The sequence below is a fragment of the Abramis brama genome (genome assembly GCF_963993115.1).
Source record: "Abramis brama genome assembly, chromosome: 2".
Lineage (NCBI taxonomy): Eukaryota > Metazoa > Chordata > Actinopteri > Cypriniformes > Leuciscidae > Abramis > Abramis brama.
In genome coordinates, this window is record NC_139964.1 from 61,685,455 (window position 1) to 61,807,350 (window position 121,896).

Below are 121,896 nucleotides of genomic sequence, written 5' to 3' on the forward strand. Positions count from 1 at the left end.
AAAAGGAACATAGTTGTGAAGATACTGCCTCTTCTAGTATCTTTGACAGAAAATGTAGATTTGAGATTGGCCTGTAGTTTTACTAATTCTGTATGATCAAGTTGCGTTTTTTTAACAAGCAGTTTAATCATAGCCAGCTTAAAAGTTTTTGGTACGTATCCTAATGACAAATATGAATTAATGATATTAAGAAGAGGATCTATGACCTCTGGAAGCATCTCTTTCAGTAGCTTGTCGGTATAGGGTCTAACATACATGTTGTCGATTTAGATAATTTAACGAGTTTAACGAATTCTTCCTCTTCTATAGCAATGAATGAATCAAATTTTTCCTTAGGGAGACTACAACACACTGCCTGGTGCGATACTGTTGTAGACGGTTGCATAGTAATAATTTTCTCCCTGATGTTATAAATCTTATAGGTAAAGAAGTTCATTACTGCTATGCTGCTTGGAAACTTCTGGGCTTGAAGCTTTATTTTTCGTTAGTTTAGCCACTGTTTCAAATAAATACCTAGGGTTTTGTTTATTTTCTTCTAATAGGCTTGAAAAATAAGCAGATCTATCAGCTTTTAAGGCCTCTCTGTATGCAATCGAGCTCTCTTTCCATGAAATGTGAAATACCTCTAGTTTTGTTTTCTTCCAGTTGCGCTCCATTTTTCTGGCTGCTCTCTTAAGGGCCCGAGTGTGCTCATTGTACCACGGCGTTGGACTATTTTCTTTAATCTTCTTTAAGCGCAACGGAGCAACTGTGTCTAAAATGCTGGAAAAGAGAGAGTTAAAAGTTTCTGTCACAATATCGAGTTCTTCTAAGCTATCTGGGACGCTGAGATGATGAAACTGATCAGGAGGTTTATTAATAAAGCAATCTTTAGTGGCAGAAGTGATAGGTCTAACATATTTGTAACACGGAGTAGGCTTTGCAGCCTTGGCTAAATTAAGTTTACACAAGACTAGATGATGATCTGAGATGTCATCGCTCTGCTGCAGAATTTCAACGGCATCAACATTGAGTAGGTCCTGACACGTGTTGTCTAACTCCAATAGAGTTAAGAATGTCTTTAAATGCCAATCCCAATGCATCTTTTTCGTTATTTACATGTATATTTAAATCACCAACAATTATGACTTTATCTGCAACCAGTACTAACTCCGATAGAAAGTCAGCAAATTCTTTGATAAAGTCTGTATGGTGCCTTGGTGGCCTGTATACAGTAGCCAGATCAAATCTCAAACGTGATTTATCATTTACACTATATATTGCTATATTAAGCACCAACACTTCAAAATAATTATTTTTTAAACTAGACTTCTTAGTAATTCTAAAAATATTACTATAAATTACAGCAACACCTCCCCCTTTGCCTTTCAGACGAGGTTCATGTTTATAACAGTAATCTTGCGGGGTGGACTCATTTAAAGTAATGTAATCGTTTGGTTTTAGCCAGGTTTCTGTCAAACACAGCACATCTAGATTATAGTCTGTAACTGTAATTAACAGTGTGTTTGTGTTTACATAGATGTGGTTAGAAGGAAGTTCATCCAGTTGGCCCAGTGCAGCTTCATTGGATTCCCTAATCTTCTGAAAACAGCAAAGGTATTTTTTTTTGAATGCCAATGTTTCTGGCAATACACAAATTCAGTGTTCATTTCGAACTACTTTCAGTTGGCTTTCTTGGACTGTTAAGTTGACAGTTTGACAAACTGATTGAGTGTTAATATTAAATTTCACACAAATAAATCACATAACTTTTCAGTGACAAATATTCAGTAATGCCTTTAAATAATAATAAAGGTATTTAAAGATTTTTCTGTTTTGTCACTTATAGAGAGTTACAATTTTTCAGTAATTCTTTTTAATACTTTCTAAGACTAAGATCGAAGCCATCAAGCTGGATAAAGAATCATTGGCAGAATCCATGCTGAGGACCCAATTCAAGATGGAGCTCATTGTTTACAGTCAAGATGGCACATACAGCCGGAGCCTGAGAGATGCAAAGGAAAAGATGGAAGAGGATGAAGACACTAAAGACCGTTTGAATTGCATAGGCATTAGCACAGACAGTCATGCCACTTTGCGAGAGATGAGGTTGCACCTTGAGTCTTACTACACGGTAAGTGTGCCAACTAAAGCTTTCTGTGCCATCAGTGGAAGCTCAAACTGTACTGTATTTCTGAGATGCTGTCTTATATACCTTACCAGATTGCAAGCAAGCGTCTAGCCGACCAGATCCCAATGGTGATCCGCTATATGTTGCTCCAGGAAGCAGCTTTGGAGCTGCAAAGGAGCATGTTGCAGTTGCTGCAAGATAAAGATGGTGTGGACAACCTGCTTAAAGAAGACTTTGACATTGGCCAAAAGCGGGAGAGCTTACTAAGTCGCCAGAAACGTCTGATGAAAGCACGCAGCCTCTTGGTTACCTATTAGAATTCACTTCATATAGTCGATTTCAACGGTTTTAATGCAACAATATGCTCATGAGGTTATAGCTTGAAATATTACATTTACATTACATTTTACATTTAATCATTGAATCATGGCATGCTGTCTTGCCCCACAAGCAATTTTTAACTACTGTAATTCGCTGTATAATGGCATTTCTCAGGCTTCCATCTCTTGTTCCAGCTGGTACAAACACAGCTGCTAGACTAATCAAAGGGAAACACAAACATGACCACATTACACATATTTTAATTTCTTTGCACTGGCTCCGTCAAGTATCAGATTGATTTTAAACTCATTATTTGCCTACAAAGTCCTCAAAAACCTGGCACCTCAATTAACTGATTTATGGGTCCTGTATACCCCTTCTAGAACCTTAAGATTTTGTGACCTTGGCCTACTCACTGTCTCTAGAGTTAAACTTAAAATCGTGTCTATTGCGCTTTCGATATACTGCTGGACCGAAACTCACTTGGAATAGCCTTCCTCTTTACATCAGGCACGGCCCATCTATCACTGCTTTTAAATCCTATCTTAAGACATTTATTCTCCCTGGCTTTTTAACATACCTTTAGTATGTTATTTTGTGTCTCTCTTTTTATAGTGTTGATTGTCTATTGTTTTTTTTATTTTGTTTTTATTTCTATATTTTGTTCTTTTAATTCATTGTGATTATTTTATCCATTGTAAAGCACTTTGGTCTACTTGGGTTGTATTTAAATGTGCAATATAAATAAACATTGATTGATTAATGTGCTGAAAAGTCTTAAGCAATACATTGTAGTATCTGCCAGTCTTTCACAGTCTTGGGGGTTAAAATCAACTTATCATCAGCATAATGATAACCCCAAAACTCACACATACCAGAAAAACTTTTACGTTCCAAAATAATAGAACATTAAACACTAACAGGAACAGGGTACTGTTTTACTTGAGGATACTCTCATAATGCACTTCATGACCAATGTGGACACTTGCACATTGATTATTAACATCTTGACCATTTTAACACGGGCCTCACTTTGTGCTTGGGCTCTTGGTCATGCTGAAAAAAAAAAAAAAAATGTAAATGGCATTCTCCAGGCTGTTGCCTCAAAGATGGATTCTTAGAATTGACAAGAAAACCAGGACCAGGAAATACCAAACCCAATGAACTTTACAGTTGGCACAATGCATTTGTGTGTATATACACATATATATACAAAAACCAGACAACCCCCTGTAACGCAAAGAATCTACACTCCTTTTAAAACGAAGAGCACCTTTTGCCCGCCAACATCAAGTGCTCCAATCGATACTTTTGTGAAACTGGTTGAGAGGGATGTTGATAATCTTCTTTGTCAAAAAAGATAATTTGTGTCTAACTGTACCAAAGGTGAATCACAAGTCCTTTCTTCCCTGCAGAAAATGAGCAAGGTCATCGTCAAGCCTGCAGACAAAGGTGGTGGTATTGTTCTAACGTCCAGGGAATCGTATGATCAAGAAGTACAACGTCAAATTAATAATGAGGATTTCTATGTAAAGTTGAATGGTGATCCTACCCAGTCTTTTAAGAAAGATATTGATGGATTTCTTATATCAGCTTTCAATAACCAAACTATTACTGAAACGGAATTGCCGTTTCTAGCATGCAAATATGCAGTGAGGCCAGTTCTGTATGCCAGTTCTTTACCAGTTCTTTACCTAAAGTACATAAGACACTTTCAAATCCTCTGGGATGTCCAATTGTAAGTTGTATAGGATCTCTCACAGAACCTCTATCAATTTTCATTGACCATCATCTTTTTTGCCAACCAGCCTTCATATTTGAGATACACAAGTGACTTTATTGATCAGCTCAAATCAGTCAAGGTGGACAAAAAGATCAAATTAGTGACTTTAGGAATTAGTCACCAATATGCCACATTCTGAGGGCCTTACAGTGATGAGACATTTTATGGATTCAAAAAGTGACCCTACACCTCCTAGTCAATTTCTTGTTGACATGGCAGAACTTGTATTGACCAAGAACTACATGTATAATAAGGAGTTTTATTTGCAAAAGAATGGTACAGCAAGTTTTGAAAAAACAAAACAAAACAAAAAAAACAGCTTTTTGGATACTTACTGTATGTTTGTGTCAACGATAATACTTTATTTACAACTCTTTATAGAAAACCCATGAACCGTAACAGTATTCTTCACACTAAAAGCTTTCATCATATCCCTCTGAAGAAAGGTCTGCCCTACAGCCAATTTCTTCGAATCAAGAGAATTTGTATGAACATTGACGATTCTGAGGTGGAGTGTGACAAGATGAACAAGCAGTTCCTTCTATTAGGATATCCTAAAAATGGCCCAAACAAGCAATTGTAAAAGTCAAATGTACATCAACTAAGTCACAATCTAAGTCATCTCACAGATCGTCTCACGTGCTTTACCACCTATACTGTCCACAGTCAGACAATTAAGTTCATCATTAATAAACAATGGCATCTTCTGAAAACTGATGACATTGGAAATAAAATCTTCAAGGAGCCTCCCCTTTTTTTACACTATAGGGGATGTAATATAAGAGATTGTCAATTTGGAAACTTTCATCAAGGAGAACAAACATGTGACTTTGGACCACTCTACTGGCTTTTTTCCATGTAAGATATGCTCAGCTTGTGATAATGCCATCAAAACTGATTCATTTATGAGCACCGCAACTTAGAAAACATATAAAATCAGAGAGTCACTTGCTCATCGTCTTTTGTTATTCAAATGTTTGTGCGATATACTGGTAAATATATACTGGTAAGTTCTTACCTACAATATATTGGTAAGAACAACCACCAATTAAAGATCCGCATCAATGAGAACAGGAGTTCTATAAGGACAGATATCCATTCTCTTGTGGCCAGACATTTTGCAGATGCTGGTCACAAGTTTACTGACATGAGATTTTGTGGCATTCAGAGACTGTCTAACTCAAGAAGAGATGGTGACTTTTACAAAAAACTATTGCAATGTGAAGCTAAGTGAATTTATTATATGGATTTGTTGTGTGTATCCAAAGGGATTGAATGAAGAACTTCAGTTGTCATGTTTCTTATGAATTATACCTTCTTGTTAATCCAAAGTACAGCAATCGTTCTCCAATTTGATGTAAACTATTTACCCATATCATGATGTTTACAACATTTTTGTATTGTGATATACATTTTTATGGGTTTATTTATATGGACTGTGTAATTCAGCATGCAAACTTAAATTGTAAGACTTACAATTTTTGAATTATTTTACAAAATTTAACACCCACATATTCTTACAATTATAATAATAATTATTATTTATTTATTTGTTTTATATATATATATATTGTGTGTGCTATTTTACACAAACATTCTGTTCTCTTTGCATCTTTTTAGATAAAAACAACAGTAATCGCTCTGTGTTACCAAATAAAGTAGTCTACTAACACCAAGCCTGAACCGCAGAATTAACATAAGAAAAGAATGAAAGAAAATCTCTGCGTATCTCGATGAATTACCAACTGCAGAGTACACAAAAGAAAAATGTCTCTAATAGTCCACCATCTTCTCTTTAATATTAAAAATATTTTTCTAGCCAGTCATGACGAATCGGGTCCTCCCTCGAAATCGGTTCTCTATCAACTATCAGTTAATGATTATACTAAGTACATACAAACAATATTAGTTTAAAATACGTAGGCCTATAGCTTAGGCTACTACAGTGCATTAAAAAACAAATTTAACAATTCTTTCAATTGATAGTTAATTATTAACTATCGTCCCAGTCGGGTTCGTCACTTATTTGGTTTCCCTGGAAACATTTCCGTTGTGGTCTGTGCTATTTGCAGCGCTTTTCTGTATTTGGTTGTGTTGTGAAACTGATGAAGATGTTTTCTTAATTTGCGGGTGTTTTTTTATTTTTTATTTGCATGTGTGTGTTTTTTCTATTTGCATGTGGGTTTTTTTTTTTCTATTTATTTCAGTTGCTGCCGTTGTTTGCGGCATGTGGCAAAACCGGATTCATTGTATGATCAGCCTTGGAAGTGAAAGTTTGCAAAAGCAGTTGTACTAACAGTGTGTTTGTTTTAACATAGATGTGGTTAGAAAGAATTTCATCCAGCTGGCCCAGAGCAGATTTTTTCAGATCTTTCCTAGTTTTCTGAAAATAGCAACGTACTTTTTTCAAGTGTTTAAGTCATTTTTATGGGCTTTTCTTTTAATTATGCATGTTGATGATGCTAATAAATTCCACAGAATTACAAGTCGCATTACTTTTCAGTGTTCATTTATGCCTTTGAATCACAATACAGATGTGTTTTTGTTACATTTTTCAGTAAATCTTTTATATACTTTTATATATATATATATATATATATATTTTTTTTTTTTTTTCTTTTTTTTTTTTTTTTTTCTGTAGCATGCTGTCCAACACTGTGTTTAGATAATTTATTGGTCTTGGCTTGGTTTATCATGTGATCTATGTAATGTGACTTCATAAATTAAGATAGCTCCTACACTTAGCATTGTAAGCTTGGGATTGATAAAGGTCATATGTGACCGAAAAGCATGTATTTTATCTCGCTTTTTTGATGACTCTTGTCTTTGGTGGAGTTTGCAGACTCTTTTGAAGTGCAAGCCATGAACTTAACATTCTCTCCTTCAGTAAGGCATGCAACCCAAGGTTGCTTCAGGTGGATATATATATATATATATATATATTTGCAACCGTTATGTTAACAGCATTATATTTCTGTAGTAAGAACAGCTATTCAGCTGATGGACACCGTGCTGCGTTGACATGGGAACATCCCAGGTGAAAATACTGAAGAAATTACGTTGTCTTTCGTTGCTCCCTTCAAGTGCGTTCAAAGCGGCTACATAATGGCACACCAGTGCCCTGCTCAGGGACGTCACTAGGTTTGGAAGACTGGGGGGGCTTAGCCCCTAGGGTATTTGTAACTTGCGTTTATAGAAAATCTTACAGTGAATTTGAGTAAAAAACAACTATGTATATGTTTAGCTGTATTTGTCTCTTCAACACCGTTACCATCTTCAACCCTGTTACCCTAGTCTCAACCCTGTCACACCTATATATATATATATTTTTTTTTTTTAAGTTTATGAATAAGTAATTTAATGTTTGTTGAACTTAGTCAGAAATGTTCAGAGCAATCATAAGAATACTGATTTTAGTTCAAATTCTGAAGTTAAGCCATATCTTTGATCAAAAATGCTGTCACAAAAAGTGCCCATTTCAGGCTTTATAGCATAAGTGTAAAATAATATGTAAATTTTATGGTGCATGGTACAATTTCTGGTAAGCTACGCTTTTTTTATTATTTCAATTCAATTCAATTATTGTAATTTGATTTAATATTGACTCATTTGGATAAATATTAGGTACATAGGCATTATTTTTTCTCAAGATAAAAACTCACCCAATGCTGTAAACATACAGACAGCCCTATCAGCTGGTAGTATTATTTAAGGTTAAAAATAACTCAAATTAAATATAATGCGTTTTTTTTTTAAATTATAATAACAACAACTTTATTTAATGATATAAGTAAAAATATAATAAATATGTAATATAGAACACATATTTAGCAAAATACTCTCTTATAGCTCTTTTTTTCTTGCCAACTACGTGCTAGCCTATATTATGTTCATTAAATGGCTTTCCTGAGGTAAATGTGACATAATTGTTCTCCAGCTATGTTATTGAACTCTTCACGCTGATAAAAAAACACTGATTGATCGATATTATGTATGAGAAATATACATTTCGGTAAGTTGTAGCCTACTACTGTATCTTTCAACAGTGTTCGTGTTTTACTATTAGCTAGTAGAGATGATGGGTTCACGTGCGCTAGGGATCCGTCACATCACATTTACAAACGCCAAAACGGTATTTATTGTTTGAATTTCGTAATAAAATTGACAGAATCTGAGAGCTGAGATTTTTTTTATATCATAACTAACCTGCTCTGTCTAGTCTGTCGGTCTCCGTGTCCTCTTTGCTTCGCGATTTTTCTGTGCGTGAGAAAATGGATGTGTGGCCTGAGAGCGTGTGAAAAGTGTCAATTGCGTGTGTCTCACGGTGAATGCGTGAGAGTTGACAGGTCCACAACTTCCGACTTTTCGGCTATTTTTTGTAGCTGGATATATATCATTTGTTGCGTCTAAATATGAATGAGGATACGGTTATTGATAAATCTAAGTGTTATTGTTGTTCTTATTATCATTTAGGGGGGCTTAGGAACATTTTGGGGTAGCTTCAGCCCCCCTAAAATAGGCCTAACGACGTCCCTGGCCCTGCTCACTCCAAAGTCCCACTTCAAGGGCTCTGCCGTCTGCCCTTAGAAGGGAGTAGGGCATAGGGATGCTCACGAGCAATAAGCACGTCCCAGTTGGGTTCGTCACTTATTTGGTTCCCCTGGAAACATTTCCGTTGTGGTCTGTGCTATTTGCAACGCGTTTCTGTATTTGGTTGTGTTGTGAAACTGATGAAGATGTTTTCTTAATCTGCGGGTGTTTTTTTTTTTTTTTTCTATTTGCATGTGTGTGTTTTTTCTATTTGCATGTGTGTGTTTTTTCTATTTGCATGTGGGGTTTTTTTCTATTTATTTCAGTTGCTGTAGTTGTTTGCGGCATGTGGCAAAACCGGATTCATTGTATGATCAGCCTTGGAAGTGAAAGTTTGCAAAAGCAGTTGTACTAACAGTGTGTTTGTTTTAACATAGATGTGGTTAGAAAGAATTTCATCCAGCTGGCCCAGAGCAGATTTTTTCAGATCTTTCCTAGTTTTCTGAAAATAGCAACGTACTTTTTTCAAGTGTTTAAGTCATTTTTATAGGCTTTTCTTTTAATTATGCATGTTGATGATGCTAATAAATTCCACAGAATTACAAGTCGCATTACTTTTCAATGTTCATTTATGCCTTTGAATCACAATACAAATGTAAAGAAACTGTGTTCTTGTTACATTTTTCAGTAAATCTTTTATATACTTTCTTGGACTAAGATCGAAGCCATCAAGCAGGATAAATAATCCTTGGCAGAATCCATGTACAAGATGGACCCAATTCAAGATGGAGCTCATTGTTTACAGTCAACATGGCACATACAGCCAGAGCCTGAGAGATGCAAATGATAAAATGATGAAAGAGATGAAAACCCAAACAAAGACAACTTATGTGTTTGTAGACGTTTCAAAGCTTCAGGTAGCGTGTTTTAAAAGCGCCCATCACTACTTTTAGATATCATCTGCATATATGATTGACATTGGTTATGTTCATCTTTGGTAGCTCCTTAAGTGGCATCTTGATTGGCTAGGTGCACCTATCTACATAAATGACATAATTTATATAGATCAGTCCTATAGCCTGTGCACAAGATGGCGCCATGGGAGCTTCGGTGATGAGTGTGTGCATGTTTACTTGGTGACGAATTGGGTCCTCCTTTAAATCAGGGCTGCGTTCAGCCCCGACAAAACGTTGCACAACGTTTTTTAAACAGAAACGGTGATGCGTTGAACGCACTGTTCTGATGACGCAAGAGTTGCAACTATGGCAGCTGAGAAGGCCATTCTTTGTGTTCTTTGTGAAGAATTTTCGGAGCCTGATGAAGTCGGTATAAATATGTGTTTAATACTACAAAATATGCCCGAATAAGCCGATGTTACAGTTACTGCACTTGCCGCCCAGAACATCCCAATCGAGTGAAGGGATTTGTGGAAACTGAAATGGAAGCACACATCTTACCTAATTCAGACTAAAACACATCTATTTAGCCTCACATACTGACTTTATTTGTAGCTCATACTGTTTTAATACCCTGTATTTTCTTTCTCATTTTTAGGAAAAGCACTTAATTACCATTGTTTATTTCTATACATTTGTAAATTACTTGAAACCATTGTGCGAGTTCACTTTAATACCGCGTGCTTTATAAATAGTTAATCTCACAGTTTCAAACTACAATCCGGCCTCTAGTTCATAAATGCCAGAGGAGAACTGGCCCCCGACTGAGCCTGGGTTCTCCCAAGGTTTTTTTTTTCTCCATTAGGTCACCTGATGGAGTTTTAGGACACCATTAGGTCACTTGATGGAGTTTTTTCGGTTCCTTGCCACTGTTGCCTTTGGCTTGCTCAGTTGGGGATATTTTGGGGATATTTAATTTTATTCTATCAATAAATAAATTCCACTAGAAACAAACTTTGTTGTATTATTTTATTTTAATACTGTGAAGCTGCTTTGATACAATCTGTATTGTGAAAAGCGCTATACAAATATACTTGATTTGATTTTGATTTGATTTATACATGTTGCTGCTGATTGGACTGCAGTTCTGACACACCCACCAAACAAGAGAAAACGTATCTCAAACCCTGTTGTACACAGGGGGGCAGGGTTTTCTATTATTTTGAAGGTACCCCCGGGCGCCGCCATTGGCTAGCGGACCCCCACCTGCTGTTAGCATCCCATTGACTCCCATTCATTTTGGCGTCACTTTGACAGCGAATAACTTCACATCTGAGGCGTTTAATGACTCCATTTGTCCATTATTTATTTCTAAAGAAACATGAAAATGTATAAAAGTCTTCATTACCTTGTAGCTTCCGTTATGGCCCCGTAGAAGCAATTTTTGTAAAAATAGGCTAACGATTGCGTCATAACCACTCGCTCTCTGTCGCACAGTAGAGAATTACCGTATGGACAGGAGGAGAAGCTCGCGGGCAATCGCGGGGACGTGGAGGCAAAGTGACAAAATAATTAATCAGAATACCTACTAAAAGTTTCTTCTGCTCCTAGCTCATGGACACCTCCTACTCACACTCTCCGTCTCTGCAAGTTTCGGAAGGGAATGATTTAGATTTCTCTTGGCACAGCTACTAGAAGACAGACGGGTTGCTCACGTCACATCTACATCGTCAAGCTCAGTTTGAGTCTGCGCAGTACGCTCAGCCATCAGGAAGTAAGAGCTTCTATTTGACTTCACTTGTCTCCGTTGAATCCAATGGGGTCGCTGTGTCCAGTTTATATACTCACTATAACTGTCAAATTACGTCCAGCTCCACCTCTCTGGTCATCTAATTGGTGGAGGGATAGAGTTATGGGTAGGGTTAGGGTGTGGTTTGATATTCTAGCTCCACCCATTAGGCCCAAATCAGAGAGGGGAGCTGGACTTCCAATCCACCCATGGCTCCGCAGTGAATAGCCTCTCATTCCATTGGCTCAAATTACTTTTAATAGGCAGTCTCTTTAGTGCCTGTACAAATCCTACAAAATCCTGTTATGAACCATGTTTGAATTATGTTATAATTTGTATGTTACCATTAATGTCTGTAGCTTATAGCAGCATACAGATACCCGACTAGCCTGATAGCTTAGTTTATACACACATTTGCTTACCCTAAATGTATTCACAATCATCTTTAATGCAAGTAGGCTACGTGTTACATTATGTGGTATATGTCCAAATATTTTAGTTATAAAAATAATGTAATGATGTTAATTTATTAACTTTAGGCTATTTTATACATAAATATTATTATTAATAATTAACTATTAAGTGAAAGAAATGTTAAATTAGTTTTTTAATGCACTATAGTAGCCTAAGCTATAGGCCTACGTATTTTAAATTAATATTGTTTGTATGTACTTAGTATAATCATTAACTGATAGTTGATGGAGACCCGATTTCGAGGGAGGACCCGATTCGTCATGACTGGCTAGAAAAAATATTTTTAATATTAAAGAGAAGATGGTGGACTATTAGAGACATCTTTCTTTTGTGTACTCTGCAGTTGGTAATTCATCGAGATACGCAGAGATTTTCTTTCATTTCATTAATTCTGCGGTTCAGGCTTGGTGTTAGTAGCCTACTTTATTTGGTAACACAGAGCGATTACTGTTGTTTTTATCTAAAAAGATGCAAAGAGAACAGGGTGTGTGTGTAAAATAGCCTGCAGTGACAATATTGATATGGATCAAGATAGGTGAAAATATGTGCAGAACTGAGAAAATATTTGTGGAGATAAATTGCTGCGTCTCACAGGGCAAACGTGAATGTTTACTGGATATTTTATGCAAACAACTCTCTGATCGCGATTATTTTTTTCTTTATTTTTTTATTAAGCTTTCATCAGAGTATGCTTTAGATAAGTCATTGAAACTATGTTAAATCAACATTCCGTTGTCAACATTAAATCATTGACTCAACATCGAACTCTGTTGAAATCCTGTCCATAGATCAACGGAATTTCAGTTATCAGGAATATTGAAACAATGTTGAAATTTCAACTGAACTAAGGATCAACGTGATTTCAATGGAATTTCAATCGTTATGAAGCCATAGAAATTGATTGCTAGGCATATGAAAATGTAATGCCCTAAATTAAATAGCTTATAATGAATATCTACATATCTGCTATATGAATATCTGCTGCTTTATCTACAGCCAGGATGATAAAAAGTGATGGAACATTTGAACGCTTGTATGCCTATAGCCTATAGCCTAAAAATTTCATCATTTGTCCTCTTTAGCCTATTTACAGTTCATGGTCCTCTGACGTCTGAATGGTTTGTCGTCCAGTCCCTCCTGCCCGGTCTGGCGCATAGCGCAGCCACTTTTGCACAGCCTGGGTGATGGCGGCTGTCCCCATCTGCTGTGTAAGAGAATCTAAAACAGAAAATACAAGCACAATGCAAAAAATTTGCCATATTTACACACTTGGAAACAAACTCAGTAGCCTAGGCCTAGGATTTTTCAATGATTGGATAAGGCAATTTGTCCAGTGTTGTAGGCCAGCCTATCATGTTTTCCCTACATTCAAAGCACTTTTCAAAATTGCCCAATATGTCCATGGGTTTATTCGTATTAAAGGGAGGCAAAAATGATCCGCTTGCAGTGACACCTTTCACAAAAAAAAAGATATACACTTCAATGTATAAAATATACACTGATTCTCATTAAAGCTAGTGTATAAAGGTTCTTCAGTTAAGAGTAGTGAGTGATTTTCTCTTTTGTTGTTTTATTAACATTAAAAGGGATAGTTCACCTAAATGAAAATTCTGTCATAATTTACTCACTCTCAAATTGTTTTAAACCAGATGTTTATATTGAACATAAAAGTTGTTTTGAAGAATGTGGGTAACCAAACAGTTGCTGGTCTCCATTGACTTTCCATAGTATTCTTTTTTTCCTACTATGGAAGCCATTGGGGACCAGCAACTGTTTGGTTACCCACATTATTCAAAATGTCTTCTTTTGAGTTCAGCACAAGAAAGAAATTAATACAGGCATGGAACAACATGAGAGTGAGTAAATCATGACGCATTTTTTGGAGGGTGAACTATCCGTTTAAATGAAATGTCTAACTGGCAAAGCTTTAAAGCACGAGCAAATAATAAACTTTTGTGATTGCAAATAAGTGAAGTGTCCTGTGAGTGTAACTCTACTGCTGCGTTAACATGTGATGTGAATGTAGGCTACGTCGAGTTGTACAGTGTTGGGACGGAGGCGACAGAACTGCAGCTGACGGAATGTGCACTGTAGCACGATACTACCATGTTTCTTCAAAAGCAGATGATGGAGACATTTTAATCCACGCTAGCTATCACAAAAATAGACTGGACTCGGAGGTTTTGCTAACTTTGTAACCTGTTGGAAGCGAACCACGATAGCCATCAACACGATCGTTACATTCAATTTGACAGATTTTGACATTGGTTTAATAAAATCTATTTAAATGACTGCAGCACTGCGTCGGTTACTACACTAACCATCATGTTAAGGAGTAACAGTATTTAATTTAGTACAATTCATTCATATCGAACATTAAGCAAGCTTACGTGATCGTATGGGTCCCGAGGGCTGTGTCTGAGTTTGCCGTTGATCTCCCGGTCAACCAAAAATCGATGGGTTTTCAATCATATTCCCGGTCAACTATATATAGATGCATTTTCAATCATATTTCCCGGTCAACTATATGTCGACGACCTTTCAACAACAGGTCGTTTCCCGGTCAACTCTAAATGACTTTTCAACACATTGGCAATCGCCCGGTAAACCAAATATCAATGCTTAATCAATCATAAAGATAACTATAGATCAATGTTGTTCCAATGTTGTTGCCATCAACATTAATAACGTCAGGTTTCATCGATATGGTAGGCCTAATGGTGATTCAACATTTATTTTGCATTGACATTTCAATATCAACAATAGCCTAATGATGATTCAGATGGAAAATGGTCCGTGTACTTTTTCGTTCATTCATTATTCTATTTCGGAATGAAAGATGAAATTTAAAAAAGGGTGCAGCTTGGTTTTTTGTTTAAAAGAAAAAAAAGAAGCAGAAATGGCTGTATTTTGTTTTCCAAATGTATTGTTGTCATCAAATAATAGTATTAGAAAATTGGACGACATTTCCGATCGTTTTTTAATTTGTAATATTTATTTGTACGTTTATTGTATTTCAGACTGATCACAGACACCGTCGTGCGAAGTCATACACTAGATGTCGCCTTGGCTACGGCAGTTTGCCTTGGCTACCCTGGTGTGTGGCTAACATTTCCAGTAAAAATGGAACATTTAAAGGAAAATGCTTAACGTGTAATTAAACGTTGCATTCATATTCTGGGCTCATCTGATTTTTTGTACATAGCAGCATAGCCTACTTTGTTATGATTTTAGTATCATAATGATGAATAAATGCACGCACAATTATCCGTGAACTTGATTTGAACAAATGCCTTTCAACTTGTATGTGCAAAATTCAGAATTAAATGAATGTGCAGCAATTTGTACAAATAGAGATTCTGTAGGCCTACTATACTGTTGTAGCCATTAAATAAGCGCATTTAGTTTCATATTTGTTAAAATATTATAATGTTATCTTTTTTCCATTTATGTTGATCGAGAGACATGGAGCGGGTCAGACATGATTTTGACCACTTCATTAAGTTTTGTTTGCCATGCAGTCAGACTTCGTTATAAAAAAATATTAGTCAATTTATTTATTACAATTAGTATCTCTAGCAACAAGGCTATTCTACAAATAGGCAACTCTATATAAGTATTAGTCTAAAGCAGTGGTTCCCAAACCTGTCCTGAAGGCCCCCCAACACTGCACGTTTTCTTTGTCTCCCTACTCAAACACACCTGATTCAACTCATCAGCTCATTATCACATGGGTTAATTGAGCTGATGAGTTGAATCAGGTGTGTTTGATTAGGGAGACAAAGAAAACGTGCAGTGTTGGGGGGCCTTCAGGACAGGTTTGGGAACCACTGGTCTAAAGTACAAATACCCTATCAAATTGTTTTTCAATCAAGACAATCAGCAATGGTTCTGGTGTCGGAGAAGTTCTTCAGGTGGACACGAAACCACTGTCGTCGTCACGGATATTTAAAGATAAATTAGGGACCTCCCAGAAGGAGGTCATCCAGACTGGTAACACCCTCAGGGTCTGCTTATATAACACTCGTTGTCTCTTCCTCTTGTCTCCTCAGTGCTCTTTGGCTGCCTTCTGCGTCTCGTCTGCAACATATTCATCTCTTATCTGATGGTAACGCATTCTCTTTTTTCCCCTTCTTCTAATATTTGTGCTCTTTCTTGTACATGTTTTCTCTCTCTATTCTACTTTTAATAAAAATAATGATATGAAAAAGTGGCCTTTCTTATAGCTTAGCTACATGTTTTCTCTCTCTACTCTACTTTTAATAAAATACTTTTAAAGTACAAAAAAGTGGTCTTTCTTGTACGTTTTCTCTATACTTTGAGCATAAGTATCGGTCTCATCCTTACCTCTTTGACTTCGAATTTAACTCTGTACAGCCGATTTTGCACTTGCACACACGTATAACTCCGCAAAGCTCTGCAGCCTACTCACATTAGGCTACTACTAGATGAATATAAGACATAATATAAATGTTATATTAATTGTATTAAAAATAAAATAACTATATAACAGTAACATAATTGCCAATATAAGGCTTTTCCAGGGAATAAACTAAATAATAAACGATTATACATTAGCTAAATACGTCAAACAACGAAGCAGGGTAATTGTATTCTTATGCATATTACACAACATTATTTAAATTCAGATAAAATGTTGTAACTTCAGGATAATAATTTCATGTAATTTGAGTGCATAACTCCATTAATGAGAGTGGCATATTTAATCTAAATGTGTATCAAAATGAAAATAGTGATTAACTTCATTAATTCACTGACACCAGTAAAACAGTGGATACGCACGGTCAAGAGTATCAGTAGAGCACATATACAGTATGACTAGTTTATTTTCTGCTCTACTCACTCCGAATGGCAGAGCCCTTAAAGTGGGGAGCATGACACTTGTGTGCCATAATGAAGGTATTTAATAGGGTTAAAGCTCAGTTTTTGTTTTGTTTTTCTGCTGTAGTTCTCTGTTTCTGCAGGCTATCAGGATCAACACATGTTCTTTGCATTTGAGATCTTTGTCTGATGAGAGCACTGATCCCTCTGGTGTAACATCATCATGCAGTGGTGCTCATAAGCTGGACTCAATTTTAACACTTCCTTTACTTTTAGCTTTTGAATATATTGGAAACTCACAACAAAATAATTTTACAATTTTCACAGACTCTAAGTCATATCATCAAGTAATGGAAGCTTTAAAAACTGATCATCCTTTGGTTGACTGCATTTTAACTAAAGTGGACCACTTACAGATTTTTTTTTTTTTTCTATTATCTTCTGCTGGGTTAGGTCATATTGATCTTTCGGGAAATGAACGCGCTGATATGCAAAGGAGGCTATTAATCTGGAAGTAGAAGAATGTCAAATACCTCCTTCAGTCCTTAGACCTGTCAATCATTATATATTAAAAAAGTGGCAAGAAGAATGGAATACATATACAAACAAAAAATTACATTTAATCCATACTGAAATTTCCACCAGACTTTTAATCTCCTTTAAATAAGATTTGATCAAATGGTGTTCACTAGATGTCGCATAGGTCATACAAGATTGCATTTATGCTTAAAGGTGAAGACCCAACTCTATGTACTGCAAGACCACCCCCCGGCCAGGGTCGAGTGCCCTCTGGTGATAATGATGGGCACTCTCACTGGTGATCATTACAGTTACAGTACACTCAGAAGAGTTGTGCAACTGCAAAATATAGGTCAGTGAGAGATTTTATTATGCTTCAGCATTGTCTTAATGTCGGTCTGGCCAGAAGACTTGGTCCACATCTCAGATAATGTCATCTCTGCAGGCAAAGGAAAAACCCTAAAGCCAGATGCAGCCTTGACAACATTCTCCACACCTTGCTCTTTCTCATCTTCATCCTCTTTGTTCAGCACCTCTTTCTGTATACACATACTCTTCCTCCTCTCCCTCTTATATTGTTTCCATCCATTGTTGGTATCAACATTCAGTGCAAGATTTTGAGTCAATTTTGGCACTCTGAACCGACTTGTATTATGTACAGTAGAAATATAGTGTGAACAATTTTGAGTGTAAACGATGACAACTGTGTTGTAGCTGTTTAATTTTTTCCTGCCTGTGTTTTGGGTTTTGAAACATAAGTGCATCATAGTGCGAAATGTGTTTTAGTGAGTGAGAATGTGTTTAGAGTTTTGCAAAAACAGTGCATGAAATTTGCAAAGAGTGTTTTAACTACCTGAATTTGTTTAATGTTTCACAGAAAGAGTGATTTATTTGACAAATTGGTTTAGGCTATTGAGAATTTGGTTCAGAGAATGGGGTTTAGTGTTTTAGCAATTCATAAAACTGTAAGCACTGAAGAGATCAGGTCTCTCTGGTCTCTCAAATCCCACCCACTCCATTTCCACAGTTTAATTCCTTGTGAATATTTTCACACGGAACTCACTTTGTGTACGTGGGCCCTTTGCCATTCTGTAGAATGATAAGGTCGTTCTCTAGAACTGTTGCCTCAAAAGTGGAATCTTGTCAAGAATACCAAGAATCAGGAAATCTAATTACATTTTAGCCACACTGAACTTTCAGGTTTATACAGTGCATTTGTTGGTACAGATGTAACCATAAATTACTAAGGGTCTATGGGTAGATTTCCATTAGATTAAATTTACATCTCGCTTTGGATAAAGGTGGCTTAGTACAGTACAGTTCCTTCTGACACCTGGGCATGCTTGGTAATCAAGCTTGCAAGATGAACGTTATAGAGTTGTATTACAGTTTTTCTGAATTGCTAAAACACCAAATCCCATTCTCTGAACCAAATGCTCAATAACCTAAAGCCTAAACCAATTTTTTACTATACTTTTTTTTACATAATTGCAAATTTTGTTTCCCGTGTTTCAATATACTTATTTTCTGTAACTGTATGCTTTGTTTTTTTGATGTAGTGTATAAGGAATGATCTGTGATTTATATTTTGACTGGCTGTGTGTATGATTTGAAATCATTTTATGATTTTGAGAACAGACAAAATGGTTTTGAGGCAATTGTATGATTTTGCCAGAAGAGTCAGATGTTCTCTGAATGTAGTTTGAAGATTTGGTTTTGTGTTTAAGGTTTTGAGAATGTAGGTAATGGTTTCGAGAACCCAAACCCAAACAAAATTATATGCTCATGAGATTATAGCTTGAAATATTCAGCATGAGGAACAACTATGTAAATTTGCATGCTGTTTTTTTGTTTTCCTTTTGGAAATTACAATTGAGCTCTTTATTACGAAACATGTGAAGGATCGAATAATTGTTTGTAGCAACCTTTCTGTGTAGCTTCAAGAGAGCAAACATACATTTGTGTTTTAGTTTCTTCCTTTTTATATTCATTCATTAACATAATAATTTATCATTTTATCAATTTATTATTCTATTTAATCATGAAATATGTATAATATATGTATCATGTATAATAATCATTTAAACCATTTATACTCATTACATTTGATTCATTCATGGATCAGTTAATTTATATTATTATATTTTATAAAAATGTTCCATTACTGTTTAGTCTTATGTTGTGTACTTTGTTGTCTTTGTGAGTTAGAGATAAAATATGGTCTCCATTTCAAGAGTGTAACATCTCAGGACAATGTTGTGAAGCAGAGATTTTCCATTGCTACTGCATGTATAATAACACGAATTTGTGCTGGTCAGACAAAGTTTTACTGAGCATTGAAACAGACGCAACAAAGATTATTAAATAAACTTTGCTTATTTTACCATCACTTCATCTCCTGCCCTCAGCTCTTCCTTGGCTTCCTCAGTCTGCCTCTTAGACTGATACCTCACTTTGTACACAGGCCTTTATCATTATGAAAAAATGAAAAGCTAATTCTCTAGAACTGTTGCCTTAAAGGTGGAATCTTAGAAACATGGGATGCATTTCCCACATATTCTTTTGATAAAGAATATTAGAACTGTTGTCCAGCTGTTTGTGAAGCTACTTTTAGCCCCTGAAGTGCCTCTTAATGCAATATGAATGCACTCACTATTTAATTCACTATTAGTCCAAGATCTACTGAAAAAAGCTTATTGTACTACTTTTAAGTCTTAAGCAATACATTGTAGTTTCTGCGAGCTAGCAGAACTTGTATTTCAACAAATGTTGAAAATGAAATTTAATGGTAGTATCTTAGCAGAGTATCGGTGAGGTAGCAGAACTTGTATTTCAACTTGTTAAAAATGAAACTTCATGGCACCACACAATTATAAAATCAATGACTATTGTTAGAGGAGTTTAATTGTTGATTTGTAAAAGACTCATCATTTACAAGCAAAGTATATTAAATACTAATAGTTTTCTTTGCTCAAGTTATAACTGAATTTAATGTGCTTCAGCTGTCCTCTGTCTGTAAAGGACACAAATAAAAAAATAGGTTTTTTTCTTTTCAGTGGGGTTCTGTATTGTTTGGACAGCAATGCTCATATCAGGATTCATCAATTACAGTACCTTTGAAAAACTTGCTGGTGAACAGAAACTGTTGGAAGAACCTGCCATAAAGATGCTGAGGACCATCTCTGGTTTGGTTGTTTTTTTTATATTTCAAATCCCACCCTTTTCCTTTCCACAGATTTAATTCCTTATGTGTTGACTATTTTCACACGTAACTCACTGTGCACGTGGGACCTTTGTCATTCTGAAGAAGGATATGGCCGTTCTCTAGAACTGTTGCCTCAAAAGTGGATTCTTAGAATTTGAATGAAGTGAATGATGAAGTGTTATGATTTCCTGATTGGTCTAGCGGAGAAACGTAAGAGCAAAATAGATGGTGGTGAGTGAGTGTACAACAGTATGAAACCACCACATCTCCAGGCCCAGAATTGATAACCCAAATATCTAACCTAAAATTACAAATCCTCATTAGGAGACGGTATGTCCTAACCATAGACTTGTATAAATGTCTATACAATATAAATCCCAGGTAATGTAAAGGAAAAGTGGTTACATTAGCTGGGATTTATATTGTATAGACATTTATACAAGTGTATGGTACAACCACTTGACACATTTGTTGTGTTGAGCTATTTCAACTATTTTTGTTTGATTTGTTCATTCCAAACAGCTGAAAGTCTGTAAATTTTGCTAAGAAACCTAATTTGCAATGGGGGTTGAATAATTTTGATTACAACTGTATATTTGTATATATATAAATATATACTCCTGTTTTAGTTCAGTACTTTGTCGGTTCTCAGATTTGTTTAGTGTTTTGCAGTTTCTCCTACATTTTTCTCCTACAAGTTTGAATAAAGACTATTCTGAGTACCTCATCTCATCGTGCATGCTGCAGATCAAACTGTTACATATTTAACATCCAAAGAATTTAGATTTAGTATCTTATCTATAAAATAATAAAAAATTTGCAAGGAATCAGGCATTTCCACCACACGAAAAGACCAACGTGACACACGTTTAGGTGGCTCACATCATGTCCCTGTATGTTGCTTTGCAGAAAATTAAATGATTTACAGCACAGTAAAGATTTTATAGATTTAAAAAAAAACAATTACACAAACCTGTATTTTACTGAAGAAATGCACCAGTTCGATGGCAATGAGAACTGCTCAATGAGAGGATGCAAAAAATAATGTAGCTGCTTAACATTTTACTACCCAAACGCTGAAAAAATAACCCAACATGCTCAACCCAGTGTTTGGCTTGAAAAAATAAGGATTTGTGGACATGGATTCTTCGATTCAAGGACATGAGCAGCAATCAAAAAACAGCAAAAGACACAAGAGTTCAGAGTTGTGAAAGGAAATCCACAGCAGAAAACTGTAAAACTCTAAAAATTCAGGACTTAACAAGGGCACAGAAATATCATCAAGTTCACTCGAAGTCAAAGATTCAGAGAAGAAATCTCCATGTTGCAAAAAGTTCAATAGATCTGTTAAAAGGAATAGTTGCCTTTCTAAACTGGATCCAGTTCAGGATGGAATGCTGAGGGTTGGAGGTCATCTTAGATCTGCAATGCCCGAGCATGTAAAGTATCCAATCATTATACACAAAGACTCACGTCACAACTTTAAGCTTAAGAGACATTCATGATAACATTGGACATTATGTTATCATGACATTATGACATTATATGCTTTCAAAATTGTGACAAAAGTTCTGGCTTCCTTCTGCAAACTGCATTGTGAGAAAGTTTCTCTCCAGATGTGTGACATGTAGAGAAATCGGAGCAAAGGATGTAGAACAAAATGTGTCAGAATTGCCAACCTCTAGTTCATAAACGCCAGAGGAGAACTGGCCCCCGACTGAGCCTGGGTTCTCCCAAGGTTTTTTTTTTCTCCATTAGGTCACCTGATGGAGTTTTTCGGTTCCTTGCCACTGTTGCCTTTGGCTTGCTCAGTTGGGGATATTTGGGATATTTAATTTAATTAATCAATCAACAATACTATTGATCAGCATTACCAAACGTGGACGTTTTCCACTAGAAACAAGCATTGATGTATTATTTTAATTTAATACTGTGAAGCTGTTTTGATACAATCTGTATTGTGAAAAGCGCTATATAAATAAACTTCACTTGACTTGACTTGACTTGACATGACAAGAGTAATACAAGATCAACCACTCAAAGCTGGAGTAGACTATTTTGGACCGTTTGAATTCAGACAAGGAGGATGTAATGTTAAAAGATACAGTGTATTGTTAACCTGCCTGACAACAAGAGCTGTGCATATTGAAGTTGTACATCGATGGACACAGAATCATGTTTACAATACTAATTTCATAGATGCTGAAATTGAACTGTGAAACGCCATTGAACAGTGGAATCAATCTAAAATTGAAAGCACTCTCATGCAAAAAGGAATACAGTGGATATTCAACCCACCTTATGGATCTCATTTCGGTGAAATGTGGAAAAAAACATAAGGTCAGTCAGAAAAATCAAGAGATTTGTGCTGTCTGCGCACAGCCAGCCCACTGTTGAGGGTAGTGAGAGAGGGGAGAACTATGCAGATTTTGCACATTTGGCGTTCCATATTATTGGCACCAAAATAGCTCCAAACTGACAAGTTCGCATCCGGAAGCTGCACAGGTTGCGATGTGCTAGAGGGGGATGGGCTCTAGGGGGTTGGTTCCCCAAAGAAGAAGCCCTCTGTATCCCTCAGATCACCCAAGCTATTCCAGCGAAGAAGACCTCTCCTGGTGGCCACCAGGGAGGGCGCTAAAACGGGGAATAGTCGAGGGGACTGCATATCTAGAGAGCTGCGCAGCCTTTTTTCTTTCTTTTTTTTGCTCTATGAAAGGCAAATAATAAGAAAGAAAAAAGAGAAAATCGACCCCACTGCTGTGCTGTGACACAAACACCAATGAAATCGAGCGCTTGCTCATTCAGGAGACAGTGCTTGCAGATAAGAGCATACATGAAACGTTTGGTTCCGAAGTGAAAAGCTAAAGATGCAATGCTGCTCATTATATACCCGTGCTGGGAGGCAGAGCAGCTGCTGCAAATCATTGTATGCCAATGTTCATTGGCTCGTTTAGTTACACTCAGAGTAGATTGGCTCTCTGGTGAGATTCCTATTATTAGATGACTCTTCCCCAAGAAATTCATGGGTCTTTGGAAGAATCATTAAAGTGTTCCCTGATAAAAAAATAAAAAAAATTACTTTTAAGACATGTGTTGGTTTAAACCAAGACCAATAGGCCTACCTTGGAAAGGCCTCTTGACAATGTATGTCTTATCTGTGAAATGGACTATACATCAAATATCTAAGAGTGTTTCTCTGCTATGCAAAAGATGTGGACATTTCAGTAAATAGAAAATAGACTTTTAATGCATATGTGAGTATATCAGAATGGCTCCATTGCAATTGGTGAAGGTAATCGTCAGTCTCGCTGCTTGTCAATTAGGGGCCGGAAATTTAAGAGCCATATCTCAAATTTATATTTTATTATTTAAATTTATAATAATTATTATTTTTGTTAATTATTAATTTCTTTTATTTGTATTTGTTCTTACTGTGCATGTTCAGTGACGTCATGTTTTATAGCTTATACGTAAGTTATTGACACATGTGCGATAAGTTAAGACACATTTTGGGAGAACACAAAGCTTTTGACTGTTTATCATAGTTGATATATTGCATTATAAGGATGAGTATCGTCCATTATGACACCTTTTCAGCTGATCTCCTCTGACCACGGTCTGTCACGTGCTTTGATTTATGCCATACAGCATACTCTGCTTTAATGCGACAGTGAGAATGTAGTTTAGATGATAAAAGTAATCTTACAGTTAAGATATACTTCTAGTTTTAATAATTTAAAAAGGCTATTGAAGTTTGGGCAAAAACTCCTGGAAATGATGTGTTTTCATGGATTTTTTTTTTTCTTTTCTTTTTTTTCACAGTGCTGAATGTCATATGATGATTGTAAAACACAGAACACATATGGATTTATGATGAAATATGGGTAATGCATGCCTGGAGACATGGAGGTTCAAAATGCTGTAAAATGTCTGAACTGATTTTTTTTTTTTTTTATTACCTTCAATAAGGTTATAGTTAATGTATTGTTATGATACAACAGCTTTAAAATTAATATTATTCACCATTGTAAGGCTGTAAGTTCATGATCTTCACTGGGGTCACAAAAGGCACAGAATCCCAGCACTCTCAGAAAAATAGTACAAAAGCTGTCACTGGGATGGCACCCTTTAAAAAGGTAAAGAGTGCATATTAGTACCTACATGGTATGTAACCTTTTTAAAGGGTACTGTCAACAGCTTTTGCACTATTTCCTCTGAGTGTGATTAATTACCCTATAGCAATTTCACAGTATTCATACTGTAGAGTAAGATTGCTGGGGCCTCTGCTGCCAGTATTTTACCTTTATTTAACAGAATGCTCTTCTTCTTCTTCTTATTATTATTATTATTATTATTTGTTGCAGTGATGCATATAGTGCACCTGTATTGTAAAGTGTTAGCAAGAATAAGACAAGATCACTATGTAACTATCTATTTAAAACAGGATCTGCTGGTATGCAGACTTACTTAGTATTTTTTTTGTTCCGCCTGTATGATGAGTTCCTCTAACTAAAGTATAAAACTGCTGGGATTCACTTTGAAACAGCATCACTTTGAGACATCCTATCGAAGAGTGCACAAACCGACAGCAGCTGTTAAATCGACGTGAAGTATTTTCTTTATTATTTTGACATTTCAACATTGTTAAAGACAGAGAAAATGAGCTATACATTCAATCAGCAATATGAGGAAAAAATCCGCCCTTGCATCGACACCATCGACAGTTTACGGTCTTTGGGAGTCGAAAAGGACCTGGCGTTGCCTGCCATCGCCGTCATTGGAGACCAAAGCTCAGGAAAGAGTTCTATTCTAGAGGCACTGTCAGGAGTAGCGTTACCCAGGGGTAGTGGTAAGAAGAACACATAAAAATATTAAATATAGCCTATATATATAAAACTAAAACATAGATACATATGTAAAATATAAATGTTATTTAATGACTACAGCCTACCAACAAATGCTATGGCACAGTGATGGTATCTTTGCTATGATAGTGAATGATTACTATATGGAATTTGCATGGTCTGCTACATGGTAAAAATATTACTGAATTCGGATTCGCATACTAGGACGTAGTATGAGTAAAATAGTATGAGTAGTACACTAGTATGCAGTTCTGTATTCAGCATTTGTCTGGCATCCACTCTTTTGTGTTTTGTGCAGGAATTGTTACACGGTGCCCTCTTGAGCTCAAGATGATAAGAACTAAAGGCGAGGACAAATGGCATGCGAGAATCAGTTACCGGGACTACGAGGAAGACATTGATGACCCAGCAGAAGTGGAGGAAAAGATTTGCGAAGGTAGAAAACGGATAGAATGCATCCTGATGTCTCTCTAAGACAGCGTTTATTAATATCATATCTAATGTAGCAAATTAGCTCATAAGGAAAATATGTATAATTAATTATAATGGGTTATAATTAATTATGCAAATTTAAATCAGCTTTCAGAATTAATTCTAGCAGAATTAACTTTACAATCGACTGATCTGTTCATCCATCGAACAGACAGCACAATCATATAAACTCTAAGAAAAATTATTCTCCTGGCTAAGAAGAATAACTTTCTTACTGTATATAGTACTAACAGTATAGCAAATGCATGTAGGAAGATCAAATGCTTAAGTGATTTTGATTTGTGAGTTGGAAACCAAGAGACAACCAGTATAAAGGTTTTAACAAATGGAATTATGGGGAACATACAACTAAACTAAGCAAAAGTGATATATACAGAATGGAGAAAAGTAAAGAAAAAGAGAGAGAACAAAGAATGGCAAGCTTTACAATTGGTTAATCACAACCTAACAAGAACCATCAGAGAATCGAAATCACCTTAATAAAGGGGTCAAAACTTAAAGATGCATCTTAATAGTTGAGAAGCAGTTACTTGCATTGGCTTTGAAGCTGAACAAGAGTCTGGATGCGTGTAGAGTAGAAGATTCTTGATGAGGTCGTTGGGAGTGAGCTGATGGCCCGCAGGGGAATACAACAAAAGTAACTTGAAGGTATAGGTATTGTGACGCCTGGTGATGGAGTCATCAACCTTTCTGGAAGGCCTTTGAAACTCGAGGAGAGAGACGAGGCCTCTCTTGGTCAGTGTCATCAAGGTTTGCAAAGGTAATACTAAAATACTGAATACAGAAAGATCTTTACATTAGAATCCTGTCTTTTCTGTTTGGTAACCTTGGTAATTTCAGTTAGAACCTCATTTAGGACAAAAGCTATTACAGAATAACATTTCTTTAGTGCATAATCTTATCTTAACTACGGATAGGAAAAGGCAGGTATTACAAAAGCATCCTAACTCTACAAAAAAATCCAAAAAAATCCCACTGGTGTCCTAACTTCAAAATTATTTGAAAGCCTGCTGTAAAAATCACATACCTATAGCCCTGTCTGAGAATGGCCTCACATCACAGAACAGTGATGTTTGATGCGGAAAGACTTCTGTGAACACCCAAATGATGTCCTTTGACGTCAAAACACTGATAATTACAGCATCCCATGAAATACAGTGATAGGCTTTGCCTTTTCTACCAGGCTTCTCTTTCTGTAACACTTAATTAAAAGCACACCTATTTTGTTTCTCCATTTTAATCTCTAGCATTTTCTTGACAGCAGCTACTTGCACGTCGGTGGTTGCATGGTAACACAGTTAATTGAGTGGTTGAACTCAATGGAGTGGCTTAAGATACTACAGATAAGATGAGATTTTGTAAGATTGGATAAGAATCCTAAATCAAGTTAAGATTTGCTTCTACAATACGAATTTGTGAAAAGTGGAAAAGGGAAGGTTTACGATGCCTAAAATACGATCAAGCATCTTGATTGCGTCCGAACACTAATTATATTTGTAGCCCAGGATGAGATGGCCGGAGAAGGTGTTGGCATTAGTGATGAACTCATCAGTCTGCAGATCCATTCTGCCAATGTTCCTGACCTCACTCTCATTGACCTCCCTGGGATTGCACGAGTGGCAGTCAATGGTCAATGTGATGATATTGCAGAAACGGTAAATTTAACTTTCTCATGATGGTTTCAATAATGACCGAGGTTTTTTGCCCCAAAAAGTATGCTTTTTTTTTTAAATTTTATTTTATTTTTATATGATATTTTGTTGGAAAGACCATTGTGATGTAAAGACACAGGAAAATTAATGATATGTATTTCTTCTAGAGTAAGACACTGATCAGAAAGTTTATTACAAAGCAAGAAACAATCAACCTGGTTGTGGTGCCATGCAATGTTGACATCGCGACCATAGAAGCATTGCAGATGGCTCAGAAGGAAGACCCTGAGGGCGAAAGAACTTTAGGTGTGCATTTCTCATTGCATTTCATTGCTAGAAATCAAACTGAATCAGACTCATAACCATTGTTTATTTACTACAGGCATCTTAACAAAGCCGGATCTGGTGGATAAGGGCACTGAAGGGACAGTGGTAGACATTGTGCACAATGAGGTCATTCACCTTACTAAAGGCTACATGATTGTAAGGTGCAGGGGACAAAAAGAGATTGTAGATCAGGTCACACTTAATGAGGCCACAGCAACAGAGAATGCCTTCTTCAAAAACCATCCTCATTTCAGGTGGGTAAATGGTCACAACATTTAGTTATTTATTGAGATTCAAGCTGAAATAGTAAATCCCAAAATTGTATTGTTGAGAAAAAGTCACATCAATGTATATGACCAACAAATTAAACGACAAACATTATGAACACTACAAACATGTATTTTAGTTCCCCTCACTGCATAACAAAATCTTTAAATTGACTGCTATTCAGAACAGAATATTATAGGTATCATATAAAACAAATTATAGTGGCATTTATTATAAACAACATTATAAATGACAAGTCTAAACAGATTTATTTAGAATGAAACTTGAACTTTAAGCTATTATTTGTATGCTTGACAAAAAAGAGGGCTTGACAATAAGGACTGCCCAGTGGCCAGCGTGGACGAGACTGGGGCCAGTTGACGGAAATTTGTGCTGCATCTTCACGGAAGTTGATAATTTGCACATTTTTAAGGCTTGCCAACTTAAATATTCAAGCATTCAAGCTGCCTCACAGCACGCAAATACTCTTTCACGTCTTCCTGAGCTTTTGGACATGTTCACACTGAGCTATATCGATTTTGTAAGATATATTTGAGTGCCACCACACTCGTGCGCTCCAAACAGAGGGAGCGTAATAGAATGGGAGCGCAATAATTCTGACTAAATATTGCTAAAATATTTGTTGTTGAACAATATGTATATGCCATATGTAGAAATTTAAACCTACAAGTAAGTGTATTTTTTTTATGATAGCAGTAACTCTACTGTAAAGTAGATGGTGTAGCCTAATCAAATGTAGGTTAATTAGTCTTTGCTTTTGTTTGTATTTATTTTCATTTTTAGTTTAGTGAATTTAAAAATAAAATCATTATTTTTGTTTTTAGATTTTAATGTCACAAAGTTAGAATGTAATGTGATTTTAACCCTTTTTTGCACATAATATATACCAGGGTTACATTCACTATGCTATGTGTTTTTATAGCCCTCAATAAGAACATTGTCTGTAGGACAACATTGAACAGTATGTGAAATATATATATATATATATATAAAAAAAAAAAAAAAAAATAGGCTACAAATATGTTTTTTTAATACAAATAGAAAAACGTAGAAAAAAGAGAGTGTACCATATGTACCATATATCGCCATTCAACCAAAAAATACAGATATTATTTTTAGACAACTAAAACAATAACTACTTTTTTTGTGGTGGGGCCACAAGGCCAGTAGATCAAATCTTTAGAGTTGAGCCTGTAATATAAATAATTTTGGAATAGGCCTTTAAGTCGCAGGATGTTTCAGGTGATAAAAAAACAGAGACTTATGTTCTGGAAAAAACTGTAGTGAGAACTTTTATGTGAGCGGTATGGCTAAAGATTTTTCCTTGTTATTTGCTTTTGTGGTTATTTGAATAGCATTTCTTAATCACCTAAAGTATGCCCAAAAAGTGCACATGCAAATTAGTACCCTTTATTTGTGATTTTTTGTAAATTACACTGTAAAAAATTTGCTGTAGTTTTGCAGCTGTTTGCCAGTAACCTATACTGTAGATTTAAATCGATGTTATTTGCTGGCAACAGTTTGGTCAAAGTTAAATGAACATTAAACATTAACAAGTCTTTGTCTTTACAGAATAAAACTATAAAATAACAACCTAATGCAAAGCATTCTGGGAACCAGAAATCTTCATCAACCTTTTTCTGTTTTTTCCCTTCAGATTTTGGTTCCCAGAATGCTTTGCATGAGGCTGTTATTTTAGTTTTATTCTGTAAAGATAAAGACTTGTTAATGTTTAATGTTCATTTAACTTTGAACAAACTGTTGCCAGTAAATAACATCAATTTAAATCTACAGTAAGTTACTGGCAAGCAGCTGCCAGTAATACTGTAATTTCTACAGATTTTTTTAACAGTGTAGGGGTGTTATGTTCAGTCACAGCTCACTTAATGTATTTGTGTTTTTTTTCTCCAAGCAAACTCTATGAAGAAGGTTTTGCAACTATTCCTAAGTTGGCTGAAAAACTAACAATTGAGTTGGTTCATCACATTCAGGTGAAATAGCTCTTTTTTTTGTACAAAAAAGTCCTACAGAACCTTTAGACTCATAATAAAAACACTTTTTCTTATTTTTATATGACTAATCTGCTATAGAAATCATTGCCTTGTTTGGAAGAGCAAATCCAGACGAAGCTCGCTGAAACACAGACGGAACTGGAGAAATATTGTAACGGACCCCCATCAGACCCTGCAGAAAGACGGACTTTTCTTAGTGATGTGAGTTCAGCATTAAAATCTACACAGTATCAAAGTATGAAGGTAACACTTTAGAATACTGTTCCGTCATTAATGAATAACTACACAGGAACAAATGAGTAGCACATTATACTATTAACTAACAAGAAACTGATTAACGAATAAGTATTAGTGCTCAATTGAATGTGGAAGTTCACTGTTAGCGAATCAGTAACTACTATTTTTTAAATACCTCCCAGAGGACTACTAAGAACTACTATATACGGGGTCATAATTAACATGAATAATGCATAATATATAATTAATTCTAAAGTGAAGGTCATGCTAGCCCACTAGTAATGACTCTAGTATTTCCAAATTATTGATTATTATTATACTTATATATTATAATTATACTAATTATTTAGATCAGTATTCTAAAGTGAAAAACATGATAACTGAAATAAATGTAGGTTTTGGATAGGAATGACTCAAGTGTCACTACAAACTTTTATAGGAACCATAATGATGAACCTTTATAGTAGTTCTTAGTAGTCCTCTGAGAGGTATGAAAGAAATCTGATAAGCTAATAGTGAACTACCTCATTCAACTGAGCTTTATTACTAACTAATTTGTTAATTAGAGTTTCTTGTTAGTTAACAGTAGTTACAGTAGTTTCTAGAATGTTAATAGTGCGATACTCATTTGTACCTAGTTACTCATTAATGATGGAACAGTATTCTAAATTGTTTCCAGTATGAATATTAAGTCATATTGATATCAGTGAGTTACTGAAATCTTTCACATTTCATCACTGAATTTAGAAACTTACAGATTTCACAGATGATGCACTCAAACTGACCACTGGAGAAGCGCTTAAATGTGCACTAGATCTAATGATTTTTCCAGAACTTCGTGAAGAATTTGCAAAATGGAATGGCATCTTGGATGACTCTGGAAAATCATGTAAGTGAAGCATTCTTTGTAATATTTTTTGCTTTAAAATATTTGCTTTATAATATATCTGCTGTATCCCCCTTCATCACAGTTTCAATCTGTTAATTAGGCCCACCAACTTAAATCTCTAATATAATCTAAGTAACATTTTTGATCACTTTCACTTTCGATCTAATGGATGAAATAAGCTCTCAAACATTTACATATGAGCAGCAGCTTTCGTTTCTGCTCTGATAACCGCAACACCACACTGTATGAGGTGAGTGCATGTTAGAAATCAGGTACAGTGAGAGAACATTGTGTTTGGTACGTTTTTTGTCTTCAAACCAAACTTGGGTCTTTAGCCAACCATCTCTAGCGCGTAAGCATGAGGTAATTTGGCAGAGAGTATAGGTGGTCTTTTGTGGCTGTTTGAACGCTTACATACAATCTGCTCGAATGCGATTTGCTCTGGAACAGTGGTGGCGTTTCACAAAAACCTATAGGGTATGGCTATGGCATGATTCCTTCTTCTGGTCATACAAAAACGACATTCCCATGCAATCATTTTATACTATCTAAACAAAATGTGGACAAAATCTGTCTGGAACAACATACAAATGACAATGATAATCTGAGCTGCGAATTGTGTGCTTTATTTGATTTAAAAATAATTTATGTTTGAGTTTGAATTTCATTTTTCATGACCTTTATATACATAGGTACTGAAAGCAACAATGGATAGGCTAAAACCTCAGATCTTGAAAATAAATTAAAGGAAACAACAAAGTTCAAACTATAATTAGATTTAGGAATTTGATAATGTACTTATCCAATTCGTTGCGAATGCAGTGCACTTGCAGAGAGAGGCCGCCCACACACTCTTCTGATTGGCTGTGATTTTTTAGGAAATTCTCTCATCTTGGGTCGAGTCTGGTTAGGACACGGTGTTAGGCTATTAAAATTGTTTTTTCAAAGCTGAAATTTCTGCCAAAGGCCAACTCAAGCAACAGAATTAACGAGCTACAGACAGCAACATAGTGTTGGCCCAGATCCGGGCCACATCTGGTACATGTGGATTCAACGCGTACCAGATATGGGCCGGGTCTGGGCAGACACTATGTTGCTGTCTGGTGCAGCATCATGAGTTGTTTATTTCCCCTGTTTTGTCTGAATGCCAGGGTATGGCAACTGCCATTCATTAACGCTGCCCCTGTTCTGGAAGTAGTCGAAAGTGGACAAGCTCAAAACGTTTTAGACCCCGTTTATTTAGCATCGTCCAATTAACCGATCAACCAAACTCCATCTTAATACCAGGTGTAAACAGGGCCTTTCATTTTCTTTAATGTATGAAAAGCTGATTGACTTTAATCACTGGTCCCTTGGCAGATCTTTCAAAAGTATATTCTGTGATAATGTAAAGCATCTTCTGACATTATTCATAAATCCTTTGCAGACATAAATACAATTAAGAACGAAGTTGATAAATATGAAGCCAAGTATCGGGGAAGAGAGCTTCCAGGATTCATCAATTACAGTACCTTCGAAAAACTGGTTAAGAAACAGATCAAGCAGCTGGAAGAACCTGCCATAAAGATGCTGAATACCATCTCTGGTTTGTGTTGTTTTTTTATATTTCAAATCCCACCCACTCCATTTCCACAGTTCTTAATCCTTTATTAATGTGTTAAATATTTTCATATGGACTTCACTTTGTTAAGGGCCCTTTGCAATTCTAAAGATAGATAAGGCAATTATCTAGAACAGTTGCCTCAAAGGTGGAATCTTAGAATTGTCAAGAATACCAAAAACCAGGAAATCTAAATCCATGTTAGCCACACTGAAGTTCCCAGTTTATGCAGTGCATTTGTAAGTACAGAGTTAAATATGAAAGGCGAACCATGAACTCCTCTTTTTGTCCTAGAATAAGGAATTAAACCTTAGAATTAAACCTTAAGTTGCTCCAGGTAGATTTTCCTTAAATTACATTTACATTTTACTTTGGATAAAGGTGGCTTAGCACAGTACAGTTCCTTCTGACACCTGGATTAACTGGCTGTGTTGCATGTAACTAAGTAATTTATTTATTTTCACTTGAAAAAGTAAAATAAGGGATTACTCTTATTTAAATTGCATTAAATACTGAAAAGACCATAAAACAATTCTATAACAAAAATAATAGTGGATTTAACATAAAAATGTAATGTCTAATGTTAAAATGTATGTTTTTTATGTAATTTTCTCCCTTTAAGTTCTTTGGTCAGTTCAAGAATAATTTATGCATTTTTAGATTATTTACAGTATTTAAAAGAGCAGTTTCATGCCTATCCTTGTGTGGCAAAGTGGGCGTGGTTTGACTCAAATTGATGTAATTTCCGACTACGCCACCTGGGGAATTTCACCCCAAGAATTTAATATAATCTCTAAGCTAAGGCACGCACAGGTCCCAATCACCGTTGGAGTCAGAGACATAAGTAATTGTACAAAAGTATTTTATTTAAGCAACAGTCATCATTAAAAGAGGCATTGACCAGCAATCACACTCATCTCAATTGTAAGTTCAATCATTAGTGGCAAAGGAACCCAGGCTTACCAACGGGGGCAGTCTCAGAATATCACCCTTAATGGAAATCACTCAAATCACAGTGCCCACACACACACACACTAGCACACACACAGCGACCAAGGTCAGAGAAGACCACGACAAACAGTGAAGGATGCCACCACCAAAAGGTCACTCGTCTGCCCCCGGGTGCCCAGGTCCTGGCAACAACCAGAAAGAAAAAAACGTTAAGAGAGTAGAGATATGCATAAACAAAATAACAAAGTACTCAATGCAGTTCCGGGAAGGAACCAACTTCTCAGTTCCAATCGGATCGTCACAAATTAAGATCAAAAATAACAAAAGGAAACATACTCAATTTAAATAAATTATTAAATAAATTGGCAATATAGGTCAACTGTAAAAAATGGTTAGATACAACCAATATTCAATAATCACAATAAATGAATTGAAACCAAAATACAAATTCAAAAATACCCAACCATTAAAATCAAAGTAGTAAACAAAAATAAAGAAAACAAAAACAACTCAAAACATATGACTTAGACACAGCTTAGGAAGCACAAAAGAGATGAAAATCCGTTAAGAACATCTCAGTCTCGTGAAAACAGGTGAAAAATCGTTGAGAGCGTCTCATAGAAACAGAATCCGATGGAAACAGAACAGCAACTATGATGTGAGACGGAGCGTCGAAGCGAACAGCAACTCTATGATGAAGCACGGAGCGTCGGAGCGACCAGCATCTCTGTGATGAGGCACAGAGCTTATAACAATTAACCAGAACGCCACCATTGCTCTTGTCCCGCGCCTATAAGCAAAACAGAAAGTGTTACACTGCCATTCATTCTCCCTATGGCTTCCGGCTCGAGCAAACATACTCACAATAACAGATGCTGCACTGGGATTAATATCCCGAATTCCTAGCGATGCATGGAGCCAGATCTCATCGGCAGAGAGCGCGGATGAACTTTAGACTACATAAAGCATACAGATTAGTACCCACTCGATTAAAACCCACAGGAATCTCGTTACACAAATGTCATCATACATGTTTTCCTTACCGCATCAAATGTTTACATTTGATCCTCCAGCACAAGCAGCAGGGCGCGTAGGTGACGTCACGGCCCCGAAAAGTGACGCACGCCTACGACTGGCAGCCCGTGGTCTTATACACCCATGGTCCCAGCCCATTGGCCGAACCTCAAATTAAAAAATTAGGAGGGGTAACAACCCATCCTGCCACAATCTTCTCCTCCCTTTTGCATCGGCGCCCCGACAATGGACTCGATACGGAGCCACCAACACCACTGATGACCGAGGCCTAAACAAAACTGACATACCAGCGGTGGTTACCTCAGAGCCAACTGTGACCCTGCTTCCCAACTCTCCCACTACCCGGGGAGGATGGTACAAGTTCCCATGCCGACCAACTCCAACTCGACCTGTTCGCTGAGGGGCGACCACCCGATCAACCTGGGAGCTAGAAGACAACATGCTTAAAATCACATTACAGGTGCCATTATCTAAACAGCACCTCATGCCTAATAATAAAACCGTGAACTTCAAGGGCTAATGACAGACCAGAAAGAACAGGGCCATCTTGTCCAATCCCAAATGACCATAAGGAATTAACGGCCCATAACCAGCCGGCAGCTACAACCACTGACACGGCTGACGTCTTTCCAGCCCCCATAGTTCCAAAGCTTTCAGATACAACTCTCAGTAACAATAGAAACCACAGAGCTAATATCGACCACACACGGTACTCAAAATCCACCCATCTATCTGACAAGATAGGGAACAGGGCAACCTAAACGGGACATATTACAAGACCCGAACCAGCCACTTACCTACCCGTGCATTGACTCAACACAGAGCTCGTGTCGGTCACGCACAGTACTTAAAATCCACCTATCTATCTGACAAGATAGGGAAAAGAGCAACCTAAACGGGACATGCAACTAAGCGACCCTGCAGCTCTTGCAACGCTTTAGTAATTTTACTGGGGTCTCCGCGCTCCGCCTCAGGACGATATCGAATCGCTTCTCGGGCCTCCCCCTCTAGGTGGTCAAATAAAAAGACTTGTTCAGCGATTCCCCTATATCGTGCTCTCATGCACATTCGTGCCTCCTCGACCCATTCATCAATACTTAACCCAGATTTACAGTTAAATTTTGGGCACCGACACACGAAAACCAAACGTTCCGGTGCACTAGCACCAGAAGGCCGAGGCACAACAGGTGGAGCACCGGAGGCACCAGGCAAGGCTGCATCATCCCCGGGTACACCAGCCACTGGCGCCTGTAGCTGCTGCATCCCGGCACTATCAGCCTTCAACTGAGCTCCCAACTCCCGTAATTCTTCCTCAGTTTCGAACAAAAAGAAATGGACTTACCACCCCAGAGAAGGAGCCACCTACGCTCACACCACGCTGCTGTTCTGTTTCCAAAAATGAGAAATCAAAAACACACAATCTACCACAGACAGCCTATTGTCTCTGACCCAATCTGGCAATAATCCTGCCGACTATACGCCAAAATGTGGCAAAGTGGGCGTGGTTTGACTCAAATTGATGTAATTTCCGACTACGCCACCTGGGGAATTTCACCCCAAGAATTTAATATAATCTCTAAGCTAAGGCACGCACAGGTCCCAATCACCGTTGGAGTCAGAGACATAAGTAATTGTACAAAAGTATTTTATTTAAGCAACAGTCATCATTAAAAGAGGCATTGACCAGCAATCACACTCATCTCAATTGTAAGTTCAATCATTAGTGGCAAAGGAACCCAGGCTTACCAACGGGGGCAGTCTCAGAATATCACCCTTAATGGAAATCACTCAAATCACAGTGCCCACACACACACACACTAGCACACACACAGCGACCAAGGTCAGAGAAGACCACGACAAACAGTGAAGGATGCCACCACCAAAAGGTCACTCGTCTGCCCCCGGGTGCCCAGGTCCTGGCAACAACCAGAAAGAAAAAAACGTTAAGAGAGTAGAGATATGCATAAACAAAATAACAAAGTACTCAATGCAGTTCCGGGAAGGAACCAACTTCTCAGTTCCAATCGGATCGTCACAAATTAAGATCAAAAATAACAAAAGGAAACATACTCAATTTAAATAAATTATTAAATAAATTGGCAATATAGGTCAACTGTAAAAAATGGTTAGATACAACCAATATTCAATAATCACAATAAATGAATTGAAACCAAAATACAAACTCAAAAATACCCAACCATTAAAATCAAAGTAGTAAACAAAAATAAAGAAAACAAAAACAACTCAAAACATATGACTTAGACACAGCTTAGGAAGCACAAAAGAGATGAAAATCCGTTAAGAACATCTCAGTCTCGTGAAAACAGGTGAAAAATCGTTGAGAGCGTCTCATAGAAACAGAATCCGATGGAAACAGAACAGCAACTATGATGTGAGACGGAGCGTCGAAGCGAACAGCAACTCTATGATGAAGCACGGAGCGTCGGAGCGACCAGCATCTCTGTGATGAGGCACAGAGCTTATAACAATTAACCAGAACGCCACCATTGCTCTTGTCCCGCGCCTATAAGCAAAACAGAAAGTGTTACACTGCCATTCATTCTCCCTATGGCTTCCGGCTCGAGCAAACATACTCACAATAACAGATGCTGCACTGGGATTAATATCCCGAATTCCTAGCGATGCATGGAGCCAGATCTCATCGGCAGAGAGCGCGGATGAACTTTAGACTACATAAAGCATACAGATTAGTACCCACTCGATTAAAACCCACAGGAATCTCGTTACACAAATGTCATCATACATGTTTTCCTTACCGCATCAAATGTTTACATTTGATCCTCCAGCACAAGCAGCAGGGCGCGTAGGTGACGGCACGGCCCCGAAAAGTGACGCACGCCTACGACTGGCAGCCCGTGGTCTTATACACCCATGGTCCCAGCCCATTGGCCGAACCTCAAATTAAAAAATTAGGAGGGGTAACAACCCATCCTGCCACACTTGTATTGTTCAACTGGTAGTTAGAAAGAACAGTAGTCTTTTAGAGAGAGTAATTAGTACAGTAATCTTATTACTCTGTTGAAAATGCAATTAGTAGTTAATGAATTATTTTTTTAAAGAAACTTACCCAACACTGGATAATCAAGCTCGAAAGATTAACTTTTGCTTAAGAAGCTATATTGACAGTGTGTTTGTGTTTACATAGATGTGGTGTCAAAGAAGTTCATCCAGCTGGCCCAGTACAGCTTCAATGGATTCCCTGATCTTCTGAAAACAGCAAAGGTATGTGGATTTTATGCCAATGATTCTGGCGAGTATATTGATAAAGCTATTAAATTTCATACAAATTAATCACATTACTATGCCTTTAAATAATCAGATTTAAAGTGCCCCTGTTATGGTTTATCTAATATTCCCTTTCATGCAGTGTTATATAGCTGTTTGTGAATGTAAACGTTCTGCAAAATCGAAAGTGCACGATAAATAAAGTTGCTGTCTCCCAAAAGAAAGAATCAACTCTGAACCACCTTTACGAGTCGTTTTTAAATCTGCTTTTTTACCTTTGAAGCATGTAAACCTGTTGTAGGAGACCTCCAAAACAAAATCAGAAATTTAAAATTAAAATTTAAATGATTTTTTTCTGTTGTTTTATCACTTCATATTGTGAGTTCTCAAGTTTTCAGTAATTTTTTTAATACTTTCTAAGACTAAGATCGAAGTCATCAAGCAGGATAAAGAATCCCAGGCAGAATCCATGCTGAGGACCCAATTCAAGATGGAGCTCATTGTTTACAGTCAAGATGGCATATACAGCCAGAGCCTGAGAGATGCAAAGGATAAGCTGGAAGAGGATGAAGAAACTAAGGAAGGGGTTAATTGCAGCAGCGAAGGCATTAGCACAGGCAGTCATGCCACCTTGCGAGAAATGAGGTTTCACCTTGAGTCCTACTTCACAGTAAGTGTGCCAACTAAAGCTTTCTGTGCCATCAGCGGAAGCTCAAATTGTAATGTGTATCTGAGATGCTGTCTTATCTATTTTACCAGATTGTAAATAAGAGTCTGGCCAACCAGATCCCAATGGTGATCCGCTATATGTTGCTCCAGGAAGCAGCTTTGGAGCTGCGAAGGAACATGTTGGAGTTGCTGAATGATAAAGATGATTTAGACAACCTGCTTAAAGAAGACTTTGACATTGGCCAAAAGCGGGAGAGCTTACTGAGCCGTCAGAAACGCCTGATGAAAGCACGCAGCCTCTTGGCTACCTATTAGAATTCACTTCATATAGCTGGTTCCAACAGTTTTAAACAATAATAATTCAAATAATAATAATAAAATTATCAAGTGGTTATAGCTTGAAATATTCAGCAAGGGGAACAAACATGTAATCTTGCTTGATGTTTTTTGTTGTTTTTATTTTGGAAATTGCAATTGAGCTTTTTGTTTGGAAACATGTGAAGGATCTAAAAATTATTTGTAGCAACCAACCATACATTTGTGTTGTTTTATTTCCTTTATTATTCATTCATTCATAAACATTTAATCAAATTGTTATTCCATTTAGTCTTATAATCATTAAAAATAAACGTTTTACTCATTACACTAATTCATAATTGATCATTTTATATTATATTATATTTTATGATCCCTTATTGAAGAAAAGTTAAGGATCAAAGGATTTATTGTAGCAACCTGAAGCAATCTGCAAGTGAGCAGTCATATATTTGTGTGGTGTTTTATTTTCTTTAATATGCATTCATTCATGTATCATTTTATTATTCTACTTAATCATGTAATCATTTATATTAATCATTTAAACAATTGTGTACTCATTACATTGATTCATTCATTGATAAATTATTTTTTTTTTCTAATTTTTCCATTACTGTTTAGTCTTATGTTGTGTGCTGTGTTGTCTTTGTGAGTTAGAGATAAGAATGTCTCTATTTCAATGTTTTTTTAACATCTCAGGACAATGTTTTGAAGCAGAAATTTTCCATTGCTACTGCATGTATAATAACACTTGTTGAATTTGTGCTGGTCAGACAAAGTTTTGTTTAACATTGAAACCGACACAACTAAGATTATTAAATAAACTTTTTTTAAACTAATTTTACCATCACTTCGTCTCCTGCTTTCTTCTCTTTCATTGGTTCCTCCCTCTGCATATCAGGCTGATAAAAGACTTACAGTTTTTCTGAATTGCTAAAATACTTAATCCCATTCTCTGAACCAAATTCTTTGTAGCCTAAACCAATTTGTCAAATAAATCACTCTTTCTGTAAAACATTAAACAAGTTCAGATAGTTAAGACTCTAAACTCTAAACTCATTCTCATTCACTAAAATACTCACTAAAATAAATTTTGCACTGTGATGCACTTTCAAAATGCTAAACACAGGCAGGCAAAAGTTGTTGTCATCGTTTACACACAATGATTAAATTTTTTTCACACTTATCAAATGATTTGATCAAACCAACTGCAGTTAGTTCAGGTATTCCCATTCATGCAGTGTAATATAGCTGTTTGTGAATTTAGACATTCTGCAAAGTCGAAAGTGCACGATAAATACAGTTATTATCTCCCAAAAGTTGCAGGTTTTTCCCTTTGCCTGGCAAACCTGTGATGTGGAAAAAGTCCTCAGGCACAAGCACAAAAAAAGACCCAGCACAAAGATGTGATGCTGAGGCAAAATTAATCTCTCATTGACCTTGATTTTGTAGTTGCACAAAGTGTACTGTAACATGCTTTTCATTTTTTTAAACTTTAGATAATGTAATCTAAATAGAGCAACAATGTCTGGAACCTTTGGTCACCGAACATGCGCTCTATAAGCTGTTGAATGGTACTAGGTGCATTGCACAACCCAAAGGGCATTCAATTAAACTCAAATAAACCAAAGGGTGTGCAAAAGGTGGTCTTACACTTATCTACCTCCACCAACAGGAACCTGGTTATAGCCACTGGCAAGATCCAATGTGGAAAACCACTGGGCTCCACACAAGGCATCCAGTGACTCCTCGATCCGGGGCATCCTTCTGTGTCTTACCATTCACCTGCCTATAATCAACAGAAAGACGAATCTGACCATCCTTTTTCCTCACAACTACAATCGGAGAGTCAGACGGACTAGAGCTCTCTTAGTGAATATGCTGCTTAACTGCCTCATAATCTGAAGGGGGCAAACGTCGATACCTCTGTGGTATTGGCTCACTATCGAGCAGGGGAATCTCATGAGTAATGAGCTCAGTACAGCCCAAGTCACCCTCATGAGCTGAAAAAACAGATCTAAATGTACCCAAAAGGGACTTGACCTGAGCCTGTTTGTCCTGAGGCAACGGAGACAAGTCCATATTCCGGATTGCCGCCTCCATTCTATCCACTTCGACCGCCTGCAATGAAATAGTGACTTGCTGACAGACTTGTTTCTCTGATGGTACAACAATATCACACCCCTCTGACTGCGGAACAGTCTCGACTTTACACAAGGTTCCCAATGCAACATGATGCTGCAATAAGGCATCCTGTTCCCCTACATTAGGTACAAAGGCAAGCCCTCGGACAAATGGTACGAGAGATACCGAGGCCAAAAGGCCAGCAGGGAGCAAATTCTCTTTCCCCAAAGGCTCAAACAGCAATACAGGTGGAGAGCCTACCGGTAAGGAAAATAAAACAGGCAAAAAAACATAATGAATCAGCAGGGATTCACACAGTTTCTCGGCCCCTAACCCTAGCTAGTCATTCCGTGGTCTCATAAGCATAATTTTCAGTCTGCTTACAATACTGTAGGGCAGAAAGCCATGCAGGAGTGGGAAGGTCAAAAAGATTGTGACCATGTTGACTAAACAACTCCCTATTGCACTCCTGAATAATGTTCATGCCCAGCAACCCAGGAAACCCCCCGGTAAGGAAGAGTGGGACAGGTCTTTCACCACGAGTACCTCTTTACTCTGGATTATCTTCCCAAGAACGTCAAAATCTAACTCCAAATACCCCAGATAAGGTATATCTAAGCCATTTGCAGTACGTAAATGTAGCCATCCACAACTATACAACTTCTCTTTACCCCAAGGCTCAAAATGTTGGAGAAAGAACCTCTCTGAAATAGTGGTCACCATAGACCCAGTGTCCAATAAACAGGGAACCTCTACCCCACCCATAGTAATCCTGGCAGAAGGACAATTACCTAATAATTTTAAAAGGGCCTGGTTCCCACCTGATTCAGAGGGCCAGGAGCCAACTGTTACCCCTCCTGAAGTGTGGCTCATCAATTCAGGGGGTTGAAGTTTTCCATCAGCCTACTAGGATTCAGAGAGCTACCCGGCTGTGACAAAGATGCCTGCTGCTCTGTAGATCTACGAAAATCCAAAACACAATTTCGGACAATATGGTCTGGTTGGTTACAACGCCTGCAAATAAAAGGGTTAACTTGCCTAGACTGATTAAAAGCATGCTGAGACCGCAGTTGCTGCAGACCTTGGGTGAGTTGATTAAGTTTCTCTTGATGGGTCCTCAGCATCTCCTTCAATTCAGCCAACTTGGACTGATTCTCTTGACCACAAGGGGGTAAACTATGGCCTTGGACTCTATACTGAGTAGCGAGAGATGGAACAGACTAACTTCTTTCCCATGTATCAGGGCGAAAACCCTCATCAACCCACCTAATTGCCTCTTTCCTTACATCCAAATGGTAGACTGTGGATTGAGCCGGACATAACGTTTAAGCTCACGGCATAGACTGTTGTCGATCATGTGTTCTACAAACTGATCCCTGAGTAAAGTAGCGGAGTTAGGCATGCCTTCTGGAGCACATTATACCACCTTCTCCATCAAAGCAAAAAGGGCATGCAAAAAGTCTTGCAATGACTGCCCCTCTTCCTGTTTACGGAAAAAAAAAAAACTGCTACTGAAGGGAAATATATGAGTGTGCACACCTATATAACTCCTTTAACACAGAAAAGCCCTTTTCTGGATCCTCCCTCTCTTCTCTGGGTCTAAACTTCATTTCACTTCTGGCAGATCCCCCTAGATGGTCAGGAATAAGCTTCCTCCCTTGCTGATAAATTTTGAGCCCTTAAATTACCCTTAATCTGTCATGGGCCTGGGGGCATCCACCACACCAGAGACACGAACCTCTGTGACAGAGGCAGAGCAAATACTAACTGAGGGCCCTGCTGCAGAATTAGCTTAATGCTGTAACTGCTCATTCTCTGACTGCAGGGGCTGAACCTGCCTTAGCAGCTCTTCCAACTCGCTCTCCATTAGTAAACTGCAAAAAAAAAAAACTCACAGGTATTTTGAAAACTACCAGTCTCGAGAAAGCTTCCCTTGATCACTGCCCGCTGCTGCTTTGCCACTGTAAAATAAACACTCACAAAAAACATCCAAATAAACAGCACAAAAAGAACACACCAAAAAAATATACATGAATAAATAAATAAATAAATACACCTCCAATTTCAAACACACGCAACAAAGTGTCCAAATATTGGAAGCACACACCTCTGTCTGAAACCAAACCCTGCCGACTACGCCAAATGTGGACGGAGGCTTGTGCCATGCACCTAATATATAGAATATGTATTGTAAATGCTCCAACTACAGGGTTTCCAAACAAATGGAAAGAACAAGCAGAGATGTGTACAAACAATCTTCTTTATTTGACACTCAAAGAGGTTTAAATGTGTAATCATACAAAAAAACAAACATTTTTGGGGGAAAATACAGAAATTACAAATACAATAACATTTACACAAAAGATAAAGGATCCTGATACCATACAGTGTCACCTGTAAAATCGTATCTTAAACGGTCAATATGAAAATCCCATGGGATAATTCATCATTTGGAAAGGAGAACATAAAAGATGTTCCAAATATCCCAATAAATTCAAGTCAAACAACCTAAATTCACACCGTAATACAAATTTGTGAATTAAACCAAATTACCCTCACTCAAAATAAATAACCAAAACAACAATCCACACAGTAAACAAACAAAATTATATAAATAAATAAAGTTAATCCTCCCAGTCCCAGCAGATAATAGCCCCTGTTGGTTATAAAGGAATTGACAACAGATAATCAACGGTGGCGATATAGCCACTCACAGTACTCAAGAGCACAATGAACAAACAAACGAAGAAATACCAAATTAATGAAAAATAAAATAAAATTAATACCAACTAATCTCAACACGCGCACACACTTACACACACACAAACACACACACACACACACACACACACACACACACGAGTCAGTCAAGTCAAGTCACCTTTATTTATATAGCGCTTTTTACAATACAGATTGCATCAAAGCAGCTTCACAGTGCTAACATGAAAATAATACAACAAAGTTTGTTTCTAGAATAACATTGCGTCATCGTCCACCTTAAGTAAGGCAGATCAATAATATTGTTGAATATTAAATGTCCCCAACTAAGTAAGCCAAAAGCCAAGGCAATAGTGGTAAGGAACCAAAACTCCATCAGGTGACAGAATGGAGAAAAAAAAATCAGGCTCAGTCGAGGGCCAGTTCTCCCCTGGCTAACGAGCGAACAGTGTATGATTATGATTAAGGCAGCATTACAGGTCAGAACTCAGATTGGATCAGAACATTCAGAATATTTATCCAGTTCCATCTGGTTGGAGGTCGGAGTCATCATGCCGGTATGGAGACGAGTTTGTTGAGGATCAGTGCCGATGGCTGTCGTGTCGATGAGGCCTTCACAGGGCTGATGAGGCTGGCACTTCAGGGATGCGTCATGGATGGGTCCAGGTGCAGGTCCACCATCTGATCTGGATACGGCCGCGATCCGGCTGACTTCAGTAAACAGGGGAGGGACTGGTTGACATTTCAGGACTGCGTTGTCTTCGTGTCCAGGGGCAGGTCCTTCATCAGATCTGGATATGGCCTGGATCCGGTGGACTGCGGTAAACTTCGGATAAACAGAGAGACTAATATTAGCGTAGACACCATCCTTCTTATGATGTAACAAGTACATCAGGATTTATGGGGAGTGTTCCCAGTTCTGGCTGACCGAAACTAGGCAGCCTAACATTGAATTATAGAAGTCTATAATGTGTTATGTGTATGCTAGGCCAAAGAGATGTGTTTTTAGTCTAGATTTGAACTGACAGAGTGTGTCTGCTTCCCGGACAATGTTATGAAGATTGTTCCAAGTTTTGGTGCTAAATAGGAAAAGGATCTACCGCCAGCAGTCGATTTTGATATTCTTAGGTATTGTCAACTGGCCGGAATTTTACGTGAAGGACTATAATGCGTTAAGAGCTCGCTCAAGTACTGGGGAGCTTTGTAAGTGATCAGCAATGTTTAAAAATGTATACGATGTTTAATAGGGAGCCAATGCAGTGTTGACAGAACCGGGCTAATATGGTCATACTTCCTGGTTATGGTAAGAACTCGAGCTGCTGCATTTTGGACCAGCTGTAGTTTGTTTATTAAGCGTGCAGCGCAACCACCCATAATAGCATTACAATAATCTAGCCTTAATGTCATGAACGCATGAACTAATTGTTCTGCATTTTCCATTGAGAGCATATGACGTAATTTAGATATATTTTTAAGATGAAAAAATACGGTTTTACAGATGCTAGACACGTGACTTTCAAATGAAAGATTGGTATCAAAGAGCATACCCAGGTTCCTAACCAACGACGAAGACTTAACAGAGCAGCCATCAAGTGTTAGACAGTATTTTAGATTAGTTTAGCTGCTAGTCATCCAGTTTTTTATATCAGCTATGCATTCCGTTATATTTGTGAATTGGTAAGTTTTGTCAGGGTGTGAAGAAATATAGAGCTGTGTATCATCAGCATAACAGTGAAAACTAATACCATGCTTCCTAATGATATATCCCAAGGGTAGCATGTACAGAGTGAACAGCAACGGTCCTAGTACTGAGCTTTGTGGTACGCCATACTGATCTTGTGATCGATAAGACATCTCTTCATTTACTGCTACTAACTGATAACGGTCAGATAAGTATGATTTAAACCATGCTAATGCAATTCTACTAATGCCAACATAATTTGAATCTATTTAAAAGAATGTTGTGGTCGATAGTGTCAGATGCAGCACTAAGATCGAGTAACACTAATAGAGAGATACAATCACGATCGGATGATAAGAGCAAATCATTTGTGACTCTAATGAGAGCTGTACAATACAATGGTACGGTCTAAATCCTGACTAAAAATACTTGCAGATAGCATTTCTTTCTAAAAAGGAACATAGTTGTGAAGATACTGCCTTTTCTAGTATCTTTGACAGAAAAGGTAGATTCGAGATCGGCCTGTAATTGATTAATTCTGTAGGATCAAGTTGTGTTTTTTTTTTAACAAGTGGTTTAATCATAGCCAGGTTAAAAGTTTTTGGTACGTATCCCAATGACAAAGATGAATTAATGATATTAAGAAGAGGATCTGTGACCTCTGGAAGCATTTCTTTCAGTCAGTATAGGGTCTAACATACATGTTGTCGATTTAGATGATTTAACAAGTTTAGAAAATTCTTCCTCTCCTATAGTAATGAATGAATCGATTTTTTCCTTAGGGAGATTACAATGCACTCCCTGATGTGATACTGTAGTAGACGGTTGCATAGTAATAATTTTCTCTCTGATATTATCAATCTTATAAGTGAAGAAGTTCATAAAGTCATTACTGCTATGCTGCTTGAAAACTTTTGGGCTTGAAGCTTTATTTTTTGTTAGTTTAGCCACTGTTTCAAATAAATACTGAAGGTTTGTTTATTTTCTCGAGAACTCACCTAAACAGCGGAAATATTTCTATAGAATAATTACCTAATTTGGTCATTAACCACACGTACACTAAATCTAAAATTCTTTAGGCGGCAAACAACTTACAAAATACCATATAAACTTATCTGCAGCACAATTGACTGGCCCTCAGTAAGAGCGGTGAACAAACCACAAATACTGCCTGCATTACGCTATATAAACGAGTCACCATTAATAAACGCCTACAAAAAATTATGCGGCAACATATCAGTGCAATAACATACCTTGAAATGTGTTAATACAGTTGAACACCCTCAGGCCCACACCCAGAGTTAAAAGGGAATTTCAGACTGGTCTACGGCACTTAATACCAGCTCAATGCTTAATGCATACTTGATAGCTCTTCTTGCGACACAGAAGAATTCAACCTGCATACCATGCTGTAGGAAAAACGGAAGTAAAGGGAAATCTCCATGTTTTTAAACGGGCCGTGAGCTTAATCTTCTGCCCAGCTCCAAAGGGAAATCTCCGCGATTTTCAAGGGGCCGTGAGCTTAACTTCCGCCCCGCTCCATCCACCCACACAGAATGTAAAACCCACCTAAGGGGGTCACCATATTACACTTAAATTAATCCGGGCAGATTTCCCTTAGATTAAATTTACATCTCACTTTGGATAAAGGTGGCTTATTACAGTAGATTTTGCCAGAAGAGTTCTCCGAGTGTAGTTTGAATATTTGGTTTTGTGTTTAAGGTTTTGAGTTATATACTGTATATATTTTTTATAAGAAAAACTGTAACAGTGTGTTCATGTTTTCATAGATGTGGTTACAAGGATGTTTATCCAACTGGCCCTGGCAGCTTTAATGGATTACCTAATCTTCTGAAAATAGCTGAAGTATTTTTTTTTTTATGCCAATAAATCTGTCAATACAAAAATTCAAAGTGTTCATATCAAACTACTTTCAGTTGGCTTTCTTGAACTATCAAGTGGACAGTTTGAAATTGATTATAAGTTTTTTTTTTTTTTATGCTTTTACATTTCACAAAAACAAATAATTAATTTTCTGTGATAAACTTTCAGTCTAAATTGCCTTTCAATCATCAGATTTAAAGATTTTTTGTTTTGTTTTCTCAATACTCGTAAAGAATTCTAAAGTTCTAAAGCCAGAGCCTGAAAGATGCAAATGATAAACTGGAAATGGATGAAAACCCTGAGCAAAGGCATTAGCACAGACAATCATGCCCCCTTGCCTGAGATGAGGTTTCACCTTCAGTCCTACTACACTGTAAGTGTGCCAGCTAAAGCTTTCTTTGATAAATATCAGATAACTCAAACTGTAATGTATATCTGAGATGCTGTGTTATTTATCTTACCAGATTACAAGCAAGTATCTTGGTGACCAGATCCCAATGGTGATTCGCTATCTGCTAATCTATGAAGCAGCTTTGGAGCTGGAAAGGAACATCAAGAAAAAGATGATGCCAACCTGCTTAAAGAGGACTTTGACATTCGCCAAAAGCGGGAGAGCTTACGGAGCCGCCAGAAATGTCTGATGAAAGCATGCAGCGACTTTGTTACCTTTTAGAATTAACTATATATAGTGGATTGCAACAATTTTAATGCAACAATATTTAATCATAAAATCACTTATAATAATAATTTAAACCATTTATATACTCATTACATTTGATTCATTCATTGATCAATTAGTTTATATTATATTATAATGTTTTATAAAAAACAAAACAATTCCATTACTGTTTAGTTTTATGTTGTGTGCTGTGTTGTCTTTGCAAATTAAATATAAGAGATAAAAGATAAAAGATAAGTCTCCATTTAAAGGGTTTTAACATCACAGGACAATGTTGTGAAGCGGAGATTTTCCATTGCTACTGCATGTATAATAACACTTGTTGAATTTGTGCTGGTCAGACAAAGTTTTACTGAGCATTGAAACAGACGCAACAAAGATTATTAAATAAACTTTGCTTATTTTACCATCACTTCATCTCCTGCTTTCAGCGCTTCCTTGGCTTCCTCAGTCTGCCTCTTACACTGATATCTAACTTTGTGCACTGGCCCTTTATCAGCTGTTTGTGAAGCTATACGTTTAGCCCCTGAAGTGCCTCTTATTGCAATATGAATGCACTCACTAGTCCAAGATGTACTGAAAAAGCTTCTTGTGCTACTTTTAAGTCTTAAGCAATTCATTGTAGTATCTTATCATAGTATCTTATCAGAGTATCTGCGAGCTAACAGAACTTGTATTTTAACAAATGTTGAAAATTAAATTTACATGGTAGTATCTTATCAGAGTATCGGTGAGGCAGCAGAACTTGTTTCAACACGTTAAAAATGAAACTTCATGGCACCACAAAATTCCATAATCAACTGAATTGAATGTGTAGAATGTTCAGATAGTTGTCCTCTATCTGCAACAGACACAAATAAAAAATAAGTGTTTTCTCAGTGGGGTTCTGTATTGTTTGGACAGCAATGTTATATGCTAATGGAGAGGGTGGGATTTTAAATATTAAAAAACAACCAAACCGGAGATGGTCTTCAGCATCTTTATGGCAGATTCTTTCAAAAGCTTGTTCTGTTCCCTGGCAAATTTTTCAAAGATACTGTAATTGATCAATCCCGATATGTTCACACAGAACTCACTTTGTGCACGTGGGACCTTTGTCATTCTGAAGAAGGATATGGCCGTTCTCTAGAACTGTTGCCTCAAAAGTGGATTCTTAGAATTTGAATGAATACCAAGTGTTATGATTTCCTGATTGGTCGAGAAACACAAGAGCAAAATAGATGGTGGTGAATGAGTGTACAACAGTATGAAACCACCACGTCTCCAGCCCCAGATTCTTTTCACAACAATAACCCAAATATCTAGCCTAAAATTCTAACTCCTCATTCACCAAACTACCTAAACTAAAAGAAAACTAAAGTACAGCAAAATAAGCAAACTCCCTAGCTAACATCAACAGGAGAAAAAGAAGTCCAAATCAAAATACAAGTTTGTTTGCCAATATATGTCCTCCCTGTTTTGTTATCCTCGTAACTGACTGAAGGACTTCATATAATACATCTTGGCGGCTTTTTGAGTAAAAAGACCTTAAACTCACAAGGACTGAGGATGAATCAGAGCATATCAGCACATTTTCTTGTCTTTTTTTCCCACCCACCTTAATGCAACTAAAACTGCCACCATTTCCACTGTGTTTATACTCCTAAAAAATCTGATGTTCTTCTATTAATTCCTATTCCTTTAGCTGGTATTGCCACCCCATATCCGGTCACTCCTGTCTCAGGTTTCTTAGTACCATTATGTCTATATATGTCTGAATTCATTATAATCTTTATTTATGTGGTATTTGAATGCACTTACCAAATCTATTTGATCATTTTCTTTCCTTTTTAACTCTAACAAATACCAGTCAATATCAGGCCATTCAAACCCATGGAGCCACCATCAGATATACAACTGTAGAGCTCATCTTCATATAAAACACTCCAAATTCAAATGCTACCTCATTGCCTACCCGACTAAAATGATCTCTGTTATATCTTTCGTTCTCCCAGGTCTCCTGCAACACTTTTGTGGGGTGGAAATTATTATCTCCCTGCAAATTAGTCAATCAGCTGCATCCTTCTTAATTCTAATGGCATTTCTCCCATTTCTACCTGTAGTGCATAATGGTGATGTTTTAAAAGCGCCACTGAACACTCTTAATGCCTGTGCCTGAATCACATCTAGTTTCTTTAAAAGAGACTTGGCTGCTGCTCCATAAGCTACACTGCCGTAATCCAACATAGATCTTATCAATGCCACATATATTGTTTTTAATGCTGAGCAACTAGTTCCCCATTCCCGACCTGTCAAACATCTCATCACATTAATACATTTTTTGCATTTTTCTTCTATTGTCCTTGTATGGTCTGCCCATGTTAACCGTGAATCGAAAATAACTCCCAAAAACGTAAATGTTCCAACCCTTTCTAATTCTTACCCATACATACTTAACCTCATCCCTTCCTTAATTTGTTAGAAGCAATTTGTTAGAAGAATTTCTGGAAGCACTGATTCCTGAAACTCCAAAATAACTGACAAACTATCAATCCTTTCCCCATTCATTGTTTTTTGCAACCTTTTTATTCTACTCACTTCCCCTCCAGAAATATTTCGCTTGAGTTTTTCTAGATCTTCGTCAATTGGAATGCCTGTTATCACTATTGGACTTAGATTAATATGCACCTCTTCATTTCTGAATTTAAGAATTATTTTAAGTTCCTCTCTTACAATCTTTTTGCAGACACCCTTATTATCTTGACTTAAATACACACATCTGAATGAGACACATGTGAACCTAATAACACTAATTACATGTTGAGTAAGCTGGGCATGAGAGTACCATGAGGACCTCTAGAGGCCAAAACATAACATAACAAGCAAAATACCGACAATTTACCATTGCTCCAAGAGTGTCAAAAATGGACTCAAGTTAAGAACAACCTTTCAGTTTCCTAATAATAGATGACTCTTCCCCAAGAAATTCATGGGTCTTTGGAAGAATCATTAAAGTGTTCCCTGATAAAAAAAAAAGGGCTTATAAGACACGTTGGTTAAAACCAAGACCAATAGGCCTACCTGGAAAGGCCTGTTGACAAGTTATGTGTTATCTGTGAAATGGACTATGCCTCAAATATCTAAGAGTGTTTCTCTGCTATATGCACAAGTTATGGACATTTCAGTAAATAGATAATAGACATTTAATATCTTTGAAGAGGTGCAAAATATGAGTAGGCTATATCAATATGGCTCCATTGTTGTTGGTGAAAAGGTCAATCGTCAGTCTGCCTGCCTGTCAATTAGGGGCTGGAAATTTAAGAGCCATATTGAAAATTTAATATATATATATATATATGTGAATGTATAATAATTATTGTTTTTGTTAATTATTCATTTATTTTATAGGCTATATTTTATATATTTATTTTGGCCTACAAGACATTGTGCCCAGGGGCCTCTGAATTCTTAATCCGGCCCTGCCTCTGAACTGTCTTGTTCATGCAACCGTGTTCCCCTGCCACTCGCCCACACATATGTATGTAACATGCAGTATAATGTAGTTTACATAATAAAAGTAGTCTTACAGTTAAGAGATACTTCTAGTTTTAATTATTTAAAAAGGCCATTGAACTCCTGAATGATGTGTTTTCCTGTATTTTTACTTTTTCACAGCACTGAATCTGGTGATATGGCTAACATATGGTGATTGTAAAACAGAACACATATGATTTTATGGTGAAAAATGGGTAACGAATGCCTGGAGACATGGAGGTTCAAAATGTTGTAAAATGTCTGAACTGATTTTTATTTATTTATCAACTTCAATATGCTTAGAGTTCACGTAGTGTTATTTATGACTACGACAGCTTTAAAATGGATTTTGTTTTCCAGTATTTTACCTTTATTTAACAGATTATTGTTATTATTATTATTATTTTATTTTTTTGCAGTGATGCATATAGTGCACCTGCACCCATATTGTAAAGTGTTAGCAAGAATAAGACAAGATCGCTATGTAACTTAAAACAGGATCTGCTGGTATGCAGACTTACTTAGTATTTTTTTTTTTTCGCCTGTATGATGAGTTCCTCTAACTAGAGTATAAAACTGCTGGGATTCACTTTGAAACAGCATCACTTTGAGACATCCTATCGAAGAGTGCACAAACCGACAGCAGCTGTTAAATCGACGTGAAATATTTTCTGTATTATTTTGACATTTCAACATTGTTAAAGATGGAGAAAATTAGCTATTCGTTCAGTCAGCAATATGAGGAAAAAATCCGCCCTTGCATCGACACCATCGACAGTTTACGGTCTTTGGGAGTCGAAAAGGACCTGGCGTTGCCTGCCATCGCCGTCATTGGAGACCAAAGCTCAGGAAAGAGTTCTATTCTAGAGGCGCTGTCAGGAGTAGCGTTACCCAGGGGTAGTGGTAAGAAGAACACATGAAAAATATTAAATATATATATATATAAAACTAAAACATAGATACGTAGATATGTAAAATATAAATGTTATTTAATGACTACAGCCTTACCAACAAATGCTATGGCACAGTGATGGTATCTTAGACATGATATTGAATGATTACTATATGGAATCTGCATGCACATGGTAAAAATAATACTGAATTCGGATTCGCATACTAGCATATACACTTACTATTCCTGCCATAGAAAGATATGATAAAAATAGTATGAGTAGTACACTAGTATGCAGTTCTGAATTCAGCATTTGTCTGGCATCCACTCTTTCGTGTTTTGTATAGGAATTGTTACACGGTGCCCTCTTGAGCTCAAGATGATAAGAACTAAAGGCGAGGACAAATGGCATGGGACAATCAGTTACAAGAACCACGAGGAAGACATTAATGACCCAGCAGAAGTGGAGAAAAAGATTCGCAAAGGTAGAAAATGCATAGAATGTATCCTTACAGCATTTCTTAATGTCTTCAAAAGTAGCAAATTAGCTCAAAAGGAAAATATGTAGAATTAATTATAATGGGTTATAATTAATCATGAATATTTAAATCAGCTTTCTAGCTTAATTAACATTACAGTCGATTGATCTGTTTATCCACCAAACAGACAGCACAATCATTTTAACTCTAAGAAAAATTATTCTCCTGCATGGCCAAGAAGGGTAACTTTCTGTACTAACAGTACAAAATGCAAGTGAACATCAAATGCTTAAGTGACTTTGATTTGTGAGCCGGAAACCAAGAATCAATCCTGTGTATAAAGGGTCTAACAGAAACTAACTACACTAAGCAAAACACATATATACAGAACGGAGAAAAGTAAAGAAAAAGAGACAGAACAAAGAACATCCTTCCTTCGCACTTTGTAACTTTCTCTCATTGGTCAAAATGACCCAAAGCCCTAAAATTAGACTTTTTTTCTTGTCCAGAAAGCTTGTTTTATTTTATTTTGATAATATTTTTCTAATATTCTTGATGAGCTCGTTAGGAGTGAGCTTGAAGATTCCGATGAGTTCTTCAGGAGAACAGCAGGGGAATATAAAAAAAAAGTAACTTGAAGGTATTGGTATTGTGGCACCTAATGATGGGGAGTCATCCATCTCCCTGGAATGCCTTTGAAACTCTTGAAAGTGCCATCAAGGAATGTGATACCCATCTTCCAGAGCACATTATCCATAGACTGTTAGGCACCAGGTCTGTGATTTAAGGTTGGAAAGGGAGAAGGTTTATGATGCCTAAAACACAACTGAGCATCTTGATTACATTCAAACGCTACACTTATTATGTTTGTAGCCCAGGATGAGATGGCTGGAGCAGGTGTTGGCATTAGTGAAGAACTCATCAGTCTGCAGATCACCTCTGCCAATGTCCCTGACCTCACTCTCATTGACCTCCCCGGGATTGCACGAGTGGCAGTCAATGGCCAACCTGAGAATATTGGAGATCAGGTAAATTTAACTTTCTCATTATGTTTGCAATAAAGAACTTTTTTGGCTGCCAAAAGTAGGCTTTTTTACATTTATCATATTTTTCATATGACATTTTGTTGCAAAGACCATTGTGATGTCATGGTCTGTTTAAAGGCACAGAAATATTAATCAAATGCATTTCTTCTAGAGTAAGAGACTGATCAGGAAGTTTATTACAAATCAAGAAACAATCAACCTGGTTGTGGTGCCATGCAATGTTGACATCGCGACCACAGAAGCACTGCAGATGGCTCAGGAGGAGGACCCTGAGGGCGAAAGAACTTTAGGTGTGCATTACTCATTGCAATGCCCTGCAACAAATCATACTGAATCAGACTCTGTATTACTACTGTTTGTTTCCTACAGGCATTTTAACAAAGCCGGATCTGGTGGATAAGGGCACTGAAGGGACAGTGGTAGACATTGTGCACAATGAGGTCATTCACCTTACTAAAGGCTACATGATTGTAAAGTGCAGGGGACAATGGGATATTTGCGATCAGATCACTCTTAATGAGGCCATAGAAAAAGAGAATGCCTTCTTCAAAGACCATTCTCATTTCAGGTAAATATATGTTTAAATTTAGTTATTTTTTTAGATTCAAGCTGAAATGGTTTATCACAGAATTGCATTGTTGAGAAAAAAACACACATGTTGTTGTATATCTCATATTTTATTATTATTACATTCAGAAATCATGTAAAATACCAATACATTAAACGACATACATTATAAACACTATAAATATGTATTTTAGTTCCCCTCGCTCCATAACAAAACCTTTAAATTTACCATTATTCAGAACAGGACAGGGATGAAAATTATAGGTATAAAACAAAAATAAATTATAGTGGCATTTATTAAACAACATTATAAATGGTAAGCCTAAACACATTTAGGCTATTTAAAGCAAAACTTGAACTACTAGCTATGTTTTGCATGCATGACAATAATAGTGTTATATAAATAACATTGGAATAGGCCTATAAGTCGCAGGACGTTTCAGATGATAAAAGACTGTGTCTTATTTTCCGGAAAACATTTTCCACTGTAGTGAGAACTCTTATGTAAGCGGTATGGCTAAAGATTTTTCCTCCTCTTGGAGGGTGTTATTTGTATTTGTGGTTATTTGCATAGCATTTCTTAATCACCTGAAGTCTGCCCACGAAGTACACATGCAAATTAGTACCCATTATTTGGGATTTTATAAAATGAGGGGTGTTATGTTCAGTCACAGCTCACTGTAATACATTGTTTTTTGTTTTGCTTCTTCTCCCAGCAAACTCTATGAAGAAGGTTTTGCAACTATTCCTAAGTTGGCTGAGAAGCTAACAATTGAGTTGGTTCATCACATTCAGGTGAAATAGTTTTTTGTTTTGTTTTTTGTTTTTTACAAAAGAGACCTACATAATTTTTAGACTAATAATAAACATACTGTATCTTATTTTCATATGACTAATCTGCTATATAGAAATCATTGCCTAATTTAGAAAAGCAAATCAATGAGAAGCTCACTGAAACACAAAAGGAGCTGGATAAATATTGTAACGGACCCCCATCAGACCCTGCAGAAAAACTGAAGTTTCTTAGTGATGTGAGTTCAGCATTAAAATCTACACAGTATCAAAGTATGAATATTTAGTCATATTTAGTCTCTGAATTTAGAAACTTACAGATTTCACATGTGATACCCTTAACCTGACCAATGGAGAAGCGGTTAAATGTGCACCAGATCTACTGATTTTTCCAGAACTTCGTGAAGAATTTGCAAATTGGAATGGCTTCTTGGTTGACTCTGGAAAATCATGTAAGTGAAGCAAGTGGTATCTCCACCTTTTTTGTTTGTTTTTTGCTTAAAAATACTTTTTAAGTATTTTTAAATACTTTGCTTAAAAATACTAAAAATACCATATTCACATCTGCTGTATCCCCCTTTATAGCAGTTTCAATCAGTTAATTAAAAAAACAAAATTTCTAACTTAATCTAAGTAAATTATTATTATTATTATTATTATTATTATTATTATTTTTACTAATGAGCACTTTCTGATGCTTTAATTGAAATGTCTCGGGTTACTTGACTGTAATCCTGTTCCCTGAAAAAGATGGGAACGAGATGCTGTGCTAATTCTAATGCTATGGGAACACCTTTGTGTATGACTGACTGTAAAGCATGTTTGCAAACATCCCCACAGACCTGGGCACAAAAATCCTTAGGACTTTTTCTTTTTTGAAACAAAAGGTCCTGAGGTCAGGTCTATTGCTAAGTGCGACAAGCCGGTCCCCAGTCTTTACAAGGGTGAGCACGACTCGCCACACTCTGCCTTTGAGCCTTTCTTTCAGCATGTCAGTCTGGTACGCCTGTCGCCAGCTTGACTCGCCAACTGAAAAGCCCTCCCTCAGCGCTAAAAAGAGCTGACTTTTAAGTGATGATGAGCTCCCATAGAAGAGATAGTCCTCGAGCGTCTCTTCGGACAGAGGCATCATCATAACCACGTGCCCTTGCACCCACAATAGTCGAATAAGTTGAAGTCACAAAGACACGTAAAGAATGAGGTTTTCCCCTAGAAAGAGTAACGTCATGGAGGTCCTCAAAAAGGGGCAGTCTAGCTGTAATCTGGCCACTGCACGATTCACCACGTTTCAGTAACTTCTCATCCGCTTTATTATCATGGGAGGAGTGCTCCGAGGCGGCGCTCTAAAGTACTTTTTTTTTCTATTTCACTATTTAATTCTTCAGAATTAAATGTAGCCAAAGAACAGCCAGACAGTATATTAATACAAGCTTCTAACTTCTGAAATTAGATGAGTATTTATCATTTAATTCCTCAGCATTAAATGCAACCAAATATCAATCAGACAAGCAAACACGGTCTGGAATTTCAGCTTTCAGCTAAATTTTGTTCCTGTAGCCAGTGTAACACCAGTGAGGCGGCACTCGAAATCCATTTCGCCAGAAATAAGAGATGCACTGTCCTCTGCCCGAGCCCAAGGGGTGCTGGGGTGTGCTTCGGAATCAGGCAAGAGGACATCTGGATGAGAGAGAGCTAGCAATAGGGACGGACCTGCCTCTTGATCCTCAGCCAAAATGACTCGTGAGTGCAATGCACTTTAACGGTGGACAGTTCAGTGCTCACAATCGCCGTGCTCCAATGCAAGAGCAGCATGCTTTTCCCCCAAACACACAAAGCAAAACTTATGTGTCTAGGCATGGGCCATGAACAAGGAAGCACACAATGCTTACTTTGCATGATGTTTTCTCTCTTTTTCTCTTTCACAGACAGAGAGACATTTCTGCACACTAAAAGCTGGAAACTAACTTCTAGCATGCAAGCGTGAAGACAGAAAGTGTAGCGCACACACACACACACACACTCACACAGTGCGGCCTCTGAAGACAAAGAAACCTGAAAGACGCACATGTTGCACATCTATTTGTAGCTTCTGATGAGCGCACATTCCAATGATGTCACCATCAGAGGTTAAGGCCAATTTAATTGGCGTGTTTGTAGCGCTAGAATCAGCTTAGCATAGAGAGAAGCTTTTGAAAGGGAACAGTCGTGTCTGGATTTTTTGACAACTTTGGCCCTGTTTACACCTTCTATTAAAATGCGTTTTGGTTGATTGGATCACAAGTAGACGAGGGAGACACATTCCTCTTTACGTTATATTTCGTCTTTTTTGTCCACTTACAATCACTTCTGTCCTGATTTCTTCGAGGTGAGGACTGGAGACAACAGAAAAACACACGGAGTGCAGCAGCTTTCGTTTCTGCTCTGATAACCCCAAGACCACGGTGAATGCTGTGAGTGTGTTTTAGAAATCAGGAACAGTTAGAGAACATTGTGCTTGGTGCGTTTTTGTCTTTCGTCTTCAGCGAACTGATAGTAGGCTGTCTTTTGTGGTTATTTAAACGCATTCGACTACATGAACGTTTACACACAATCGGGTTGAATGCGTTTTCGACTACCTCTGAAAGTGGTCAAAAGTGATGACTAAAAAAGCTAAAGCTTCCTAGGCCTCGTTTATTCAGCAGCGTCCACTTGTGATCCGATCGACCAAAACACATCTCAATAACAGGTGTGAACAGGACCTTTCATTTTCTTCATCAATGTTCTTCAATGTATGAAAAGCTGTTTGAGTTTAATCACCCTTGACAGATTTTTGAAAAATATATTCTGTGGTAATGTAAACGTGAGAGCATCTTCTGACATCATTCATAAATCATTTGCAGCCATAAATGGGATTAAGAACGAAGTTTCAATATATGAAGCCAAGTATCGGGGAAGAGAGCTTCCAGGATTCATCAATTACAAGACCTTTGAAAATATTGTTGGCGAACAGATCAAGCTGTTGGAAGAAACTACCTTAATGATGCTGAAGACCATCTCTGGTTTGTGTTGTTTTTTATATTTTTAAATCCCACCCACTCCATTTCTACAGTTTTTAATCATTTAATAAATGTGTTGAATTTTTTCATATGGAATTCACTTTGTGCACAGACCCTTTGGTATTCTAAAGATAGATAAGGCCATTCTCTAGAACTGTTGTTTTAAAGGTGGAATCTTTGAATAAGGGTGAAAGTGTCAAGAATACCAAGAACCAGGGAATCTAAATCCATTTTAGCCACACTGAACTTTCAGGTTTATGTAGTGCATTTGTAGGTACAGAGTTTTGCTGCCTATGGATAAATATCAAAGAAAGACAACTCATAAACAACTCATTTGGTCTTACAGAATAAGGCATGTAACCTTAAATTGCTGAGGGTAGATTTGTATCTCGCTTTGGATAAAGGTAGCTTAGTACAGTACAGTTTCTTATGACACCTGGATACACTGGCAGTGTTGGGTGTAACTAATTACTAAGTAATGAACTCCTGTTCTATAACAGTAGTTATAGAACAATTCTATAACAAAATCAATAGTGGATTTAACATCAAAATGTAAAGTCTAATGTTAAAATGCATGTTGTTTTATGTTACCTTCTCCCTTTAAGTACTTTGGTCAGTTTAAGAACAATTTATGCAATTTTTTATAATTTTTATAAAATAATTAAAAGAGCAGTTGTCTGGTCAAGGAATTCAGAAAATGATTAGTAATAATTAAACTTTAGTACGGTTATCTAATTACACGGTTGCAAATGTAATTAGCTAGTAATTAATTTATTTTTTGAATAACGTACCAACACTGTTCACTGGATAACTGAGCTTGCAAGATTAACTTTTGCTAAAGAAGTATTAATGCTGTGTTTGTGTTAACATAGATGTGGTTTCAAAGAAGTTTATCAAACTGGCCCAGTACAGCTTCAGTGGATTCCCTAATCTTCTGAAAGTAGCAAAGGTAGTGATTTTTTGCCAGTGATTCTGGCAATACACAAATTCAAAGTGTTCATATCAAACTACTTTCCCTTGGCTTTCTCGACTTTCAAGTTCAGAGTTTGACAAATTGATTATAGTAGATATGCTATTAAAATTTCATACAAATAAATCACATTACTATGCCTTTAAATTAACAGATTTAAAGGTTCTTTGTTGTTGTTTTATCATTTATTTTTTAATACTTTCTAAGACTAAGATTGAAGCCATCAAGCAGGATAAAGAATCCCTAGCAGAATCCATGCTGAGGACCCAATTCAAGATGGAGCTCATTGTTTACAGTCAAGATGGCACATACAGCCAGAGCCTGAGAGATGCAAAGGATAAGCTGGAAGAGGATGAAGAAACTAAGGAAGGGGTTAATTGCAGCAGTGAAGGCTTTAGCACAGACAATCATGCCACCTTGCATGAGATGAAGTTGCACCTTGAGACCTACTATACGGTAATTGTGCTAACTAAAGCTTTCTGTGCTGTCAGAGGTAGCTCAATTTGCAATGTATATGATGCTCTTATCTATCTTAGATTGCAAGCAAGCGTCTAGCCGACCAGATCCCAATGGTGATCCGCTATATGTTGCTCCAGGAAGCAGCTTTGGAGCTGCGAAGGAGCATGTTGCAGTTGCTGCATGATAAAGATGGTGTGGACAACCTGCTTAAAGAAGACTTTGACATTGGACAAAAGCGGGAGAACTTACTGAGTCGCCAGAAACGTCTGATGAAAGCACGCAGCCTCTTGGCTACCTATTAGAATTCAGTTTTGATGCAACAAATAATAATAATAATAATAATAAAACATACTCTCAATAGGTCATAGCGTGAAATAGTCAACATGGGGAACGAACAAACATGTAAACTTGCATGATGTTTTTGTTGTTTTATTTTGGAAATTGCAATTGAGCTTTTTGTTAAGAAACATGAAGGATCTAAGAATTCTTCGCAGCAACCTTTGTGTGTAGAGAGCAACCATACATTTGTGTTGTTTTATTTCTTTTAATATTCATTTAATCAACTTATTATTCCATTTAATCGTATAATCATTTATAATAATCATTTAAACCATTTACTCATTGCACTAATTCATTCATTGATCAGTCATTTTATATTATATTATTATCATTTATGAGTCCATATTGTAGAAAAGTGAAGGATCTAAGGATTTTATTGTAGAAACCTGCATGTATCTGTTTTATTTCCTTTAATATTCATTCATCATTTTATTATTCTATTTAATCATGTAATAATTTATATTAATCATTTAAACCATTTATATACACTCATTACACTAATCAGTCATTTTATACTATTTTTCCATTACTGTTTAACCTTAGTCTTATGTTGTGAGCTGTGTTGTCTTTGCGAGTTAGAGATGTCTCTATTTCATGGATTTTAACATCACAGTGTTGTGAAGCAGAGATTTTCCATTGCTACTGCTTGTTTAATAACGCTTGTTGAATTTGTGCTGGTCAGACAAAGTTTTACTGAGCATTGAAACAGACGCAATTAAGATTATTAAATAAACTTGGATCACTTTACCATTACTTTGTCTCCTGTTTTCAGCTCTTCCCTGGCTTCATCAGTCTGCCTCTCGGGCTCATTGAAGACTGTTAATACAGTTTTGAGTCATTGAAAAAATGCTATTTGAAATGGACGCAAATCAAAATCATAAATGATTCATAAATGTGAGTAAATGACAGAAGTTTCATTTAATTAACCAAGGTAAATTCTGCTCTCAAAACTGGATTAGCTGATGACAAAACAAAAACAAAAAAAGTTATTCAGACCCACAGTGTCACACTAGATCTCTCCTTTATTAGTGACTTTATAAACTACAGACTTCTTTCACTACCATGAATGAAACTTAAACATAAATGACTGGACCACTACATTCCTTCTCTGGAGAACAAATAAACTATAGGCAAATGATAACAGGGGTCGCAGTGCGGCACATACCATTGTACAGGAATAACGATTATGCTAATTTTCTCTGTTGTGATTTGCAACTTACACAGGAAGGCATTTTTAACCACAGCATGGTAAAAAAAAAAAAAAAAAAAAAAACATTCATTACATATATACATTTGTACAATGTTTGTCAAACAAAGACAGATAGGACAAATATCTCTGTGCCAAAAAGCAAGCTATTGGAAGAAGCCAGACACTACTTGTCTGTGTGGGATTTAAGCTTCCTCTCCCAAAGTTTCTGATGGTCTGAGAATCCCTGCTTTCCTTTGTTGAAGGAATTGGGTCCAGCTGATGTGGGCGTTTCTCTGAAAATCAGAAGGTTGTCAACAGTACTGTATTATACAGTACAGTAGTATAACTTACAATTAAAATTAAGTTTAATTGAATTCAAATGAAATCCAACCTGCCAATATTCTTCATCCTCATCTTTGCTTCAGGTGGCATTTCTTCAGGCTCACTCTGAAACAAGTGATCAAATAAAAAAGGTTACGAAACTGACATTTAAACAAACAGTGCATGCAAAATTATTAGATAAATTGATATTATGATCATATTTTTTTTGCATTTGACCAATTCCAAACCACATCAATCTTAACTTCTAATATAGATCATATATAATCATTTATAAGTGACATATAATTGTTAACGAGGGATGGAAGTGAAAAACGCCTTATATTCCGATATGCTTAATTAATAAACAGGTTTTCTTTTACAGGTAAAAAGGGCAACAAAAAAAAAAGAGATTTAACTCACAGTGAAAAGTCAAAAATTATGAAAAGCCTATGAGAAGGATGCAATTCTACAGAAATTTTAAAATGATAATGAGACCAAAAAATGTAAAATGATGATCAGAATATCTAACTTGCCTAATAATTATCCATGCACTGTATTATATTAAACATTCGTACTTTGATGCCACATGATGTTGGTGATGCTTAAGATGTCTATCAAATTGTTTTGCCTTCTGATTATCGTTCTGTGGTATTGCAGCTTGCCCATGAGCATCCACTCTCTGGCCATCTCGGGGTTAACAAAACCTACAAGCGCATTTCCCGATACTTCTTTTGGCCTGGACTCTGCCAACTCGCGGGTAAGCCGAATCAGACTTTACCTTCTGCTCCCCTCCATCCAATTCCGGAAGTGGGTGAACCGTTTGAACGGTTGATTTTGGATTGTGTCGGGCCATTACCAAAATCAGGGCATCAATATGTTTTGACGTTGATGTGTGCTGCAACTCGGTTTCCAGAAGCTGTTCCGCTCCGTACTCTTAAAGCCCAGACGGTAGTGAAGGAGATAGTTAAGTTCTGCTCAATGTTTGGATTGCCTAAAGTTATTCAAACCGATCAAGGTACTAACTTCACGTCAAAAGTGTTCGCAAGTGTTAAAAGAGTTGGAAGTCTACATAAACTATCCAACGCATACCATCCAGAGTCCCAGGGTGCGCTGGAACGCTTTCACCAAACCCTAAAATCAATGCTACGTGCATATTGTCTCAGTACTGGCAAAGACTGGGTTGAGGGTTTGCCGTTGTTAATGTTCGCAGCTAGAGAGACTGTGCAGGAGTCGTTAGGTTTTAGCCCTGCGAAACTTGTGTTTGGGTACACTGTTCGTGGGCCTTTGAAACTGCTAAGTGAGCAGTTATTATCAAAAAACTAAGTATCTAGTAATGTGTTGGACTGCGTAAGTGATTTTCGTAACGTCTCCATAAGGCTTGTGAGGTAGCAAAAGCTCACCTGATAAATGCACAATCCAAGATGAAATTGTGTTATGACAAGAAATGTGTAAAGCGCAACTTTCAACCCAACGATTTGGTTTTGATCTTGCTTCCGGTCCCAGGGTCAGCACTGCAGGCTAAATTCACTGGTCCTTATGCTGTTGAGAAAAGACTTACTGACACTGATTATGTAATCTCAACTCCAGATTGTAGGAGAAAAAGTCGAGTGTGTCTTGTGAATATGTTTAAGGCTTATGTCACGAACGAAGCCACAAACGAAATCCCTGTCTCCGATGTGGTGTCTGCGGTTACTACTACACTGCTGTCTACTGCATATTGTCCATTGGAGGATAATCTGATTGAAAATGAAGACCGAATGTCTTGTGCATGTCTGAACAATTCTGCAGTACTGAGTAACTTAGACTCGTATCTTGCTCACCTGCCTAAGACCCAATGCACAAATATAGTGGAGTTAATAAGTGAGTATCCCACCTTGTTTTCTGATGTTTCCCGCCAAACTACTGTCCTCACACATGACATCGATGTAGGTGACTCTGTACCCATTAAACAACATCCTTACCTTGTCAATCCGCATAAACGTGAAGTAATGAAGTCAGAGGTTAAATATTTATTGCAACATGGTTTTGCTACACCCAGCCAGAGCCCCTGGAGTTCACCATGCTTGCTTGTTCCTAAATCTGACTCGTCCTATCGTTTTTGCACTGACTATCGCAAAGTTAATAACGTCACCAAGCCTGACTCTTTTCCTCTACCTCGAATAGAGGACTGTGTTGACAGAGTTGGTTCTGCACGTTACGTCACCAAATTGGATCTTCTAAAAGGATACTGGCAGGTGCCATTCACACCTCGAGCCTCAGAAATCTCTGCTTTTGTTACCCCTGACAACTTCCTACAATATTCCATTATGGCATTCGGGATGGGAAATGCACCTGCGACCTTCCAGCGTCTAATGCAGCACGTGTTGTCAGGGGTGACCAACTGTGAGGCCTACTTATATGACGTGGTGATTTATTCAGCTAGTTGGGAAGACCATCTGAATAGTCTTAACCAAGTTTTTAGTAGGTTATCTGAGGCGTCATTGACGTTAAACTTGCTGAAGTGTGAGTTTGCGAAGGCTAGTTACCTATTTGGGTAAAAAGGTGGGCCAAGGGCAAGTGAGGCCAGTTGAAGAAAAAGTTGCTGCCATACTGAATTTTTCCATTCCTACTAACAAAAGAGAACTGAAACGATTTCTGGGTATGGCTGGTTACCACATAAGCTTCTGTAAAAACTTTGCTTCTGTGGTTGCCCCGTTGACAGATCTCCTGTGCACCAAAATTTGTGTGGAGTCATGATTGTAACAGTGCATTTAATGCTGCAAAAGACCAGTTGTGCCATGCCCCCGTCCTTTCTGCTCCAAGTTTTGCTCTGTCCTTCAAGTTGCAGGTGGATGCAAGTTCTTCAGGGACAGGTGCTGTATTGCTGCAAGAAGACTCGGCTGGTGTAGAGCATCCTGTGAGTTACTTCTCCAAGAAGTTTACCAAGTGTCAACAGAGGTACAGCACTATTGAAAAAGAGGCTTTAGCCTTACTCTTGGCGTTGCAACACTTCGAAGTTTACTTGGGAAGTAGTTGTAATCCGGTGGTGGTTAACACTGATCACAGCCCCTTGGTATTCCTTTGGAGAATGTGTAACTCAAATCAACGTCTGATGCGCTGGTCTTTAATCATTTAAGAATATAACCTTGACATTCAACACCGAAAAGGTTCAGAAAATATTGTAGCCGTTGCACTTTCTAGAGTATACAGTGTGGACAATTAGGATGCAAATAACAAAGTATAAATGTTGTTGGGGATGCCTAATTCTTGAGTTTACAAACATTTCTTTAGGGGTATTGTTTGTAACTTGTCGGTGGGAGTGTTACGTCCAAAGACGTATATTTTTGTGAGCTACTGTGGTATGTTTCTTTTTTTTTTCTGTTTTTGTTTTGTGTCTCTTGCTATCCTTTGGCTCCTCCCACTCTTTCCCTCTGGCAGGTAGCTGATTGCATCCCCAGCTGCACCTGCTTACCATCCAGGAGGGAAGCAGCATAAAATCCAGCAGAACTTTCAATCATTGAGAACTGGAGTTGTTGTGCATTTGTGCTGTAGCCTGCTCATTGTTGAATGCTGTTGCTTCATTGTGAGACGCCCCAGTCTAGAACCTTTAAATTGCCACCTTGTGATTTGTTTTTCCTTTTAAAGCTGTTATTCTCCTGATTGTTCGTTGTTACTTTCTTTTGTTTTGTTATTTGGGAACTGTAGGGAGGTGGGTGCCATTTTATTTTGTAACCCCCTTTTTCTTATGTTTTGTGGCTAGGTAGGGAGTGATGGTAGATTTCTAGATTTATTTATTTGTTATTCTTTGTGAGGCTCATTAAGAATTTAACAACCTGAGGGTTGTTCCATAAAAGATGCTAAGAAAAGTGGGGATTAAACTCCAAAACCTGACTTGAATAAACCTAACAAATAAGTTGGGGCTAAAGCGTTTTTATAAAAGGTAATTCAAGTTCACGCAATTCCACTAATTTGATCCAGGTTTATCTAGTCTAGATAACGAAGGGTTACACAGGTAACCTAGGTTCTGTGAATGAAGTCAACATGCCACAGTATGGGTCAGCCTCGCTAAGGATGAGCTGTCAGGAGACGGTATATCAAATTAACCACGCCCCGCTTACAATCACCTCCTATAAATACAGGTGTTAACCAGCCGGCCCTTTCTCTTTTTCCGACTGGCTCGAAGCAGTCCCCGAGTGACCACGCTTCGTGGCGTGTTGACTTCATTCACAGAACCTAGGTTACCTGTGTAACCCTTCGTTCTATTTCATCTCAGTCAACACGCCACAGTATGGGTCAACTGTGTACCAGATAAGGTCATGAGGGGAAATCTAGCGTGGCAATAACCAGGACATGATTAATGCAACAGAACCTTTATTAGTTCTTCATATAACTTACAACAAAACCACCAGCATAACTTAACATAAAGCAGTTTATACCTGTTCCGCTGTTTGCAGAATAGCAGATGAAACTGTCTTTGCAAGATCCAGACGATAGAACTTGGCAAATGTCAAAGAGGACGACCAACCTGCTGCTACACACACTTCTTCCAGAGAGGCCCCTTTAAATAATGCCCAAGAGGCCCCCATTCCTCTGGTAGAGTGGGCCACCACCCCCTTGGGAGGAGGCCTTCCTATGCTGTGGTAGGCTAGTTCTGTCAGCCTGACCACCCATCTTGCGAGCCGCTGCTTGGACACCACCTGGCCTCGCACTGGGTCCCCGAAACAGACAAACAGCTGATTAGTCTGTCTGATCTGTTGAGTGCAAGCAATGTATCTCTTCAGTGCTCTGACTGGACAGATTAGATGTAATCTGGCTGCTTCTGCTGAATCATGAGGAGGGGGATGAAAGGGTTCTAGTACCAAAGGTCTGGAGACATAAGAACGAGGCAAAACTTTTGGCAGGAATGATGGGTTCGGAAGGAGAGAAATGGATGAATCTTCTTCCCCCAGTCTCAAGCATGCAGGGTGTACCGATAAGGCATGCAAGTCCCTTACCCTCCTAATTGAAGCAATAGACAAGAGAAAGGCTGTCTTCAAAGTAAGAAGTTCTAACTCCAATTTGTCTAATGGCTCAAAGGGATGTTCTGTCAGAGCTTTCAGGACAATGCCCGAGTCCCATGAGGGAACCAACCGAGCTTGAGATGGGCCTAAGCTCCTTTTAGAAAACATTTCACAAGAGGATGGACACCAATTGTGCTGCCTCCATAGTCCATATGGCGATCTGATATAGCCGCTACATATCCCCTCAAGGTTGACTCCGTCAGACCCGTCTCCAACAGGGACTGGAGGAATGACAAAACTAACTCCACCCCGCATGAAACTGGGTCCATTCCCTTGGACTGACACCATCGAGAGAACCTTTCCCATCGAGCAGCATACAGTCTCCTTGTACTCCTTGTACTCCTTGTAAGAATCTACTTCCTGCTCAGCTACTGTTCGGACGCTCTTGCTTACTGCTCCGCGCTTTGCTCTATCGCTTTTACATTTTATCTCCTTTATTTTTATATTTTATTTCCTTTTATCACCTAATTTTAACTTCAGCAAACAGCACAGTGCTCAGACAACAAAGTTTGGATTACTACAAAAACGCAGAATTCTTTTACCCGACCAGCTTACATTCCGGGAAAGGAAAACAAAATTGCCTACATTCATACGGATAAGAGAGAAAATGCCTCTTCAGGTTCAAGAATCTACTTGCTGCACTAACTGCCACAGACTTTTACAAAGGATTGCAGTTCTCGAAACAAAGTTACTTACGGGACCATCAAACCAGACGGAGCACACAACAGAGCTTCGTCATGAACACCCTCAGCATACCGGTGAGTCCCATGAAACTAGTGCTCCTCGACAGGTAGAGAAACAAGCCGATCGACTTACTAATCGATGGCACAAACAGGGAGCGAGACCAAAAGGCACTCGAGACATCAGATTGTCACGAGCATCACATATTCCCGCAGTAGCATCCTCTACCCCAGATACAGCTCTGACAAGGATTGCAAACACTGGTCTTCTACCACCGCCTATACATCTTGAGAACAGATTTGAAGTACTAATGAATGTAAATGAGGAATCCCCAAATGTGATGAATGTGATCGAACACAGACTGAATGGGCCAGTAGCTAACACTGATGCTAACTGGCGCTCAAGGTCAAGCAGACAGCGGCACTCAGCTCAGAGCGCTGCCAAGCCCAGGACTCTGATAGTGGGGGACTCCATAATCAGAAACATTAGCAGCAGGGATACAACTATGTGCTGCCTTCCACAAGCAACAACTTCTGATATAAACAGGGAACTTCAGAACATTCTGATGAAACATAAGACTGCAAATCGACTCATCATTCATGTGGGGAAGAATGATATTCATAAAGAGCAGTCAGAACTCCTTAAGAAGGATTTCAATGAACTTTTTGAAACACTTAAAAGACTGAAAGTTCAAACATTCATCAGTGGACCTCTCCCAGCAAGAGGAACAAACAGGTTTTCACGGTTGCTTGGGCTAAATACATGGCTGCAAAAAACCTGCAATATAAAAGGAGTAAACTTCATTGACAATTTCAATCTTTTCTGGAGTCAGAGACAACTGTTTCATCGGGATGGCCATCACCCAAACAAACTTGTTTCAAGAGTGTTAAAGGACAATTTCTACTTCTCCATCAATCATCCTTCTGCAGTTTGTGCCAATCCACTCAATCTGAACGGCACACACACACCTGGACACAGTATGAATGACCACAGGACTTCACTTCAGCAGCAAAATGGACATGCGGTTGACATATCACACAAGGACAATGATAACACCACTCCGCCACAACAACCTCTGCTCACGGACACAATCTCAGCTGAGCCCTGCCCACAGAGAGACATATCAGAACTGCTTGAAGATTCAGCACCCAAGGACGACTTCCTGGAAAACAGCCAGGGAAGCCAGGACAGCATATCACAGCCTCCTATAACACCAGAGCAACAGCCCCTTTCACCAGACACGCTATCCCTCTCTCCAGCATCGCCTCTTCTGTGTTTCTCACAGAAAATGGAAGAACTGGTGTATGCTGGAACCAAACTATCCCACTCTTTTGCTGCAAGCCCCCAGATACCAACCAAAAAACGACAGGCACCATTACCACCCGCACCAAAGCCTGCGGGCCCAGCTCGCCCTCCCCCTCCTGTGAGAGCACTTCGGCCTCTGCCACAACGCCAGGGCCCACACCCTCCTCCATCTGCTCGAGGTGAACCAAAAACAACTGATACCAGCTCTCAGTGATGTGTTTTGGGTCCCCGCTCTGATAACAGTAACTTTCTCAAATGTTTACAGAACAAGCGGGAACCCAGTGTGCCGGTATCTTTCTCTATTGCTGTTTTATTACAAGATAGAAAAACTAAGGCCTTCAATAGCCGTGCAGCAAACCTAACTAATCTGGTGCCTATTACACGTCAAAGTAAGATTGATGTGGGGACAAAAAGTAAGACTGTTAAGTTAGCACTTTTAAACATTCGTTCACTTAAAAATAAATCACTTCTAGTCAACGATTTAATAACCACAAACAACCTGGATTTTATGCTTCTAAATGAAACCTGGCTAGAAGACAGCTTTAGTGCAACAATCCTCAATGAAGCAGCCCCTCCTAACTTTACTGTTATGAGTGTCTGCAGAGCTGTTAAGAGAGGTGGGGGTCTAGCTGCTCTTTTTAAAGATATCTATCAATGTAAGCAAATATCATTTGGGAATTACCCTTCTTTCGAATATCTGGGTATTGTGTTAAAAGGTGCTCCACGCATTTTACTTATCATTATTTACAGGCCTCCAAAATACTCTCCAGCCTTTGCTGAGGACTTTACAGAAATGTTATCAGCAATTACCTCAGAGTTTGACTGTTTTGCCATTGCTGGAGATTTTAACATCCACATAGATAGTGCAGAAAACAATATGGCAAAAGAAATCAAAAGTGTTTTAAAAACTTTTGATCTGACTCAGCATGTACATGGACCCACACACAATCGTGGACACACTCTAGATTTACTTATCAGTAAGGGTCTAAACATTTCATCGATTGTTATTAAGGATGTAGCACTGTCTGATCATTTCTGCATTTTCTTTGATATATTGATCTCTCCTGCCACTGAAGCTAGATCTGTGTCTGTCAAGAAGAGATGCTTAAATGAGAACACTAGTGTACTATTTATGAAGGCTATATCCTTAACACCAAGCATATCTGCAGACTCTGACATCCATGACATGCGGAGTCCCTCAAGGCTCAATTCTTGCGCCACTCCTGTTCAACCTGTATATGCTCCCAATGACCCAAATAATGAGAAAGAACCAAATTGCTTACCACAGCTATGCAGACGACACACAGCTCTACTTAGCCCTATCGCCTAACGATTACAGCCCCATTGACTCCCTGTGCCAATGCATTGATGAAGTCAAAAGTTGGATGTGTCAAAACTTTCTTCAGTTAAACATAGACAAAACTGAAGTCATTGCATTTGGAAACAAAGATGAAGTTCTCAAGGTGAATGCATACCTTCACTCTAGGGGTCAAACAACTAAAAATCAAGTCAGGAATCTTGGTGTGACACTAGAGTCAGACCTTAGTTTCAGTAGTCATGTCAAAGCAATAACTAAATCAGCATACTATCATCTGAAAAATATTGCAAGAATTAGATGCTTTGTTTCCAGACAAGACTTAGAGAAACTTGTGCATGCTTTCATCACCAGCAGGGTGGATTATTGTAATGGACTCCTCACTGGCCTTCCCAAAAAGACCATAAGACAGTTGCAGCTCATACAGAACGCTGCAGCCAGGATTCTGAGCAGAGCCAGAAAATATGAACATATCACACCAGTCCTCAGGTCTTTACACTGGCTCCCAGTTAAATTTAGGATTGATTTTAAAGTATTATTACTGGTATATAAATCATTCAATGGCCTAGGACCTCAATACATTGCAGATATGCTCACTGAATATAAACCCAACAGATCACTCAGATCACTAGGATCATATCAGCTAGAAATACCAAGGGTTCACTCAAAGCATGGCGAGTCTGCTTTTAGCTATTATGCCAGCCGCAGCTGGAACCAGCTTCCAGAGGAGATCAGATGTGCTCCTACTGTAGTCACATTCAAATCTAGACTCAAAACACATCTTTTTAGCTATGCATTTACTGAATGAGCACTGTGCCAGTGTTCGTCCGACTGTTTGTACTGTACTGTATTTTATTTTTTTATTTTTTCTTAACTGTTTTAATTATTCTTATTTCTTTTTATTATTTTCATTTCTTTTATGTAAAGCACTTTGAATTGCCATTGTGTATGAAATGTGCTATATAAATAAACTTGCCTTGCCTTGCCTTGCCTTGTAGATGGGGCTTTTGCTGCATGCAATGTTGTTAGAACCGCCTCTCCCAGAGCTCTGGAAGACTCCCATCTAGTGGCCAGACGTGCAGATTGTACCTCCCTGGATTCGGGTGCCAGAGTTTCCCCTGGGCCTGAGACAGCATATTCTTCCTGACTGGGAGACGCCATGGCGGTCCCCTCTGTAATGCTACCAAATCTGGCATCCATGCCTGCTGGGGCCAATCTGGTGCCACCAGCAGGACTTTGGCCTTCGAGATCCTTACTTTGGCTAGGACCACTGGCAGAAGAGGGAATGGAGGAAATGCATACAGGAGCATTGGAGGCCAATTGTTCGCCAGAGCATCCACCCCTAGTGACCCCTTGGGGCCCACTATTGAATACCACAGGGGACGATGTGTGGTTTCCAGTGAGGCAAAGAGATCTACCTGAGCCACCCCGAACCGAGACCAGATCTCCTGCACCACTGCCGGATGTAGTCGCCATTCCCCTGGCCTGGGGCCTCCCCTGGACAAAAGGTCGGCTGCTACATTGTCCTCTCCCGGGAGGTGTAAGGCCCTCAGGAACACCCCCTGAGCATGTGCCCATAACAGAAGTTCCCGAGCTCTCCTGTAAAGGGACGTTGAACGTAACCCGCCTTGATGGTTTATATATGACACTACTGTGGTCGTTTCTTCAACTAGGGGCACTTTTAGGCTTGTGAAGTTGAATAAAAAAAAACTTGTTCAAAAGTCACGTAACACAGTCTCATAAGTTTAAATAATTTGTCTAGTTTTAAGGTCTGTAAGAGGACAAACTTAGATTACAAGAGAAATTGTTAATATTTTACATTTTTTCCGACCTGCAATGAACAAATGTCATTTCCACCACATCTCTATATACAGCTGTTATTTAAAAACAGAATAGCTTATGCCACTCAAGAATTGTCTAAGATCATTTTTGTAACTAGTTTTATCAGTTTTTCCACAATGTACAATAATTATACATTTGTCAATGAGATAAATTAACTGCCCTAAGGACCAAATGGTGAACTGTACACCTGTCACACTCTGAAATTGAATATTGGTTTGGGCAAGAGCTTATTAGAAAATAAATAACTTGAATTTTTATATTAAGTACAGCATGATCTCGTAAATTGTGGATACATTTTGAATGTGTGATGAGAACTTTTTAAATGTTTTTAAAAAATGTGTGTGGTGATGGAAATGACGGTGGTGGTGGAAATGACAATGAATTAACGTGAATGTAGAGAAACAGTAATATTTAGAGAAATATTTATTTGAAAAACTCTTAAACTCATCACACTCAGTAAACTCAATTCACAAAGTCAATCTACTCTTGCAATCTATATCAATTGTACTTTGTAATCATAAATGTCATTTCCACCACATGCTGTCATTTCCACCACAGAGGGCAGTGTGGTGGAAATTACATTTCTGTAGTTTTTTACTCTTATTTTTTTCTGTAGTTTTTTACTCTTATTTTATTGTATTTACAAATACTCTTATTTAACTTAATTTTTTTTTACTTTTTAAAAACACCCTTGAAGGTACAGCATGTTTCCACCACATGCTGTCATTTCCACCACAGAGAGCAGTGTGGTGGAAATGACTGTGGTGGAAATGACATTTCTGTAGTTTTTTGTGAAAAAATGGAAGATAGCTTCACTGATTAGCTTTGAATTAATACTTAGCATTTCATGTATGTAAAATACTCTTATTTAACTTAAAATTTTTAACTTTTTAAAAACACCCTTGAAGGTACAGCATGTTTGGAAATGACGTAGAATAAATATATTAACTGATCAAGCAATATTTACCTTGATTTTTCTTATTTTGTTCTTGATGAAAATTTAAAATTACCTCCATGTCCAACATGTGCTCTGATGTCTCTGAACATTTCCATAGAAACCACCTAAACAATCTTTCACACAAACTTTTTAAAGGGACATTACAGTGTTGTGGTGGAAATGACACCAATACTGTGCGACAGCTATATTTTGTATAAAAAGTAATATTGATGGTGGTCTCACATTAAATACTATAATGTATTTTAATTATTTTACTAGTGCTTAATTTAGGTATATTAATAGTTACCAGATAAGTCATACTTTTAAACTGTATTTTCATTGTTGAAGTTAAAAAGTCTGGGTGTGCGACAAGGATAAAACAGTGATTTTGACACCTATAAGGAGGTTGAAAAGTATGAAAAAATCATAATAGAAAGGTAGTAAAAAGTTTTTAAGGAGGTTTTATTGTTAGTTTGAAAAAGAAAGAGGATTTTGTCCAAAATTGTATGTATTTTTAAAAATATGACCAAAGTACATAAAAGTGCCCATAGTCTAAGAATCACCCGGTACTGTCTGAGCGAACAATGACATGCTTCTCCCGAAGCCGAGGCCGAAAATGGATCAGGGCCCGAAATACTGCCTCCAGTTCCAGCAGATTTATGTGTGCTCCTCTCTACGAGGCATCCCATTGTCCTTGTGCTGGATTGCCTCGCCAGACAGCACCCCAGCCCTCCAGTGATGCATCTGTTGTTATCATCTCCCTTGAACATAAAGGGCCCAGTGTGACTCCTTCCTTTAGGCCTGGAGTCGAGAGCCACCACTGGACCACCTGACTGGCTGCTGCCAATAGGCCAAGCAGCCTCCGACCAAACTTCACTGTAACCTGCTCCTTCCTGAGGAGCCGGGATAGACATTCTTCCAACACCAATTGCCTCTGAGAAGTCAGAGATGCTCTCATCGTTGTTGAATCCAAGGTCAACCCTAGGTATGTCACTGCCTTGGTGGGGATGAGACAACTCTTCTTGCTGTTCAGCTTCAGCCCCAAGTTCTGTAAATGGGTTAAGGACCACCTTTGTGTTGTTCCTGGCCTGCTGTTCTGTAGGGGAACAAATTAGCCAGTCGTCCAGGTAATTTGCTATACGTATGCCCTGACGACGAAGGGGGATGAGCGCTGCATCCATACATTTTGTAAAGGTGCCAATGACAGACCGAAGGGGAGAACATTGTACTCGTATGCATTGCCCTGAAAGTAGAACCTTAGGTACTTCCTGTGGTTCCTGTGAATTGGGATATGAAAGTAAGCATCCTGGAGGTCCACTGTTGTGAACCAATCCCCTTGTCTGATGAAGGTTAAAAGGGTTGATATGTTGAGCATATGGAAAGGCAGTCGTTTCAAATGACGGTTGAATCCCTTGAGATTGAGGATGGGACGAAGACCCCCATCCTTCTTTGGAATCAGGAAATAGGTGGAATAAAACCCCTGCCCCATTTTTCCCAAGGGCAGGTGTGTTATTGCTCCTTTTCCTAAAAGGACCGATACCTCTGCTGTGAGAGACTTGCACTGGTTCTCGTCTCCCAGAACAGTAGGGACAATCCCTTGAAACTTTGGCGGTTTTGATCTGAACTGGAGCCTGTATCCGAACTCCAAGGTGCTTAGCACCCATGGACATTGGGTGCATTGGCGCCAGTGGAGGAGCTGTTGACTGGAAAAGTGTGTGGCCGGAGACTGATTGTCAGCTACGATTTCTTCCGCCTGACATCCGTGTGATGGAAGACTCTGCCTGTCTGCCCCTACGAAAGGGCCGTCGAACTCCTTGGCCTGGTCGCGTGTCAACTCCCTTGTCTTACGGGACTGCTCCAATGCTGCCTCTGAAGGGGGCCCAAAGACCTTGCCAGGGATCAATGGAGCTGCTACGACTGCCATGCAGTCTTGGTCCAAAAGATTGGCCTGGGACAGCCATTCTTGACGACGCGCTTGAACCACACTGGCCATCGATTGTCCCAGAGCTTGGGCATGTGCACTTGTTCCTCGGATTAGCATGTCAATCACCCGTAATGTTTCTGGAATGTCTTCACTCGTCAAGGTAGAGGACAAATCCTGCAGTATACCCTCTAAATAAACCAACAGGAGGGAATTGGTGCATGCCAGTCTTGCAGACAAGGCAGAGGCATGATAGGTTCTTTTTAGCTGACTGTCAACTAACCTACAATGCTTGTTAGGGTGTATAGCATCTTTGCCAGCCTGGGTGGTTGCTCCTGCCAACATAGCAAATGTGGGCCCAATCTGAGGAGCTGAAGCAAGCCCGTAAGCTGCCGCCCCTGCCAGGTTGCCCAGCTGTGTCTTAGGGAGGGCAGTGGAACCTGGGACCTTCCATGAAGAATGCAACTCTGTCACAAAGTCTGGAAGTATAGGCAAACCTTCCATTTTTCGGCGCTGAGAGCCTCTATCAAACACCGAAGTTGATGTTGAGGCAGGTTGTGAAGTCAGGTTCGCCCGTTCTGCTGCTCTAGCAATCACTGCCTTATCTGATGGATCCAAAGGAACAGGATCCGAGGCCTGAGAAGAATAATCCTCCATTTCTGTATCAGAGATGTCCTCTTGATCTGATGGCATAGAATTGCCTTCCCTTCCAAACACTCCAGATGCTATCACAGATATCTCATCTGGGTGGCGGCATGGCTGTTTTTGCACCAGTTCCCCAGGGCCTGGAGGCCCCACCGGCCACTGTTGTGCCTGTAACAAATTATTCAGAGTCTCTTGCATTCCTTGCATTTGCCTCTGAAGATGATCCACTTCTACATGTTTGCGCTTGCGAGATTGCTTACGCCTGACACCTTCTTCTTGAAGATCCTGCTCAGGCCGATGTACTTGTCCTGCAGGGATCTCTGCTGGAAAACCAATGTTGTCTTCCTCTTGCATCTTAATAGGGAAGTGAAAAATAGCTCAGCTAGCTTTTGTCTTCACAGACAAAGAGGTTTTTTTTTTGTTTTTTTTTTTGCTGAAATGAAAATCTCCTCACGTTGTGTTTTAAAACAGCTTACTTCAACTTGGTAGCTTTCACCTTTACAGGTGAAGAGGCCCCCTTGCCAATGTTAACTAATAATACTCACAAAATTGGAAAAAATCCAAGTCCAGGCACTCAGTAGGTTACAAAAAAGTAAAAAAAAAGCCTTTATTGATTAGTAGAATGCGTATCGGCCCACTGGCCATCAGGGTGTTGGTAACAAACAGACAAACACAAGCAGTACTTATAATTGCATTGGTTTCAGGTGTGCCACTCTGGCACTTGCAACACTATTTTTTGGCCATTAGAGGCAAAAGTTAAAGTCATGCCTAATGTCAGAGGTTACATCATACAAGTACAAGGCTAAATAAGAGATCTCCAAGTGGAAAAACATCACTTCAAACAACTAGTATACTCCACACAGTATGCGAAGTCAATAAGTATAAATAGGCTAATGTTATCCCTCATAATTCTACTTTCATAGACAAGATGGTTCAAAACAAAATTAACAAGAAATGAACATTACATTCACAAACAGCAATACACTGTACCTATTGGAACACAACAATCACAGAAAAGGTGAGAGGTCAAAATCCTCATTGAGACCTGGATGCCTGGTGGCCCTCAAGGAAAAGATCCAGTATGTCTCCCTTTGTTTAAGGCGTTTGATTATATCCCCACCCCTGGCATCAAGGCGAATAGCCTCAATGCCCACTACTCGTAAGGTCGAATCCCTCCCATGTTTAGCGTCTATATAATGTTTGGCTGAATAATTAATATTTCCAGTCCGGATGGCATACCTATGCTCAGCTACCCTGTCTCTTAGTCTCCTTTTAGTGAGGCCTACGTAAAAACAACCACAAGTACATTCTTAACTAATCAATAAAGGCTTTTTTTTTTACTTTTTTGTAACCTACTGAGTGCCTGGACTTGGATTTTTTCCAATTTTTTGAACATTTAACCCTTCCAAGAGCACCAGAGGATACAAGGGATACCAGCAGCGCTCCAGGGGCCGGTTGCATAAATCTTTTTAAGACTAGTCTTGCAAGTTAGTCGTCTAATTTTTTTCTTTAAGACTGGTATTAACTTTTTAAGTCAGTTGCATAACATTTTAGACTGGTCTAATTTAAGACAAAAAAGTAAGACTGGTTCCCCCTTGGCTAACTTTCCTTTACAATCTATGTTGCCATGGAAACGAATAAACTGCCAAGTGCTAGATTCACAAAAGTGGCCTGACTTTGTCTTACGGTATGGCACATTTTAATATTTGCTTTTATGAAAGGGCAATAAGAAGAGAAAGAGTTTTCAAAGACCGTTCAAACCCATTAGAAGTCCTTTCTGAAAAGGAACTGCTGGAGAAGCTAAGGTTTCCTAGACATACAATACAAGAAGTAGCAATTGATTTGGAGGAGCATTTGAGGCCTGAAACTTCAAGAAATTTTAGCATCCCTCCACTGCTAAAAGTATGTCTAGCTCTGCGCTTCTTTGCCACAGGATGTTTTATAAACACAGCTGCAGACTTAATTGGGGTACACAAGTCTACAGCATCAAGAATTATTCATCGGGTTGCCTGTGCACTGTCAGGAAGACTTCCACTTTATCCGACTGACGTCTCTACCTTGAACAAGGTGAAGGCAGATTTTTTCAACATTGCAGGATTTCCAAATGTAGTTGGAGCCATTGATGGAACACACATTAGGATTCAAGCACCTTCAACTCATGAGCCATTGTTTGTTAATAGGAAGGGCTACCACAGTAATAGCCGCTTTACGACAAAGTAGTTACAGGAACTTAGTTCTAGGAACTGTCCACTTCTAAACAGTTCTAAGAACTACTCTCCCCCAAACTCGGTTTTGCTGTTTGCGTTCGCACTGGCCAAATGGCCATAGGAACTGGTAGGAGGGGTAAGGGAGTGACGCAAGCACGGTGACTTTTATTTTGACGGCGCGACGGACCTTTATTTTGGCGGCGCTGAGAACGCCAGAGCAAATAATGCTCGCATTCTCTGTGTTTATTAGTTAGCGATCTGTCTAACAGTACTGTTTAACATGTTATTAGATAGAACTGTTATAGAAAGTAGACAGTATATGAAAAAAAGGTTATTAGCCTATGCCGTGTGGTTGATGTCCAGTGTTGCTAGCTGGGCAGATAAACATAATCATGTTTGACTTGGTCCCCTCAAAGTTGCGTTGGATTTTCTCTTCAGCATAAAGGTTTAGAGACCCATCTATCACTGTTTTCCATGTTTTATAGTTAGTTTATGGAGTAAATATATAGGCTATAATCTGTGTGTTTACATTCTAGCCGTTTTAAAAATGGCGGGTGCTGGTGCTGGTGCTCCTAACTCACGGGTAGTTCCTATAGTGCTGGTTTAGACCCTACTCTGAAGTAGGACCTAAATTAGTTCCTCCAAATGGAGTTCCTATAACTAAAATCGTTCCTAGTTCCTGCGGTGCGAACACGCCGACATCCGGGTACTTTAGCCAATAGTTCTAGGAACTGTGAAAAGGTTCCTCCGGTCGGAAAGCGGCTATTAACGTGCAGGCCATTTGTGATGCCAAACTAAAGGCCATTGCACACTGAGTCCGAAATTTTCGTATGCGTTTTTTCGTGTTCGTCAGCCTTAAAATTCGTCACGCACAGAAACCTTGCACACTGAGTCCGATGCGTATTTATTAAACCTTTGCGGGAGAAAACGCAAAAAATACAAAATGGATTCGTCAAGCAGTGAGGATGATTTTGTTTTTGTTGCCCTCTTTCTTCTTAAAAAGATAAAAAGAAAGAGGAAATATTGGGTCCATCCAATCCTGAGATTGCGCCGAGAGGAAGGAGAGTTTCACCTCCTTATCAAGGAGTTGCAAAATTATCCCAAACGATTCAAAATTTACCTCAGAATGTCAGTGGAACAGTTTGATGCTTTGCTAGCGATACTGGAGCCACATTTTAAAAAGAAGACCACCAATTTCCGTGAACCAATCGATCCTGAACAGAGACTGGCAGTATATGTCTAAGGTATGGGCGCACACACACACACACACACGCATACACATAGCCTACACGCACACGCACACACACACGGCCGGCGGAAGCGCTGGGCAGACAGAACAGCTGTATACAGGTTATATTTTATACCCAAATAATACATGATTAGTAATCAAATTGGCTGCTCAATCCATTGTGGATTTTGTCGTTCGCTTGTACGGTGGCTCTGAATTGTCAAAAAAACTCTCAAAATACTGGCTGTGGATGCGAAAAACGCAGAAAATCGAACCCGATCCGAATTTTTTTATTACGGACGAAAGTTTCGTAGACAGTGTGCAAGCGTGATTGACATAACGTGAGGTCGATTTTTTTATTTTTTTTTACGTGCGAAAATTTCAGATGCGAATTTCGGACTCAGCCTTAAGAGTGCTCAACTGTGTTGCTCGTTGGCCAGGATCAACCCATGACTCTAGAATTTTAGTGAATTCCCAAATTCATGATGCATTTGAGAGAGGAGAATTGCAGGGTGTGCTCTTGGGTGACTCTGGTTATCCACTAAAACCCTGGCTACTCACACCTTTCTTAAATCCAGTCAGTGTGCCTCAAGCTCGGTACAACACAGTCCATGCCAAAACAAGAAATGTTATTGAAAGGTGTTTTGGAGTCCTGAAATGAAGATTTCATTGTCTGCATGCAGAGCTCAAAATGAAACCAGAAAGAGTCTGCAGCATAATCTGTGCATGTGTTGTTTTGCACAACATGGCAAGGTAATAAATATGTTTTTAACTGTAATTAAAACTCCTAACTACATATTCCCCAATGATTTTAAATTAAATGAGTAAAATATCACTTTCCATTTAATAGAGATCTTGCACTCCCAGACTTGGAGGATGACCAAATTTGTGAAGAACCCACTTTGGAGATTACCGACGCAGGAGATGAAGATGGATCGGGGCGTTACATTCGACAAATGATTGTAGAAAACATTTTCTCAGTTTGACTGAGAAAAATTAAAGAATTTATACTTTCAAATGAATTGGACATATTGTAATTTATTCATTGAGACAATACTTACAAAATATTTGATGCATAGTATCAGTAAAATCAGCTGAAATATGATATAATCTTCAAATCACAAATACATTAACTTACACTAAAATTCTTCAAATCTCTTAAATATATCTAAAGATTCTGTATGTAAACATTACATATGTAAATTCAAAATTAAATACAATTGTTTGATTAGTTTTTGGACAATGGTCAGTGAGATCTATAGTTCATGTCCAAGTTTTTGTAGCTCCAACTTTAGCTTAGTTTTCTCTAATTCTAGTTTTTGTATTTCTAGTTTTAGTTTAGTCTCTTCCAGTGTTAATATTTTATATTGTTTTTCAAGTATATTGTCCATGGTTATCTTGCTTGGAGTGTCTTTCTGTGTCTCAGTGTCTGAGCCACTTCCCACAGGTGCCATTTGGGTGCTGTCCAAATCATCATCTTTAAAAAAAAGTTAAAAAAAAGAACAAGAACAACATTAGCAAAATTAGAAAGTGACATGTACGGTATTTTTTGTTGTACTTTTTTTTTTTCTGCTAAAATGCACAACATGCTACTTCACTCTCTTGTAGTTCATTCATTTTAGACAAAAACACACACAAAACAATTACTTATGTAAACGGGGACACTGCATAGACTTCTAGTTTTTTTTATATACAGATAGTTGAACATTTTATATTAACTATATAACCCACTCCCTAAACCTTTATTTTTATACCAGTTTTAAAAATGAGGACATCAAACGTTCGTTTTTGTTGATTTTGTCAGGTTTTGCTCACTTCTGGGTATATATTTGTGTGTGTGTGTGTGTGTGTGTGCGTGTGTGTGTGTGTGTGTGTGTCAGGCTACGAACACAAACATTTTTTAGTGAAACATGATTTGAACAGGCTAAATTGTCTTTATCACGTAGTCTTTGATTATATATAATCTGAAAACACTGTCCTGCAGCAACTAGTGATTGGACATCACTACATGGTATTACAAGTGATTTCCCCTTACCTGTGTCCACTTATTGCATTTTATAATATTTGTATTTTGTCGTAACCGTTTTATAAAAGCAATAAAGTAGGCTACTCGATGCTAGTGAATAAGTTCGCTTCACGTCGTGCCTTCAGCCATGACTCACAATACAGCACAGCCGCTTGTACATTATTGCTTGCTTAATTGCTTACTTACACTGTTAATCTGTTTTAAACTTAAAACATTGTTGTAAGAAATAGTAGAGGGCTGACTAAGCTGAAAGATTGAAAGCATAGTTTTACCTTCACTTTGTGTTGTTTGGTCATCCAGGCTTGTAACAGGCGCTTTGTCATTTTGAGAGACCAATGTTAGTGTCACCTTGCAGTCAACTATAAGATAATAAGTGTTACTCAATCTAAAACAGCAGTAGCCTACATTGTTTAAAATGAAGCAAAAACAATCACCATCAAAACATTATTACTCACGAGACTGTCCAAGCGGAGTTGATGTGACAGCGGTATGAGGCTGTGTATCTTCCCCCGCTGTGGGTAACGTCCGCCCGGATACTCCGCTCTCCCTCCCCCCGGGGATTCCCCAAAACATCGGAGATTCGTCTCTGTATATTTCAATGATCATTTCCGCTGTCCTTTTCAATTTAGGAGATGGTCCTTCCCCCGTTGCTGGGTTTTTTCGCTTAAAAATTTCCTTTTTTGCCTCTTGAACCATGTTTTTAAACCATTTTTGAACATCTTTGACGGATCGTGAGACAGATGGGTTGACACTGTTAACTCTTTCCGTTATTGTGGTCCAAGCTTTGTGTTTTTTGCTGTTGCCGTTGTAATCGTTAAATTTGTTCATTAAAGTCGATTTAGCAGCATTGTATTCTTCTAATATACAAATATTTTCCGCAAAGGAAAACTGTGACGAGCGCGTACTGTCAGCCATTTTGTTTAAGTTGTTCAGCGTCTTATTTTTCCCACAAATCAATGTGATTTAGACTGTCTTGATAAAGAGATGCAAGCTTATTTTATGCAATGGTCTTTCTTCAGTGGCTTTAGTAAGTCAGACTATTTCTTAGGGTGCTTTCACACTTGGTTCGATTGCCTGTTCCGAAACCGAGTTCGATTGCTGCCCCAGCCCCACACGGTAGCTTTAATCCTCTCGGTTAAGAGGCTCCTTCACAAACATCACGCGGCAACGCGGTAACTTTCACCCTCACAGGCAAAGAGGTTCCCGTCAGCCAGTTACTTTAAGGGTGCTTTCACACCTGCCTCATTTAGTTCGGTTGAATCGCACTAGAGTTCGTTTTCCCCATTGGTGCGGTTCGTTTGGGCAGGTGTGAATGCGGCAATCGCACTCGGGTGCGCACCAAAAGCGGACCAAACAAGCGTACCGAGACCTGCTCGAAGAGGTGGTCTCGGTACGCTTTGAAACGAACTCTGGAGCGGTTCGTTTGTGGTGAGAACGTGATCCGACCTCGAACAGAACCAACTGCCAAAGAAATGCGCATTTTTGGACTAAACCAGTTGCCGTAGTCAACTGCGCTGTGATTATGGGATGAGGAGAAATGTTTGTTGACAGTTTGCACTCGCGGACAAACTTGGAGTTGTGAGGAGGTGCGGAGCCTGATAGAAATTATTAACAGCCGCATCCTCACTTCATTCTCAAATATTATTGTTTGTCTAAAGTGGTGTAAACTATAATAAAATATGACCAAGGATACAATCAGCCCACGCAGTCGTCTCTCCATAGTAAAAAGTGGCGTGTTGTCTGCCGGATTTTCCTCCTCTTTGTTTAATTCTGGGAGTTCTGTTGGAATTTTCCCGCACGTTAATTCTGACAATCGAAGTGCAGTTATGAAAATACGTTCAAGACCCATCTGGCCAACGAGTGATGTGGATGTTGTCACATGACTGCATTTTGGTTCGTTTCATAAACTGATCCGGACCAGAGCGATAAGTGTGGTGTGAAAAGAAACCAAACCGCCTGAAAAATGCTACAAAGTATAATTTTTCTCCCTTGGTCCGGACCAAATGAACCGAACTACAGATGTGAAAGCACCCTAAGTAATAAAGGAAGCAAATCTTACTGTCTTTACCAACTCAGTCGTTAGCCAGGAGGCAAAAAAAGAGAAAGGGCCGGCTGGTGAACACCTGTATTTATAGGAGGTGATTGCAAGCGGGGCGTGGTTAATTTGATATACCGTCTCCTGACAGCTCATCCTTAGCGAGGCTGACCCATACTGTGGCGTGTTGACTAGATGAAATAGAACTGCCTGTGCACGCGTTTCTTAAACAGCCCTAGAGGTCGATCATAGATCAAATCGATCCACCATCAAACAGCGTATATTTTGTGCTGTTTTATGCGTTTGAGACATGGTGTTTGCAAAACTTACATTTCACAGGAATATTCTCCATCTGTAAATCTTAGAAAGTCGTGCAAATATTTCCATTTTGCTGCTAAACTTCACATTGAACGAGCGCTGCTGCGCGCCAAATAGGAGCGCAATAATTCTGACCAATATATACATTTTGCTTGGGAAATTAATAGGCTATGCGATATTTTATAACACCAGAAATATCTTCTAATTATAATAATTTATCTTTAGGATGTTGGATAAGTTGCAGTGAACTTATAGCTCATTACACTAATATATTTTATACTTAAAAGAATAAAAAAAAATTACAGAAGTAATTCAGGGAAGAATTTTTTAAGAAACCAAATATAATAAAGATACAAAATATAGTTTTGGGTTTAGGACCTAAGCTACTTAACAAAGATGACTTATACTTATTTAGAATGCTGAGAATTACAGCTTTTAAAGCAATATTTTTATTTTTATTTATTTTTTTGGAGAAAGCAAGAATGTTTGGTTAGATTTAGTTTATTATGGAGAGGATAACGTGAAATTAAGAGCAAAAGTATACATTTTGAAAAGATATGTGCAACTCTAAAATTAAAGAATATTCCATAAAATAAAGGAATACATATTAGCCTACATTAACTAAATAACTTGTTGTGTTTGAATTGAAAGACATAAAGTACATAATATATATGTATAACAACGTTAACAAACATTTCGTATACAATTTAACACGTTTGTAGGTCTATATTGTCTCATTTATCATTGTAGCCTCATTTAAGTTGATTTTCTTTACTGTATATTTATTTTTGGACTGATAATGGTTAATAAAGTCAAATAATGGTATGAGAGAGTGTCAGTCATTGTGTTCCTATTGGTCAGTGTTAGAGGATCTGTGTAACAACTGAGGCTTAGCCTGACAGTTAGCCTGCCTTGGACCAGGCTAGTTTCCCAGCATAAGTTGCCAGAGTAACTGAGTTCGAACTATTTTAAGTTTGCTTTATGAAACAGAATCAACCGACAATAAGTCTGACTAACCAAAATAAGCATGGCTTGTATTCTAATCTTGTTTTATGGAACAACCCTCTGGTAGACCTGACTTTTGTTTATTATTTTGGCATTGCCCCCTTCCGAAGCCTTTGTTTCTTCCCTAAAGCTTTACTTTCTGAGTAAATTGTTATGTTAAGAGCCTTTGAATAAAAGAGTTAAAAAGAATCTTGTTTTTGTGGTGCTGTGGCAGGGCCCAGACAAATGCTCTTTAAAATCTTTTAAAATCTTAAAATATGTTACGTTCTGTTAAAAGAACCCTAGACACTCATAGGACGTAACAAATACATGAATTAATGTCAGCTGTTAGGGCTTGCAGTGCAAATGATAGGAATGGTGAAAAATATGTCATAATACATACATAGACTACAGCATGTACCTAAGGGTATAAACTTTTGAGATTACTTATTATTGTGGGTGCTTTAATTATCATGGTCAGAAAACCTGCTAGTCAGACAGTGCTGCTCTGTTCACCTAATCATCTCTGTATTGTGATTATGGATAAACACCCCCCTCTATAGGGTATTTCATATATTATTTCTAGAGGTTATTTCTGAGGTAGGCTAGTAGGCTATATTTTGATTTCAACTGAAACTTCACCAGAAAACAGAAACTTCAACCGAAAATTCACAATAAAATAAAATATTTCTTGAATTAATTCTAATTATTATTTAATTTAATTATTATTATTATTATATTTCAATATCAATCATTTTGCAAATAACGCATAACTTTAAAAAGTAATTGATCATATGGGAAGATTAGGAGAGCACAGTAGAGAACAGGAAGTAGGCTATTCACTGACACATTTTTAGAAATTGTCATTTAGATGACTGAGTTTATAATTGCAGTCAAATAAAATGCGGAATGGCCTTATGTGAAAATGGATGGATTGTCATATAGGCAAACTAGACTGCTAATTATATTATTATTGAAAAACATACAACGCAATAAAACGTAAAAAGGTTAAGTAAACATTCCTTCATTACCTTACTGTAGGCTTACATGCATTTGTAGCACTGTAGCCTATTGCTTGCTTTTAGGCTTATTCATCCGGTTGGGCACATAGGCTACACAATGCCCGTAGTCCTACACAAACATGCTAAAAGAAATAGGGAAGCCATGCCTATTGATTTGAATAGAAACATGCTGGTATGGAAACAAGTTATTCTAAAGCGTAATTTAAGAGGTGAAACGAAACTATTGTGATACCCAGGAAATGAAACTTACTCACGTACATAAACGCTCTAGGATTCACTTTACCGGTAAAGAACCAGCATCACTCTGAGACAATCCATTCGGGGAGTGCGCGAATATAGCCTACAGCGCCTGACATATCAATAACCTTTATTTACTGTTGACATTTTGACGTTGTTTAAGGATGGAGAACATGAGTTACACGTTCAGTCAGCATTATGAGGAAAAAATCCGCCCTTGCATCGACACTATCGACAATTTACGTTCTTTGGGAGTCGAAAAGGACTTGGCGTTGCCTGCCATCGCTGTCATTGGAGACCAAAGCTCAGGAAAGAGTTCTGTTCTGGAGGCGCTGTCAGGGGTAGCGTTACCCAGGGGTAGTGGTAAGGAGAACACATAAAATTAAAACATACACCAATGTTAATTGTATTGCTTTTTACGTAATTAACTTCTACATTTCTATCAAATGTGGATGTACCATGGCACAGTGATGATACTCTCTATACCATGATACAGAATGATTTCCTTACGAAAAAGAAGTTTATTCAAGTGTTCTATTTAGTATACTTCTTTTAAACTCAAAATAAGAAAGTATACTTTCAGTCCACATTTGATATACTTCTCAGAAATACTACTTAACATTAGGCTACACTTAAGTGTACTATACTGAGAGAAAAGTCCAAGTATATTTGGCCTATACTTGTACTCAATCTTTTGATCAATATATAGCCTACTTAAAAATATACTCTTGTACTCTTTTCATCGAGTAGACTATTAAATATACTTTTTTAACAGTTTTTCATATACAGTCTTCTGAAATTTACATTGTTTGAAAATATTGATTAAAAACAGATATGTTTCTAATTCTGCGTATCTGAATTTGTGTGTAGGCTAGTCCACTGGTAGTGCACATAGGAATTTACTCTTTACTCTTTCCCCACAATTGACTGAATTTTCCAGTTATCCATGTTTTCAGTGTAATACGGTAGGGGGCGCTATGACACATCTTCTAGTACAGAATCTCTGGATCAAAATACAGGAGAAGAAGAAGCTGAAACAAGTCAAGCGATAGAAGATTGCTCACTCAAATGTAAAATAACGTGATCATCAAACATTAAACAGCATTTAAATCAAAACTGCTTAATGTTATGTTACCAAATGAAATGTCGAACCCATGAAGATAAAACGACTGTAAAGCTTTGGGGGTTTTGGACTCGATCTACTCCATCTGTGTTTGATCATCGTTCTGAATCTGAATCTTTGACAAAAAAAAATATATATATTTTTCTCAACTTTTTTGTTTAAAATGTTGCCTTTCTTTATGAAACTTATCGACATTCAAGTGTTGATGAAAAAGGATAAAGGTTAAAGGTATTTTTCAAGTATAAAAACTATTATCTACATTTGAACGTATACTGCAAGTGCAAAAATAATATATAAATACCGTAGTAAACTATAAGTATTATGTTATGTTCACTTAAAGAAAACTTAAAAGTATACTTGCAGTATAAACTACTAAACTAGTAGTTTACTGAAAGTACACTTCAGTGTGTAGCCTACTTTCATACACTAAAACATGTAAACTACTAGTATACTTATAAGTTGTAGTAGGCTACAGATGCATTACAAATGAGAAACCTAGTTGTGTACTTGAAGTTTACTACTTTTACACTTATAGTACACTTAAATGTATACTTTTATATACTAAAAGTGGGCCAATTTAGTCCCAAGCAGTATATGAAATAGTACAATTACTACAAGTACACATTGATATTAGTATACTTACTACATAAAGTATACTTAAAAATATACTTGAATATTACTTAAGTATACTTCATAAAATGAACTTGAAGTATACTTATTTTTTGTAAGGGTTACCATATTCATATGCCATGGAATGTACATGGTAGCCTAAAGTACGACACTTTGAACAACACCATATCTCTTACGAAAATTAACCTTGGTTTTACTTCAAATAAAACCAAAAAAACATGGTTATTATAGTTAAACCATGGTTTTGCTACTCTAACCAGTTTAACCATGGTATTTGTGGTAAAACTGTGGTTATAAAATTGGTAATCAATTAGCCAAAAAAACATGGTTAATAATGTCTGACCCTTTCATGTTTTGTAAGGAATTGTTACACGATGCCCTCTTGAACTCAAGATGATACGAACTAAAGGTGAAGAGAAATGGCGTGGGAGAATCAGTTACCAGAACTATGAGGAAGACATTAATGACCCAGCAGAAGTGGAGAAAAAGATTCGTGAAGGTAGAAAATGCTTAGAATGCACCTTGAAGTCTTCCAAAAGAGTATAAGATACATTTCTTAAAGTCTTACATCTAATTATGTTTGTAGCCCAGGATGAGATGGCTGGAGCAGGTGTTGGTATTAGTGATGAACTCATCAGTCTGCAGATCCATTCTGCCAATGTTCCTGACCTCACTCTCATTGACCTCCCCGGGATTGCACGAGTGGCTGTCAAGGGTCAACCTGAGAATATTGGAGATCAGGTAAACTTTGTATATACTATATTTTTCAAATTACATTCTGTTGGAAAGACACAATCATTAATCAAATGCCTTTCTTCTAGATTAAGAGACTGATCAGGAAGTTTGTTACAAAGCAAGAAACTATCAACCTGGTTGTGGTGCCATGCAATGTTGACATCGCGACCACAGAAGCTCTGCAGATGGCTCAGGAGGAGGACCCTGAGGGCGAAAGAACTTTAGGTGTGCATTACTCATTGCATTTCAATGCTATACATCAGTAAAACCACAGGTTACCATGCATATTCTGATTATATTTTTACTACACAACAGGCATTTTAACAAAGCCGGATCTGGTGGATAAGGGCACTGAAGGGACAGTGGTAGACATTGTGCACAATGAGGTCATTCACCTTACTAAAGGCTACATGATTGTAAGGTGCAGGGGACAAAAAGAGATTGTAGATCAGGTCACTCTTAATGAGGCAACAGCAACAGAGAATGCCTTCTTCAACGACCATCCTCATTTCAGGTGGGTAAATGGTCTCATTGCACTATCCGTTGAGAGTTGAGGTGAACGAATGGTTTAATGTCAAACTTTTAATCTACAAATATCAAACATGATATATTTATACACACGATACGATCAAATACTTATATCAAACAGCATACTGTTTACTGAGAACCTTCATGAGAACCTTCATGGCTAATGTTTGTTTCTCTTTTTGAACCGCTTTGCATGCATGCTTGTTTGCACAACTGTACTTAGTAAATCAGGTAGTTTATGTGACCATGCAATCATAAATGCAAACAGATTAGTACCTGTTATTTGAGATTTTAGTAAATCTGTGCTTTAATAGATTGCATGATGTATATATGCCATTTTTCCTCAGCAAACTCTATGAAGAAGGTTTTGCTACTATTCCCAAGTTGGCTGAGAAACTAACAATTGAATTGGTTCATCACATTCAGGTAAAATAATTCATTTTAACACAAGAGAACTACAGGATTTTTAGACTTATAATAAACAGCTCATTTTCATAATTGCTATGTAGAAATCCCTGCCTCGTTTAGAAGAGCAAATTGAGACAAAGCTTGCAGAAACACAGAAGGAACTGGAGGCATATGGCAACGGACCCCCATCAGATCCTGCAGAAAGACTGAGCTTTCTCATTGATGTGAGTACAGCCTTGAAATCTACTACATCAAAGTATGAATATTTAGTAAAGGGTCATACTGGTATCTCAGAGTCACTGAAATCTTTCACATCTCATCCCTGTATTTAGAAAGTTACAGCTTTCACTCATGATATGTTCAGCCTGACCTCTGGGGAGGAATTAAAGTGTGCTTCAGATCTACTGATTTTTCCAGAACTTCGGGAAGAATTTGCAAAATGGAATGGCTTCTTAAATCGTTCAGGAAATTCCTGTGAGTGAAGCTTATATTTGGTATCTCCTGATTGTACTCTTGCTTTTGGCCAATGTGCTATGTTATTACTTTGCTTAAAATGCTTTATAATTTTCACATCTGATGCAGTCTGTTTTACCAGAGTTGCAATCAATAAATTACCAGCCTGAATTGCTAAATTAATCTTAAATTACTTAAATTCACACACACAAAAAAAAAAAAACACTTTTAGAAGCCAAACTGAAACATAACTGAGTTGTGGAACTTAATTTGTTTTTCTGACAATGTTCAAAAACTCTGTGCAGTCAAGAAGAAGATTGAGAAAGAAGTTGATAACTATGAAGCCAGATATCGGGGAAGAGAGCTTCCAGGATTCATCAATTACAAGACCTTTGAAGGGCTTGTCAGGGAACAGATCAAGCTGTTGGAGGAACCTGCATTAAAGACACTGAAGACTGTCTCTGGTTTGTGTTGTTTTCTATTTCAAATCTATTTATGCATTTTTCAGTCTTTTTCTGGTTGTTGCTACATTATACTATATACATAAGTTATTCCGACTGTACTGTTCTATTTGAGGATACTCTCATAATGCACTACATGACCAAAGTATGTGGACACTTGCTCATTGATCATTAACATCTTGGGTATATACGGCATTGACAATTTTCACTTTGTGCCTGAAAAAAAAAAAGAAAAAAAAAAGAAAATGGCATTCTCCAGACTGTTGCCTCAAAGATAGAATCTTAGAATTGTCAAGAAAACCAGGACCAGGAAATAACAAACCCAATGAACTTTCCAGTTGGCACAATGCATTTGTTGGTAGTTGTGTTGCCTAGTGGATAAATATCAAAGATTACATTGAAAGGCAACACATGAACTTAACATTTTCTCCTTGAGTAAGGCAAGCAACCCAAAGTTGCTTCAGTTGGATTTTCCTTCTATTAAAGGTACTGTAAATTAGTGATCAGTGCAGTTGTTTGTGGCATGTGGCAAAACTGGATTAATTGGATAATCAACATTGAAAGCCAAAGTTTGCTAAAGCAGTTGTACCAACAGCGTGTTTGTGTTCAAATAGATGTGGTTAGAAAGAGGTTCATCCAGCTGGCCCAGTGCAGCTTTATTGGCTTCCCTAATCTTCTGAAAATAGCAAAGGTACTTTTTTTTTTTTCAAGCTTGATGGTGCTAATAAATTCCACAGAATTACAAGTCACATTCATTTTCAATGTTCAATTATGCTTTTAAATCACAATACAGATTTAAAGAAATTGTGTTCTTGTTTAATTTTTCAACTAATCTTTCATATACTTTCTTAGACTAAGATCGAAGCCATCAAGCAGGATAAAGAATCATTTGCAGAATCCATGCTGAGGACCCAATTCAAGATGGAGCTCATTGTTTACAGTCAAGATGGCTCATACAGCCAGAGCCTGCAGCATGCAAAGGATAAAATGGAAGAGATGGAAAATGACAAGCCCCTATTGAAAATCACTAAAAAGATGACTTTTGTAGACGATAGCACAGACAGTCATGCCACCTTGCGAGAGATGAGGTTGCACCTAGAGTCCTACTTCACGGTAAGTGTGCCAACTAAAGCTTTCTGTGCCATCAGAGGAAGCTCAAACTGTACTGTATATCTGAGATGCTGTCTTTTATACCTCACCAGATTGCAAGCAAGCGTCTAGCCGACCAGATCCCAATGGTGATCCGCTATATGTTGCTCCAGGAAGCAGCTTTTGAGCTGCAAAGGAACATGTTGCAGTTGCTGCAAGATAAAGATGGTGTGGACAACCTGCTTAAAGAAGACTTTGACATTGGACAAAAGCGGGAGAGCTTACTGAGTCGCCAGAAACGTTTGATGAAAGCACGCAGCCTCCTGGTTACCTATTAGAAATCATAATATAGTCGATTGCAACAGTTTAATGCAACAAAATCATAGAGGGAAGTAGAAACAGGGAGTAGAATTTAAGCACTTTATGAAGAAAACAGGCATCCCATATCAACCTTTTAATATAGCTATTTATGAAGCTACTTTTAGCCTCTGAAGTGCCTCTTTATGCAATACTATTGGTACTTGCCATTGTCAAATGTCAATAAAGTTTTGTACTACTTTTGGATCAAGTGCAGTGATTTATTGGAGTTATTTCCAAAAAACTAAACTTCATGGCACCTCAAAATTCCATAATTATAATGGCTATCATAAGTGGAGTTTAATGTAATTGTAGATTTGTTGAACTTTTACAACCAAAATGTCAGAAACAGTATACAGTTCTTGTAGTCTATTGATTACTAAATTCTTAAGATGGAATATTGCAACAGATATTCTTTTAAATACTAAAAGAAAGTTTACTAAAGCAGTTTACCTAAAAATTAAAACTCCATCACAGAAGAAAAAGTCATGCAGGTTTGGAACAAAATGAGGATGAGTAAATGATGACAAAGACCCACTGATTACAACATACTAGAAAAAAAGGTCCTTCAGATCCTTAAATTGATACCACGTCTCATTTATTAGTGAATTATAAACTACAGTCTTCTTTCATTGCTATAAACGAAACTTAAACAATCCTAAATGACTGGACCACTACATTCCTTCTCTGGAGAACAACTAAACTATAGGCAAATGATAACAGGGGTTGCGGTGCGGCACATACCATTGTACAGCAATAACGATTATGCTCATTTTCTCTGTTGTGATTTGCACCTTACACAGGAAGGCATTTTTAACCACAGCATGGTTAAAAAAAAAAAAACGAAATAGCTACAATAAAAAGATGCTTGATAGCATAAACATTCATTACATATATACATTTGTACAATGTTTGTCAAACAAAGACAGATAGGACAAATATCTCTGTGCCAAAAAGCAAGCTATTGGAAGAAGCCAGACACTACTTGTCTGTGTGGGATTTAAGCTTCCTCTCCCAAAGTTTCTGATGGTCTGAGAATCCCTGCTTTCCTTTGTTGAAGGAATTGGGTCCAGCTGATGTGGGCGTTTCTCTGAAAATCAAAAGGTTGTCAACAGTACTGTATTATACAGTACAGTAGTATAACTTACAATTAAAATTAAGTTTAATTGAATTCAAATGAAATCCAACCTGCCAATATTCTTCATCCTCATCTTTGCTTCAGGTGGCATTTCTTCAGGCTCGCTCTGAAACATCAAATAAAAAAGGTTACGAAACTGGCATTTAAACAAACAGTGCATGCAAAATTATTAAGTTGATATTCTGATCATATTTGTTTGCATTTGACCAATTCCAAACCACATCAATCTTAACTTCAAATATAGATCATATATAATCATTTATAAGTGATATATTATTGTTAACGAGGGATGGAAGTGAAAAACGCCTTATATTCCGATGTGCTTAATTAATAAACAGGTTTTCTTTTACAGGTAAAAAGGGCCACAAAAAATTATGAAAAGCCTATGAGAAGGATGCAATTCTACAGAAATTTTAAAATTATAACGAGACCAAAAAAAATGTAAAATGATGATCAGAATATCTAACTTGCCTAATAATTATCCATGCACTGTATTATATTAAACATTCGTACTTTGTCAATACGGTAAATATGTAAGAAACAAATTTAATGAGCACAGCACATAATAAATTACTACATGACTTCACACATACAGCATTATTATTAAATTACTATATTAATTAATGACACATACATCATCATCCTCGTTAAAAACAGATGCAAGTCCAGCTTTCTTGGCAGGTAAGGCAGGTGTGGGTTCTTTAGGTTTCTAAAATAGGAGGAACAAAACACAATTTTTAAATGTTCAAAATTCAAAAACTCAAGGAAGCCTTATTCAGTTTAAGAAAAATCTATGTAGAAGTATGTACGCAGAACAACATAGACATACACTTGCTCCAAGCTTGATAGAGATGGACGTAGGCTTCTTCGCAGTCATGCTAAACCCCGATTTGAACATTTTAGGGGGAGCTGACTTGCTTTTAGCCTCATCTTCTGGATCGATCTCATGAGCAGGCCGCTTTCGCAGACTGTCCCCTGATGCCGTGCTGGAAGAGACAGTCTTAGTTTTCACACTGCTTCCCTTCTCTTCTGGTCCTGCTGGAGGCGAAACAACTTACCAAGGTGAGCGACTGTTGCCTTGGAGACCAAAGGTGAGCTACAGTTACCTGAAAGATGAGGGACGCCAGGAGGACCTGCTCAGAGAGAAGCTGTTGAGCCTAAAATCTAATTGATTAGCTTGATTCATTTGATTAGAACTAATTGTCAGATACAACAGTAATACCAAATAAAATGGAACTGGCTACTTTCAGCAAAACACTGGAAATTGAAGTGTTAAAATGTACAATTGTCTAGTTACAAACATTACAATATTGCAGAACCATGGTACAGACATGGTAATAATTCCTATGGTAAATATCAAAGTACTATGGTATTACTGTCTGATGATACCATATATGTACCATGGTTCTGCCATAGTAACGTTTGTAACTGTAGACAGTAGCACATTTTAACACTTCAACCATACTATTTACCATATGATATCAGCTATGGTATTTACATGAAACTTTATGGTAGAATCACTACACCATATAATTACCATAGGGGACATGGTAATAATTCCTATGTTAAATACCAAAGTACTATGGCAGAACCATGGTACAGATATGATATCATCAGACAGTAATACCATAGTACTTTGATATTTACCAGAGGGATTATTACCAAACCACCTATGGTATTTACATGGTACTCTATGATAGAATCACAACGCTATATAATTTCCATATATGTACATAAAGGCATTTCTAAGAATACCTCAATGATAGTATAAGTCGGTAAATACATAAATAACAAGTTACTAAAATTCATGTACCATGGTACTCAAATGTACTTCCACGAATGAATTATGGTACTACTATTGTACAAATCCAAAAATTCATGGTACTTTTTTTGAGCTTGTGTTTGTGAATAGATCAAAGTTCAAATTTCAGCTGGACAATATGCAACATTCTTATGCATTTGGTGTTGTTAAGGTATATTAAATATTAGTGTTAAATATTAGGCATTACGCAATGAAACCACAGCATGTAACAGAAAACAGCTCGTTACCAGCTAACTTAGCTAGCTTGCTAAATTTAGTTAACAAAAAAGTCAAAATCTATGGCTATAACTTTATTTTTTAACTACATTCAAAAATACAAGAACTACAAATATTCGCGAAGACTTTTAAGAGTTAATTCATTGCAAAATTAAAACAGTTTTGACAGTTTCACCTCCTTCTTTAGAGGGGCCTTCGCTGCAGCACTTCACATTCGCCATCGTATGAATCTGCTTTTAGCAAGTACGGCTCCCGGATAGGACAAAATACCTCTGCAGTCGCAACAAGAAAAAAATAAACCCTCCTTTGTACTGCTCTCTTCCACTGCTCTCTTCCACTGATAAACATCGCCATCTAGCGTACAGAGTGAGCCAACGACCCCGTATAATGATCTAGGGGTATATAGGCTAACAAAATCCTGGAAATGCAGTGACAGAAGCACGTATGTGCCAGGTGAGAAATGTTACCATATTCACCTTCCATGGTATTTAGATAATATTCAAGGTAATTCATAGAAAACCATAGTGTTACCATGGATATCATATCAATACCTTGCTTTTATCTACTAGTGACTCTTTGAACTATTTATCTGTCTGAGAACTAACTCTGACTGCTGTTTTTTAAAAATATATATATTTCTGGAGTGTTCTATTAAATATGGATAACAACGGCGCTGTAAACACCATTAAAACAAAAACATATAAGCCTATACTGTATATAGGCTAAGTTTTTAAAAGATTTTTGCTCAGCATTTTTCCTGTGGCTATTATTGGTGTTGTCAAGTTTTATTTATTTATTTTTCCTGTGTCATCAATCAAATATTTCCATTATATTAATGGAAGGGATTATTTGTATGCCCTTCTATATCTTTATTAAATGGGCTTATGCATATGACGTTTTTTTACTTTGTTTCCAATGAAAAGTGTTTGCCTGTGTATAGTTTGAACAGAATTAAATAAATTCAGTGTAAATCATCAACATTTTGGTAACAGTACAGGCTTCATTACCTTCAACTAACACATTTGTTACAATATTTATTCATCTTTGTTAACGTTAGGCCTACTGCTGTTCATTGTTAATTTATGTTAATGTTCATTTCCTCTATGTGTTGCTATTCCTTTCCTTGCACAGTGTTGGGGAAAGTTACTTTTAAAAGTAATGTGGGAAAGTAATGTGTTGTGTTACTTTTTTCTCTTCTTGGCTGGGCTTAAATGTGCAGTGTGTGATTTCTAACTTTTGTTGGAATTGCAACCAACAAAAGCTATGGTGGCCGACAGGAAAAGATGTCATCGTCTGAGACAGCAGAGCCAGTTAAGCAATGAGGTTTCTTTACAAAGATAAATTAAGAAATTATGTTTAAGCTCATGCTCATTCTAAGGTAATAAAAACATAACGGTTCATTCATTTATGTAAGGTCTTTATACACCACTGAAAACATAGTTGTGTATATTATATTGCATTTATGTCTACAGATCCTCCTAAATATTACACAATGCACCTTTAATTGTTTGTTTTTTAATTTAAAAAGTTCTATTTTGGGCAAATGTAAAGGCCCTTTCACACCAAAAGTGGTATGAATAAGCCCCAGGCTTAAGGAAATGCAAATTCACTTCAGTACAGTGGCGGGCGCAGCTCAAACAAACCCTGCAGGTTTGCATAATATTCTGAGTTGGCATTTCACTGTTTTTATTTATTTTGATGAATATTTAATCTGTTTTTGTGCAAGTGAGTACATGCTCACATTAGTCTAGAACTACAATAAGCAACATGTTTACACCGCGCACACAACGCTTTTGCATTTACTCCCGATTACTCTCAACATGAGGACAAGAGAGCTGTCAGTCAAGAAATGGGAAAACAAAGTAACTTGGTTACTTATTTGTAAAAGTAACTCAGATATTTTGTTGCACAGTGTCAGAAAGACTGTATCCAGCATGGATGATTTTCACCTCCAACACAAACTAGCTTAATTTTTTAGCTTAAGATACACATGCATCAGCATTTTTATTTTCCTTTTTGAATGTTTGCCACTGATTTGGGATCTGCAAAAGATGCAAGCCAAATTCAAATTTGCATCGCCCGTATAGGCATTTCTCATCTAGAATTTTAACATACACTTGTGCTTCACATTGTGACCAAATCGGTTAGCATAAAAAGGAAGAACTCTATGTACTTTTGGAAAAAGGTTTATTGTGAAATGACTGTGTGAAAATTGGGATGGGGGAATATTGGCAGCCTGGCCACAGCAATGTCATGTGCCTTTAACACACAGCTGGCGTTGCTGTTGTAACCCTGGATGGGTGGAAAAAGAGGAAACCAACCCTCACTTCATGAGTGGCCTTTTCCTTCTTCCCCGTTCTCCATCCCACTGTGGACAGCCGCCCCGGGCGGAACAAGAAGGCAAGGAGGGTCAACTGCATGACAATGTAACTTCCAAAAAGGTGGGCGAGAGGGGAGAAACAAATAAAGGGGAAAAAACCAGAATGGTTTAGAAGTGACATTCCATAGTCCTTTTTATTGATTGGTCTTCGAAACATAATGGATGTCCTGACACCATGGGGTCTGCAGATATATTTCAGCCTTCTTCACCACTCCCTCATCGGACGGCCTCTTACACGGACAAGATGTGCTTGACGAAAGCTGTAAGAGGAGAAGCAGACATGCATAAGGAAAGATCATCCCTACTGGCTCGCCATACAAGGCCTGAGGTGGCTTCTAAAAATAATGGTCATAATGATACAGTGACACGTGAGCTTATTATATCATTCCAATAAGTGCAGAAAAGACTGCCAGTACAGTCACTATGCAGTGTGTCCTAAAACAAGTTACACTCTTTAAAATATAGGTTCCAAAAAGAGGTTTTTGCAGTGATGCCATAGAAGAAAAATTTTTTGGCTCCACAAAGAACCTTTCATTGAATTGTTCTTAAAAGAACCATGTTTTTTTCTTAGCGTGAAGAACATTTAAAAAGTCTTAAGAACTTTTTGGGTAATGGAAAGGTTCTATGGATGTTAAAGGTTCTTCATGGAACCATAGATTCCAATAAAGAAGCTTCATTTTTAAGAGTGAAGGGTTAAATTAGAAGGGGTTTTCCAAACACATACCCTCATAGTGGACACTGCCGTTCTCATCCTCCTGTCCCTGCATGAGAGAGTCAATCTCGGGCTCGGTCATCTTCTCACCTGTCGGTGCCATGAAATGTATTGGTTAAGACAAATATTTAACATATATTAAAAAGTATCCATGGTATTATTATGGTTTTTGGACATGGTAACGCAAGAGTACCTTAGATTACAATGGTACACTTTAAAAAATGCTGGGTTGTTTCAACCCATGTTTGGGTCGAATATGGACAAGCCCAACCGTTGGTAAAATTTTAAACACAACGGCTGAGTTTGTCCATATTTGACCCAAACATGGGTTGAAACAACCCAGCATTTTTTACAGTGTATATAAATATGGTACTTATTCAGTACTCTTAATCAAATTAATATGATTCGTAGCCATATTAATGTGTCAATCAATCAATCAATCAATAGAAAACTGGTAGTACCATGCTATTTTTTCATCAAATATTCAAATAATATTATTGATAATAACAAGAAATGTTTCTTGAGACCCAATTTAGCAAATTAGAATGAATTCTGAAGGATCATGTGACAATGAAGACTGGAGAAATAGCTTAGTCATCACAGGATATAATTACATTTTAAAATAACAAAATATTTTTGAATTATTACAATATTTCACAATTTTTACTGTATTTTTGATCAAATAAATGCAGCCTTGGTGAGCATAGGAGACTTATTTTAAAAAGAATAAAAAGTCTTACTGACTCCAAACTTTTAAAAAGTAGTGTATGTCAAAATACATATTTTCTGATCACTGTGCTGCCTGTGGTCATGTTTTTGTAAGCAAGAGTATATGATGTAATTTTCTTTTACATGCATGGTGTTAATGACATAATCATTTAATTTTTACTCACCCAGTGTTGACAGCACAATACGCAGCTCAGCGCCCATCACTGTGCCGTTACCCTCCTTGTCAAAGACGCGCAGACCCTCAACGTAGTCATCAACGGTTCCCTTCTGGATGGCGTCAACAGTCTTCAGCATTGGCAGGAAAGCTTCAAAGTCAAGTCTTTTGTTGGCATAATCTGTGTGCGCACAGTTCCACATACACATCACAAATCAGTGAGGGTTTGTAAAGCATTTCAAATTGTGTCCATTCGTTTAAGCTAGCATTATATAAAGTAAAAGTCTTACCGTCAGGGGTTGGGTCACCCAGGATTTTCTTCACGTCCTTGTTGGTGGGGTTCTGTCCCAGGGCGCGCATGATGTCGGCAACCTGGTTGTAGGCAACCTTGTTGTCACCAACTCTGTCGAAGAGACCAAAAGCCTCTTTGAAGTCTGTAACAGAAGGACACAAGGGACATTTTTAGTTATCTGGAAGTAGGTAGACATTTTATCATCTATCTATCTATCTATCTATCTATCTATCTATCTATCTATCTATCTATCTATCTATCTATCTATCTATCTATCTATCTATCTATCTATCTATCTATCTATCTATCTATCTATCTATCTGTCTGTCTGTCTATCTGTCTGTCTGTCTGTCTATCTATCTATCTAATTTATTTTACAACAATTTAGGGACATTATTGCTCTCAAAACAGGCAAGGTCAAGGAATCTTTGTGTCCTAACATTGCCTCCTACACATCCCTCCTTTGCCAACTGCACATGAAGCAGAGGAGGAAGGAAGCAGAATTAAAAAGAGCTTAGCAACTTAATTTCCATGGGCTGTGAGGGAGACTAAGTTGAAAGAAAAATAGCATCCTACAACTTCTGTGCTCCAGCAGCTGTTGGATGAAGGAGGCACTCAATGCGTGACGTGACAGGCGATACCCTCAGAGAAAGTAGCCCTTGCCATAAATGGATATGGCACTCTTCGACTGACCGAAGTCAAAAGCAAGAATGCTGACAGCAACGTAACCTACACCCACAACCAACCGCATACTTTCTGCACCTAAATGAGTAACACCAGGCTGTGAACTGCATGCCTGAGAAGATTGGTAACTATGAATTCTGTCTGTAGAGAAGTAAATTTATGCTTTTGATCAGACTACTTTGCAAAAGGGTATGGCAAAAAATTCCCATTATACTCACTGATTACTCAATTTATCAGTCATCCTGCTTTTTGCTTAAATTAAGCAGATTTGATGGCACCATTGACATATTAGCATCACTTAATCAACCTAAATATATTCATTTATACTAGCAAAACTAATTTTATGAGTTAAATCAGGTAAAAATGGCTCTTTAATGTAATAATAACAGGTTACCACTTTTTACAGTCTAGGTGGGATTTCAGAATACAGATTCCTCCAATATTTTGATTTAACATTAATTGATTAATTTACTGATAGGGGAGGGGGAGGGGGGCTGTAAAGGTTTGCTATATAGTCTACATTTCAAAATGCAATAAAAATTTATTTTAATTTTAATTTTAATTTTAGTTCCTAATAAGCAACTAGTTAATTCATATTACTAGAATATTAGTAATATGGCTGTTTATTAGTACTTATAAAGCACATATTGATGTCTTATTCTGCATGACCATATTCTACATCCCTTAATCCACCCAATACCTAAACTTAACAACTACATTGCTAACCATACATGGTTAGTAATTTGAGGCAAAAGTCATAGTTAATAGTTAGTTCAAAGTGAGAATTGTACCCTAATCTAAAGTGTGACCAGAAATACAACTGTTCTTTGTTAGTTCATGTTAATCTAATGTTACCAGATGCAACTTTTGATTTAAATCATGTATTAGTAAATGTTGAGATTAACATTATCTAAGATTAATAAATGCATTGTTAATTCATCTTATGTAGTTAACTAATGTTAACAAATGAAACCTTATTGTAAAGTGCTACCAATTTTTTAGTATAGTGTTATTTAAAAAGTGCCTTATATATTTAAGAGCTTCCCAAAGTAATTATTTACTTTAATGAGGAAGAATTGCCTTTCATCCTTAATTCATGACATTACACATTTCTGACATCCCATTTATATTTACAACAAAGAGAAGAGAAAGTTGCACTTTGTTGGTCAATTATAGTCATAAAGCCATTTCCCCATCATAATAAACTCCAATGTGTGAAGACTCACCCTCAATCTGGTCAGCAGAGAATTCTCCAGCCTGCCAGAAAGACAATAATGCATCAGTCCCGTTGGCAAACCTGCCAACATCTCACAATACACACTAATCTAGTCTAAATAATTAGTTATTTTATAGTTATTTTAAAATACATTTGGAAACATAAAGCTCTCTTTGGGCATCAGCAAAATAACTGCTTCAAAAGTGCACATGTATCCAGCAAGAGAATAAATCAGCTGCATGATTTTCTCTTTAACAGTGACAAACAGATTGGGATTGGGGGTCTTGTCCCACCAAAGTCAATTTGAAAATCGAAGAAAGGTGTCCTACTTCCTTTCAGTGGGCTTATTGACAGTTTTTGAGCCAGACGAACATGAAAAAGGTAGGATAAAATAGCAAGCGTAATCCAAGTACACACCATGATGTAGTTTTGTGGTGCAGGAGCAGAGGGGCAGAAGTCCAAAAGCCGGAGTCCCAGGAAAGTGGTCCTGAGCAATGGACCAGCTCCTTCTTATTTATGCTATGCTAATGATGTCACGGGGCGGATCTTGTGACGCCGTGGAACTTCTTTAACTTTCTTAGGTCAAGCTGGACGGAAGGTTGCTGCTTTCTCCAGTGTGCATGTGTGGTGGTATTTTTAGATTATGCTCGAGGCTGCTTGTAAGACCCTTTGGCTTTGGTCAGCATTTTAATTTCATGCATTATGTCTTTATTTACATGGTTTCTGCATATTTTGTATCCCTGGCCAGGGATGATCCTGATGTCACCTGTTATGGGCTCTGTGCATGAACTGAAGGCAACTCAGGAAGGCCTTTGATTACACTGTTGATATTTATAACTTGCATATGGTGGTCTCGGCCACTTATGGTTATATGGCAAGCCAGTTAAAACACTCCTCAAAGACTGTTACCACAGCATGAATGAACTTGCACTTTGGCCACATTACTCTCTCAAAATATAATAATTCATTCATCTTAAAAACAGTAACTGACATTTTTCTTGAAGTAGAAATCAAATGAATTATTTTTATAAAGTGATTATGAATAATGTGAGCAGTTCTTTGATGTGATGTAATGTTTTGGCTGTTGTCTGAGAGTTCCAGCTACAATACTTGAAAGTGAAACCAACTTTCAAGGTAATCCCTGGTTATGTTCAGAAGGTGACCGTGATTTCACCAAGTACAACATGTTCCTGGATCAACATTCCAAACAACCAATCAGATTTGAGGGACAAGTTTACTGTTAATGTCAAGTTAAGGCTTAGAACCAGGGTTTAGTGCTTCTTATTCACCAATTTCCCTCTGATTTTAGGGATGAGTTATGGGTAGGTTTAGGGGTAAGGATAGGGTTAGGACTGAATTTTCAGACAGGACTGTTGTACCACAATCAACAAAATATGTTGATCCAGGAACTGCTAACTGCATTCTGCACCCACTGTATGCCGTATACTGTAATATTTAAAAATAGTATGTGAACAGTGGTTAAAACCTGTAAACTCTGTAGTTGTCAAACATTAGTGGATCACGTTAATAGTTAATGTGATGAATTTACGTCTATGGTTACACCTGTGTGAACTTGAGAACTCACTTCATCCACTACTAAGCTACCACGACACCAGTTGATTAAAAGTCATTGCAAAAATGGCTCAGAAAAGTGAAGTTAGTTCTAAGAAAGACTTGTGTATCATTTGTCTGCAGATGACACTTGGTTTAATATTCTGTCACCTATGAAGCGAAAACGTGGCTTGTGTCCACATACATGCTTTCGGGTTAAATGCCACCTATGGATGTTAAATCCGTTGCTTACTATTAAAACATCATTGTGAAATAGCTAAACAGGTCTAACATTTTGCAGATCAATCATTAGCTTGTTCTGGCTTTCTCATTAGGGTAATGTCATAGATTTTTTATTAAAAGGGATAGTTCTCCCAAAAAATGAAAATTCTGTCAACATTTAGTCACCCTTATGTTGTTCCAAACCTGTATGAGTTTCTTTCTTCTGTTGAACACAAAAGATATTTTGAAGAATGTTGGTAACCAGACAGTTAATGGTAGCCATTGACTTCTATAATAGGTAAAAAATAAATGTATGGAAGTCAATGGCTACCGTCAACTGTCTGGTTACCAGCATTCTTCAAAATATCTTCTTTTGTGTTTCATTTAATTTCATTCTTATGTGATATAAGTTTATGCTCTGATGTAACACACTAACAGAGAACCAGTGCACGCTCAGAGAGAGACTAGTATACATTTATTAGGATGATAACGGCTATACTATCAGCATATGCATGAGCTCCTCGCATATGACTTTACAATATCTGGAGTGTTGTGTATTACATATTTAATCCTTCAGAACTACATTTGTGATACTTTTTGTTCTGTTTGGAGCTTAAAGCTTCTGCAAAATAACTCATTATCCACTAGTTTAATCAACATGAGGGATAAAATAAATTTTTCTTTGTTTGCAAACAAAAGGGTTTTGACCTGAGGTTTTTTTTTTTTCTTTTTTTTTCACGAATCGATGAGCCTGCCTTTGTTTTTCCAAAGGCAAATCATTAATATGCATCTCCAGGCCCCAATTTCACCTTTTTGGAAATACTACACTGAAAATAAGTTTAAGAGAAATATATAACTTTAATCTAAGCCTGGGGTCTCCAACAGGGGGTCTGCGGTGGCATAGCAGGGCTTCGCCAAATATTATTTGATCTCAGCTGTTTTATGCTCCAGTCAGTTAGATGTTTCTACAAACTACCATTGCAAGAGACATTCCATTCCCGCTCTGAGACATGAACTCTTCTCTCTGAACGCTGCAGAAGCCGTGGATCTGCAGACCTCGCCCCTGGGCAGATGAGCTCTATATTTAGCCATTCTTTTAGGGGGTGTAGAGTTTCTCTGAGAGGGACGGTAGCATCTCAAGGGTGGTTGACACGTCTCAGCCCCTTATACCCACATGCCCAACTAAGCGAGCAAACTTTAGATCGTAAAGCTGCTGCTCGGGTTACGTGGCTCTGTTCTGACACGGGTTCAGTTCCTCAGATCTCTGGGATTGCCTGTGCAATTACCCTCCACATAGAGCGAGACTGATCTCGGATCAGCTGGAAGGAACACTGAGGAGTCCAGTGTTTAAAAAAAGCTGTCGTATGGGCCAAGCATTGTCCATCAGCCCTTCAGAAAGTATGAGCCTTATTTGGATTTGCCAGAGGGTTTCAAGTGAGAGTAAATGACCTGTCAACTCACTGATCTTTATATGTGAAATACATAGTGGGCTCCAGAAGACTGAGAGCGCTAGTGAAAAAGCTTCTGTTTTGCATTTTGATTACAATTTTTATTTTCAGCAGTTTGAAACAGTTTGAAGTTTTTATTTATTTTTTACGGTTTAGGATTTAGACTTTCAACACTTGTGGAAAAAAGGTAAAGCAATCCTTTTTTTTCAATTCAAACTAATAAATAAGGCAAGTCTGCATCACCCTGGTGGGATGTTGATGGGATGCGCCATTTGTAATTACACCATTTATATATTACACCATTTGGGAATGATTTAATTCCTTCTCAATTCTCTTCCTTTGTGATGCCAGTGTGACTTACAATTAATAAAAGTAAAGGGGATTTCACCTGCATTTATTTGATCAAAAATAGGATTCAATAAAAACAGTAATTATGTGAATTATATATATATAAAAAAACTATTATAAAATGTAATTTATTCCTGATCAAAGCTGAATTTTCAGCATCATTACTCCCGTCTTCAGTCACACCATCCTTCAGAAATCATTCTATTGTGTTGATTTGCTGCTCAAGAAACGTTTGTTTCTGTTGAATGAAATGTTGAAATGTTTACTTATTTTTGAGGATTCTTTCTAATAGAAAGTTCAAAAGAACAGCATGAAATAGTTTTTTTTGTAGCAATGTCAGTGTCTATACTGTTGCTTCGTCAATTTAATGCATCCTTGCTGAAAATATTAATTTCCTTAAAAAAAAATATATAATACTGACTCCAAACATTTGAATGACATACGTTAAACAAAACTACAAAAAAGCCAGTTTATGATAAGCTTGTCATCTTAAGTATTAATATTTTTAAAAACAAAGAACTCTGATTGATTTAATGCTTCATTTCCTCTGTGTACAGCATCCGTTAGTACTTAAAACGTGATACATATGACATTATTTTGATTAATGAGGCAGATCACCGGTATACAAATGTTTTCCAGAATCAAGACCTGAGGTTAGACTTTTGGAATTTCAAAAGTGAAAATTTTAAGTTGCTACCCACTGATCAAACTGCTTAAACCACACACACACACACACAAAAGTCATGTTGATGAATAATACACAAAGACCTCTGGATTGAGAACTGAATTGTGTTAGTCTATATATTGGTCAGTGGATTGAATTTTCTTTCATTGACTGGTTTGAAATAAAATAAGGCACCCATGCATAAAGGAAGTACAGCTAAATAAAAAAATAAAATAAAAAACTAACTTTCCAAAGATTTGTACTAAATCATTAACTTGCAGAGTTGTACAGCTCCATCCAGTGGAGACAAATGGTTGTGGCAGTCACTTCTAGAAGCCTTGACATTGTTAAAGGTGCAGTAAGCGATTTCTGGACACGGTTGATATTTGAAATCAGCCCAAAGGAAAACACCCCTCCCTTCATTGGTTGGCCCCCAAAATGCACAAACACACAGTGGATGTCTCTTTATCTTCAGTGACACTCAAAACTGTCCTGTAACTACAACAGCAGCATATCTTGGTTCTGTGAAGCATAGCAAAACTAATGATACCCACGTATGGAGCAGAACCAATGCAACATCGACGTCTGTTTTCAGGCTTTCCCGCTTCGGTCTCGCCAGCGCTGGAAAGCCTTTCTAATATTACCGGGTGTCTAAAGCTCTTGCCTGATCATAACCCTTCTTTTCCCAGTAATATTCCTCTAACCTTTTCTCTATTGTAATGTCTCTCAGCCAGCTCTCTTTCTAGTCTTTCTTATCCTTCTCTCCTCCCCCATCATGAGTGGACACACCCCCTACTGCTGATTGGCTACAAGTGTGTTGCGCTGCTCAGTCCGATCCACTTTCAGCAGTGTTTCTCAGAAATCGCTATTACCGCACCTGATGCGAGAATGACAACAAAGATAAAAATACTCTTTTTCTTCTTTTTATTGCTGTGCAGATGAAAATATTAACAGATTGTTCCACCATTTAAAAAAAAAAAAAAAAAAAAAAAAAATCATTTTTGCAGCACATCCTCTGATCACTACTAGTATTATCAAGAAATAAAAAAGACATTACTAATACAGAAAGCAAAGCATTGAAGGAATAGTTCACTCAAATTTTAATGATCCCATGATTAACTCACTCTCAAGCCATCCTAGGTGTATGCATTTCATCTTTCAGCCAAACACAATCAGACTTATATTAAAAAATACCCTGGCTCTTCCAAGCTTTATAATGAGTGAGTTTTTGAAGCTCCAAAAAGCCCATCCATCCATCATGAAAGCAATCCATATGGTTCCAGGGGGTTAATAAATGGCTTCTGAAGCGAAGCGACAGATTTTTGTGAGAAAATGATTCATATTTAAAACTTTATAAAACTAAATTCATGGCTTCCGGCCATACACACGATCACGAGAGTAAATGCAGAAGCGCAGAGAAGTCACGAATTAGAAGTATAAAAGTCATAAAGAAAAATTAGGATTTCGATATAAGAGAAGAGGTGCATTACTTTTATGATGGATGGATTGCTTTTATGATGTATGGATGCAGATGGATGTGCTTTTTGGAGCTTAAAAAATTCAGGCACTATTCAATGGCATTACAAAGCTGGGAAAAGCCAGGATATTTTTTTAATATAACTCGGGTTTGTGTTTGGCTGAATGAAGAAAGTCATATACACCTAGGATGGCTTGAGAGTGAGTAAATTACAGCATATACATTTTTTGGGTGAACTATTCCTTTAAGCTAACTGAAAGCATATTGACACTGTATTGTAGTGTTATTTTGAAGCAGTCACTTTTGTGCAATTAGTTCACAAATTTAAAGAGATGTTAAACTTTACCTTGCTGTCATATCGATATATATTCTAGCAAACACATCAAAATAAGTCATTTTCATTGAGTCTTAGTAATACAAATAATACTAACAAACATATACCCATAACATCAAAAATTCACAAAAACAAAATAAGTTCAATCTGTTAACCATATTTAAAAAGCTTCCCATTATAGTTCCAAAGAACTCTCATCTATAAAGCCTAGATTCCATCCAAAGCATGCAGACGCACAAGCAGAGTGAGACAGTACTATTCCACCATCAGAGGATGCGTTCTTCCAGCTCTAGGAAGCTCAAGCGAAAAAACCTCAGTGATCCGGAACAGTCTGGAAAGAGGCACTTTGAAGTTAGCAAGGGTTTTATTTGCATAATTAACGTCTGGATAGTCAAGTGTTTCAAATCAGAGGTGTAGTTACCTTTACAACTCAAAAGCAGGGAACTTGGCTTTAGTTGGCTGCAGCAAGTCAACCAGGAAATAAATTGTTCCTGCCATTCCTTCATGAGACAATATGAAAATAGTGAGGTGTTTAGTTATTAATTAAACCGGTGTAAAATAAAATGTTTGTAATTCTCACTATTCAGAATTTGAACACAAAACATACACAAACATGAAAAAAAAAAAAACCTCACTTCTCATAAATATAAATATAAAGATAAAATGATTTAAAAAAAAAATCATTTAAAATTTGGGGTCAGCTGATTTTTTTTCTGTTGAATCCAGAATAATTGATAATATTGATATTGTAATGTTGTAATATTTAACAACATTGATAATAAATCAGCATATTAGAATTATCTGAAAATATGTTTAAATGTGTAGAACCGTTATTTTAAATTGTAAAAATATTTCGCAATATTGCTGTTTTTACTGTATTGGTTATCAAATTAATGCAGCCTTGGTGAGCATAAGAAAAAAAAAAAAAAAGACCTTACTGACCTCAAACTTTTGAACGTTATGTAAATATACATGTTTACTCTACCTTCAAACAATGAGAATGGTGTATCGGGAGTCCGGCAGCCATGTCTTCCATAATTCATGCACCAGTCTCCGAACTGCAGATGAGAAGACATCAAATCCCATCATGCCTCTGTACACACAACAGGCAATGACAGGTCCCCTCCTGACAGCACAATGATTTATCACCGCAGAATATGCTTAAGCATATGCTTATGAATTAACTCCTTGACAAAGTTATTTTACTGAAGTACTTAAAAAAAAAAAATTGACTTCACATGTGAATAAAAGTCTTGCTTCATATAGGGATTTACTCTTTAAAAATTAGTGTACCGTATTTTCCGGACTGTAAGTCGCACTTTTTTTCATAGTTTGGCTGGTCCTGCGACTTATAGATCAAAATTAATTCAGACTGAGATGAAAACATTACCGTCTACAGCCGCGAGAGGGCGCTCGATGGCAGAGTTGTTCAGAAGCGACACCAAGGATGAAGAAAATGCAATGGATTCAGTGATGTGGAATGAGATAGCAGGAGCTTGGTGAACTTGTTTACTGGTAATTTGTTTGTTGGACTCACTGGCTTATGTTAATTTAGCCTATTCAGCCTCCCAGGTATACGTTCTTTATGCTATTGTGTAGCTGAATAACTGTTAGTGTGTTGTGTTAACACACCGGATACCTACTCAGCCTGTTGTTCTGTGTGCTACTGTGTAGTTGAATAACTTGCCTTTCCAGATTAAATGTCTGTTCTTGGTCTTGGATTTTGTGAAATAAATTTCTAAATAAATGCGACTTATAGTCCAGTGCGACTTATATATGTTTTTTTTTACAGTCCGGAAAATACGGTAGTTTTCCCTGGAGTTCGCTTATAATGCTAGTCAAAGTCTCGTGAATCAAAAATATAATGTCGTATTTCATGATTGAGTACTTCATGAAAATGTATTGCTACTGTACTTAAAAGGCTTTTAAAAAACTTTCATAAAAAAAAAGTTCAGGAAAACTAAAATGACATATTCTAAGCTTGAGAGGGGTCAGACTCACCATGCAGGCTCTGTAGAGGTGTTTGAGATCCTGCGTGACCTTGTAAAGGGCCAAGAAGCCGTAAGCGTTTCCAGCAGCTCCATGACAGAGACCGTAGCCCTTCTTCACCAAACCCCTCTGCCAGATCACCTCTCCACACTGCAGAGCGTCCTCCAAATACTGCCTCACACCGAACACCTGAGGAGGAGCACGGCTTATACAGACTTCTGTTCTGGACACCAACATGACGCTTTCATGCGTTTGCAAACAATGCATTCGGCAGAAAATTATTCACAAGTATGATCGTAAATACTTGTGAATAACTTCAAATTCTTCGAGTCCAAATACTTTGAGGCTTCTGTATAATGTGGTTTACTCGCACTTGATGGCACTGTAATACAAACAGTTAAAAACTAGGACTTATGCTGAACTCAAAACTAAATAAATCAAAAAACTCACTTTTCACTCACTGGTGAAAGGAAACATTGTCAACCTCATAATTTCTGCCCTTTCTAAGAAAATCATTAAAGTGGCAATGACAGGATTTCACGAGTAGCTTGTGAACACAGTGTTTTCTGTGCTGCTGTAACTGAGAGAATAGGACATAAACTACATTAAAGAAAAGCTCTATTCAATCCATGATAATGCGAAACAAGACGGACTTGGGTTTTTTGCAAAAAAAGCACACATAGACTGGTTTTGCAGCAAAAGACAATCAAATTAGTTAAATACCAAAGAATTGACTAAAGGGAAATTTTTGAAAATAAGGCATTTCAATAACTGACTGATAAAAATGCTAATTTAAAAGACAAAATGTCAGATGTAGGGATGGGTATAACTCAAAAATGTTCAATATCAACTCCGGTTCCTGAACGAAGCTTTTTTCTATACCAATTTTATGAAATCCGTTATAACAAGATTACATTACATATTACCTAAAAAAAACTTTATTTTCCAGTTTGTTGATTTATTACAGGCTCAAGACTAATATAGACCACTGGGGAGCGGAATATATGCCTTACATAAAGCGCACAAGTAAAGCTTGTCGTAAAGCACGGGCAAAAGTCGCCTAATGATTATGAATGTGTCAGGAAAAAAATAGCAAGGAGACATTTTAATTGTTTATTAATAAACTAGTGTGTTCTAAGTCAGTGTTGACTACAAAGATGAAGATAACGTTGCCGACTCGTCATCTCCGCAGTATAGTGAACGTGTGTGGGCGCGCTTATAGAGAGAAATGCACCTTTCATTTGGATTACATAATCAGAAAGTATTTGCCTTCGATTCAAATTGGTTTGTTTAAAAGCAGTCATTTCAAGCTTTCCATAGGCCTAATTCTCATGTCTGAAGCAAGTAGCCTATACGCTGAGTTTTGGTTCATTAGTGACACGCTCCAGTTTTTGCGGTCGAAGTTTATTCCGTGCACTGTCAAGTGCTTCATCAGATTTGTCGTGTTGTCAGTCTTGGCAGCAGTTATTGCATCGCGCGCTGTTGGCATCGAGCCTGGTGAAATGTAGCCACACTTCAGATCTTTTCCATCTATAGGGGTTGGAACGCTTACACACTACAGCCTCACGTGTGAGCCACGTCTCTGGGCATAACCGGCATAAACTAGTGTTTTTCCTTGATACCTCGACGCAGCCGATCATGCTGCATGCTTATTGGCTCACTGACCTTGACGAGATTAACCCCTTAGGTATCGAAATTTGGTGCCAAACGACAAGACATTTTTGATACTCGATGGTATCGAGGCAATTCGGTCGGTGCTAAAAAAAATAAAAAAATAAAAAAAAAAGTATCGAACTCAATACCCACTCCTAGTCAGACGGACTTAGAGGTTTTTGCATTTGAAGTCTTCAAACACACACACGCATATATATATCATGAAAACACTTAAAGAGTGACAATTTGAAACTACAGATGATAAAAACTTCAAAATAAATCACTGACGTGGGGATCTGTACCTTAAAAGCCTGTATCAACATGTAGATAACTCCTGGAGAGCCGTGACACCAGTGCACCAGAAGATCCCGAGAATCACCGACACATGGTGGGTAATTGCCTGATTGAAACTTCAGCTGACACACATAGTTCACGCTGGGTTTGACTAGATACGAAAGCCTGTCCTCTGCAACAAACCCAGGCTATAGAGAGAGAAAATTTGTTTGTTTGAATGACCAAAGTTAAAAAAAATTCCCACAATTGTTTGTTTCCTCAGTCAATAATGTATGTATTGTGAGCGTGCTCACCTGCATCAGGTAGTAGTAGATCCCTGACAGGCCATGGGCGGCACCCACATACTCCTCCTGATACCACTCATACATTAGAGGGCTTTGTTCCTGGATCTTGTTCCTCTGAGACTGGGTCTGCCCTGAAGCCATTACAGCATCACAGATCTGAAATAAATGCACATGCATGTTCAAGACAACATACACACCTTCACAACATTTTTCTGTTTTAATATTGAGTCTTGTTAACCTGAAAATATTTTGAGATCGTCAGCATTTCACAAGTTGAATGTCAATTGTTAGTTCCAATATGTATAGTAAGACTTTTTAATGCTTTTGAATTTTATTTTGAAAAGAATAATATTGTAAAATATAATCAAGTAATTTATTCATGTGAAGCAAAGCTGAATTTCAGCATCATTACTCCAGTCCTCAGTGTCACATGATCCTTCAGAAATCAATCCAATACGCTGATTTGCTCTTCAAGAAACATTTCTAAATATTATCAATGTTGAAAACTATATACTTTTTGGAAAAAAGAGGATATTTTGATAAATAGAAAGTTCAAAAGAAGAGCATTTATTTTAAATAGAAATCTTTTGTAACATTATAAAAGCCATTGTCACTTTCGATCAATTTTATTAATTTTGACCAATTTTATTCCTTGCTGTATAGAAGCATTATTTATATCAAAAAATATTACTGAAACGAAACATTTGAACGCAAGTGAATATATTGGTCATCTGCCCTGCTTTCTACATTTATTACCAGCCATTGAACACTGTATATCCTTTAAACAAGAAATAACGTAGGCTTGGTTTTATCCATTCGGATTTGATTGGATTATGAATGTTAGGCTACAATATCAACTTTTGATATTGAATATAAACAGACATTTTTGATTTATTATTTTTCACTGCCTGCATGTTCATGGTTACATCAACAAATGACAGAAGTAATTGTATAGACTGAGAAATGCATTACATTTGACTTAAAACTATGACTTTTCTCAATAAGACCAGAAGCATTTATTGATGTAATAAAAATGGTACATTTTGGTAATGTTGAGTATAATTTGTTTTCTCCTGTGTTAAAATATGATTTCATGTGCTTTTGTTCAGGTTCGAGGCCAAATAAATGTGACTGACCTGTTGAATGTATTGAATGGGGATCTTCTCCTGCTGAAACTGCTGGTTAATGAACATAAGGGAGTAAAGGTAGCCCATTCTCCCATAAAGCAGCTCATCAGGAAGACTGCCCTTCCCCTGCACTACAGACTGGTACAACTGCAGCAGCCTGGAAACATTCGAGCAAATAGATCACAATAAGATCCTCTGGGAATGAAACCCTGTCAAGACAGGGAAAGAGAAACAGGACACAAAAAGAGCTGAGCTGCCCTATAGACCAAAAAAATCCTCCACATTACACCCTCAACCTGGAATCCCAGTATGAGATTTTTAATGAACACAAGCTCTTGGGAGTATTCCAGGGCAACTCTATTAAAGTAGTTTTAAGCTATAAACAAGCCAGCAATCCAAAGCATACAACACAAGACATTAGACTCAATGTGGACAGCAGACAACAAACTATACATTTTGATAGTTATTCCTTCAATACATCATCTTTTTGGACTAAAGTAAATGATATTTAACTCTCCTAATCTATTTAAATAATCAACATTTCCAATGTTTATCAAGTTTACATGGGTCAGTGACAAATAAGGATGTCCGAGAGAAATCCTTTACAGAGTGAGTTGGCTGAAGTGCCTCACTGCTAATCGTTTCCTTTTTTAAGAAATTCAGTTCTTTAATAAGACATCGGATTATTTCAAATGATAATCAAAATAAATTTGAATTCAGAAATACTAAAATGGTCCCTATGAATTACATTTTTAATACGTCTTTGAATAGCAGACAAAAATAGTATACAATTCATTTTTAATATGATTATTTAGATGTGTAATTCTAATTTGAAGAGTAATGTCACCGACCCAACACATACACAAAGATGGAGGTAGAGCAGGGTCAGACCTGTTCACACACTCCTCAGCCTCATGGGGTTTCTGGAGGCGATGATAGACCACCGCCGCTATAGCCAGCGGACCTGCATCCCCGCACAAGAAGGTCACCCAGCGCTGGGTTAAACTCCTCAGACTGTGGTTGACATAGTCCAGGGCCCTCTGGAGGTAAGAGGGATCTCCATAGACACTGTGGAGATGCAGGTAAAGCAGGGCAATGCCTGCAGTTGGGGGAGGGGGGCTTAGCAATGCGGGCCACGTAGTTTCATGATATGAAACCATGAACATGAGTAGTGAACTAAAATAAAGCATTTAAAACAAATACTATAATATAATCAGATTTCAATATAATCAGATTTCAATATATCGGACAAAGTTATACCAGCGCATGCCTTAAAGGGATAGTCCACCCAAAAATGATGTCAATTTTTTCACCCTCATGTCGTTCCAAACCTGAATGACTTTTTTTCTTCTTCTACTGAACACAAAAGATGGTATTTTGAATTTGGTATTTTAAGAACAAGTTAACTTGCAAAAGTTACTTACAGCAAAGATTAAGATATACAAAGACAATGCACTCGTGTTACTTATGAATGGGATAAAGTTCCGCGTTCAAAATAAAAGAGCCAATCACTGATTGATAAAGTCATTGCATCAGTGCAGCTGCCGCTAGAAACTCCGGTTGATACAGAAACAGACCAACTGCGTCCGAAAGTAGGTACTTATTTTGAATAAATATACATATATATGTGTGCAGAGTGAGCAATCAAGAGCATGCAACAGAAGACCGCACACACTCTCTCTCTCTACAGTTCAGTTAGAGCGCAGTATTATATTTATATTGGTGCATCCCTATGTTGTTGAATGTCTAAAGTGGTTGAGTAAATAATGACAGAATTTTACATTTTTGGGTGAACTATCCCTTTAAGCAGCCCTATCTATAGAGGCTGATTCCAATGATATTATGCCATATACAACTGAATTTCACTAAACATGCATTAATAATTCTTTTTTTTTTAATACATAAGCAAGTGTGTTCTCACCTGCCCAGCCAGTGTAGCCAGTACAGTCTCTGGGGTCAGCGGTCTTCAGTCCATTCTCCATGATTGCCATAAGCTCACCAATCTTACTGCTTACACAGCTGGCAAAATGCTGGGTCAACTGCACAGAGGAAAATTAAGATTTATAAATCAGATATGATAACGAATACAGGCATGACAAGAGGGGTAAGCAGTGTATTACTGTAATTCAGGGAAGGCTAGGAATGATTACCATATTCATATATACTATGGTATACCAATTATTTTTAAGATTACCACAGTATTTGTAAGATATGCTGCTTTTTGGAATCACTTACATTTCCCTGCATGTCAAACAGGTCTTGTGCACATCCAGGCCCAGTATAATCTAGGTAGGGATTCTTTAAGGCCCGTGGTTCAGACATTTTTGGAGTGATCTGTAAAAAAAAAAAAAAAAAAAAGCACAGATTAAAAACATCAATAGATATAGAGAGGACAGATGCACTATCTAAAACAGATAGTTTCTGGTCCTTGATTCTGATTGGTTGAGCCGTGTTCGAAGCTACTGTTATGATGGCAGCATAAAATAAAAACATACACCGTGACCTCGTTAACGTTACATAAATATTACTGCGCCACTGCGTCTGTTGTTGAATTGTTTCTGAAGAACTACATTGCTTGAAGGAAGATTCAATTTATCATCAATGTGATGTTTTTGTTGCTGCGTGTTTATTTTGTGAATAAATTAATTATTTTTATGGACAAACCGTTTTATAAAAGCAATGTGCCCCGTGAAGCCGTTGTTTACAGTGAATTTAAATCAGATAAAGCCGCATTTCCACGATCTCAGACATTCGGAGAAGTAAGAAGAGATATGCCAGGCGATTACTTCCCAAATACGTAGCGAAAAACATTGTGCATGATGACTCTGCATTCAAAAACAGTCGCATTAATATAACCGAGTCATTTCGAATTAATTCTACATTTAGCTCTTAATTAGAGCTCTGTAGTCTTACTAATAAATCACCAAGACAGTTCAAGCATTTTAATGATATCGTACAAAGACTTTGATTTCCGAAATGGTTTTTGTTAGGCTCAGCCATCGCTGTTAACGGAAAAAAAAAAAAAGTTTATCCTGCGTGGGCCAATCCGGAAGTTAAAACCCGGAAGTGTGACATTGGCCAAAAAAAAAAAAATACGTGCTGCTTACGCGTGCGGCGTGAAACGGGCTTCAAGGCCTTTCGCATGAATACGCAGAGGCCCGTTACACAATAGTAAGATGGAGATTATTCCATCTTTGCTTAATTATCTGCTTAATAAAACTGCAATAATTAATTTGTGAATAATTATTTAGGAAATAAAACTGAGGTCTAGAAATACACGAACCCTTCTACACTCTCGAGCGATACGAGGCTAATTGTAGCTGAAGCACAGAAAAGATGTATATAGATTATAAATGTGTTAATCAAATGCGGTCTAGCTACATAACTTCAAAAACAACGTTTTTTCCATAACAGCGAACATACCGTGAATGAGTGCGCTGTAGAAATCTTCACGTCTGATCATTAATGATGTCCGGTTCTTGAGCAAATGGTTCTTTTGAACCGGTTCTTTTTAGTGAACTGGTCGAACTAGTTCACCAAATCGGAGTGAACCGTTCTAAACGGTTCGAGTCTCGAGAAAGCACTGATTCACAAGTTGCTAAAGCTACTCACTTTCGGTGGTGCCTAACAGTCACTCCGACTCGAAATAAACCAGTATATGTGACTCCAACAGTGCAGTGAACTAAGATTTGCTGTGCAGAGAGAACTGATGAGCTCGAACTGCTGATACTGAGCATGCGTGCGCTGCTCGAGTCAGGACAGACCGGAAGCTCTGCTTATATGACTCACTGCAGCCATCTGGTGTTCAGGAGGTTAACTACACTATTTAGCTGAGGCCACAAAGTGATAATGGTTTTAGTTCACAGTTGAGATTAAATAGGAAATAACTTTTTGTTGTTGTTGAGATTTTCATTGCATTAAGTGGTAAAGCCAAAGTTAAACTTTTAAACTGTTATGTAAACTGTGATCCTCAATAAGAAATTTAAGAAGCATTGCTTCTATTAATGTAATTCAGTGCAAATATTTAAAAGTAACAACCTAGATAATCAATCAATGAAACTAGAATGCCACATTAGATTATGTGTCTATCTATCTATCTATCTATCTATCTATCTATCTATCTATCTATCTATCTATCTATCTATCTATCTATCTATCTATCTATCTATCTATCTAGATAGATAGATAGATAGATAGATAGATATAGCTACAGTTTCTCGCGTCTCAGTTAAGAAGGTATTAAAAATAATAGTAAAATACACATTTTTATTACAATCATATGCTTAATTATTTGAATAATATAAAATTAAATGTGTGAGTAAATATAAAACATTTGCATTCATCTTGTTCAGCATTCAACTTTGACTAGTTCATTCTTTTCATGAATTCTAATATTAAGACAGATAAAGTTCAGATACGTAGAAAAGCAAATAGCATTTAACAAAGGAATTAATTAAAAGAAACTTTGAAAAACGAATTCCTGGTATGATCACTTTTGAATTTGTGTTATCTGATTTGCTCTAACATCCTTGCAGAGTCTAATCATAACTTAAATAATTCATGAGGGACTGAATGATATGATGGATCCTGAAACACTGAGTGTGATCATGTTGCTGCCATGGCGATGGAGCTCTGATCTGATAGGCTGATGTTCAGCGATGCATCTGACTCAAGAAATAATGCACATATGCATGTTTAATGTTATCCAACATTACCCTGACCTTTCTTTGTGATTTTTGAAAGTCATTTAATAGATTTAAACAAATGTCAGTGTTTGAATGTCTCAGATAAGGCAACACACTCAAAATAAATCCTCAGTTTTGAAAGAAACTCAAAGGAAGAATTAGTTCCCTGATTTTTCATCAAATTATTATTAATGAAAAATCACTATCCTATAGGAACCATGCATATCTTTCGATTTAAGAAGTGCCTTGTTTTTGACCATAAGGTTTTGGTGTGGAACATTTTTATAATTATAATCCCACCGGTCACAATAGTGACCGTAAAAAAAATGTTTCATTTCTAAGGCTATAAAAATGTTACTAAATGATCTATCAATGCATTTCCAGCAGATATTGAAATAATAAAGGGTCTCAATGAAATATGTGCAGTGTCGCATGTTTACTGTAAATTGTCACATGACCAGAGCTGTTTACTTACTGTTTGCGCCAAGAGAAGAGGATGGCAGCAAGAAAGCTCCCAAAGAATATGTTAGTAAAGTATGTTAACATAAAAATAGGACATAGATTTTTGGTACACATCATTGTTTAAGGTGTCTAGTATTGATATATGCATTTGCAATTACTCAACTTTTTTTAATGTGGTCATAGTACTCACAAACATGTCAACGGCAACAATAGTGACCGGTAGTATAACCCATTGTATCTACATGCTAATACACATAGGCTAACTGTTCTACCTTACTTTCTGCTGCAACCTAACTTTCTACCTAATTTTACACACAGACACACACACAGAAACACACACACACGCACACACACACACACACACACACACAAAGACAGAAACACACACTCAGAAACACACACACAAAAACACACGCACAAACACACTGCACAGGTCAAATAGACCTATATTCAGTCTGTCCAATGGTTGATACAACACAGTATCCCACCGGTCACAATTGTGACCGATCATATAACACACTTTTTCACACACTTTTCCATGAAAATTTCTAAAAATTATGATTGATTGTTTCAAAGGGATACTAATGACACATGATTTGGATATTTTAGTGTCTGGGAAAAATTTGGGATTAAATGGGTTAAGCATTTTCCCATAACCAGGTATCGGTTTTGTTTGTAACATCGGTTTCACCAATCTTTTGGGCGTTTTGAGAATTGCATGCAAGATGAGTCAACAACGCTGTTCAAAGGTCAAACAACTTGCCTCCCTTAATTAGTAAACTTTATTTAACATAACAGCCATTAATGCACAGATGAGATATGTTACATGCTTGATATGTAGTTTAGTCATGTAATCTGTCAAGTTCTGTCCCAATAAAAACATAACTTTACATGATTTAAAAAAAAAATAACAATGAATGAGTGCATGTTAAAAATAAAAGCGCAGAATTGAAGGATGTACGGTTGTCATTATGTGGTGAAACGTTGGTTGTTGTTAAATAACTCCTATAATATTTGGACTTTCCTACTGCAAAATCTCCCTGAATGCCCAGGTGAAAAATACATACTAAATAAATAAAAAACATTTTTTTTTTTTTTTTTTGGTTTGGGTTTGAGTGACTAATAATAGACATATAACCTGATAAAATAAGATTAATTTAATGTTATCCATGTTATATTTTATACATGTTATATCTGCAACAACAGATTACATTGAACTTCTATTAAGATCCGTTTGGCCATTAACTAATAAATGTATCATTGTGCAAACATTTTAGGAGAGTTCTCTGCATGGAAGACCCACGACAGATCAAAGTTAAATCAAATTGAATGTGGAGTTTGCTAACTGTGACAAGATGACTGACAGGCCAGTTTCAGTGACAGAATGCACGTAACTATGGGACTGAGCGTCTGTTAAAGACACAATTTTATGCTGTGATAGTATGTCCCAAAGCTTATACTCTTCTGCTACACACTCAAAAGTATGTACATTTTCTTCACAAAAAGAGTACATTAAGGGCTAAAAAAAGAAGAAGATAAAAAGAAAGAAATGTGATGTTTAAGTCATTTTTGCTGATTGGTTTTGAATTGGATAATCGAAGGTCAGCAGCAAAGACATTGGTTAATAGATGAAATACATTAAGTATATTAAGTGTTATTTAATTTTTGCAGGTTTGCATACTTTTCTGAGTTTGTATTTCACTGCTTTTATTTATTTTGATGAATACTGAATCTGTTTTTGTGCAAGTGAGCTGAGTAAATTCCTGCTTACATTTAGACTAGAAAAAGCATCATGTTCACACCGTACACACAACGCCTCTGCACTTACTCCCGATTACTCTCAACAAATTTTGTTGTAAATTTAAAAGTAATGCGTTACTCACTGTAAAAAATAATCCTGTAAAAAAACGGTAAACTACTGACAGCTGTGGTTGCCAGCATCATACCGTAAAAATACAGTATGTTACTGTTTTTGAAAGTAACAGCTAAATATCATTTTATCAGTTACAGTATAAAACTGTAATTTAACAGCATATAGCTGTTTAAACATTAACAGTAACACACCGTATTTTTACGGTATGATGCTGGCAACCATAGCTGCCAGTAGTTTACCGTTTTATTACAGAATGACTTTTTACAGTGTAGTTACTTGAAAAAAGAAATGTGATTACGTAACTCGCGTTACTTGTAATACGTTCCCCCAACACTGGAAAGGCAATCCACACTTTTTCTTAATCCACCTGTAGGAACGAAAAAGCACAAGCGAGTCAATTTTAAATTATTTCTCTTAGACGGCAAATGGAGAGAAAATAGAGACATCTACTTACGTTTTCTCACGTATCTCCTCAGTTTCAGTTCAGTTTTCATGGCTCAGAGTGTGCTCAGATTTGCCAAGATAGCCTGGGATCACAAGACAGAGATTTCTCAACAAATTCTCACAAGATCAAATAAGATTCATATAGGTTTTAGCTCTGTATTCTAACTGTCTCCTTAATCATATAAAACAAATGGTGTGGGATTTACTTTAAAACAATTTTCACACACACACTGCAAGTAAATTTCACAAATAATTACAAAGAAATGGCAAGTAACACACTGAATTAAACATGAAATTTTGAAGTAGAATGACTATTGTAATTATATATATACTTTTTTAGGGAAGTAAGTCTTTTTAGTATAATTCCAAAAACATCCCCCCTTGTGAAACAATACTGATTTTTATAAAGTAAACCTAAGAATAAGTTGTATATTGTTAGTAATATTTCAAGACGAACATGCACTGACTGTTATACTTCTCAAATACTGTAGTACAGAATCTCCGGATCAAAACACAGGCAAAGAAGAAGCACAAACAAGCAATGGAAGCATTGCTTATGCACATGTAAAATAATGTGATAAATTATAATCAAACATTAAACAGCATAGATCACAAATACACAAATAAGACTGTGAAGCTTTGGGGTGTTGATGGACTCGATACCCCAGCTACGTTTTAATCATCGTTCTAAATGCGATCTCGCTGGCTTGGAACAAAAAGTTAATAAGAGATAATATTAGAAAATTATGTGACTGACAACTGATATTTATATTCATTTTAAAGTGCAACCTCTGAGCAACAAAATGTACCTCTGGGCAATCATGAAATGCGTGCAGCATAAGCACAATCAGCCTCACAATATTGTCAAGGGACTGTCAATGTCATGGGAAAGCTGCATTGCATGGGCAAAGGCACCAGAGAGCTTTACAGATGTGCTCAATCCTCCACATGCAAACCTCCGCCAAATTGAGTTATGAAAATTTGATCAGAACGTTAATGCAAAAATGGCCCAGTACAGTCCACTCCCACCACTGCCAACAAAGTGGATAATCAGACTGCCACTCTCCTACTTAATAGAAGCATGACAGGACTCAGCCTGAATACTGATCTCCTCTCTATTCTTCACCGCTCTCACACTAACCCTCAAAGGACAAAGTTCAGCCCCGTTCTTTGTGCGGAACGACCTACAGCATGGAACACGGTTTAACAAAGAATAGTTCCGTTATGTTTGTGATTACGGTGCCATTGAATGGGTTTGAGTGTGTGGGTGGTCATTATGTTTGAATATCTACTCTACAGGATGATTACTGTTGGTGTCATTGGCTAACTTAGCACTGTGAATGACGACAGTGTATGGAATTTGTAGTCTGAACAATGGTTTTTCTCTGCTGGCAATCACCTGTATAATTACTGCAGTTTGGGAACAATGGCTAGATCTAAGAGGTAATTGCACAGGTATATAATCCCTGTCTCTCACCACTCAGAAAAGTTTTAAATATCCAATAGACGCACTTGGAGATTAATATTGAGTGTTTTGAAAAGCCCTAAGCGTGTGTCCCTTTAAACAAAGGATTTGGTTTTGAGAGCTAGGAATTACATTAAGAGGATGAAAATCAGAAATATTCATATTATTTTTCTCACGTATACGTCCACTTGGATGTTAAGTGAGTAAATTACAAATCATCATGAAAAGGTTTTTTTTTTTTTTTTTTTTTTTTTTTTTTTACATGTGGAGGCCTATCTAAGATGATTATGTAAATGATAATGTACAGACAAACTTTTATCATGTTTTAATTTTAATTCTCAATTTTCATACTTTTAGGCTACATTATAGCTTCTGCTAAGAAACAAATAGTGCATTACAAAACAATAAATATAATATACTGAGGTCATTTTTGATAACTGAGATGCAAGATGGCGATTTATATTGCCAATGGTAAATGAAATAAATGTGAAATAAAATAATAGATGAACAATTTTACTTAAATGAAAAGTAATGCCTTGGAAACTTGGATTAACACAGGTTTAAGTTTAAATACTAAAATGACTAAAACTGAAATAAGCATAAATTAAAACTACATATACATATAACAAAACTAAAACTAATAAAAATGACAAAATCACTTTGCAAAATAATGTTTTAACTAAAAATAACTTAGCACTGTATATATAGGCTACATATATAGATAGACTTAGACATAGACTTGCACAAATCTCGCAACAGCTTTGCAGGCTTACCATCATCATGTCACGACCAACTTCTCACTACCACTATTCTTTTAACGTGTAATAAAGCACATTCAGTGATCAGATCCCAGGATGCTGGATCGTAGCAGGCCTATAGGTGGCAGTGTTGTCATAAGCATCGTATCCGAAACCTATGACACCAAGGAACACATGGTATATTTGGCCTGACTCCTACCTCACTCACTTTCTT

The 121,896-nt window shown here is 37.4% G+C and overlaps 7 protein-coding genes and 1 long non-coding RNA gene across 16 annotated transcripts in view; 4 read left to right on the top strand and 4 right to left on the bottom strand.

Moving 5' to 3' along the window:
* Positions 1-3,214, top strand: part of LOC311073938 (interferon-induced GTP-binding protein MxB) — an 11,454-nt gene extending 8,240 nt beyond the window's left edge. The window contains exons 10-12 of the mRNA XM_084100053.1: positions 1,520-1,596; positions 1,871-2,113; positions 2,203-3,214. Coding sequence (XP_083956179.1) covers positions 1,520-1,596; positions 1,871-2,113; positions 2,203-2,427 — 545 coding nt within the window. The 3' untranslated portion in view covers positions 2,428-3,214. The remainder of the gene's footprint in view (positions 1-1,519; positions 1,597-1,870; positions 2,114-2,202) is intronic.
* A 21,914-nt stretch (positions 3,215-25,128) lies between these two features.
* Positions 25,129-39,047, top strand: LOC311071376 (interferon-induced GTP-binding protein MxB-like; the record flags this gene model as incomplete). The annotated part of the gene is made up of 12 exons (XM_084095777.1): positions 25,129-25,318; positions 25,633-25,770; positions 27,327-27,481; positions 27,646-27,784; positions 27,861-28,059; positions 30,006-30,084; positions 30,184-30,306; positions 31,090-31,231; positions 32,658-32,816; positions 37,984-38,060; positions 38,485-38,733; positions 38,823-39,047. 12 exons carry the CDS (start codon positions 25,129-25,131, stop codon positions 39,045-39,047), a joined length of 1,875 nt encoding a protein of 624 aa, XP_083951903.1.
* LOC311071386 lies at positions 33,559-37,673 on the bottom strand. Of its 2 annotated transcripts, XR_014603818.1 has the most exons (5): positions 37,595-37,673; positions 37,416-37,507; positions 34,826-37,341; positions 34,647-34,738; positions 33,559-34,572 (listed from the first exon to the last, which is right to left on the bottom strand). It is a non-coding gene; the product is annotated as an uncharacterized lncRNA (long non-coding RNA). The 2 variants fall into 2 exon arrangements; XR_014603819.1 differs by having other exon boundaries at positions 33,559-37,341.
* A 13,303-nt stretch (positions 39,048-52,350) lies between the features above and the next one.
* LOC311068326 (interferon-induced GTP-binding protein MxB-like) lies at positions 52,351-60,188 on the top strand (the record flags this gene model as incomplete). Its single annotated transcript, XM_084090709.1, has 12 exons — positions 52,351-52,549; positions 52,886-53,023; positions 53,891-54,045; positions 54,215-54,353; positions 54,433-54,631; positions 55,347-55,425; positions 55,539-55,661; positions 55,733-55,874; positions 58,302-58,460; positions 59,330-59,406; positions 59,635-59,883; positions 59,964-60,188. The coding sequence occupies 12 exons, from the start codon at positions 52,351-52,353 to the stop codon at positions 60,186-60,188; spliced, it is 1,884 nt and encodes a 627-aa protein (XP_083946835.1).
* A 1,308-nt stretch (positions 60,189-61,496) lies between these two features.
* Positions 61,497-94,757, bottom strand: pcnp (PEST proteolytic signal containing nuclear protein). Of its 5 annotated transcripts, none has more exons than XM_084100067.1 (6): positions 94,613-94,673; positions 93,506-93,532; positions 93,229-93,437; positions 93,034-93,108; positions 61,806-61,861; positions 61,497-61,707 (listed from the first exon to the last, which is right to left on the bottom strand). In XM_084100067.1, exons 1-6 carry the CDS (start codon positions 94,656-94,658, stop codon positions 61,599-61,601), a joined length of 522 nt encoding a protein of 173 aa, XP_083956193.1. In that variant the 5' UTR covers positions 94,659-94,673; the 3' UTR covers positions 61,497-61,598. The 5 variants fall into 5 exon arrangements, with proteins under 5 accessions (XP_083956193.1, XP_083956196.1, XP_083956192.1 ...); XM_084100070.1 differs by lacking the exons at positions 61,497-61,707; positions 61,806-61,861 and adding exons at positions 91,843-92,351; positions 92,450-92,505 and having other exon boundaries at positions 93,229-93,385; positions 93,458-93,532; positions 94,613-94,692; XM_084100066.1 differs by lacking the exons at positions 61,497-61,707; positions 61,806-61,861 and adding exons at positions 91,843-92,351; positions 92,450-92,505 and having other exon boundaries at positions 94,613-94,682.
* On the top strand, positions 85,522-91,470 carry LOC311073929 (interferon-induced GTP-binding protein MxA-like). The gene is made up of 12 exons (XM_084100046.1): positions 85,522-85,840; positions 87,592-87,729; positions 87,817-87,971; positions 88,052-88,190; positions 88,281-88,479; positions 88,841-88,919; positions 89,003-89,125; positions 89,234-89,375; positions 89,660-89,818; positions 90,430-90,506; positions 90,668-90,928; positions 91,018-91,470. The coding sequence occupies exons 1-12, from the start codon at positions 85,642-85,644 to the stop codon at positions 91,240-91,242; spliced, it is 1,896 nt and encodes a 631-aa protein (XP_083956172.1). The 5' UTR covers positions 85,522-85,641; the 3' UTR covers positions 91,243-91,470.
* Positions 94,758-96,607: 1,850 nt separating the features above from the next.
* On the bottom strand, positions 96,608-101,395 carry mylz3 (myosin, light polypeptide 3, skeletal muscle). The gene is made up of 6 exons (XM_084097599.1): positions 101,022-101,395; positions 100,615-100,645; positions 98,703-98,846; positions 98,423-98,593; positions 97,542-97,619; positions 96,608-97,077 (listed from the first exon to the last, which is right to left on the bottom strand). Exons 1-6 carry the CDS (start codon positions 101,022-101,024, stop codon positions 97,049-97,051), a joined length of 456 nt encoding a protein of 151 aa, XP_083953725.1. The 5' UTR covers positions 101,025-101,395; the 3' UTR covers positions 96,608-97,048.
* Positions 101,396-105,747: 4,352 nt separating this feature from the next.
* lancl1 (LanC antibiotic synthetase component C-like 1 (bacterial)) lies at positions 105,748-115,782 on the bottom strand. 4 transcript variants are annotated; one of them, XR_014604213.1, is made up of 11 exons: positions 115,419-115,558; positions 114,231-114,329; positions 113,917-114,034; positions 112,887-113,094; positions 112,005-112,152; positions 110,878-111,024; positions 110,593-110,772; positions 108,650-108,826; positions 107,634-107,741; positions 107,070-107,148; positions 105,748-106,979 (listed from the first exon to the last, which is right to left on the bottom strand). XR_014604213.1 is itself a non-coding variant. In XM_084099813.1 (11 exons), the coding sequence occupies exons 2-10, from the start codon at positions 114,315-114,317 to the stop codon at positions 107,072-107,074; spliced, it is 1,215 nt and encodes a 404-aa protein (XP_083955939.1). In that variant the 5' UTR covers positions 114,318-114,329; positions 115,608-115,782; the 3' UTR covers positions 105,748-106,979; positions 107,070-107,071. The 4 variants fall into 4 exon arrangements, 3 of the variants coding, with proteins under 3 accessions (XP_083955939.1, XP_083955938.1, XP_083955940.1); XM_084099813.1 differs by lacking the exon at positions 115,419-115,558 and adding an exon at positions 115,608-115,782 and having other exon boundaries at positions 107,634-107,706; XM_084099812.1 differs by having other exon boundaries at positions 107,634-107,706; positions 115,419-115,766.
* Positions 115,783-121,896: the final 6,114 nt, after the last annotated feature.

What these genes read in the sequence shown, in the direction of transcription:
- mylz3 (XM_084097599.1), bottom strand. An exon ending in GGGTGACCCAACCCCTGACG is followed by an intron (nt 98,594 to 98,702) that starts GTAAGACTTTTA and finishes GTGCGCACACAG; the next exon opens with ATTATGCCAACAAAAGACTT. An exon ending in CGGCAGTGTCCACTATGAGG is followed by an intron (nt 97,078 to 97,541) that starts GTATGTGTTTGG and finishes CTCCTCTTACAG; the next exon opens with CTTTCGTCAAGCACATCTTG.
- pcnp (XM_084100067.1), bottom strand. Translation starts at nt 94,658, where the DNA reads ATGGCGAATGTGAAGTGCTGCAGCGAAGGCCCCTCTAAAGAAGGAG. An exon ending in TGGCGTCCCTCATCTTTCAG is followed by an intron (nt 93,438 to 93,505) that starts GTAACTGTAGCT and finishes TTTCGCCTCCAG; the next exon opens with CAGGACCAGAAGAGAAGGGA. An exon ending in AGGATGAAGAATATTGGCAG is followed by an intron (nt 61,708 to 61,805) that starts GTTGGATTTCAT and finishes TCTGATTTTCAG; the next exon opens with AGAAACGCCCACATCAGCTG.
- LOC311073929 (XM_084100046.1), top strand. Translation starts at nt 85,642, where the DNA reads ATGGAGAACATGAGTTACACGTTCAGTCAGCATTATGAGGAAAAAATC. An exon ending in GACACTGAAGACTGTCTCTG is followed by an intron (nt 89,819 to 90,429) that starts GTTTGTGTTGTT and finishes GTGTTCAAATAG; the next exon opens with ATGTGGTTAGAAAGAGGTTC. An exon ending in ATCTTCTGAAAATAGCAAAG is followed by an intron (nt 90,507 to 90,667) that starts GTACTTTTTTTT and finishes ATACTTTCTTAG; the next exon opens with ACTAAGATCGAAGCCATCAA.
- lancl1 (XM_084099813.1), bottom strand. Translation starts at nt 114,317, where the DNA reads ATGTCTGAACCACGGGCCTTAAAGAATCCCTACCTAGATTATACTGGG. An exon ending in CCATTCAATACATTCAACAG is followed by an intron (nt 111,025 to 112,004) that starts GTCAGTCACATT and finishes CATTTATTTCAG; the next exon opens with ATCTGTGATGCTGTAATGGC. An exon ending in ACCTCTACAGAGCCTGCATG is followed by an intron (nt 107,707 to 108,649) that starts GTGAGTCTGACC and finishes TCTCATCTGCAG; the next exon opens with TTCGGAGACTGGTGCATGAA.